Below are 144,179 nucleotides of genomic sequence, written 5' to 3'. Positions count from 1 at the left end.
ACTGGGAAATGTGTGGTATTTTTGATTTTAACAATGAATCAATTCTCAACATGGTCAATCAGCTAGCCAATTAATAGATTAATCAGTTCAGCTCTAAATCAAATGATTGTCTGTGATCATCACATTTAATGATTTATATCATGAATAAGGATTCAATATTGTATGATATCAGTCACAGTTGTGGAAATACACTGTTATAGGATAGAAGACACCGTAAGTATTAAATATACTGACAATACTCTTAGTTAATTAAAAATAAGACAATTTTTTTGTTCTGAACTGAAACCAAAAATATTTTAAGGTCCTGATCTCAAAAAGCAATGCAGTTACCACTGTGGAGGTCTAATTGTTCTACAAGTTTTTCCTCTCGTGTTGATGGAAATTGGGGAAAGTGACACTCTCCAGAAGAAAAAAATCAGAAACCCATTCGATACTTAAATCAATTCTCTCAACTTGACACTTGGCAGACACGACCTTAGATGTCTGATCAGAGGTCAACTCCATCTGTACTCAATCAATTCAATTATAAAGCCTGAGTGAAAGGATAATTGAAAGTTACAGGGGGAATCCCACTTAAAGATAATTGATTGCATTCTTTAAGGCCTATAATCCCTTTCATCCATTAAAACTTATGGATCCAAGTTACATTTCATTGTTCACGTCGTTCATTCATGTGAGGACCCACCAGAGAAGATGCTTAATAATTAGACTTCTTTAAAATGTATAAATCTAGATTTGGATTATTTGTGTTGGCAGGAATTTGGATTGCGGAGAAAATCCCTAATCGAGGTTGTGTGAGGTCATGCTAGGACTCTGTGTTGGCATTGAGTGATAAGGGCACAGCTGGGAATAACTGGTGGATGGATGTGTTGCTTGGCAAGGTTCCCAATGTGACAGCTGACTTAATAAGGAAGACCTTTTATCCTGCAGACGAACATGTGGCCGATGCTTTTCTAACAGACAGACGGTTTCTCTGCTGCTGGGGACCAGGGGGGAGGGAAAACGTGACCTACTGTGGACCCACCTTCCCTTAAAGATCATTAAAGCTGAGAGAGAGAGAGAGAGATCCGATTTTGTTTTTGGGGTCAAGTGACCAGGTCAGACTTCTTCAGAAGTAGTGTGAACACTGAAATCTAGCCCAGATCTGATTTTTTCAAATTAGATTCAGGCCACTTCCATATGTGGTCCTGAACCAGACCCAGATCTGATTTTTTTTTTTTTTTTTTTTTCTTTCCAATGTGGCCGCAGTGTGAACAACCAAGGTGGATTTGATGCGACTTTTACCTCAATAACCCTCACTGCGCCCTCTCTCCCCGCCGGGAGGGGCGGGGCCCCCTGCTCCCCGTGCAGCTGTCAACCTGGGCGGACTGTCCTCAGTGTGCCCCAGCCGAGTCGTGTCGCCAGAGCGGGTATCGGCTCCTGTAAAAAAGGCGATGTCGGCAATAGGGATGTTCCGATCAGGTTTTTTTGCCCCCGAGTCCGAGTCATTTGATTTTGAGTATCTACCGATACCGAGTCCCGATCCTATACTTCTATAATAATTCAACTTTATAATACCTCCAGACCGCAGACATACTCGCGCTTTCCACTTCAAGCTGCTTCCGTGTTCTACTTTGCCGGCATTTAACCAATAGCGTCTCTGCAACAAAGTGATGTCATGCCGCACGCGTTGCTGTTTCTGTGTGGAGTCAAAAGGGTCTAACTCTGTGCCACCGCATAACTATAGATGTGTTAAAAAATAATGAGAATATATATACATATATATCCGAGTCCTGATCGGGAGGTAACGTCCGATTCTGATCGAGTCTGAAACCACGTGATCGGGCCCGATTTCCGATCACGTGATCGGATCTGGACATCCCTAGTCGGCAACCCACCCGAGCCGTCTTGAAACACAGACCAAGGAGTTTAACACGCGTGCGAGTCAGAGGGTCGCCCCGTGGTGCAATGAAAGTGAGGGCTGGTGCGCGCCGGCTGAGGTGGGATCCCGGTCCCTCTGGGTCAGGCGCACCACCAGCCCGTCTCGCCCGCACCGTCGGGGAGGTGGAGCGTGAGCGCGTGCGAGGGTGAAGCCAGAGGAAACTCTGGTGGAGGCCCGTGGCGGTCCTGACGTGCAAATCGGTCGTCCGGTCACACAGACCTTTTGTAGTGAATTTGCAGCCATAACCCCACAAAAGGCCAAAATAGCCAATTTGGCTCTCTTTCTCTTCATTCTTCTCCTCCTCAGCACCTGCTCATTAATGTTATGGCTGCCATTACACAAACATTTTGAAATAAAAGCAAAATTGCTTACTTCTTCCATAACCTCCCTAACTTTAGTGCAACAGCGTGCTGCGTCTGATGTCATTGTTATTATTCTTTTGCGCATGTGAGTCATTTCAAAACCGCAAACGGTTCACACTGGAATCTGATATAGGCCACATTTTAAAAGGTCATGTGAACAGCCTAACAAAAAATCGGATCTGAGCAAAAAATCTGAATTAGGCATTAAGACTTGTGAACGTAGCCTATGTTTGAGTTATGTTTTCTCTCGTTTTAACGTGACATAATGACTTTGCGTAAACATACACGCCACTTTCTAAAGCCAAGTGGCGTGTTATCTGTACGCATTTTGAGCTATCCGCGTGTATGTCTACGCCGTATACAGCGGACTGGTTGGGTTTAGGAAAAGAAGAACCGGACGGTTGAGTTTAGGAAAACAATAACGGGACGCGGGACAACAATGGCACCAGGGTTTCCCGCAGCACTTTCCAGTTAAGGTGGCCGCCTTAACAACACGCGCCTGCCTTCTTAACCAAGTCGTCAAAAAAATAAATAAATCTGCTGTATTACTCTGTCCTGTTTGAGTGGCTGTAATGTACAAGTCGCATCAACACAGTCTGTAGGAAAAAAGGTAACGGCGAGTTGTCAAGATACCACCAATCACAACGGAAAGAGCATTTGCTGGCGGTGAGTGTAACTGTCGTTTATTCACATTTAAAGGGATATGTCGCCATTTCACCGTTGCGTGTTGTTTGTGGGAGTTTGTCAACAAATGTGCGGGCGGCGGGGGCATGCCCGAGCAGAGACGGGGTGAGTGGACTTACCTGAGCGTTGGCATATGGCGGGCAGAGAGCATTTATATATGTATCTCTGTCCTGTTCTTCACATCAGTGAGGCTTTCTTCTCTTGTTTCAACGAAGTGAATACATGACCAAGTGACTGAAACTATTGTCACCTCTCGCACGTGGATTCTCAACGGCCCTGCTGTTGCCCGGTCTTTCAGACACAGCTGCTGTCTGTTTTTTTTTTTTCTTTTTTTTTTAATCACTACACGCGGTTCACAACACATGGTTAGTTAGCGTAGTTAAACACTACACACAGTGAAATTACGTGTCCTGTTTTTATTTCACGCATACTATCTGCTTTGAGTGAGTGAAGCTATGGGCTGAGCTCTGTTATCTCACAGCTGTTTGTTTAGGAGAAAAGTTTTCAGGCGAAGTGGAAGAGAGCGTGTCACGGAGGATAATGTGAGAAATGCGAGTAACACTGTTATAGCACATTATTTTTAAATAGTTTAATGAGCTTAAAATTGCACATTGCAACTGTTATTTTGAAAAGCTGGGTATTAAATATTTAAAGTTAATGTTTAGTGTTTAATAAGTAATTGGTAAATGTAGTACAGTCTGTAGTCTATCTTTTTCTTCTTTTTGCATCGTTTCTGTATTTTGCAGCGCGTTTGTGTATTTGGTTGTGTTGTGTATTTGCAGCGCGTTTGCTAAATGCTGCGCATGTGTTGTCAAATTTATGAAGATGTTTTCTTAATTTACTTGTGTCTATATGCGTGTGTTTCATTACGTTGCAGTGCGTTTGCCCCTGTCGGCCAGCGCAGGTAAACATGCCCCCTGTCCCAGCTCTTTTGGCACGTGTTGCAGGCATCAAATTCAAAATGAGTGAATATTTGCAAAAAAACTAAGTTTATCAGTTTGAACATTAAATATTTTCTCTTTGTAGTGTATTCAATTGAATATAGGTTGAAAATGATTTGCAAATCATTGTATTCTGTTTTTATTTACGTTTTACACAACGTCCTAACTTCATTGGAATTGGGGTTTGTCAAAAAAGAAATTGATAGTGCTATTAAACAGTGAAAAGCAGCTATTCCTCATGTTGGAGAAGCTGGACTTTGCTTGAATTGTCAACTGAAATTCAAAATGTTGATTCATTTTCTGTCAGTTAATTAATGTATTAATCCATCAACTAATCATTTTAGCTTAAAATGTCAACTAGGTAGAAGCAAGAAAAACACCCCAGCCATTGGCAAGTTTGCCCAAAGCAAGTTAAGTGTTTTTTCCCCTTTGACCCCTTGAAAACAGGCCTAACCCTCACCCTTAACCTATTTTTTTTCTAATTCACATCCTTATTATAACCCATAACCTGAGTCTTAATCCTAAACAACCTAATTGAACAGGTGAGGACTGACAAAAAGTTGTTTATTTTCTACATCTTTTTATTATTATGAGGACTACACGCACAGACACCACCAGAGTCAAGTGAGTTATCCACTCACCCACTGCTCCCCCCTTCCTCCCCCCGTCTGTCTGTCTGACTGAGTTCCTGTTCCCACCTACCCAGAAAAACATTTTCTTTTTCTTTTTTTTTTACAACATTAAAGGCAGGCAGCATTGTCACAGCATGGCTGTGTGTGCTACCTTGTTTGATAGGGAAATTGGATCTAGACTTGAGAGGGGAGAGTAATGCGGTTAAAGGCATCATGAAAAGCCAGCTGTAACAGGATTTTATCCTCTGTGGAGTTCCAAGTGACTGCTGCCGTGAGGCAAGTCATTAGGGAAAATGTGTTTGTGTGTATGTTTGTCTGCCTCTGTGCTGATACTGTATGTATGTATGAGGTTATACATTCTTCAGAGCATGAGTTGGTGAATCTGTCACCACCTTGTACCTGGGGGAGGGGCAGACATGTCAGAACAAATATTTAGATTAAGTTTTCAGTTATACTCACTTTGTTGATTTGACACACTATACTTCTTGAATTTCCCTTTGGGGATCAATAAAGTATCTATATCTATCATGGTGACCACATAATTAGAGCTAAATAAATGCAGTCCTGCCCATACATTATGGACTTGCCTTTGGTATTCCTTCTCATCCAATTTCGTCTGTAGGCCAACGGATATTTTCAGTTGGTTTTATTGTAGCATCTATGCTAATGTGTGTACAATTTGATCTGTATCAATAGCTACATAAAGTTTTTATAAACCAAATATAAATGTGTGTACAAACTATGTAAATGTATGTCATATGTATTTTATGTAATGAAATGCATACAGAAATGCATAAACTAGGTCTGTCAAATCGATAAAATTATGTATTAATCGCAAATTAATCACACATTTTTTATCTGTTCTAAGTGTACAAATTTAACACTTAAAAGTTATTTACTACTTTTAAGTCTCTATCCACAGCACTTAAAGAAAACTTACGTTTGAAGCTATTAGAGAAAATGCTATGCAGATTAATCAAAACGATGAAAATAATTGTTAGTTGCAGCCCTAGAATATGATATGGCACCGTAGATCGAGGGTCGATAAATGGATACGTGACATAATATGGTCGACAGAGGGATACATACTTTAGATTAGGATTGGGCATCGAGAACCGGTTCCAATTTGGAATTGTTACAGATATTACGATTCCAATGGAATCGTTTTATTTTTTTTATTTTTTGAGGGCTTTTTCCACCTTTATTCGACAGAACAGCTAGGTGAGAAAGGGGAGAGAGAGAGAGAGAGAGGGGGGGAAGACATGCAGGAAATCGTCACAGGTCGGACTCGAACCCTGGACCCCTGCGTCGAGGCACAAACCTCAGTACATGTGCGCCTGCTGACCCACTGGTTTCGAATCCGATTTATTGGTTCCAAATTTAACATGTGCTTGTTTTGGTTTCCGTAGCGGCCAGGTGCTTGTTGTGTTGCAGCCATGGAGCACAGTAAGCGGCGCTGCCTGAAAAAGCCTGGTAAAACTGTAAATCACCATTGAATAAAAATAAAAAATGTCCTCTTATCTGTGTAATAAGCACGTGACCCATTTTCAACTCCACCCCTCAAAGAATCGGAATCGAGAATCGATAAGAACCGGAATCAAAATGAAGAATTGGAATCAGAATTGTTAAAATCAAAACGATGCCCAACCCTACTTTAGATGGATGATAAATAGAAAATGTACCACTGTCTTCAGTGCAGTAATTTGTCTATCTACCCACCTCCCTTTATTTTTAAGCTAGAAGCTATTACTGAAACATGTTTTGCTGAATGCAAGAGTGTGTTTTTGTGTGCCAAGGTGACTGTTCATATGCGTGCAATTTTAATAGCTTCTCGCCAAGGTCAGCTCCTTCGCTGTACTATGTGTGGAATGAGTGAAGGCCTTAGCTTGCAGTGCCTTCAGCCGACTCCAGAGAGTAGCACTCATTGTGTGGCAGCCTGGGGGGAACAAAGACATTTCCACTGGAGGAACTTTGGGTTCCTGTCGATAAGGAGGGTAGTGTTGTGAGTCCGGACTGTGTTTATATGCTTGTGTACAGTGGGGATCGGCGGAGCAGCAAAGGCTTGCACTTTCCAGACAACAAGTGGTGGCTGTATAAATAGTCACCCTTGGAGAAACTTCAAAGGGAGAAAATTCCACCCAATGATGACAATATTCCCAGCCGTGCGTGCGTGCGTGCGTGCGTGTGTGTGTTTGTGTGTGTGTGTGTAACTCAAACCTGACCTTTGAAACCAGCCCATATTCAGGTGTGTGTTGGGGTTAGACTGAACTCAAACCTGACCTTTGAAACCAGCCCATATTCAGAAATGTCAGTGTGCTTGACCAAATGTTCTTTACTTTTCAGATTACAGGTTTTTGTACAAAACATCTCATTTCAGCTTACCTGGTAGAGCGCACACTAGAGCTGGACGATATGAAGAAAACAAAATATCACGATATTATATAGATATTGTATATTATACGCCCATATATAGAGGTTTACTCCTCGACACAGCACCCGCACATTCGACCCCGACCTGTGGCCCTTTCCTGCATGTCGTTCCCCCTCTCTCTTCCCTTTCAAGTCTTTAGCTGTCCTGTTTAATAAAGGCCAAAAATAGCCCCAGCATAGCGTGTGACACCATTAGCTCTTGATCCTTATTCTGTTGAGACCACTATGTTGTATCCAAGCTCTCTGATGACATTCACACACTGTCTGCTGCCTTTCCTGCCCACTATCACTAGCTAATTGCCAGTATTGCTGAGGAGACAACGTTGCATCTAAACTGCTCATTCACTTATCCCGGGGGTTGAGACACAAGCTTTCATGTCCCATATTCCCACGGTTGGCTTTGGGACTTTCCAAACTCTGCAGCTCAGTATGGGACATTTTCAGCTCAGCTACATTAGCATTGGCCTTACAAGCAAAGCCTGAAAATCATAGCATTTGTTTAGTTCAGTGATGTGATTGCTGTCTTCACACATACAGTCATGTGAACAAATTAGGACACCCATGCTAAAGTTGACTAAAAAGAGGAATTTAAAAAAATCATCTTTAGGAAATTGATCTTAATGCCTTCATTAAAAAAATGAGGGGAAATCCAATCTTTAAAGACACCAATTTTCTTTGTGAATGAATAATGTATCCTAAATAAATAAATGTTAAAATACAGGGGCATAAGTAAGTACACCCCTATGTTAAATTCCCATAGAGGCAGTCAGACTTTTATTTTTAAAGGCCAGTTATTTCATGGATCCAGGATACTATGCATCCTGATAAAGTTCCCTTGGCCTTTGGAATTAAAATAGCCCCACATCCTCACATACCCTTCACCATACCTAGAGATTGGCATGGTTTTATTTCAGTTAGCCTAATAGCTGGTTTGATTTGCATTGAGAGATGATTTTATGGAAAGTACCTCATGCCAATCTCTAGGTATGGTGAAGGGTATGTGATGATGTGGGGCTATTTTAATTCCAAAGGCCAAGGGAACTTTATCAGGATGCATAGTATCCTGGATCCATGAAATAACTGGCCTTTAAAAATAAAAGTCTGCCTGCCTCTATGGGAATTTAACATATGGGTGTACTTACTTATGCCCCCTGTATTCTAAGGAAGAACATTTATTTATTTACGCTACATATTTCATTCACAAAGAAAATTGGTGTCCTTAAAGGTTCGATTTTATCTCATTTCTTTAATTAAGGCATTAAGATCAATTTCCAAAAGATGATTTTTTTATTCCTCTTTTTAGTCAACTTTAGCATGGGTGTCCTAATTTTTTCCCATGACTGTAGATCAATCCAACTTTGTGTTGCTGCCTTGCCCCTCAGCGTCTTATATCAACACACAAGTTTTTCAATTCAATTTTATTGTCATTGACCCAATGTGCAGGCACATATGTAATGAAATGTAGGAAATGTTTTACTGACATAAACCCACAGAATGAAGCCCTGCATTCACTCATAATCTGACAATGACGCACCTTCTCGCGGAGGTGTGGTTGTGTTTATTTGTGCTTCAGAACATAATCGCTGTGATACAATATAAGAAGAGCCTTCCATTCTTCTGATTCACTGCTTTGTCCGGCGCTCCCTGTCTTCATTCACTCTCTAGCTCGCTCGACAACCACTGGCCATGCTCTCTCTTTGAACAATGCGTTTACAAACAATAAAGCCATACTCACTACCTATTCTACCTTTTTAGAACAGTGATAAAATTGTATCCGTTGTGTGAACATTGCCTCAAACATAAACCACAAACGTTATATTTGCAACCAAACTTCAGACCGACAACTATTGACTGATATATTTGGTCAGTATAGATGGCTGTAGTCATGTGGTAGACGTGTTCATGAATTCTTAGAGACTAGAATTGGTCCTGCTCCACTATCATCCAAACAAATCTTAAAACTATTTTATGTTGTGGCCGGGTTGGCTCAGTGGGTAGAGCAGGCGCACATATACTGAGAGGTTTATGCCTCGACGCAGAGGTCCAGGGTCCAAATCTATATCATAAATCTAATATATATATATATATATATATATTAGGGCTGCCACCTCTTAGTCGATTAGTCGACTAATCGGTTGTTTTGGTCTTAGTCGATTTCTTTAGTTGATGAGTCATTTTTTATGCTTATTCATGCTTAATTACTCATTTCCAAGAAACTTATGAGCACATTTCTGGTAAGCACAAGATTTAAAGTGGTGCTTTTGCAGGATTAATTGTTGGAGAAACTCAGTTTTACAGATGGTTCATTAACTACATTTATATTGTGCTTTTCTAGTCTTAACCACCTCTCAAAGAGCACAGCTCTGTCGATTACATCAACTAATCGATTAATCGACAAAATCATATAAGTGTTAGTCGACTAAGAATTTCTTTAGTCGAGGACAGCCCTAATATATATATTTTATGTTTATCTTTGCTACATAGTGTTTTGTTTTTATTTGCACAATACAATTTGGCCTCCTCTGAACTTAAGAATACTAAACTAATGAATAAATGTTTCTACATCTTTTTATTATTATGAGGACTACACGCGCAGACACCACCAGAGTCAAGTGAGTTATCCACTCACCCACTGCTCCCCCCTTCCTCCCCCCGTCTGTCTGTCTGACTGAGTTCCTGTTCCCACCTACCCAGAAAAACATTATTTTTTTTTTTTTACGACATTAAATGTAAAGAAATGCTATAATTTGCAATTAAGAGTGATGAGTGCCATGCATTAATTATTATTTTTTTTTTTTGGTGAACGTATTAAAGCTTAAAAAGCAAGGTGTGAAGGGAAATGGACTGGGCATCAGTGACACCAAACCCACATCTGACACCTGATAAGGAGCTTGAGCGTAGCATGGACACCAGCAGGCATGGAGCCAAAGATACTCTGTGGCGGCTCATTCGCGATGAGGGCTGAGAGTGCTGAGAGGTGAGAGGCATGTGTGGAAAGGGGAAAGGCTGATGTCTTCACATTAGGCCTATCAGAGGTTTCCTATGTGTGTCAAGCATCTGTTTGTGTGTAAGTTGACTGCAGTCATTCTGTAGCCTTCTTTCTCAATGTTTCATGCATTTTTAATGTTTGATATAGTGATCATCATTGTCATTTGGATGCTAATAAACGTACTTGAAAATAAGACCTTCTACAGTGTACATATAAACATAAAATCACACCAAGCCTAATACTTTGTGCTGAGATGACAGTTGCATCCTTAATAAATCCTGTGCTGATAGTGTTTTTTTTTTTTTTATATCAGGGACCTGGATTATTTAAAAAGTTGATACTTTGTAAGTGTTTTCCTAACAAAATACATTAAATGATCATAGTCCGTTTAGTTTCTAATTCACTTTTACTTACCAGGGAAAAGGACTTCCACCCAGTGTTTTTGTTCCCATGTTGGGTGATTTGTGCCTTTATGTATAGTGTTAACAATACTCCTTCCTTCAGTGGCTGTTTTGATCCTTGCTTATTGATTTTCTCCACAGAAGGAGTCGATGCAGAGATGAGCACTACTGCTGCAGCAAGGAGGGTCAGTAAGTTTACAGTCTACACACACACACACACACACACACACACACACACACACACACACACACCTAAAGAGACAAGAAGGCAAGAAGGAAGGTTTCTCTCTCATGGGGAGCTGGTTTATTTTTAAACGGTGACCTGGGATAACAAAATGAATGTAATCTTATGTAGAGATTTACTGTAATCTATGAGTTTGCTTTGTTATCTCTGTTACAAATGCAGATATTTTAATTAAGGCATCTTGGCTATTGGATTCTCTTGTGCAAATTGCAGACTTAACAATGGATTAGTTACTGGTATTCAAAACGACCATGTAAACTAAACGAAGAGAAGTAGTAATCTTTAACATAGCCTGAGGTATCTTAGCCTGTTTAAGTACCCATCCATTACCAGAAAATACAATGGCCCATGACACAAAACCAGCGCACTATACAGTCAACAAGGAAGACTAGATGTTAAAGAGATAGCAGTGGATGGGAAGGACCTGATTAAGGTGTAATGACCAACATGTAATAAAAAAGGTACAAATAATCAAATAGTTGGTGCGCAGATTGGTCTGTAATTCTAAGCAAGTAGCTTTATCTTTGAAGTCAGCAGATCTTGTTGGGAGTAAAAGTAGTTTTCATCATATGGCCTGTTGATTGCATGGATAACTTTCAGCTGTGGCCTGCCATCATTTACCTGTTTAACCAGTTGTGTTTCATTTATGTTTAATTTCTTTGTTGCAAAGCTACCAGACTTGGTACCTTTTAAACATTAGAGCTGTTACAACTTCAAATTTAAAAACTACTCCCGCACTCTGAGGACCTTTTCACACCTAAGCGCCCAAACCAAGGTTCACGTTTTTGGTACATTGTATACATTTGATCCGCTTAGTTTTGGTTTCACATCGCAATGATGCATGCGCACGAGGCCCCTGGTCAGGGAGAGTGGTCGCACTAGGCTAGTTATGTCAAAATGTTTAAGCAGGTTATTGAATTTTCTTGGGAAAAACCATATGTCTGGTGGGGATCTTTTAAGTAAACTCACAGGCTTTGAAGTTTGTATTAACTTTAGGACTGGCAGATGGAGAAACCGCACACTAATACAACTGTCAGCAGTCCCATGATATCCATCAGCATTACTGGCAGGCAATTTGTGTAACTGCTCCTAACACACAGTAATGCTTTAAACTGGAGGAGTAGGTGAATAAGATAATATTTATATGATGTAATAATGGCTCAGGAAGTGGAGAGGATTAGCGGTTTGATTCCTGGCTCCAATCCACAAGTCAAAGTGTCACAGAGCAAGACGATGAACCCCAAATCACTCCTGATGGATAGGCCAGTGCCTCTCATGGCTGCCATCAGTGTGTGTGCGTTTGTGTAAGCACACTGAAAAGCACGTCTAACTTTTTTAAACACAGTAGAAATGCCCACTGAGAAAAGGGCCAAGAAGATATTTGTCTGCGGTATCATGCAAAGTGTTTTTTTAAACCATAACTTTACGGTGAAACGGATGTTCTAATGCATTTGTTTTGTATATGTGCTCTCTGTCAACAAGTTTTGACCAGTGCAGCTCTTGCCATGATTGTCCAAGACTAGGCAGATGAAGGCAGGGATGTCAGTACTACTACTACTGCTAATCATCAGACAGAGGAGGAGAATGATGTGTAGACATGACACTAACGTGAGGATGGAGAGCACTGTCAACATGCAGCCACGGTACTAGCTACACATGCCTATACCGACCCCTACTGTTGGAAAACGGTCTATACAAATTTCTGCCACATCTTTTTCATTGTCATAAGGAAGCTAGAGTTGATTTTACACTTAAAATATTGGATCAGTTCATAAAATATACAATATCAAAAGCCCAAGATGATGTCCTCAAATGTCTTGTTTTCTCCACAACTCAAAGTTATTAAGTGCACTGTCAGAGGAGAGAGGAAACGAGAAAATATTCACATTGAAGAAGCTGAAATCACTTTTTTTTTTTTTTTTCTCATGAAAAATGACTCAAACCGATTAATCGATTATCAAAATAGTTGGCGATTAATTTAATAGTTGACAACTAATCGATTAATCGATACATCTTTGCAGCTTTATTCAATTTAACTCCGTTTCAACATTAAAATGCTGTTTGCATTCTTATGCACCAGTAGTAGTAATAATCCTTTTTACTTGGCCGGTAAGTATTATCACAGTTTTACCACACAGAGTTGCTTAATCATTACCCGTGTCCCAAACCAAAAGCACAACAAACTGCCTAATTAATGGAGCGTCCAACATTCCTGGCTTTTATACTGGGACACAAAGGAGGCCTTTTTGTGGCTCAGCAATAAGTCAGTGACTGCAGTCAGTCAGCGACACTTCAACACAATGTAACAGTGATGTTTCTGTAGTGGCCACAGCCACGGTGACGACTCAACAATCACACATTTCTGACCTCCTTAGTGTACTGTTGGACTAACCATGAAATCAAGCATGAAGAAAGGTTAACCGTTAACCAGCCGCAACGTTAGCCAATCAGCAAACACGTTGTCCCTTCATCTAACATGTCATGTAGATGGATTAACCAGTGTCAGCTAGAAAGTGTTTTTCACAGAAGCCATTTGTAGAGACTTTTTCATACTTGGTCTGAATTAAAAAGTAGACAAGACACGCTCTCCTGAATTAGTTTATTTTTAATCTTGTTTACTCAGCCAAAGGAAAATTTAAATAGGTTTTTCGCTTAACTTGTACACCTGCAGTTTAAGTCTCAGAGTCATCCCACTGAGTGCAGGTTGTAATCAGAACGGGCGGATGGCAAAAGCAGCAAATCAAACAGATCAGAGCAGCTGGTCAGGTGCTGAAAGTGTAACCAAGAAATAAATCCAAAGGATATACATGTATTTCAGTAGATCCAAACCAGTTGGGATGTTCGCAGTATTTAAATGAGGAGTGCTCTGGGACGCATGCACTAAAGTAAACTATCAGACTTTAATATAATCAGAGGTCCATTTGGTGTTATGGCTCACATCATATCCATTTAAAAAAAAGAAATCATTGTTTCATAGATTAATTGATTGGAGAGGTAAAACGATGAATTGTGAAAAAACTATTTTGATAATCGATTATCATTTTTAACATTTTTAAAGCAAAAATGCCAAACATCCTTTGGTTTCAGCTTCTGAAATGTGATGTTTTGCTGCTTGTCTGTTTTATATCATCGTAAACTGAATATATTTGGGGTTTGGAATGTCGGACAAAACGAGACATTTGAAGAAGTCAACTAGTCCGAAGTCAACAGAAACTATAACCCTAACCCACATATACAATTTAAAAGGTTGCTTTCAGACCAGTTGTTAACGACACTGCCAAGAGCCAAAATGAACTGACAATCAAATCCACCAGAAAGAGGATGCCGGTCCAGGTAGTCAAAATTAAATTGATCAATTTTCAATTTTTTAAATGCCTGATTGTGTGTTTTTAGAAACAAAACATTTTCAAAGAATATGTCAGAATACGTGATAAAGTAATGGATCTCTGTATAAGGGGATTGTTGAGGGCAGCAGCAGATGTGAGGACAGAGAATCCAGAGAGGGGGAGGAAGTGTGGGTGTCTGGTGACAGAGAGCTGTCTTTTCCATCAGCCTCATTAGTTAATTATATTGTCAGAGATCCCATTAGTGTTTTTACAGTTCACTGAACTCCTCCCTTTGTATCAACATCTAGTGTGTGTGTGTGTGTGTGTGTTTGTGTGTTTGTGTGTGTGTGTTTTGTTAGACAATATAGATGTCTGTTAAAAAATACAGGCAGAGATTCAGAGGTCTAGAACCATACTAAACCACACTTCCCTTAAATTATGTTTCTATGACCAAAGGTTCTTTATTATCAGGGAGATATTCCACCACTTAGGTGACTTACTAGTAAACGTTTATCATCTAAAAGGTGTTTGCAAATGAGATTGTGCAGGTGATGGGTCAGTTTTGCAGAGAGCGGATAAAGCAATCTTCTGTCCTGTTAAATAAAATAAAAGTGTAGTGTGGTGAAGTGTAGGTCTTCTCAGCAAATTTGAACAACCACAATAAACTTTATAGCCTCTGTATCAAAGCTTGAAATTAGGTTGTGGTTTGGTTAATTTCTGTGTTTAAGGTATATAAAACTGTTTCCTAAGCAGTAAAGAAAATGTCAGAAAGTCACCCTGCCTTAAAGAGTCGCTCACGCAGACAGAAATATAATTTACCATCAGTGTAAATGCTGTCAAAGAAGCTCTACCACCAAGTTTTTGGCACGTAAATGTGTGTAGAGCCATGTCAAATCTTTCAAAAACGAGTACCGATCTATTCCTACTAAAGGTCAATCAAACTTTAAACCTGTTCTGAGTCAATCAGTGCAGTGTGTAACTTATGTTAATGGCTGTTTTGTAACAGTGGATGTGAATAATAGTGGCTGAATAATTATCAGACAATGTTAATTTAATTTATATTTAATGTATACTCTTTATTGATCCCCAGTGGGGGAATTACAATTTACACTTGTTATTACACACTACACACAGGCCTAAAATACACACACACACACACACACACACACACACACACACACACACACACACACACGTTCAGGTCCTTTTACATGCTCTGATGGAGAGATGTCCGGTGAGTTGGCCTGTGACTGCTGAACAGTCGCAGCCCGCTCACAACTCCCTACAGACTGAGCTACTGCCACCCCCCCAAGACTTGGAGATATGACCTCTCTTTGTTATTGTGGTCAGAATTTAGAGAGTGAGGAAATTGCCCACTAGGGCGCACTGTCATTCTACATGAAAACATTTAGGCTCAAGGACAAATATCCAAACAGTTTACAAGCTATGCAGGATACTTTTTGCATGGGACTGGGCCAGTAAAAACCAAATATAAAGGAAGTGAAACAAAGCATGTTCAAAACAATAATGAACATTATCTTTTCTATGACAAGACAGTCAGACCATGCACCAGGGCCATGATGCATATTTAATGGTAAAAAGAAATATTCTTTTAATAATATTTGACTTTTAAATACTCCATTACTTACGATGAGTAATATGCTTATTTGTTGCTCTGAATTCTAATTCTAACTATAAACACATACAGCTTAATAGATGTCTATAGATAATCAGTCAAACAGTAAAAATGATTGTTGTTTGGAAATCACCTCTTCTCCTTGACTTGTTTCAGAGTTTAACGTTAATTAACATTTGTGATAAAACTTTTGAGAAGATAACCGAACAAAAGGGAACTGATAAGTGCCTCTTTTTTTTTTTTTTTAAAGCATCAGCATCAAAATTTACATCTCAGTGTAAACACAATTCTAAATTCTTAAATCTGGCATTATGACATAATTGCATTAATGACCCTTTTTCATGAAGCACCTACAAAAGCAGATACACAGAAATGTTGTCGACAACAATTATCAGAAACAATTAACTTTTGTCCATGTGTGAAGATAAAATCGCCACCAATAATTGGTAAAAGAGCATAAAACGTATTTTGTCCTTTATAATTCTGCTTTACTTAAAAGCTCCGGCACCAAGAGAGAAATGCTTTCAGCAGCTTTCAGCTGTCCAGCCTGCATCTTAACAGTTTTGGTTGACTCTCGCCGCTCTCGTAGTGTTGTTTTTGGCCGTTTTCAACGAGAAAGCTCTAAAAACCAACTGTACCTGCTCAGCAACAAACAGAAGACGGATTCAATTAGACTAGCTGGTGGTGAACATAGTGGAGCATTTAGCAGCTAAATAGCCAAATATGTCCCTCAAGAGTTGGTAGAGACCAAAAACAGAGCTAAAATAAAGTGAATATTGAACTTGCATTTGCCAGGTGGCCAGAAATACGACTCCAAATGAATGATGATGCTACTCCATAACTGTAAGGCTTGTTTCTGCTGCCCCCTAGTGGCCAGGCTAGAATAATATAGGTAGTGCAACAATAGTGCAACTGGAAGCAGGGGGACCTTTTTCATCACTCCCTTATATCTGCAACTGTCCTTCTGTCTCCTTTATATTCTTTTCATGAGTATATTGAAATGTTTTATATTCATGTTTTTGACTGAACCAGCAGCCCCATTTTATTTGACAAAGATATGCGCTATAGGAGGAAGGCTGAAGGATTCAAACCTTCTCAGCCAACCTTAAGCTAATATGAATGCTTCACTCAAGAAAGCAGTACGGTGGCTCAGTGGTTAGCACTTCTGCCTCACAGCCCACCCAAAGAAGGTTCTGGGTTCGAATCCAGGTCGTTCCGGGCCTTTCTGTGTGGAGTTTGCATGTTCTCCCCGTGTCTGCGTGGGTTTCCTCCGGGTGCTCCGGTTTCTTCCCACCATAAAGACATGCATGCTAGGTAACTAGGACTACAGTTGAAAATTAGCTGACTGGCTAATACTGGCGCATTTACAGAAATGTTGATTAATGTGCATTGTCCTAATCAAATAAACTTACAAACTTAAACTTAAATCACTAAAACTTAACTATTTACTATTTAGGGTGAATATATGATGGTGGGCATTTCCTGACATCCTCGTTGGTCTGGCAATAGGTATTCTTAGCGATTCTTCAGTCCGAGTCTTGCTTATGTTCTGGGCCTTCATAGTACAAAGTGCACCAGTGACTACACTGCACACTTTGTGTCTTCAGGACACAAACAGAATAGAATAAGCTAATAATGTAATATAATGCCTGTGTCTGAACCTGCTGACTTGTCTCTTGTGTTGACCTGAGTATGAAACAGACTAAAATGTGGCCAATAGGCTTTTAATCTGTCGAGGAGAAACAACTCATGCAACTAAATAAAATCATCTCGAGTCTCACACTCACTCACAGGATTGTGTGATTCATGTGCAAAGTTAAACTAGGCCAAAGTGTTATATGGCTTTTAACTTTGCTGGGAGGAAACACAATCTTGACTGAGTTGAATCTTATTTGAACCGAGCAGACATTGACATGATTTTGTAATGAGATTTAATAACTAACTCTTATTGAAGTCTTTCATTGGAAAAGGAATTAATATGTTGGACAGATGTGGCTTCACTGGAGAAGAAATGATTAGGGTTTTATTTTGTGTGGCTATATATATTTTGAACATGCACCCAAAGGCAGAAAAAAACAACAACCTCACAAACATTTTTATTCTCTGCTCATTTAACATCAAGCTGGAATCATCTAAAAAATGTACCCAAGCTTATATATAACCTATGGAATAAAACAGTATTTTTAAAACTCAAAGTTGAATAATGGCGTGGGCTGTGTGGTTGCAAGCTTTTCTTCTTCCATCCAGGATGGTTTTAATTACTTTTTAGAAGAGCAGCATTACTCCCACATGATGTGTACCAGGAGAGAATGCCAGGCACGGTGCTTTCCCAATAAATAATATCTGCAGCCTGTTAAGGAAACCAGCCGCAAAAGATCCAAGGGTCTAAATGTTAGAGAAGCGAGCTTGTGACCAGAAGGTCGTCGGTTCAATCCCCCTGACCGGCAGGATAAATAGGAGTGTACGCAGTGCTTTCACCTTCCTCGTTAGCTCCACTGAGGTTCCCTTGAGCAAGGCCCTTAACCCCAACTGCTTCAGTGGAGCTCCTCAGTGGCCGGCAGACCTGACTTTGCCACTTATTTATAAGAAATATAAGCAACTTAGCATGTTTATCCTTTGACATCTGCGTTATTAATTCCACTCTTTTATCTCTCCTGAAAAATCTTAGCGTTGCTTACTTACGCTTAATAGCACATGGATGAGTACAATACAGATGATTGATAGATTGATCCACAAACTAGCTGTAAATCTGAAGACATAAATCTCAGCGTCGTCTGACCTCGACTCCTCTGATCAAAGTAATTCTCCCTTTCTCTCTTTCTTTGTTTATTCTTTCTTTCCCCACTAATCACTTCATCCTTCACTGCTCTTTTAGTTTATAAAGTGTATATAGTACCTCCACTACCAGCCTACAACTGTAAGTAAGTAACTGTTTCCCTCTTGACTGGTTTCTATGGAGACTATCCTTCACCAAAGTGCATTATTTTGGCCTGACCATCACCTGCTTCTCTACTGATGCTTTGCGCTGTGCACATCTGGCTGTAGTCAACTATGTCTCCTAACTACACACCATAATTCAATTGTAATAATATTTATCAAAATAAAGGAAAACAATAAAACAATGGTTTTAAAAAAAATCTTCTGGCCATTCAAATTAAACCCAGCTCAATAAATCATAGCCAAGATACAGAGAGTAAATGAATAACAGCCAAAGAACAAATACAATTGTCATAATAAAACTGATTTAAAAGATGATACTGACTATTGTCAGCTTGAGATCCTCAAATGAAAAGCCTGATCATCTTCAGCCTTTAGTCTGGACACACAAACAGTCAGAGAGGTTGCTGGCTGAAGATCAAGGTTGCATACAAGCAGATAAAACCTGCTCAAAATCCAAACTTTAGAAAGGTCATTTAAGCCAGAAACTCAGGAACATACTGAGCTAGGGTAGATATGATTCTATAACTCTTAGTTTAGGTAGAAAGTTTCAAGAATTTTGGTCACAGCTGGAACTAGTGTTTTCTGGTTAAATTAGGGTCATGACAGGGATAAAGGTGTGATGAACTATAAGCATTTATAATCTTCTGCCCACACAACATCCCTGTATCTAAACCCACCAGTCTACCAAAACCAGCGGAATACATTTTGTCCCTGGCTCATCCCTGTGACGATTACATTACAAGAAGTAAACACTTTCCCACACTGGGTCAGCATGTGAAACCGGCTACCCAAGATGCAAAGCAGTGCCCTCAGTGTCACCTCATGTGCCAGGTTGCCACAATAAGAGCAACCACTTCCCACTCTCACTTCTATAAAGCTGACAGCATGTGATGCCTGCCATGTCCCATGCCTTCAGAGGTCAGCATGAACCTCTGAACTCTGGCAAGACCCTTCCTGCCTGGAGGTCAGGCAGTTTTTGAGTCCTTGTTTTGATGCTTAACGTTTGCAAAACAGTGATTGACGTGTTTGTTTATGAACTTACTGACAGATTGTGTGTTTGTAGGATGCTGTTAGGGCCAAATAAGTGATTGGCACTTACATTTAGGATGTGTAATAGTGGGTCAGTCCTGGGATTTTACTGTCCTATATAAGCTATAGTGCTGTTTATCTAACATCTTCGTCACAAGCAAATGTAGCCAGAAGTGAAATGGAGGGCAGCTCTTTGGGGTTATGAGTTCTGAAGGGGGGCATAACCTTCTGTGTTCCTCTTACTGATGGATCCATCTCTCCCTGGGCACAGAGGACTTCTCCTTTCTCAGTGCCAGCTGTTTCCGCACCAAAATCGCTGTCTTAGTCCTCCCACCATCATCTATTGCAATGCACATCAAAACTGTGTCTATTATGTAGTTAATGCTATCATGCAATTTCACATCAATATTCCCATCAGTAGGTACTAGTTAAAGTTAGCTATAATGGCCGTTCCATGGAGCTACTTTCTGCGTTTACTTTTGATAATGTCCTCCCCCAAAAAACACCCAAATAAGTTGTTTGTTCAAGCAGCAATTACGACTCATATTTACTTTTATAGTGGCGGCGCTCTCTGAGGTTAGGTAAGTATAGGAGCGCCAATTTCTGCGTAATGAGGCAGGTTGGTGTGGTGGTTAATCAAACAGTACCGGAGTTTGTGTCGCATTTGAAAATGAAATTAAACTGCAAGTTTATATATATATATATATATATATATATATATATATTATATTATATAATATAATATTTGCGCCATCATTGGGGGTAAAAGATTGTCAAGGAGGATCTGAGTAGTAATAATACACCTTGGGTACAAAAATTATTTGATCAATCATTTCTGCTGACAGGTATCTTTGTGCCGCAGCAGTGAAGTGGCGAGATTGATAAAGGGACTGGGTCCAAATTTCAGTAATGTTCATTTGTTATGTGCCATCATAACAACTGAGGGTTAAAAGGCCAATTTTAGAGTCAAATTGCTCCTTCAAGTCCCCAAAGATGGGAGAAGCCACAGGCACATCTCCTGGCTCAATTTGCACCTTGCAACCTGCGGTGCACTCATAGGTTTGGCCAGAATGTAAAGACTGTAGTCCATTACCTGGAAATCTCAAATGAGCTTCTGAAGACGGCCACAAAATGTAATCACCAAAAGTGGATTTTAAGAGGTGAGAAATGAGCACATCGTAATTCTGCTGAGTGATTATCTCGCCAGGTGTGGTGTAGGTTCATGACTGGGAAGAACTTTAATTATTTCTTCAGAGAAAATTGCAAGGGTGAATATGTTCTGTCAGACACACACACACACACACACACACACACACACACACACACACACACACACACACACACACACACACACACACACAGAGTCATGCTGCCTCCTGGGAGAGAGCAGGTGTAGAGGGGGAGTTGAATCTGGAGAAAGTAGTTCCAGGTACTAGAGCTTTTAAGTGGTGCATTATGTTCTATATTACTCTAATTGCAACAAAGCATTCTTGCTTTTTTTTATTTCTTTCCTCTAAGGATATTGCATCTGATCCGTAGCACTGGTGAACTTACAGATGCACGTCACCGTGGCATCACAGCTTGCAGTGACCCGGTACATAGATGATGGGAGAGCTGCATTTAGCAGAAACCAAATTGATATGATGATGTAGAAGTGCAATGGTACACTTTGTACTGCGACAGAAAGTGTGTATCTTTGTGGGGTAGAGAGTGAAATCCATGTAATGTGCATGCCTTTGAAAGTACATTATGTAAAATCAAAAGTGCATGTGATTGGTTTGGTGTTCAGCTACACATCTAGACAATGACATAAAAACACAATACAAATCTCAGGTGAATGTTTATCCGGTTTTAAAAAAAGGAGAAGTCCCGAATTGCTTTTGTTGTTGCAGTTAGTGTTGACAAACGTAGCCATGCATGAACAAAGGCAGGGAAGAAGAAGACTGCTAGCAAGCCAATATGTATGGAAATAAAAGCACTATTTAATTGATTAAATCTGCTTTGCTCTATTTGAAAAATGTTGCCAACACATTTGTTAGACTTCAAGGATGCATAATGGGTTTTTGAAAAAGAAAAACATTGTCTGTTTGAAAGAAGTTACTTTCAAGCAAAAATACCTTATACAAAAATATATATTTCTGGTTTAAGCTTAACAATTAGAAGGATTTGCACATTTTCTCTGTTTTTTTTTGTATAATTGTAAACATATCTTCATGTTTTGGACTGTTGGAGATGCCACCTTGGGCTCTGGAAATTATGAAATTATGATTAACATTTTATATTCTAAATGATGTATTGAATCATTGAAAACAAAGCCCTCCTTGCAGTTATCTGTATACATTTGTTCCATATCCACTGTTTTTACTTAACAGTAGAGTACATATGTACATCCCCATTTATGCAATATGGTGATGGTCTCCAGTTGGTGAACCTCATTTGTTGAACAACCACCAGCATTTCTGGAAAAGAAGTATAGGTTTTTTGCAAAGCACAGTAGCTTTATAACTCTGAAGCCCTTTTATAACAAATCTAAGATCAAAAGAAAGCAAAAGAAATAATAAAGTATTATGTATTTCTGCCATTTCCTTGATATTATTTACGAGGCAAGGGAGAATCTAAGTTTAGCTGGATTTAGCCTCCCTGATTTCGCAACAGTGGACTCCTTGCTAAGGTACGCAGAGGAAAGTAGAGGTCAGACTTTCACAGCACTGCTCCGTGAGCATCGGCATTTAACAGCACTGGTCCAGACCGCTGTAAGGCCAAACATGCTCTGGTGGATAACCCTTGCGTTAATACTGTCACTGGTGCATGGGAAAGCGCATGAGGAGGTAAACACATGAACATTAGAACTCTCAGACAATAAAATGTTATTAAAAAATGATCACTTTTTAATATATTTGCTATATATTAACTGGTACCCAAATAACTTAGTTTTTTTAAACTAACAGTGACAGTATTTGCAGTGATTATAGAGAGCCTCAAAAATGTTCTCTTAGTGGAAGGGAATATTTAGTGAAATAATTAAATAACAATTATACAAATTGTGTTTTGTCCAGATTACCTGACCAGTCTGTGCTTGTGTCTGACTTTATTTGAGAGGGAACAGTATTGAACTAAATAGCCACGATTTAGAATTGGCTTGGTGAAACGAAGGTGTGGTCTATTCTGACGTTGATAGGCCTCTTCCCCTAAGCAGCTGTGAAGTTCACATAATAACAATAAAGAGGGAACTAAAATGATTTCCTTCAAAAAAAATAAAAGCACATAGTTACAAGTAAAATAAATAAATAAAAATAATCTCGTACTGAAGGTCAAGTTTGGTTTTGGGGGGTAGCGCTCTTAACATTTCTTCAAAATATCTGTTCATATCAAAAATAAGCTGATTCTTTATGGACACCACATTTAAAACTAGAAGGAAAATTATAAATCATTTAATCCTCATAAACTATAGTCTTGTATGTGGAACTTTTGGTTAAATGTAGCTGTAAAAAATATGTTCCATCATGCAGTGGTTTGGCAGTGATACGTTGTCTTCCTTTTTAGATATTTTAGCAAGCAAGCAAACTTTATTCATGTAACTTTTTAAACATTTTTTTTTTACATAGGGAGCGGGTCCTCTTCTATGAATGCCACCGCCATGTTTCTACTGTATCCCAGAACAGACAAACCAAACACTGGCTTTACATAGGGCCTTGTCACTGCCCAATCTGTTTTCAACCTATCCCCTGACCAATAGGCTGTCCTGACTGTAACCATTCGGCTCAATGCCATGTGTTGAATATATTGGGTTTTCGGTATGGATTGGGCAGCCACAGGCATTTTACGTTTTTACGTTAACTGAAAGTGAGGGCTAAAGGGAAGGGGTATTCAATTGGTTGCAATCTGCAAACTCACCGTTAGATGCCAAAATCATTCTCCAGTGATAGAAACGAACAACACTTTAAGGTTGATGCCAATGTTGATGTTGAATGATTTCGAAAACCTAGCAAAGTGTTCATGTGGGAGGATTTTATTTTGAAGGTACTGACCGGATCTTGAGCATCTTATTCTGTCTGACTTGACACCATTTTCCTGAACGCATCTGGTGGTTTGCCTCCGGGCTGTTATATGAACGCAATCTGACTGTCGGGGAACTTACTCTGTGTTCGGCCTTCCTGCAGCTCACAACAGCTACCCAAACTATTGATTTCACACTTTACCAGCATGTGACACCGCAGCGGGACTTCATAGTGTCAGACCGTGTCTGCGCTTGTTGTTTGTGGAAGAAGGGGTAGGAATTTTTCCATATTTATAAATACAATTTATGTTTGTGGTTGTGGTATATCAAGTGACGCACAGCGCTGTAGACAGGACATTGGGGTGACGTCTTAACTGTCCCACTGATTTATTACCAAAATTTAGGCTGCAAGCAACAAGTATAATGCCTTTAACTGTGTGTATGAAATAGTAGATTTGTTAATAGGTGACAGAATCCAAAGTCCTGCAAGAAATCATAACCATGACAGTTAGATTTTATTTAATAATTTCTAGATATACCCTGGACATAAGCAGCATATTGAAAACTTTGTATACAAAGGGTATCTGCAAGATGGATAACTGCAAAGATATAACAAGGGATCATGTGGAATATGATTGAGTTATGCAGGCAGATCATGCTGCTAATAATACATGTATTTCACCCCAATTATCTCCTTAATTATCATTTACTGATCTTATGATATATCCATAACCACATTTGGATATCCACATTAATCCCTGATCTGATTTGAGGGTCTATAATGTGGTCTGAGAATCAGGCTTTTTTTGTACATTAAAAGAGCGTACTGTGAATGTTAGCCCACTTCAAAAAGTGCTTATCTCTGTGTAAACAAGCGGCTGCTATCAGCCAGTTGCTGTGATGCAGAGGAGCTGTTTGAACTGTGCATGGAATGTTGGATCACTACAACATTATCCAGTTCTATCATTGATTTATTTTTGTTTAATAGTTGCACACTGCTCTCGTCAAACAGTTGATTGCATTTATTATGCTTATTTTGGACACAACAAAACAGAAAATGGATAACTTTAAATGCAACAAATCTTTTTATTCAACGTCTTTTCTTTTCAGAGTGCCTTCACTGTGAATATCTTCAAATGTACACAGAGTTGTAGTACCGTGTATTGCAGAGAATGTTTTCGAGAAGTTGCAAGATTTTTGCAGAAGTTGTACTTGAAGTTGAAGTCGTCCTCCTAGAATATATTTGTGTATAAAGAAAATAATTAATCCCTGTCATTAAGAAGTGAGTATCATTAAAAGCATATATCCTGATATAGTATACAACAACAAAATTACCATTACAGGGTCTCAATGAATTGAGTACCTTTTTAAAGGCAAAGCTAACTATCATTTCTTCTAGTGTTACACAGCATTTTCTTAAGATCACTTGTCAATCAGTGTCAGTCACTTAGCCCCGGCTGTATTACAGTAAATGCGGCTCACAATAACTATAGACATTCACATTACTTAAACAAAATAAATAGGGGTAAATTGCACAACTTTCGCATTTACCAAAGTTTTTTTTTTTTTTTTTTTTTCATTTTTCTCCAGATATATTTCACATCACAACATTCCCTCAGAAAGACTTAAGTTAAAGTACAGGAATTGTCTAAAATACCATTGTTTGTATTGCATTCTGTTTTACCATATTTAAAAATGTTGCTGACATTTTGACAGTGTCAGAGAGGTCTTGATTCAACTCTGTGGTTATTTTGTAGACTGTAATTACTGAAGGTTTTATATTATATTACAATTACGGTTGCACAATACATGTTTTTTTTTTATATCATCGCAATATCAACACATCGCGAACGGCTGCAACATATCACAAAAGCCACTCAGAGATTTTTTTGAGTCAGTTGAAAGAAAACATCAGTAGAAAACCACACTTTGAAATATAACTAATTACCTTTTTTTTAGTGGTGCCTTTTGTGTTCAGTTCAGTTTGTTCAATCAAAGAATGTGATTTGATTTAGTTTGTTTTAAATTCAACAAGTAATTTGTCGCATTTTAGCAGAATACTGAAAGCGGCATTCAATAAAAAGCGATATTCAACGTTATCGCATATTTCCCTCATATTGTGCAGCCCTAATTACATGTATTGAGATGTACAGTACATTAGTACTGTATATAGTGCAATGCAGGAAATGCATACAGTATACTATACTATCACGCTGCCTTTTATATTTAATGTTAGTTTAATTAGTCTTTCAAAAGTAACTGCAGTAAATGTCAAGCATAAATTGAGCACATACATGTCTCTGTCAACATGAGGTTTTTCAGCAGCGGGGCAAACAATTCAATGAGATTTTTCACATTTTTTGGTGCTAACCACTGCACGTACTCCCTTACTGTATATGGACGGCTTCTTTCTGCAGAGCTAGTTCACATCCGTTTCCGTCTGATTTTAGGGAGGCAGATTTTTAGGATGGGAAAACGACATGGCCTTGAGCTTTTGTGTAAAAGGCATGCACTTCTGGCTTATGACCAGGAACAGTTTTGTCACTTCAGATCTTTATTTGGCTTTGACTTTTGTGTATAATTTTGTAATACATCGTTTGTGTGTGTGTATTAGTGTATAAGCTACATGAATGTTTGCTAACTGAATAAATAAGTAGGGTTAAGATATCGCATATTATATTTAAAGATCTTTTTCTTTTTTAATTAGTTAAACTCATTGGTGCAATAGAAAAGAAACCTGAAGAAACAAGAATATTTTGTTTGTAGATGTGTTTTTTTTTGTGCTCTTTAAAACAAAGATTGCAGTGTCCAGATAAAAGTTGCTTTAGTTAAGGTCTGTTACAATTATAAACAGCCTAAAAAGACATGAAATTAAGGTTTTACAGTTTATAAATCTGTTGCACAGTTTGAGTAAGAACCTTCAAACTTTGTTTCTGCCTTTCATTTACAATAGCAAAATGTTTGTGTGAGAGAATTCAGAGATACTATTTTCTACAGTAAAATTATCGCTGATATAACTTCTGGCTCCCGTTGATGTCTGAATCCCATTGGACGTGTGTTGTGGAGTTCTGCGTATTTGGAGGTCAATGTAGTTGAACTTTTTCTGGTGGAAAATCAATGTAGTGTTCGTGGCTATGGCTTACGCTGCTTTTATGTATTTCATTTGCATTTCATATAGTTTTTAAAATCTCAATTCTATCTTAATTGATTTTATTCAGGTTTTCATGGATTATCGTTTTTTTTTTTTTTTTCAATGTTGGCTTTTCTGCTATATATATTAAATACAGCTGCCTAGGCTTACCTATTGGAAATAATGGCCTTGCTCCGTGTGATGCTGTGCGATTGCTGTGATAGCCCTGTAAGGCACTAATGGTTAGAGATCAGAGGGGCCATGAAACTGGTTGTTGAGGTCTTTGAGTAACATTTCCCAACTATTGTGGTGCTCTTCATCAAGACATTTAACACACAGCTGAATCTTACACCTTAAAACTCTGTTTCTATAAAGGAACAACTGCATTGCCTGTTTCTTAGCATCTGTTGTCTGTGTGAGCTTATGTGATTATAGCAGGATGAGCAGTTTTGTGGAGGAGAGTTGGGAGGTTTTCTCTCACAATGAGCTTCCAGCTGCTGGAGAGTGTGACAGTGAGGAGGTTTGAAGGCAAGGTCAAAGCTTCAAAGGAAACCAAAAACTCTTCCACATCTGCTTTTACCCCCAAATGGTTATTGAAGCAGCTAGATCTTGCCACAGTGTCTTTTCTTTTCTCTTAAAGTGACTTCATTTGTTTTAGGAGTCAGTTAATTGGTAACAGACACAAGGTCATTGGAAACTAGCTGAAGCCAAACAGCACTTTTTACTTGTTTATGCTTTCAGCAGCATCTTACCTGTAGATTCTTTGATATCCTCACATTAATTGTAAATACATTCTCATTTCTGGCATATTACTGATTGCATGGCAGCATATGTTGATGAGCCAGGGTATTATTTTATATGATTAATCATTCCCAGTGATTCAAGCAGAAACGGATGAGCTGGCAGGCTGTGCTATTTAACCTCAAACAGAATAGCTCAAACTCTTTGATTTCCTGGCGTATCATCAGTCTAGATGTCAGGTAGGAATTGATAAACCCATTGAAGATGGAGGTAAAGCCATCCTCCCTCTGCCAAGACACACTCGGTATTATCAGCCAGAAATGGATCGTTTGTGAAACCAAATGTCAAATCCAATTGCCTTTGAGCTGTCATAACTGCCGAGAGTAATGTACTTTCAAACTGTTCATTGTGTGAAAAATCATCACTAACATCTGTCAAAACAGTGGTAGTCTGAATCTAAGTAGTTTTAGACCGCATTGTGAATAATTAGCCTCATTATTACACCACACACTAAATTAATACTGGGTATTTTTTGTCTGTGAAAATGCTGATGGGATTTTAACCTAAAAACTGCATTAACTGATGTTTTTAGATACTTTGGGACAGTGTAATAAGCTGTAAACACAACATTGACACATTATCACCTTCAACAGTTGATATGGCCAACTTGTTAGCAAACTGTTGCTACAGGGGATACATGTAGCAACAGTTTGCTACATGTAATGTTCAATTAATCCAAATCCAGTCTTCACCCCTCTATTTTACCACTAATTTGCTTTCTTCCAACCTTTGTCTAATTTGTTGGGTTTATTGTGTGTCAAGATTGCTATATTTTTATGTCAATCTTAAGCCATTTATTAGTATTCTTGGAATTCAATTGATTAATACCACACCCTACACATGCATGGAAGCGTAACTTATACAGTAACTCAAGAATAAGCAGTCAGTTGGTGGTATAAATAAGATAGCTGGAAGGTTGTTGACAATAAAAATAATAATAATCAGCACTCCATTTCCAGGTGTTTTCACAGCTGTAAGAGTGATTTCTCCGGTAACATTTTAATGTGATACCATAAAAATGAAAATTAATTTTGGCGCTTTCCGCGGTATCCAAAATAATTAATGGTCACCTGTACTCGTTGTAGCTTTGTGAGTTTAATTACTGCCAGTTTTCAGCGGTGCTCATTTTACGCTTACAGCACAAGCCTCCAGCTACTTCTATGAATTATCAAGTTTTGTTGGCGAGCCAAACCAAAGCCTCTCTCAGCCATTTGGGAAGATTAATTCACCTTTTTTGTTCCGGCTGAATACTAACTTCAAGAAGTGACCACAGATGTGGAGACAGTGTGTTCCAACTTTAACTAAAGATAGACTCCTGTCACCCAGGAATGATTAACTCTGCTGGATTTGCTTTATCTGATGTCATAAGAGTAAACCAACATGTCCTTAGACTGTACTAGTGTGTTTGTTGTATTTATTGATCGACTAGCTGTCTCTGTCTACAGTACATTATAATAATATATTTTCATTTTTTAGACACTGCAAGCCTCTAAAATAAGTAATATTCCACCTTGAAGGGATAATATATAAATCCAACTTGAAGCCTGGATTTTCACTCTAAGCAGCTCTAATTCTCAAACAGTGTTAGTCTTGTGTGTCTAACTTATGGCCATCATTAGTTTGAAATCCATATCATGAATGTTGCATGAAATATATAACCACTATTTGACCAAATCTAAATTGTTATGACATGTTTTCTAAAGGTTGTTGACCACATACAGCCATACACTATATTTTTGTATACAAATGTGAGGAAAAAATAATAGTTTTTTTTTTTTTTTTTTTTTTTGGATTGTTGTTGGTGGTCTTAAATGGAATAAGTTGCATATACTGTAAGGACTTCAGTTGTCCCATATTTTCAAAATTTTTTATACTTTTTATTTTTACTCAACTAAAAAAACTAGTTTTAGGCATAAAAAAGGGACTTCTTTTGTCAAAAAATATCAAATATTTATTATCAAATTGTCATTAAAATGTATTACATAATAAACAATTAATTCAATTAATTAAAGGTGAAAACATTAGAATATCATATTTATAAAATTTCTTTTTTATTTCTTCAGTTTATTTGTAAGGGATTAGTACAGAGAAGACAGTTACAGAAGCAGTGTCCGACTGTGCACGTGTATATAGCTGAAGCTAATTTACAACACCAGTCCCTTGATGGACATTAATAGTTCAAGGTATCATTAAAATGGTATGTTACACTTTAAAAATAGACAAAATCTGTAGTTCTTTGGCAACTTTAGGACAGGGTCAGTCACAATGTTGACGTTCATCTAATGGCCAAAAGTTAATTTACCAAAATATGTAATCTCTTGAAAAATTTGACAATCATGTCATTATTGTCCTAAATATAGTCTCGCTTTGCCAGACCTTCCTACAAAGTGCGCTGAAGGAGGGTCTGGCTACTCCACATAGCATTCGGGGATGGGAGGAAAACGTGCTCTGGTTTAATGGCATTTCTTTAAACCAATCACAATCGTCATGGGCGTTGTTAAACTCTGGTGCAAAATAGTCGTGCAACAAAAAACTCAGATTGGACAGATAGTCTAGCTAGTTGTCTGGATTTACCCTGCAGAGATCTGAGGAGCAGTTAACCATAGTCCTCATTAATCCACCGAATTTAAAATTCCAACACAAAGAAAGCGGAAGGAAACAGAAAAGACATGCATCCGGTGGAATTTCCTGCAGCACCGGAGCAATCCTGGAAGTGGAATGTGAAGGATATAGACTATTCAAAATATGACCTGAGAACTGTGATTTTAAAAAAATATCTGAGGTTCTCTGACCGTGGTAATACGGTACATGAGATATTACAATCTGTATTACAGTATTTCAACTTGCATGCTTTTCTCTTCGTCTTCCAGGTGGAAAGGCCCGGCACACATCTGACCAACCTGTTACCACTTAATGATGTGAAACTCATGGCTGGATTGAGACTGATCACTGAACATCTTCCCTGCTGTGTTCACTGTCCTCTGGATCATTTCACATCTTCGACACCATCTGCTCACAGTGAGAACAATATAAATTACAGTCAGCAACAGGTTGGATTGGACTCATCCGTCACCCTGGGAATTTGCAATGTGAGCTAATGAGTAACATTAAACCACCCTTGGCCTGTGTAGGTAGTTGTGCTGGCCTTTGCTTTTATTTTTCAGGGTCAGTACTCGTAGATAATGACATTACCTCAATAAACTCGACACCAGGCTTGTATTCTTTATCGATGATGTGGTAAATCTCGCGATACTGAGACCGTCTGTAGTTGCGATGGCTGCTGCTTCCTCTTTAGAGAAGAATCAGCCCCTCCTCCAGCTCCAGGAGGTGGACTCCAGTCGAGTTGGTAGTCGCGTCCTCACTCCGGTCCTCAGCTCCTCCTCTCCTGGCTTGTCCCTGGAAACCAGCCAACCCATCTGCATCGCTTCCCCTTACACCGAACTTGGCCACGACTTCACGACAATACCTTTCTACAGTCCAGCTATCTTCAGTTATGCCGGTCATGGCATTCCAGATGGCCCCTCCGTCCATCAGTCGCTAAGCCCCTCCTTATTCTGGCCCAGCCACGGCCACGTGGGGCCACCCATACCCCTGCACCACTCCCCGGCTCGGCCTCAGCACGGGCAGCCAATCCAGAGTCCATGGGTGGAGCTGTCGCCGCGGGACACTGTCTTTACAACCAGGTAGGATGGTGTATCACTTCCTGACTAGCATACTGTTTTTACTATCACCCAAGCTTACTCTTCACTAGTAGGGCTGCAACTAATGATCATTTTAACTAATTACTTAATCCGTTGATGATTTTTATGATTGTTTAGTTTACAGTCCAAAAAAACCCAAATATTAAATCAACAATATAAAACTGAGAAAAGCCGCAATTCCTCACATTTTACACAAATTAAACTGCAATTGTAAAGCATTTTTGGCTGATAAATGACTTAACTGATTAATCAACAAAACTAAATTACTGATGAATATCTGTCGACCGACTAACCGATTAATTGACTACTTGTTTCAGACCTAGTCAGTATTCAGTTGCATTTTTAAGACATAAAATTCTGACTTACGGTACCAGTCAAAATATATATCCCTATTCTGCTCGAAAAAATTACCTGTTTAAGAAATGCTACAGTTGTTGATGAGTAATTTTATTTCGGAATACAATTTTTTTCCCCACAATTTGCCACCGTAGCTAACCGAAAAAGGAATAAGCTGAAGCCAAGGCTTATTCCATGTGTTTTCTGTCTTGAAATGATGACTGAAACTTATCTGTTAGTAAGAGTGTGAAGAGGCGTTCTCAGGAGAGCGAGGAGGCGGTGGTGTCGTCCATCGGGAAGGCGGACCTCCACTACTGTGCTGTGTGTAATGACCATGCCTCGGGCTACCACTACGGTGTCTGGTCGTGTGAGGGGTGTAAGGCCTTCTTCAAGAGGAGCATCCAAGGTGAGACACAAAAACATGGACTTATCTTCTGGGAAAACGAATCACAGGAATACCAGCTTTGCCGAAGCTCTTAATGTTCAGTTTTTGTTGAGACTGTCAGATGTGTTCAGTCACCTCCGTGGTCATTTTTAGGCCGTTGTGAGTCATTTAGTATCTGTCGAGGACCCCCCCTTTCCACATGAAGATATTTATTAGCCATGCTAACGCCGTGTGTCTCGGGATGGCAATGTTGGTCTGTCGGTCGGTCCACCACTTTGGTCCAGACTAAAATATATTTACAACTATTGGATGGACTGCGAAAAAATTCTGTGCAGACATTTGTGGTGTATAGAGGATGAATCCTACTGACTCTGGAGATTCCCTGACATTTGATCCAGTGCCACCTGCAGCTCAAAAGTTTACCTTATCCAGTAAAAATATGTCAACTACATACTCACTCATCTAGATCTAAATCTCTTGATGAATTGGCACAATGTTCATTGTGTCCAGAGGATAGATTCTACTGACCTTTCCTCTAGCACCACCATTAGGGTTGATCGTTTGTGGTTTTGTGAGATAAATCGTCAACTATTGGATAGATTGCCATGAAATATGTAATATACTGTACATTCATGTCCCCCTCGAGATAATTGTAATAACTTTATAACAATCCTTTAACTTCTCCTTTAACTTTTCCCTTAGCATCGTCACAAGGTCAGCATTTTAATTTGTCCAGTACTTTAGTTTATGACCAAATATCTGCGAAACGAATGAAATTCCAATCAACTTTAGCTCTACTTTGCGTTTTGTGCTAATTAGCAAATGATAGCATGCTGACACGATGAACATTATACCTGCAAAATATCTGTACATTAACATAGTCACTGTGAGGATGTTAGCACTGAGCTGAAAGTGTAGCTTCGTCTGTAAGTACAGCCTCACAGAGCAGCGAGAGTTTTAGATTTAAAAAAAATCTCATGTGCAAAACTCTCACTTGTAATCCATATTTATGAGCGCCTATACTTTGAAGAAGTTAATAAAAATAACATTACAAATTAATAACACATGAAAACATATTTTCTGACATTTCATTCATGAGCTGTGAGTGTCTGTCGCCTGACATTTACTGTCGCTGAATCCCAACGTCTGAACTGTAGTTTCTGCCTGGATGGACAGTTTTACTAGCGTGTTTACAGTTTAGTTAGGGGCTTGAAATGATCCCAATAGTCTCATTAATAGGGGGGGGGGGTGCTGGACGTCCAAGTACGGGCTTATCTGCTAATGTTAGCTACCGACCGTTACCTTGATACCATCCATAAAATAGACGGTACCGTAGGGTGATTTAACGTCACCGCTCATTTTACATACAGTTTAACAACAAAACAAAACGCTGAGTTAACATTACTAACTACATTTTTCATGTTGGTTTTGAGCGGTATGCACCCCCACTAACCTGGAAAACGGTTTTAAATCAGTAACGTTACTACAGCGTGTCGGAGGAATACACAGTCTCCTGCAGCGGCGAGTCAAAGGCAGAGGGACCGTCACAGCAGCGTGGCTAACGTTAGCTTCTTGTCTCATCTGGGGTCTGATAAACAGTAAATTCATCAACGTCAGTGTCCACAATGCTATTTTCCAATAAACTGTAGCTGTCATATTTCACAGGCATGAGTGCGGATTTCATGTCGCGGCTTTCGTCGCAGTTTATCACTTATTGAGTGAAGTAGTACTCGTCCTGTTGTTTATTTGGTTGCCATAACTTCGCGAGTGATGACGTCCTGTCACTGTTCCAGTTGCACTGCTCACCCTAGGGGGAGAGAGAGCAGATGACAGTTCGCTTGAGTTCAGTAGAGCAGACGGCGCTACGACTTTATGACTTTTCATAAACAGCTGAAGGAGCGGTGGTGCGCGGTGTACATAGCGGAAACCCTGTTGTGCATCTGCCCTATTTCTGATACCGTGGCGCTGGAAATTTTACCGTGGCGAACCGCCACTCTGCTATCAACATAGAGGAAACACTGACAGGTGTGAAACCTGTGTGAGACCAAATTTTGGTCCGATAAAAAGAGGTAGTCTCGGTCTGGACCAAACTGAACCATGGTCCGGTTCGTTTATAGTGTGAAAGCATTTTTTGGATGGTTCGGACTTTCGGACCAAATACAAGAAGCTCTGGCAGGCTCTCCTTGTGTTACAAGACCGGGGAATAGCTCGGTGCTTAGCCTGTACGTGAGAGAGAGTGACGGTGAATGCACTCAGAGCTGTTGGCTATCAGAGCTGAGAATACATCAGCAGTTTATTTGTTAAGTGGTAGTAAATGTACAGTGTAGGTTTCCGTTTGTCTCTGAATAAATTCTCCAAAAAGAAAGTTCCCGTGTCTTGCTTCTCAACATCACAACAAAACAAAAAGAGCTGCGGCAGTAGAGGAGAGCAGCAGTCAGTTGAAAAAACTCAGACACAGAGAGAGGAGACGAGAGGACGGGGAAGGCCGTCTACAAACCAGTCAATTATAAGTATCTGGAAACGCAGCTCACGTATGCGATGACGGCAGGACGTAGTTTTGTCACGTGTAGTTTAGTTTATAATTTAGTGCGCTTGCATAACTGCAGTGTGAAACCAAAACTTACCGGATCAAATGTATACAATGTAACAAAAACATGAACCTTGGTTCGGTCTTTCAGGTGTGAAAACGCCCTTTGTCCCATCCCATCCATTTTTACCTCTCTACCTTTCCTTTGTCTTCTCTCTTTCTTCTTCTCGTTGTTTCAGGACACAATGACTACATCTGCCCAGCAACCAATCAATGCACTATAGACAAGAATCGCCGTAAGAGCTGCCAGGCGTGCCGCCTTCGCAAATGTTGCGAAGTTGGTATGACCAAGTGTGGTAAGTGTTTCTTCGTCTTTCTTTTTTTTCCTGCCCCAAAGGAACAAGAAACCGTAACCAGACAATGTATATTCACTTGCTTTTAACAGACATGTTGTTATGATGTCATCTACCGTATGAAAATGCAGGTGAGCACAATTTCCCCGTGGCTTTGTTTGTTCTAGAGTACTTCCCTCCTTTTCCCAGAGCACAACTCCAGCAACCAGGAAAGGTGGTTCTTCATTTCCATGTACACTTAATCTGTTTAACAGCTGTATAAAGAGAAGGAGATAGCTGTTTGCTGTAGGGGATTTCAAGGGACCCACACTGTATTCCTCTTTTTGAGTGTATTTAAAGCAGCAAAGATTCATATTATGGTAGCAAGTTTCAGCTCATTGTTAAGCTGTCCGTCTCACAACTTTACTGTTTTGGTTCACTCTTACAGCTCTCATAGCGCTATTTTTTATAGGCAGCTGTTTTCAGCAAAAAAAACCTTTAAAAACCCACTGTACACTACCGGCTCGGCACCAAACAGCAGACAGATACAGTTGGCAACTAGCTGGTGAACATAGTGGAGCATTCAACAGCTAAAGAGCCGGATATTTGGAGACCAAAAACACAATTAAAAGGAGAGCGAATATTGGTGCATTCATCAGGTTGTCGGAAACACAACTCCAAATAAATGCTAATGAATGTCCATATCTGCTGAATGTGTTAATAAGCAACTGTTTGCTTAAACCTTCACCGTATTGTGATGATATGTCAGTGTTGTGTTTACAGCTTGTTTTTGCTGGCTCCTAACTATTGCAGGTTTAAGTAGAATAACAAATGTTAAGAAAATCAACAAAACAATATTTCTTCATCTCAGGTATGCGAAAGGAGCATGGGAACTACAGGAACCCCCAGACGAGGCGAGTGACCCGTCTGTCCTCACAGGGCAGAACCAACAGACCAAAGGCGTTAAGCGGACCAGCGGTGGGTTTGTTACCCGCACTCCACCCTCCTGCACTGACCCCAGAACAGCTGATTGGGCAGATAATGGAGGCAGAGCCGCCGGAGATCTACCTCATGAAGGACATGATGAGGCCGCTGACTGAAGCCAACGTCATGATGTCGCTCACCAACCTGGCTGATAGGGAGCTGGTTCACATGATTAGCTGGGCCAAGAAGATTCCAGGTGTGTGTCGGGGTATCCAGGGTTCCTTTTTTAAAAGCCTAATGGACAATTACTATTTGTTATAGTGACATTACATTACATTTGTTTGGCAGATGCCTTTGTCTAAAGTGACTAACAACAAGTGAAACCACATACTGTAGGAGCAAGAGCTTACTGTAGATATCTTGCAGAATTGATTGAGAATTGAGTGCATTCCTTAGTGACACCTTTTCTGTGCTTGTTTCTTTGTGCTACAGTTAACTGTAACTTAACTGTTAACTTGTAAGAAGTGAAATTTGCATACCATGATTAACCCTGATTGCACAGTGGAATTGTCCTTATTCTTACACTGATGATTAATATAGTAGTATGCCAAATATGAAACTAGATCTACAGGGGGATTCACTTAATAGGTTTAGCGTAAAGACTTGAAACTGGTAACAGCTAGCCAAGCTCTGTCCAAAGTTCTGCACAATATATATATATATATATATATATATATATATATATTTTTTTTTTTTGTTATCATCGCGACATCAACTTGCGCAATAAACACATTGCGAAAGGCTGCAACATATCGCGAAAGCCACTCAGAGATTTTTTTAATTCAGAAGGAAAAAATCTGTAGAAAACTACACTTTGAAATATAAATGTAATTCCTCTTTTTAGTGGTGCCTTTTGGGTTCAGTTCAATTTGTTCAATCAAAGAATGTGATTTGATTTCCTTTTGTTTGTTTTAAATTCAACAATAATTTGTTGCATTTTAGCAGAATACAGAAGGAAGCAGAAAGGCAGACCTGAATACACTTTAATATCTGTTTATTTATCGCAAGTAATATCGTGTTATCGTGATATTCAACAACGTTATCGCACTTTTCCCTCATATTGTGCAGCCCTAACACCTAGCAACACCTCGAAAGCGTACTAATGAGCATGTTGTATCTCTTTAGCTTGGCGCCAATAAATAATTGGTTTACAGCTCGTAACCCCGTAAAACCATACCTTGGCTTTTTTACATTTCTGTTTGTGTAGGAATTAAGGAAACAAGATACAACATGTTAACTATTAAACTTTAGAGGTGCTTGTGGGCCATTTTTCACTTTTGGACGGCCAAAATAGCTGTTAACACCTGCTTTCACTTACAGTATTACGCTAAGCTAGGCTAATCGTCCCTTAGCTCTAGCTACATACTTAACGCACAGACATGAGCGTGGTAAAAATCTTTTCATCTAACTCTCGTAAAATATTTCCCAATTTCAAACAATTATTTCAACACTTCTGCATTGATGTTACATTAGAGTGATATCGCATTCAAACTGTAAAAAGTAAAATGTTAGACGCATAACAAAAACCTCAAGAATCTTCTATCACTAAAAGACACAGTTGTCCAAGGTTAAATAGCATGCCATATTTTGTTGATTTTACTTTAAGATTATGCAAAATACCTTTTTAAAAATGCAGCAAGATAAAATTGCTTTAATGATATTTATATAACAATGTTTTTTTTATGCCCCTCATAACCCTTTTTTAACATCCCCACAGGGCAGCTCAGTCTGCTGTACAACTGAGTTAATGACTTTGTTTTTGGCCAGGCACCCTAATTGTCTCCGCGTTATTTAGCACGTGAGTCAAGTCTGCGGGGTGCCGATTGATTCAGACTGCACAATATGGCAGGTCGTGACTTCAGGTGATTTTCAGCCGTGGCTTAAAAAAAAACTGGAGTCCCTTTCTTGTGCTCCAGGCAGACATTATGGCACAGAAGACCCTGGCAGCACACAGTTCCATACTATTTGATCACCTCATCTTTTCCTCAGGGTTTGTAGAGCTCAGCCTCTTGGACCAGGTGCACCTGCTGGAGTGCAGCTGGCTGGAGGTGCTGATGATCGGACTGATGTGGAGGTCAGTGGACCATCCAGGGAAACTCATCTTCTCCCCTGACCTCGGCCTGAGCAGGTACCACTGCCAACATCTCGCATATCTACTGCACCAGCTTAATTTGAAGGGAACTCTCCCATCATTATTGTGATTGTTAGGTTGAATTTTACCTGCATTTATTAAAGCACACAAATACAAATAGCTGTTGTGGTCATTGTAGCTTGTTTCAGCCTTTTCCCATCATACCCAGTGTTTATTGCAAATGCTGTGTTTCGAGATCTAAAAACTGGACACTTTCCATCATACCCAGTGTTTATTGTAAAAACGCACTGTTCCGTGATGTAAAAACTGGAAACTTTTGCCAACCACAGGATGGCTAACTCACTTTGGTATGATGCTTGTTTTGAGATTGCCTCATGCTTTCACACTCCCGAAATGTCTGACTGTTTCTATTGTTCATCTATAAAATGTAATTGCTGAACATATCTTAGTCACAAAAAAAACACATTTAAAGTTATAAATCTTTAGATGTTCATGAAATCAAACCCTGTTTATGATACTATTTATGTTTGTTTTTTCTTTTCAGCTGTAGCCCTTCAATTAGGGCGGTGCTCGATTGAAGGAATTCTTAGTCGACTAACACTCATTCAATTGTATCGACTAGTTGATTTAATCGACAGATCTGTAAATCTGAGTTTCTCCGCAAAGAGTCATGCAAAAGCACCACTTTAATTCTTGTATTTACCAGAGATGTGCTCGTACGGTTCTTGGAAATAAGTCATTCAGCATGAAAAAAGCATAAAACATGACTAATCGACTAAAGAAATCTAAGTTGACTAAGACCAAAACGACCGATTAGTCGACTAATCGACTAAGAGGGAGCAGCCCTACCTTCAATGCATTCATATTCTGTAATAACCTCTCTATATAGTTGTTTTCATTGTTAGTGGCGGAGTCCGCCATTCCTGCACTCGATTCAAATTTCCTTCGCACACAAGTGATTCACAGGAAACTGTTTGTATGTATTGCAGCATTACTGGTGTATTTCTGACAAAGAAGCTGCTCAAGGAGCGTTTGCCGGCTTAACCTGCTGTTACCACAGTATCCATGGGAGTCACCAAATCAAGCAGGACTGGAATCTTAAGCATTTCAATTATCAATATCAGTATTAGCCTTAAAAATACAGTACACTATGTGCCCCAGCTCGCACCTATGTGACACTGAAATCACTGATCATCCATCCCACATTCAGTGCAAGGCCTTCCACAATCAGATGTGTAACATGCTGGTGATAAATAAGTAAAAAATATGCACCTTCATTTCCTTTTCATGTGGGAGTGGAAACTGCTAACTCGTCCACAGCAATGTCATTCAGAACTGTAAACGAGCAGCTCTGCTGCATTGCTTTCATCTGTGCTCGCATTTGGTTTCAACGAGAGATATCTGCTGGTGCTGCTTCTAAATCTGGAACAAAGAGTCCTAACCACTCTCGCTCAACAACACTTCCTTTGTGGTGGCCCTTTTTCCCTTTTTATCACATCATACCTGCACTGCCGTGCATGCTCTGCAGCCAGCGGCTCACAAGAACATTTATTTTCCAGTGTAGGAAGAAGTATTCTGGTAATTTACACAAAATAGCAATACCACACTGTAAACAGCTGCATTCAAAAATGTAACTTGTGTAAAAGTACAAAACAATATTATCAGCAAATAGTACTTAAAATATCAAAAGCAAAAGTACATATGATGCAGAAATGCCCCTCTTATATTACTAGATCATTGATATTGATGCACCAACGTCTTGTCAGGACTTAGTTATTATAGTGCATCATCATATTTTATAAACGTGTATGTTTTTATTCTGAAAAGTTTTTATTCTGAAAAGTAACTACAGACTAAAACTGTCGATAATAAACAATATTTTCTTCTAAAGTGTTGTAGAGTAGAAGTATAAAGTAGAATAAAACCTCAAAATTGCACCTAATACAGTACTTGAATGAATAAATGTACTTAGTTACTTCCCACGACTGGAATCTTATGCTTTTCAGTCAAAGCTGCAGTTACAGAAGGATTCATTTCTTCTCCTTTACAATTGGGCTAAGTGCTAAACAAGTTCTGTTTTATTTCCATCTTTTGCATCTTGGTGGAGATTGGAACATGATTTCTGCTTTATTTGCCTAAATAATAATATAGAGTGGGGTTTGATAAATAACTAGTTGTTTGTGTCTTCGTATGGTAGAGAAGAGGGGAACTGTGTCCAGGGCTTCTCGGAGATCTTTGATATGCTGTTGGCTGCTACGTCCAGGGTGAGAGAACTCAAGCTCCAGAAGGAGGAGTATATCTGCCTCAAGGCCATGATCCTCCTTAACTCCAGTAAGAGTTTGTGTGTGTGTGTGTGTGTGTGTGTGTGTGTGTGTGTGTGTGTGTGTACATTCTCTTGTAAGTCCTCTTATTTGCAGCCTGTGTCGGGTGTTTGATTGGTGTCTATGCGTGAGTCTGCACAGGGTTGGCAAGGGGACCAGCTAAATAACTTAGCAGCGAAAACCCTAGCGAGAACACTGTGTATAGCTTGGGTCTCTGCTCTCGTTGGTTCTGCTGAATGCTCGGAATAACAGGCAGTGCCTATTTGAAGAGGAACAGGGTCAGAGCGTCTGTGGTGAGGAGTAATTGCTGTCTGACTGTCTCCGTTTTCTTTTTAATTGGCTCCACCAGCGTAGTCAAACAGGGCTTATATTTGTGCACCATCTCTTCCATTCCAACAAAATTGAAAGGTTGGACTCTGTTTAACCTTTTGCTTATGCTTTCACTATCTGCAGAGTAGTTTATACAGTTGTGGCTTAATTCTGCTGCCATTATCTTTACTTGTAGCTTTGACTTTAGACTCTAACATACTGTAGTAAGAAAATAGTGTGGAACGTAATAAGGTATCATTCGCAACCTACTAGCACGAAGATTGATGGTACTCAATTATAAACAGAGAACTGCACCAACAAATACATTCTAATGAAGAATGCAATGAAAAATGAAATTCTCTCTGAAAAAACAAGAGACATTTGGCAACCTTGTGTGGACCATTTCAATTATATCAAGAGTTAAGATGGACCCTTAGACCTAGCAAGTAGATAAAGAAAAGGAATATTTTTTTTCTTCATCTTACTTTTTCTTTCTTTATTTTATGCTATTTTATTGTTGTATTGTTGTGTTATATGTTATTATTGTCTTTATACTGTGTCTGTACATATGTGTAGATCTTTGTATGTGCTGTACAATATTACTGTAAGACAGTAAATACAGTTTTAAAAAATGCTTTGAAAAGGGACTAAATTAAGGGGAAACAAATCATCAAAAAAGTAGTCAGATATGAAAAACATGGGGGTGTAGAATGCTTGTCATTTTCATTGAAGTGTTTGTTAGAGCCAAAATGTCTGCCTTTTGTGTGTTACCAGACATGTGCCTCAGCGCAACAGAGGGCAGCGAGGAGCTGCAGAGTCGCTCCAAGCTGCTACGACTTCTGGACGCTGTGACGGACGCTCTGGTGTGGGCCATCGCCAAAACAGGCCTCACCTTTCGCCAGCAGTACACCCGCCTCGCCCACCTGCTCATGCTGCTCTCACACATCCGCCATGCCAGGTAAAAGGACTCCATGTCATGAATGTTCTAAATGGAAGATTGCTAATCTGTGTATTCATTCAGTGTTGGAAGAAAATGGTCCCGGCTAATATACTGATTTTGTGCACTGTTATTATAAAAAGCTGCTCCCATGTGACTCCCAATCATCATGTTGTCCGAACTACTCTTGTAATCAGAAGTCATTATGCTTACTGCTGTGCCACAGAGAAACTGCCTGCTTTCATTACTCTCTTCATCTTTCTCTCCAAACGTGCAGTAACAAAGGCATGGACCACCTCCACTGCATGAAAATGAAGAACGTGGTGCCTTTGTATGACCTGTTGCTGGAGATGTTGGATGCCCACATCATGCACAGCTCCCGTCTGCCTCGCCAGCCTCTGCAGCAGGAGTCCGGGGACCAGACGGGGGTTCCTGCTCAGCCACACAGCTCTCATAGCGTCCCCTCAAATACCTGGACTCCCTAGCAGCACTCTGGAGGTGAACCACAGCAGTCGAATGCAATGAATTGTCACCGCTTTGCACAATACTAGTTCTGACTGATGAGACGTTGTACTGGAACATTCTGCTGAATTTTGTGAACTCTCATAGGTAGCTCATGCTTTGACACACTGCTCACTTATTCTAGTGAACTTTTGAATGTTAAGACATCACTCTGCAGATGGACCAAACTCGCAGTATTCTGTGCCTTATCATCCCCACATATTGATAAAAAACAAATTAAAAAAAATTAAAAAATCTGTTATAATTTGGCCAGTAGCACCAGTTCTCGCTCAAATGTTCATGTAATATGCCACTGCCATGATTCTCTTGGGTTGAGCAGCTAATTTCATATCAGATCATATTCATATATTTTCATCGTCCATGTCTGGTATTATTTTGGATGCAGAGATGGTGTGTATAAATAACCAAACCAGCAAAAAATAGCCCCCTGTTGCAAAATAGATTTGAGTATTATGATGATATATACATAGACAATATGATTATTTGTTATACTGCTTCTATTAAGGTAGCTATTTATTTAATATTTGTGGGTATTTATTACAGGATTTTCTTTATCAACATGATGAAATACCTTGATTTGTCTGGTGTTTAATTCACTGGACTAGACAAACATTCCCATCCAGTCATTTAACCTATAAGAAGAGTTTTAGAATTAAAAAAAATCAACTTCATTTTAATGGATTATTTTTCCATCTTAAAGAAATAATTTGACATTTTTGTAAATAAGCTCAGTCGCTTTCTTGCCGACAGTTCGATGAGAAGATTGATACCACTCTCCCATCTATGTAATAAATATGTGGCGATTCTAGGATGAGACCTTCAGGGGGGCTCAGCCCCTAATGAGAATGTGACATGGATACAGTGCCTTGCAAAAGTGTTCACCAAAACCACAACCAACTTGACTTTTTGGGGTTTTCTGTACACATTAAACAAATGAGATGCTAGTGAGCTTTAGAGTTGCTGGTAACAACGCTAGGCTAACCAGCTGCTGGCTGTATCTTCATAATTAACATGCACAGATATGAATGATTTCGATCTGCTCATCTAACTCTTGGCAAGAAAAGCATGCAGGTGTACTGCATTTCGTAAAATGTTAAATCATTCCTTAAATACAAGATTACATATAACTTGGTAGAAAACAATATAGTTATTTTGTTAGCATTCACCATCCACAGTGCCTGTGAGAAATACTAATAGTGGTTTTATCTTTGTTAAAATGACTTCAAGTCCATTTTTACTGTTCAGTACAGTAGCAGATACCCATCTAGCTTAGACTCTAGACAGAAACCTTTTCACTGAGGCCACTGAAAGATTGGAAAAGTAATTGAGAACTGAAACCAGCCGTTTTGTCACAGCAGACCTCCTGTTGACCACTAGGGGGCGCTTTACAGCACACACTCACACCTGAGCGACACTTAATTGTCCAGAACGTTTCAGGAAAATCATAACCACTATTTGTCTTAAGACAAAATTGCACTCCTGTCGAGTTTTGCTTGAAGAAAAGGAAATTATTTTTGTATGTTTAGTGATTGTTGATAGCTGAAAGCTCCAGAAAAAGAGCTAAGACTTTTCTAGAATGACCTTAAATGCCCACAAGTGCTCTTACCTCTGAGTAGTTTTTCAGTAGTTGGATACATATGTATTGGGTGTGCCTTAATACATACCTGTTTAATTTAATCCCGTAATTAATATTAAAATTGACCAGAATAATATTTCATCAAAGAAATAGTTTTGGTAATATGCTTACGGTATTTGCTTTTTTTCCCCCACTAGAGTTTGATGAGAAGATTAGTACCACTCATGTCTGTGTGTTAAACATGGAGTTGAATACTATTAGATTAGGTAAGCATAAAGACTGGAAGCAGGGGGAAACAGCTAGCCTGACTCTCTCTCCAAAGTTTAAAAATCAGCCTACCACTAATGTAAAACAGTATGTGTTTTTTTTGGGGGGGGGGATAGGTGTTGTAACTATGTATTGGCAACAGCTGAGTACAGTGACTGAGTCTTGTCACAGTGAGATGAGAGACGATTTCTACATGTTTTACGTTACATAAACTAAGCTAATTGCCTTCATATTTGATGCATCACAAGATGGCATAAATCCTCTTCTCATCTGACTCTCGGAAAGATACAAATAAAGAAAACAATCATTTACCAAAATTATAAAACCATTCCTTTACATTTTTAGGGATTTAAAAGGTAATTTCACCCCTAAAAAACAAACATCTGAGCACTGTTTTGGGTTATTGATTGTCAAAGAGAAACTTTTTGGGGTTGATTCTTGTTCTGATTTGAATTTTCTTTTTAAAGGCCTCGTCACTAAACAAAGCATATGTTTATGTCAATGGTATATTTATATATTGATTTCTTTTGCAAATTGAGAAAAAAATAAGCTTTGAGTAAATAGTTAAGACAATCAGTGTTTACTACCAGAAGATTTGGAGCATAAATTCAGCATTTGATGTTATAAATAAGCATTATATAATCACATTCTGTACATACACATCATCCTGCTAAATCTACAGTGTTTCAACAGTGCACTGGGAGTTTGCTTACAATCTACTCGAGACAAATATCATCTAAAAAAAATATGGATATACAATTGTGTGTATAAAACTGCCATACTTTTGTACGGTTGGCTTTATAAAGATTACATTCAAATTGAACCAGTGTCTTTTGTTGTAAAAAATGAACTTCAGTTTAACACACAAATAGGTCAAGCATGCTTTTTGTTTACAGGGTCTAGTTAGACAAAATGAAATGTCAACAGTTCATAAAATAACATGTACATGACAAGGATAATGTATGCATTTGAAATAAAAAATCTGATACTGATGGACACTATTATACTGTGTTTGGATGGTGATGTTTAGACTATCAAATTGAGCTTTTAGCACAAGTTCAAGCAAGAAAAAATCTTATCTTTCGTCATTTCCACCTCATTATTATGCAATGGAATATGTTTGCTAGCTTCTACAGTAGCTGAAAGATATTTAAACTATTGTATGCCTCTTTGATGCCACTGCTACAGTATGTAAGCTGCTTTACCCCTGTCACAAGTATCAAGACAACCCATCTACTGTGTCCCTCACCGGGAGATCTCAAAGAGCTCTGTGCATTATTAAACTGAAATATCTGCATTTTTGTTTACATGTGGTATTCTTACTGATTAAAATGCAGTCATATGGGTGGTTTTGTTCGCGAAATAAAATCTGTTCTCAAATCAAATCTTGAAAAATAGAAATACAATTTTTGTACTCTGGACTTTTTGTTTTAGAAGACAATCACTTCATTAGCTTAACATATCAATATTACATGTTTGTTCACTTGTTTCAGTGTGACAAAAAGGTGGATTGTGTTTCTCAGTATGTTCTTCCCAAAGTACATCAGGTGGGTGGTGGGCCATTGGTGTAGTGTAACATGGGGTAGAAGGACCGGGCAAAGTTGTTGGCCCCAGTACAGCCAGGGTCGCTCTCTGACTGGGGAATCAGACAGGGGAGGAGCAGGAGGAACAGAAGGAGGAGGTGGAGAGGGAAAGCAGCGCGAAGGACCCGGTGGAAGAAGGAACGAGGCGGGGACAAGTCCCTCCTCTCTCTGCACGACACGCAAGAAACAAAGTTTATTACAGGATTATAGAAAATACACAAAGCAGTAAGCAATCAAGAGAACTTTTCATATACAATCATTGTATTAATTATAGGTAAAATACTGATGTCTTTCTGCATACCTTTGAGTAGAGGAACTTTTCTTTGGATCTACAGAGGCGCCTTGGACGTCTGATTCACAATCCTGTATTAATGAAAAATGTTTTAGTTTGGTCTGAAGTGGTTGTATGCTAAAGTTTGCATGGACTTATTAATTGCGTAGGCACTTAGTGGGATTTACTGTGGTTTATTTATGGAATCCTGCTCGATTTGACATCTGAAAAGGAGAACCGCTCACACTGACTTAATGCTGCTTGATAACATTAGGCAAAGATCGCACTTTGAGGAAACTATGTACTATACTATGACATTCTTTTAATGCCATGCTATGATATTGACTTTTTTGTGACTATACTATAATATGACTTTATGACATTTTTATGACATACTATACTATCTTTTTTCATTACTTTTTTATGACATACTATATATACTTTGACATGTTTATGACATACTATAATATGAATGTTTTTTAATGACTTTTTTTGTGACATAATATACTATATATGATGTTGTCTCTACTATGATGCGTTCTATCTCTAGTTACATTTACCAGGGAGGAACATCTAAACATCCGATCCATCCGACTCCGATCCAATTCAATTGTCAAACTTTTTCATCCAACCAGAAAGTTTTGCAGAGCTTTTAGTTGGAGGAGCAGCAGCTTTCTATTGGATTTGCGGGAAATGAGCCAGAGCGTTCGTTAAACTGCGACAGCTGGGATTTCAAACTGTGCTCCTGTCAATACATCTGGCAAATGTCCGCTCACTGGCCAACAACATGGGCAATCTGCTGCTTCATGTATATAAAGCAACCTGTTACATTAATCATTTAATACTTATTCCAGCATATTTGCACTGTGCACCAACCATCTGACTTAAAGACAGTATATGATGTTCATTATTGATTGTTTATATATACATGTATACCTTTTTTATATATATATTTATGTTCTCTCATCTACTTGTATACACATAATAGCTAAATGTTTAGGTTTCCTTTTCTTCAGCTTTGTTGTTCTTGGTTTCATGCTGATTTTCTATTTCTGTGTAATTACATTAAGAGCAACAAATTTCTTGTATGTGTATATATTCTTGTCCAATAAAGCTGATTCTGATTCATCTGATGGCATGAAAAAGTCATAAAAAATGTCACAGTATAACATGTTGAAAAACGGCATAGTATAGTATGTTGAAAAAAGTGGCAAAAAAGTCATAAGTCATAGTATAGTATACTATGTCGAAGAAATTCATAGTATAGAGTGTCTAAAAAAAGTCATAAAAGTCATAGTATAGCACGTCGAAAAAAGTAATAAAAGTCATTGTATGGTATGTTGAAAAAAGTCATAAAAAAGTCATAGAGAGTATGTCAAAAATAAGTGATAAAAAGTCATAGTATAGTATGTTGAAAAAAGTCATAAGAAAGTCATAGTATACTGTAGTATGTCGAAAGAAAATTATAAAAAAGTCTTAGTATCGCATGTCGAAAAAAGGGATAAAAAAGTCATGGTATAGTATGTCGAAAAAAGTCATAGTGTGGTATGTCGAAAAAAGTCATATTATAGTATGTCGAAAAAAAGTGATTAAAAAAAGTCATAGTATAGTATGTCAAAAAAAAGTGATAGTATAGTATGTTGAAAAAAGTCACAAGAAAGCCATAGTATACTGTAGTATGTCAAAAAAAATGATAAAAAAGTCATAGTATCGCACGTCGAAAAAAAATGATAAAAACAGTCATAGTATAGTATGTTGAAAAAAGTCATAGTATAGTATGTTGAAAAAAGTTATAAAAAAAGTCATAGTATAGTATGTCGAAAAAGTGATAATAAAGTCATAGTATAGTATGTGGAAAAAGTCATAAAAAAGTATTTGTATACTGTAGTATGACGAAAGAAAATTATAAAAAAGTCATAGTATACTGTAGTATGTCGAAAGAAAATTATGAAAAAGTCATAGTATCGCATGACGAAAAAAGTGATAAAAAAGTCATGGTATAGTATGTCGAAAAAAGTCATGAAAGTCATAGTATGGTATGAAGAAAAAAGTCATAAAAAAGTCATAGTATAGTATGTCGAAAAACGTCATAGTATAATAGGTTGAAAAAAGTCATAAAATAGTCATAGTATAGTATGTTGAAAAAAAGTCATAAGAAAGTCATAGTATAGTATGATGAAAAAAGTCATAGTATACTGTAGTATGTCGAAAACAAATGATAAAAAAGTCATAGTATACTGTAGTATGTCGAAAACAAATGATAAAAAAGTCATAGTATGTCGAAAAAAGTGATAAAAATGTCATAGTATAGTATGTTGAAAAAAGTCATAAAAATGTCACAGCATAGTATGTTGAAAAAAGTCATAAAAAAATCATAGTATAGCATGTTGAAAAAAGTCATAAAAAAATCATAGTATAGTATGTTGAAAAAAGTCATGAAAGTCATAGTATAGTATGTCGAAAAAGTCATGAAAAACTCATAGTATAGTAAGTTGAAAGAAGTCATAAAAGTCATAGTATAGTATGTTAAAAAAAGTCATTAAAAAAGTCATAGTATAGTATGTTGAAAAAAGTCTTAAGAAAGTCATAGTATACAGTCCTTCCAGAAAACTGCGGACTTTGGCTGATTATGCATTGAATTATGCGATCGCATAATCACGTTTTTCTGGAGGGACTGAGTATACTGTAGTATGTCGAAAAAAGTGATAAAGTCATAGTATAGTATGTCGAAAAAAAGTCATAAAAGTCATAGTATAGTATGTTGAAAAAAGGCATAAAAAAAGTCATAGTATAGTATGTCGAAAAAAGTGATAAAAAAGACATGGTATCGTATGTCGAAAAAGTCATAAAAAAGTCATAGTATACTGTAGTATGTCGAAAGAAAATCATAAAAAAGTCATAGTATACTGTAGTATGTCGAAAGAAAATCATAAAAAAGTCATAGTATACTGTAGTATGTTGAAAGAAAATTATAAAAAAGTCATAGTATCGCACGTTGAAAATAAGTGATGAAAAGAGTCATAGTATAGCATGTTGAAAAAAGTCATAAAAGTCATAGTATAGCATATCAAAAAAAGTGATATAAAAGTCATAGTATCGTATGTCGAAAAAGTCATAAAAAGGTCTTTGTATACTGTAGTATGACGAAAGAAAATTATAAAAAAGTCATAGTATACTGTAGTATGTCGAAAGAAAATTATGAAAAAGTCATAGTATCGCATGACGAAAAAAGTGATAAAAAAGTCATGGTATAGTATGTCGAAAAAAGTCATGAAAGTCATAGTATGGTATGAAGAAAAAAGTCATAAAAAAGTCATAGTATAGTATGTCGAAAAACGTCATAGTATAATAGGTTGAAAAAAGTCATAAAATAGTCATAGTATAGTATGTTGAAAAAAAGTCATAAGAAAGTCATAGTATAGTATGTTGAAAAAAGTCATAGTATACTGTAGTATGTCGAAAACAAATGATAAAAAAGTCATGGTATAGTATGTCGAAAAAAGTCATGAAAGTCATAGTATGGTATGAAGAAAAAAGTCATAAAAAAGTCATAGTATAGTATGTCGAAAAAAGTCACAGTATAACATGTTGAAAAAAGTCATAAAAGTCATAGTATGGTATGTCAAAAAAAGTCATAAAAATGTCATAGTATAGTATGTTGAAAAAAGTGATAAAAAGTCATAGTATAGTATGTTGAAAAAAGTCATAAAAATGTCACATCATAGTATGTTGAAAAAAGTCAAAGTATAGTATGTTGAAAAAAAGTCAGAAAAATCTCATAGTATAGCATGTTGAAAAAAGTCATAAAAAAGTCATAGTATAGTATGTTGAAAAAAGTTATGAAAGTGATAGTATAGTATGTCGAAAAAAGTCATAGTATCGTAAGTCAAAAAAGTCATGAAAAAGTCATAGTATAGTAAGTTGAAAGAAGTCATAAAAGTCATAGTATAGTATGTTAAAAAAAGTCATAAGAAAGTCATAGTATACTGTAGTATGTCGAAAAAAAATTATAAAAAAGTCATAGTATCGCACGTTGAAAATAAGTGATAAAAAAAGTCATAGTATCGTAAGTCAAAAAAGTCATGAAATAGTCATAGTATAGTATGTCGAAAAAAGTGATAAAAAAGACATGGTATATTATGTCAAAAAAAGTGATAAAAAAGTCACAGTATAACATTTTGAAAAAAGTCATAAAAGTCATAGTATGGTATGTCAAAAAAAGTCATAAAAATGTCATAGTATAGTATGTTGAAAAAAGTCATAAAAAGTCATAGTATAGTATGTCGAAAAACGTCATAGTATAGTATAGTATGTTGAAAAAAGTCATAAAATAGTCATAGTATAGTATGTTGAAAAAAGTCATAAGAAAGTCATAGTATAGTATGTTGAAAAAAGTCATAAAAAAGTCATAGTATACTGTAGTATGTCGAAAAAAGTGATAAAAAAGTCATAGTATAGTATGTCGAAAAAAAGTCATAAAAGTCATAGTATGGTATGTTGAAAAAAGGCATAAAAAAGTCATAGTATACTGTAGTATGTCGAAAAAAGTGATAAAAAAGTCATAGTATAGTATGTCGAAAAAAAGTCATAAAAGTCATAGTATGGTATGTTGAAAAAAGGCATAAAAAAAGACATGGTATAGTATGTCGAAAAAAGTGATAAAAAAGTCATAGTATAGTATGTCAAAAATTGTCATAGTATAGTATGTCAAAAAAAATCATAAAAAGTCATAGTATAGCTTGTTGAAAAAAGTAATAAAAAAGTCATAGTATAGTATGTCAAAAAAAGTCAGTATAGCACGTCAAAAAAAGTCTTAGTATAGTATGCTGAAAAAATGTGATGTTTAAACTCTCACCAGACGCTGTTGGAGGGTGCCGAGGTCTTGCTCCACCTGCCTCAGCAGCAACTTCAGTTTGTTACCCGTCACATGGAGCTTCTCCTGGGCTTCGTAGCTCTCCTCAGCCTCGTCCTCAGGCTGCAGCTGAGACCACAGAGCCTGGAGGGAGGCCTGCTGATTCTGCCTGCCCTGCAGCTCCTTCCGCAGATCCTTCAAACCACAAACATAAGAGATGATGACGGTGCAGCCTAGCAGAAAAGTGAATCCTTGACAAAACATGATTATCTGCTTACTGTGAGCGTGCTGCAGTGTTGTTGCAGGGCTCGGACAGGTGTGTCTGGGTCTCTGATGTCCACTGCATAGCGTCTGCTCTCTGCGTGGGCCAGCCACAGCAGCAGAGAATGGAGGGTTTCATTGAACTCCTGTGCGGACAAGGGTAAAGGTAATCAGAATCTTTTCTGGTATAATGCATAACATTACTTAACATCTATACTTATACTACAACATCCCTGTTTGAAAACAACACAATACTTGTGGTTGCATTGTATATTAATCTCCTACTGATCATTTCTTCTCACCTGGCAGCACATCAGCGTCTTCCTCAGACTGTTGTCCCACTGCTGGAGGCCTGTACACGCTCTGCTCCAGTTTCGGTTCATATCAACCAGTCTCTCCTGTAGATCTGGAGCTTCCTGAGCACGCAGGTTGACGGATAGCATGATGGACTTGTAGCGAGTAAACATCTTCTGCATTTCCTGCAAGAGAGCATCCACAAATATAAACACAATAAAAGGCTGAATACTTATCATCAGATCTGTTGTATTTGGTCTTAAATTTCACCTTTAGTGCTTTGGCTCTGGCTGCCATGTCCTTAATACCGGCTGCTGGGTCAGACTGCTGGAGGCGCTCTAGCTCCGGGGTCACGTTTTCTAACCAGGAAGTGATGTCGTTGAGGTCAGATGTGAGATGTTGGGGCTCCTGAGAGCTGGCATGCAGGTCGCTCCTGGACCGAGCCTGGAGCAGCTCCCAGCGTTCAATCACACCTGAGAGAGCACAAACATTTACTTACGTAGAAGTTTGTGTTTTTTTGTCCCCACACATTTTTCTACTGTTCTAGGCTTCTAATCTTTCAACCCGTTTAGTTATCAGCAAATGTATTGTGTTGACTGTTGAGTTGTGCGTTTCATTACTGTGAACATCAAGTCATTATTCACAGCGTCTCTCACCTGACTGTTTGTCTGAGGCAGTCAGTCCTGTCAGACCGAGCTCCTCCGGCTGCTCCTCATCATCCAGTATCAGCGAGACTCTTTTAATGTCCTCAATGCTGCCGCTGCACTGAGACATGAGACGCAACTGCAGACACAACAAAGACACAGTTAAACTGACAGCTGGAGCTGCAAACAAGCTGCACACACTGTATGAAGCATCTACTCATATTTCACAGTTATTGTATTCTTTCCATATCCGCCCAGTTAAATGTTATTGGTTTACTTAACGTACATAGCCCTGCTTTAGAGGGGTGCTGGTGAGGGTGGGTGGAGCCTCAGTGTGGCCCTCTGAGTCCAGCTGGAGTGACTGTGTTTCTGCATCTCCCTGTGATCGCCATATTGGAGACTCGTGTACGGCCATGCTTGACACTGAAACACAAAGAAAAAATGAGTTTAACCACCAATTCAATCTAAAAGTAGAGGTGTAACAATTCAAAATTTTGCTGTTCAATTAATTGTCTCAGAAAAAAATTGCGATTAACAATATTACTGTCTCTTTCAATCAAACTTAAAAATATTTATTTTATTTATCACTTTTTTAAACAAATTAAAGTTTTGAATGAATTCCAGATACATATTTTGGTTATATCACTTCTATGTGACCCAGATAATGTAATAACACAGCTACGCAGCCTATGGAGTAAACAATGCCTCTTTATCTGAAAAAAACATTTCTAACTGTATCCCCCCTTGTCATTTTTGTTGCTATGAACGTGTATAGGGTCAAGTGCCAACAACTAACAATTGAAATAATAATAAAAAATATATAGTCCGACCACTTATATAATTACAATTTGGCATATCTACACAAAATCAACAATGACCAGTCATACGCCTTAAGACCTTAGCTAATGTTAGCAATTAATTGCGGTTAAACAAAGAAACTGCGATTATGTAAAAAAATTGACAATTAGACAATTATGTAATAATTGTTACAGGCCTACTGTATCTAATAGTATTTCCTACCAAATAATTTGGATATAGTGTATCTTTTAAATTTGTTGACTGATAATAACTCATTACTTGGTCAGTGTGACTAATGCATGCATGTCTCGCTTTTTTATCTGTATGAGCATGTTTTTTCCACTACCCATGGGTGTACTGAAAGGCACCATCAAATAAAATGTATTATTACTATGATTATGATTATTATTATTATTATGAGACTCTTCTGGTTTTGAATGTTCCTTGATAGGAGTTTTTGGTTTAGACAAGTACTATTATATGTTTATACCTAATTGCAGCTCTCTATTTGGAGGATAAAAACATCAGGATAAGATTATGACTCATTCCCTGTATTCCAGGATATGGCATGTTGCACAATTTATTATTGTCAACTAATGCCTCGGAGGGAAACATGCAGACACTGGAAGAAATTTTACATTTATGATCAGTGATGACAACTTCCATGTTGTAAAACTTCACTTTACAATACTGAATTCCATAGCCAAGTAAAGATGCGAACCAAGCATAAATCGCCAACCCCAGGAAATGGTGTAATTGTTGACATAGTTCAAATGTTTGAGCAGGAGGAGATAGAGTTTAGGGCACCAACAGCAGCTGGAAACCAGTTCACATCAGTCCTTAATTAAGGCAACAACTTTAAAGACTGTACACAAATTATGGTAAAGAAAAAAGCAATTTAAGACAATGGTCTCATTTAGGATTATTATAGATGTATCTAGAAATCGATGTCGGACGAGTGGATGAACAGAAGGATTTACCAAACCACAGCTATGAGAAGCAAAGTATCAGAGCGGCACAACAAGCAAATAGATGCAAAGTGATATATGAGCTGCTGGAAGATGTTTGTCTGAAACTTATTTCACCATGAAGAGCCGTGAGCGGATTTATTAAACAAAAGGTGAAGATGTTCTTTTGCCTACCCAGTGAGGAGGCTAGTAGGGCCTCTGGGGCTTTGACAAATTCCTTCTGGCTCTCAGTCAACTCCACCTCTGGGAGGAGAGAGGGGTCAGACTAGAGGCGTAAGGATGTCTAAGATTGTGTGTGTGTGTGTGTGTGTGTGTGTGTGTGTGTGTGTGTGTGAAATGGATGTTACATTTTGTCTCTTTTTTTTAATGTATTTGTTTAGCTTTACCATCTTAGAAATCCCATTAAGTTAGATGTTTATCACATAATTTGCTTTTACCAGCAAAACTGAAGTAATCCTTTGCACAGTCTCCTTTTATGGTTCAAAAATCACAGTTACGTAAGGGATAATACCCGTCCAGTTGTAGTGGATGTGGTCCGTAATGCGTGAAGATGGCATCTCCGTTTTATGACCTTGTGACATTTAAAACCCTTACAGCAATAAAAACTAGGAGATGTAAAACTACCATGAATCAATATGTTTTTCTGTAAATCTACCTGATAGTGCGCTGAAGAAAGTTCTGTCATCCTCATGTTCTTCCTCCTCTTCATCATCTTCGTGTGACGATGACCCTCCTACATCTCCGGTGTGGTCCCACTCCAGCGGCAGAGAGTCCACGCTCACCGGTGTCTCGCGCCCTGAGCGCTCCAGCGAAGAGGCCAGCAGGTGGGTGGGTGTCGCCGGGAGGCTACCTTGGCTCCGTCCCAGCCATGGTCGGCCAATCAGCTCCAAGCTTGACTCTAAGGAAAAGGTGGTACCAGAGAGCTCCGGTTCTTCTTTGATCATCTAAGGTGAAGAAATAGCAGGTATTTAGCCAGATGTGTGAACAATAAAGTTCTCTTCCACTCAAAATTAAACAAACTCTAGGAAGTCTGGTCAATGGACTCCCTGTGAGTGTTAGTGTTGATTTTAAGATTTTGCTGATAAAGGCTTTGAATGAGTCACAGCACATCTCGAGATCCTCAGTGCAGGGTTGTCCTGGTTGTTCCAACCACTCACTTTAAGCAAAACAAACACCTTACTTGTGAAACATGTGAGGAATCAGGAGCCCTGTAGGACTCAGAAATGTATCTGGTATTTGAAAACAATAATTTGTGAAACGTGACATTGCCACCATGTGCAATCTGCATGCCAGCATTACTTTCAAATCACCTTTGTGAAACCGGCCCCATGCTAGCAAAATCTGTAGAAAGCATTTTCTTAGATTTAACCATGTTTTCAACCTGTTTTGGGTTTTAAGTTTTGTAAGAATCGTTTCTCAAAACTTACATTTGCAAGTCGCTGGTTCTTCAAAACTAGCAAAATCAAAAATGTACTACATCAATAAAAGAAAAGATAAATTGAGATTTACTTGTTTGAAACAATTGCATAAATCAAGTTAGGAATAGAAGAATGGACGTAGTGTATGTGTGTGTGCTCCCGCTCACCGGGGGCTGGCTCAGGCGCTGGTGGAAGCGGACCAGTCTGCTGAAAACCTCCTGGCAGTAGGAGTGGAGCTCCTCCAGCTCATCCTCTATCAGCGCCGCATCCTGCGGTGAGCTCTTCTGGATCAGACCCTCTCCAAACACTATCAGTCCGTCAATGCGCTCTGTGTTCAGGGTGATCTCCTTCTGGAAACTCTGCAGGAAAGAGGGTTGGATGGTTGAATGAACAGAGTCAGGAAAATAAAATGATGAACGTTTCAGAAAACCAGGAGAAACCAAACACGACTGCTAATAGTATCCATTATATTATATCTTATATATTATTGTTATTGTGTACTGCATAGGTTTTGTGGAAATGTGTCATTTGTGCAATATGTAGGCTATTTGGGTTGGGCAATATGTTAGTTGTGCAATATCTCATTGTGCAAGGGCTGTGCTACACTTATTGTGGAGAATGCAGCCAACAGGGTTGGTCAATTAAAGAATGCCAATGAAAGGAATAGTTAATGTGCTTACTATATAGGTACCTGTCTAGAGCAGCATGTTTTGTGTTGCATGAGAGTATGTGTTGAGAGATGCTTATTTTCTGTTTTTTGTGTTGTCTTTGTAAAGCTGCGGAATGAACCGAGTCCAAAATAAATTTCCCTTCAGGGACAATAAAGTATATCTTATCTTATCTTATAGCGCTCCGGTAAATGAACTAAAGAAAAGCCTTCCTAAAAAAAAAGACCTAGTTTAGAACTGAAGCCAGTGCCTTACCATCTTAACATGTATTTCTTCTGATGGCTTTAAGATGCAAGCATCAAGAGAACTTGCTGAAGAAACATTTCTTTCCATACAACATTTTGGTCTTAATAGATAATACATTTCTCCTCAAAAAGATATAAAGGCTTCAAAAGAGATATATTTGTTTTGTATCTGTCTGTATGTGACCATCTGTGTGGTTACAGTATGTCCTCACATTAAGCTGTTGGATCTTGTGATGGACGTCACTCTCTGAAAAGTGTTCGACGTTGGTGAGCTGCAGGTCCAGCTCGGTCAGCCAAACCAGCATGCTCTCCCTGGTGCCTTCAAACTCCTCCCTCTGGCTGGTGAAATGCTGAGAGAAAGGGGAAGAAACGGATTTATTAGGGGAGAGAGTGAAGACTTTCAACACTAGGATTTATTCTGGCATTTTATGATTTTTTTCTTTTTACATAGCAATCGTCAAGCGATGACAGGAAATGAGGGGAAAGAAAGAATGTAAATTGTGCACGCTGTGGTTCATGGTCAGCGCCTTAAACCCTCGGACATGTCATGCCCTCTGTCCTTTACTGTACCTTGAGTCTGCGGAGGATGGCGGCCACTCTGCGGTGCAGGGTGTCCCAGCGCCGGTTGCCTTCGTGAACCATGGCTTTGAGTTGGCTGGCTCGGTCAGTGCGGTTCTCTCTGGCCAGGCGGCGGTACTGGTTATTGACCAGTTCCAGCTGGGTCAGCCGCTCATGAACCTGCCTTTGGAAACCCTAAAAAGAGCAGGGGAAGATGGGATGAACCTTGTTAAACATAAAATAATAAAAAAGGCAATATTGCTCCAAATATTATAAGATGTAATGTGAACACATTGAAATGTTGTATGCCATTACATGTTTTTCTACTAGTTGTATGTGACTCACCATCCTCATAATGTCAAATAGAGCAGAATAGACCTTTTGTTAAATAAATTAGTTGGTCTGTATCAATTTTTACTTTATACATGTATCTTTATTTGCTTGCTGTTGAAAGACAAATGCAATAGAGAGGTAGAACCAAAAACATTTTTAAAAAATAATAATTTTACAGACACCTGAATAATTGTGGAAAAAAAGATATCAGAGACAAAGATTGGTCACAGAGTAAAAGTGGTTATTAAATAGATTTTTTGGCAGTGGAAAATGGCATCCTGACAGTTTGAGGATAGTTTTGGTTGTGCAAGAGCAAAAAGGTCCCTCAAGTCTGTGGAATAACCAATTCAAAATTCATGAATTTAGTCACTAGAATATAATACTGAATGAGAATATTTCACAAAACCAACAAGCAAACAAAAACAGAGCTACTTCAAGTCTGTTCTGTCTGCCGACCTCACAACTGACCTCCAACTTTTTGAGCTCTTCCTTGGCGACGGTATAAAGGACGTCTGCAGAGTTGGGGTTGGCAGCGGTGCGCTCGGCCATCTTGAGCCAATCCTCAAACCGCGAGTAGTCATCGAGGAACTTGCACCAGAGTCTCCACGTCTCCTCGATCCTACAAGGAGACATTGTACTGGAGTTACAGTTACTGTATGACACTGATAAAGGCTTTTCTAACCAATAACTACATGCCTGGATCTTAAAAAAACAGTGACATTATTAGTCATCTGCAAGATTTTTTAAATTTGAAATCATTAAATAAAAATCAATATGTTTAATCTTCATTTAAATGATTAATTTCATTAGAAATGAACTAAATAGGCCACGATTCTTGACTGCAGAGAGATATATCGGATGTAAACGAAGTACTGCCTTACAACCTCAGATTGTGTTTATGGAGGAATCAGCCTAAGGCATTTAACAGAGCTGTGCAATGTATCATATATATTTCAATACATAGCAATATCAGCAGCAATAGTAATAGACAAACAACCCAAAAAAGTTAAGTTCTCCTGTTGTGTAACATCTGTAAAACTTGCTTGCATGTAGGGATTGGAGTATGCTCCGATCTGACTGATTCATATGTGATGAAATGTGTGAGGACACCATACAGTATGTGTGTGTGTGTGTGTGTGTGTGTGTGTGTGTGTGTGTGTGTGTGTGTGTGTGTGTGTGTGAGAGAGTGTGTATGTGTGTGTGTGTGTGTGTGTGTGTGTGTGTGTGTGTTTTTTAGTTCCTACCTGAGCCTCCTGTCCAGAGCCATGGCGCAGATGGCCCTCCAGCGCTGGTCCAGGCTGTGGCTGGTTTCCTGCAGGGAGTCACTCTCCGCCTCGGTGCCACCAGCAGCATCTTCGTCCCGCAGCAAAACGTCGCACAGACTGAGCACTGACGCAACGCCCTCCGTATGCTGCTCAATGTCCCTCTGCAGCTCCTGGACAGACACATGGACAGACACAAAGACGGGCATCGCATCAGTACATAGCAGTGAAACCATGTGTTAAACATCAGTCCACAGACATACAGATGGAGGACAGGGGCTCCCTGCATGAGACCACCCACTCCCGAAATTAAACAAAGGACAGGTATGAATTATTTATTATAAAGAGAGACAAAAGAGTGAGCGGGAGTGATAGTGTAGCAGAAAGAAGTGGGAAGAAATACACAAATAAAACATAACAATACAGACAATATTGTGAAGACAAAGAGACAACACAACAACAACAACTAATATCGCATAATGGATAAACGAGTGAAACACAAAGACACCATTAAAATGAAGACAATAAAGAACAAAGTATACAAAAGACAGGCAATTTCAAAAAGAGGTAACCTTAAACATAAATTGGACTTTGACAAACTGAGTGTAAACCACTGGTGGACAGACTTAGTGTTTGTGTGTACCTGCTGCTCGGCCAGCCTCCTCTGGATCTCCTGGTGGTGACAGACGCTGTAGGTGATGGGTCTGGACTGCTCGGCCTCAATGCGAGAAAGCCACGAGCGAAGGTTACTCATGTTCTTATCCAGCTGCTGCACTGCCACCAGAGTCTCCTTCAGCTTCTTCACCCTAAGCACACACACTGTTTTATAAACTGTATCATCCTAAATTCATATTTGGTAAACCATATTTAAGTAAACAATCACAAGTATTTAAAACATTTGCACTAATATATTGTGTGGAATAACCTAAATCTAGCCAACAGGTTCTCAACCCTTTGGGCTTGTGACCCTTTAAGGTGAAGTTATGTCTGCCTGCGAACCATCGTCCATGGCTGCATACTGGATGTGTATGGGTTATAATCAAGTTAACTAAAAGTGATCATTTGACTTTAACAAATGTTAAACTTCAATAGTACACACATTGATAGCTGTGTTGTAATTCGGATTGAACATTAGGCTCTAAATCACATTCAGTCTCCTTTTAAACTGCTGTGTGGACAACATTTGTCCATCAGTTTAGTCAAATTTGAATTTTTGAAGCCCAAAGAGGTAAAATTGCAAGAAATGTCTGAATATAAAAAATACATATAATTGTGTGGCAAATACTCTTTCCTTCTGTTTTTCTACACTTTTAATTGTCCCCTGAGTGCTCATATTTATCTTGGGACAACCTAGGACCGCCCAGTTTATTTTAAAAACACAAAATTAAAGACAGAAAGACACAAACAACAAAGAAACTAGTAGCTAAATCTAGTACAAAGCATCTCTTCTCTTTGTATGATATTAATGTTTTGTGCTTAACCTTGACAAATAAATTATGAAGAACGACCGATAGAAAAACAAAGACAAACAGAAAGACAAAGGATGAAAGACAAAAAGAGAGAAGAATAAAGAAAGTAAAAAAAAAAAAAAACAAAGACAAAAAGAAGGAAAAGAGAATGATAAGACAGAAATGAAAGCAATAAAACACAATCAGAAAGGAAGGAGAACACATAAAAGGAAAAATACAGAAAAAGAAAAAAAAAAAACTAAGAAACCGGTCTTTACATTCTCAGGTATCTTACAGTAGAACTTCTGAAATCACCATGGCAACTGACCCCCTCGTCACACACACACACACACACACACACACACACACACACACACACACACACGTCGCGCCCCACTGACTGGCGTCATAGCAACGCTTGGGACAATAAGAGCTTTCTTCTGATGCTTATAAGCCTGAAGTGTGCCCCTTTTGGGAGTTTGAGTTAATTTCCCCATTTGATCCTTCCTCTCCTGTCGAGGTCCAGCAGGGAGACCCTCTCTACCAAAGTAATAAGCACTAAAAACTGCGAGTGTAAGTGGCATGCTAAAAAAAGGAATGAAAGGGTCCCAACAGATGCTGGACATTGGGACAACTATAGATGTTAAGTCTGTGCTTGTGTGAGAGCGCTCTTAGATCTGTTGTCATGAGATCCGATTGGGATATCTGTCTTTTTGGATGGTTCTTACTTCTTGGAGAGGTTAGTTTAGATTTCGGAGTAGAATTATGATTAAGTTTAAGTTCACGGATAGTCTTGGAAAAGGTTATGGTAATGGTTAATTATGAGTGTTTTTAAGTAGATGTATTTCTTATATAGCAGCTCGTGTTAAGCCAATATTAAACAATCATGCACTGACAAATGTGGCATATTTTGTTGAATGCAAAAAAAGGATTCCTTAAAAAAAACGGATTTAAAAACTATTTGTAAAAAAACTCTGGTGTTGGAAAATTCAATGGATTTCAAGTTAGTTAAAGTTCAGGAATAACGTATAGTCAGTGGAAATGTGTGCGTGCAGTTGATGTGGCTAGATGTTTATGGCCATGTAATGAAGACATAATAGAGTCAGTGTAAATTCTGTGGAGAAAACTGTTCCCCTCTGCAGATACAACCATCCTTGTCAACTAAATTGTCTCTGTGTCTCTTTCACTCCCTCTCTACCTCTGACAGCCTAACAAAGGCCTGCAGCTTCATGCAGAGGCCCAACAAAGACACAAAACCCAGTCAGGGGTCCTCCCAGAGGAAAAAGGACAAGAGGAGAATGGACGGAGAAAAACGGAGCAGAAAATAGCCTGAGGAAAAGTGAGGATATATGGTTGCAGTTCACAAATTACAGCTGACCACAGGAGGGCTTAAAGTTACTCAGAGACTAAACTCTTTTCACGTTACTGTACATGTGCTTTTTACATACATGCTTAGACTTAGATGTGATTATTAAATTGCATGTAATTAGTTGTTGCTAGCTGCCCAAAGATGCTTGGTGTGGATGCAATCCAATTATACAGTGGCAGTTTATATGTCAAAAAAATGTGTAGTAAAATGTAATGTAAAACTAATTTAAGGGCTATCATACATTCAGGCATACTTTGTCCACTTGGAAAAAAGTGCTGCTTCTTAACTTTTACTTTTTTTCTTTTTTTTAAAGAACCTCTAGACAAAAATAACAGGGAAATGTTAAATGTCAAGAATTCAGGGTTACAATATTCAACATCTTGCCTGCATGGGATCAAGCCCCCACTTTGAGAAACAGCGATTAATGCATGCCGACAGATCCAGCCCCTCCCATACTAACCCACCCTCCTTCACGTCATCCCACTCTGACAGACTCCAAAAGGGAGGGGGAGGGGGGTCAGAATGGACACGGGGACATATGGTACTGTCTGAGACGTAGGCACAGCTTAGGAGAGGTGGGGGTGGATGTGCAGGTCTGTCTGTCCAGCTCTTCCACAGGACTGTCCATCTGTCTGAGGGGGGGGGTCGGAGGCAGTAACAGTCTACCATTACAGTGGCTAAACTTACAGTCTGTACATTAGAAGCTATGTATACCTGACAGCTGCAGAGCACGACTAACACAACAGCAGGTGGATGGATCCACATTAGAGCTATTGTTTAATTACAGGCTCCCAGTTAAAGCCTTTCAGTCCATAATGATGCTCTTTAATGTGGAGTGGCTTTGCTGTGAAAGGTGCTTGTGTGGAAGGCTAATAATAGGGTGAAATTTAATGTGTGGTAATGAAAAACCACACACAAACAAATAAACACACACACACACACACACACACACACACACACAACCCATTTACTATTTGCCTTTGAAAAGTCCAGAATTGTTTGCTTTCCTTTTGGGTCTTCTGGAAAGTGTGAAAAAAAAAAGAAAAAAAAAAGTGGGCAATTAAACTATTCACTGCTTACAGCTCCTGTGACAGCTGTGGCTGCTCTCACCTGGCTTCGATGTGGTTGAAGAGGTTGTGCCACCGCAGGTTGACCTCCTGCAGTGAGCCATGGACCTGCGTCTGCTTGGCCTGGTCACTGGCTAACAACAGCTGCTCACCCAGCTGCTTCAGGTGGCTTTTATTCTCACTGAACAAGTTGATTTCCTCCATACAGTCCTGTGGAAACATGACATTATGAATGTGTGTTGAAGAAAAAGCAGGAAAACCTCACAAACAGCATCTATCCAATGCAGATCAAATTTAAAATTAAACTCTTTGGTGACCGGGTTGGCTCAGTGGGTAGAGCAGGCGCACATGTACTGAGAGGTTTTTGCCTCGACGCAGAGGTCCAGGGTTCAAGTCCAACCTGTGACGATTTCCTGCATGTCTTCCCCCTCTCTCTCTCACCTAGCTGTCCTGTCAAAAATTAAAGGCTGAAAAGCCAAAAAAAAATCTTTAAAAAAAATTAAACTCTTTGGATTAGTGTATGTATTTCTGTTTTATAGTAAAATGGGCAGATTTCATATGGAGCATTTTTCAGTTGTGTTATTATGTACAATACAGGATTTAATCCCTGTACAATATGGATGTACATTTCAGCCAGAGTAAAAAACATTAATGCCCAATTACCATGAAGTATAACATGAGTAAACTGCATATTGCGTGTGCTCATTTGGCCAATCTGTGATCACTTTAGAGCACAGGACATAAAAGGATGAGAAGAAAGCATGTTAATTTTGACATAATCGTGTCTATTACAGCTTTAAATGACCAGCAAAACACAAACATATGGATTTCAGTTCAATTTAAAGTAAAGAAGATTGCTTCAAAGTATCAAGAACACACCTCCCCTGCTCAGTGTCCCATTTATTCAACTTGCCAAACACCTCTATGCCCTGGAGCAGTACGTTATCATGAGGAAGTGAGATTTGCCATCTTCTCTCAAGTGCCACTAATTTTCTCTTCTAATCTAACTGCCCTAAACAACGGCCATGCAACATTCAAACCAATTATTATCTTGTTGACTAAATGAGAATGCTTCATGATGAGACAGGAAGGTACAAAAGGCTTTCAGTCACTGAAAGGACAACTGTTGTGTGTGAACAAAGGGCAGCACAGCCATCCCATTCCAGGCCACCATCTGTTGTAAACAGCATAATTCATGTTGCTCATGTATGGATTTTAACCTACACGAGTGGGGTCCATGCCCCAAAACATGGGGTGATTGTGGGGATTACAGAATGTGTTATTTATGGGGAATAATGCGCAAGTAGTATCCTGTATGAAACGTTTTATAATGTGCATGCAGGAGCTTACCAATCAAATAATACCTGCAATGTAAACTCTTATGCAGTAGTCATATTTGAGGTTAGGGAACTTAACTCCTACAGTATAACAGTCCAATTTCATCCAAAAAATGAATGTCACTCCAACCAATGTTATGTCGTGATGTAGTATTGTGTGGGACCATTGTACAAATATACTCAAAAACAATCATCAATCAAGAGTCTCTTGCGCAAAATCTTATCAGATGTAGCCCTACTGTGTCTGTTTTTCATATGTAAACATATTGAAACATTTCTTCTTCCACATGTTTTAATAGGAAGACATTAACATTTGTTCAATCTCGTACCTTCTTCAGTTTCTCCACCATTTCCTCAATGCTCAGATCTCCGCGGTCGCACACCTTGTTCTCCATCTGAGTCAGCCAATCACAGAACTCTTTGTTCTTGTCATTGAAGATGGTCCAGGCATTGAGACGGTCTGCGATTTCCTGCCTGCGCAAGGATACCTGAGAAGAGTCAAAAGTGGCATTCAGCAACTTTGCACGCTTTTGCACGTTTTGGCAAGCAGACACATGTCAAAGTATCAAGTAGTACTCAGATAATCACCATTTTATGATTTCACGTTGACCACACAGGTGTATTTATATATTAAACTAATTAAACTGCCTGGTGCAATTTCAAAAGCTATTCTAATACTTCACTTTCAGGAAATACAAACCTTTATAGTGCTGGCAGGACACCTGTGGTGGAAGCTGCAGTTAGAAATAGACCAATAAGGGTACATCTACTGGTCCTTCACTTACAAGTTACAAATACTGCATGGAAACTAAAATTGTAAATGACAGACAGCAAATAAGTGCTGGTTTAATATTCACAATAGCAACGTTTGATGCCACTATCTGCTAGTCTAGGGTAACCAGATGACCAGGGATTATGGTGCCTTGTCACCAAGCACTAAACACGATTTATAGTTTTCAAACAAATCATGAAACTGACAACATTTACAGCAACAAAAGAAATTGGCTTGCTGGGAACAATGGCATGCAAAAAGGTCTTAACTGTTTAACGTGCACAAACAAAAGCTTCAAAACAGCGGTGCTTTAAATTTTGATCAATCCAGTCAGAAACAGATTTATTTGTTATGATGCTTCCTGGTATGTATCCAGGATACTCTGACCTAATTGTACTACACAATAGTACATGTTGTAGATTTGAGCATGGTGCAAAGGACACATAACCTGGTAAATTACTGAATAAAAGCACTGTTCAATACAACAGATTACATGGTATAAAGTGAATAAAAAAATGAACTGAATATTAAGTAATCTCTATCAGACTTAGTAATCAACTGAATTGAGAGAAATCCCCAAGGGACTCTGGCTGAAAAAATTAACAAGGTCCATTTTCCTAATGACAGCTTAATGCCATGAAAACACCCCATTACATAGCTGAGGAGGGGGCTGATGATCTTTTTGAGGTTAAAGGGCTTAGCGAGCCCACAGGGCTCGTTTGAACAAGCTATATTTTACTGCTCAGTGGCATTAATTTGATTTAAATGATCCTTGCTTTGGTTTTAATGTACTAACACTGCTGGGCCTTTTGGACTCTGGAGAATTCAGGGTGCACTGTGAGCTTATGTCACCCTGTGAGGACTTTGTGCTTCCCCTGGAACAATAGAGCCTGTCCCTGAATCCCTTTAGCCCAGCCAGGCCATCTGCTCAGCTGACCCATTCCAGTGGCTTCCCCCAACTACAACCTGTTAACTATGTGAAGGAAACTGTTGCCCTCTGGCCATGTCAGGGATCAATAGGGATGAAAAATCTTGTGTGATTTAACAGCTGAAATAGTCTGTGCTTTTCTCAAATAACCCATGTACAGCATGCATGTAGGCTTTTACATTTGATCCTCAACACTGAGTAACATGGTACGTCTTTCCTTGAAGACATCTCATGGTTTTTGGGAAATTATGTTTTATGTTTCAGGTTTGTTTTGGGACAAACACAAGAAAAATGAAGTAGTTAGGATGAGAAGCTACCATGGTTTTACAGATAACAAAAAGAGTACTACATACAGAACACCAACCCAATTAACAGAAAACATACTGGCTGCTGTTGCTGCATCTGTGAATCCCAGTAACTCCTGCCAAGTCAGGAGCAGGTGGAAGCAGCCAGCCTAACTGGGGACCCAATTAGCATGTCTGCAAATGATACCATAACCCCAATAACTGACAAAAATGTCCCGCGCATGTCATAACCGTTGCTTTTTCAAGAACAACTGTGTGTTTGTGTTTAAGCCTGTACATTCCTGTAGGAATTTGAGTCTATACAGTAGAGCTACTTTCACCAATAATGCAGTTACAGAATTACCAGCCTGTACCGTTTGAGAGTTTCATGTGATTGTTCTGCGAGCACAGTGCATCCGAGCCAGGCGCTAATCACAACCTGAAAAGCCGTCAAGTGACTTTTTCAGAACATAAAAAGGCCTCACTTTTCTTCATATGCTGATACAAGCAGAAAGGCAACCAAAGCCAGAGCTGACCCATACAGTATGCATCTAACCCAAACAATACATATGAGTTTGGGCACTTTTCCAGTAGAATGTTGAGATGTTAAGAAAACAAATTAAGCTGACCTGTATGGGGGAAAGTTGCTAAAGTGTTAAAAAGAGGATGAGCTGTTATAATTTTCCCTCCATGAACCAGCACATGTTGCTCTTTTCTCAAACAAATGAGTGTGTGTGTGTGTGTGTGTGTGTGTGTGTGTGTGTGTGTGTGTGTGTGTGTGTGTGTCTGTTCAGCCCCAGTGGTGCAGAGGCTTTGTGCTGCTGGTCAGCGCCAAGACACTGCTGGTAGAAACTTTTCTCTCCTTCTCTCCCTCTCTTCCTCCCAGTCCTTCCTTTCCACCTGCACCATGTACAATCTCTCACTTTCTCTGGTTTATTGTACGGCCTCTCTCTCTCTATTTCTTTTTTGTCAGTTCTCACCTTCATACACAGCTCTTCCCATTGACCGTGGAGTTGTTCCAGCTGCTGCTCCAGCAGAGCTGAGTCACCGGCCGCAACGTACTGAGACAGGTCCGTCTTCATGGTGCCCAATTCCCTAAATCCACTGGCCAAACGCTGCAGAGAGAGGTCTGTCTCCTGCATAACACAAACATACACAGACAGCCAGTCAGACAGCCATGTACAGGCTGCATGCACACGCTTCTATACCTCTTTCTCGCTCTGACCGTTCAGATTAAAGGGCTGTGGACGGGACAGGGGGAGGGTAGAAGGGGTAGAAAGGGGGAGGGGAGTGAAAGCATGGGGGTATTAAATAAGGGAAAGGGGGGTAAACTCTGGGGCACTCTGGCTACTGATGGAGTTGAGGGGTGGAGGAACTTTGGCCAGTTTTCAGTGCAGCTGACCCCCCAACAGATTCATGCTGCTGATTTATCGGGACTGATGTGCCAACCTTTATGCTTTAACGCATACACATTGTTCACTGATTACTAATCTTCAGTGTGATACCATTTTTCATTTGCAATTTCCATCCCAAACCATGAAGTCTAAAGACTATTAATATATCAGGTTACACAATGAACCCTGTTACTCAGCCTCAGTGCCTGTTTTTCTGGCAAGCATGGATACTGAGAAGTAATTTGGGCATTAGATGGCAGAAGAAATTCATCCTAAATGGGATCCTGCTCTGTTAATACAAAGCTTTTTTGGAGACTGTCTCTGTGTGCTGCTAGATGATTGCCTGACAAACATTTTAGCCGCAGGTACATAGCATGGATTTTAAAATTACTAAGGTCGTGAGTCCAAGTGTCCCTAATGACCAACAGTAGAGACCTTAGAATAATGCATTTGAATTAATTTTTTATGTTCAATTAATTTTTGTGAACTGTATTTACACACATAAAGATCTGTCCCAAAGTTTTTTTCCACACAGCCAAAAAAAAGAGTATGTTGGGGAAATAATGTAACTTTAATGAATTCATTATTTATTATTCTAAAAGTAGGAAAGTTTAAAAAGACACAGTCACACAATAATAACAATTATAAAAATAATAATAATAATAATAATAAAATAATAATACAGCAGCTGTTAAAAGAATACTGTTTTTAACTACTTTGCTTGTTTCAATAATAGGCGAAGTTTGTAAAAATCTAATCTAAATCTAATAAAATCATTATTTGTTTTTAGATTTCTCACATCATTTTAAATATGCTAGTGCGCTACTACCATTAAACATAGTAGTGTATACTATAGTTTGGCACGGAGCACCAGAGCCACCAATTTATGTGCCAGGGACAAATGGATAATTTCTGTGTCAATGTTCTCTTATTCAGGGCCCAGTTAATAAAGGATTTCTTTCTTAAAAAATGACTGTGAAAATACTTCCTTCCATTAATGCGTAAGTGGTAGTAGAAATAGCCAAGGGCTGTAATTGATACTATTCCAATTCCGGTAGTTACAGGCGAGGTTACACAAAAAGAGCTGTTTCGTAATTACCTGAATGTGTTTCTCGCCCTCAGAGTCCTGCAGCGGCTGTTTCAGCATGGTGTTCAGCTCATCCAGTTCAGACGTCATGCTGGTTATCCCGCTTTGACACTGAGACCACTTCTAAATGTAGCAGAACACAGAGGAAGGAGATCTCAGGGGCCAGTTTAACAAATATCTGACACGTTATGATTAGTAACCTGTAATGTTTAACCACAAAGGGCTGCTATGAAAACCTTCATAGTATACTTTGGGGAACTACATTTTGAAAATCACATCTCAATCAATCGCTGCAGAGGTAACCTGCTTTTATACATGCCATATTGTAAAGCTATAAACAAAACCCAGCGTACTGTAAATCTTTTGCGAAATTTTGAGTTTGTTTTCAATTCTCGTCAAAACTCATCTTTCTCCGAAGCACCCGTCTCATGAAATAGATGTGTAAAATATTCTTCTGTTTTGACTGATGATTATAATGTTATATCATAAAAAAATATTATTTTCTGTTGCCTTTGCAGGTAAGGGAAGATAAATTGTGCATCCTAAAATCTATTTGCAAAACTATGTTAAAGACAGAATTGTACAATGCTATCTCTTTTCTTAATGTTTAATTATTTCCACAAATGCTTTGTGAAACTAAATCTTTCATGCCAAATGTTGAAAGGACCAAGACTGCTTAACTTCAACGTTTTAGTAACTAAAGTCCAAGGTATGGTCATAAGCTCAAAAAATCCAAACAACATAAGCGCAGCACCCACGACACCTTTCTTTTCCTACAAATCTTAATTCACTTGACCATGATATGATGACCAAGTTGTTCTCTTGCTTGTCAGTTCTACTTTGTGCATCAATGCTACTCTATGTGTGATCTTTGACATGTTGCTCAGAGGGATTTCCCTTTCCCCGGGTGGATCCTGTTTAGCTAAAGGGGTTAACACAACTTTCCCTGACCTTGCGGGGCAAAACATTCAGATTCTGTATTTAACAAAGCTCATTAAGCTGGACAGCAACAGTGATCAGTCAGAGCTTGGAGTGAAAAGGGGCCATCATTTAACTAAAATATCAGCAATTGGCAAAGTAAGTTAAAGTATTAACTAATCAGTACAACATTTCTGTCTGCCTGCTTTACCATTTTACTTTATTTTGATAGCATTTTATTAGATTCTAAGTATGTCCATGCCTTCCTGTATGATATATGATCACTGCTCTGTACAGTGATGGATAAAAGCGGATCATGGGTGATAGATAGATCTCAGCTTTTCTTTGATCCCTCTTGGTGGGAGGTTGGTGCCAGGTCAACACACCAGGCTCTGTGTGTGTGTGTGTGTGTGTGTGTGTGTGTGTGTGTGTGTGTGTGTGTGTGTGTGTGTGTGTGTGTGTGTGTTGGGGTAGGATCAAGTCCTGGATATGGGTCATGTAAGGCTGACCCCTCCTACTCTCTTGTTAATACTGTTGCTCACACTTGTTAATACTGTTGCTCACACTTGTTAATACTGTTGCTCATATGCACATGCTCTTCTTTTGGATTTTGTCAGTCAAACGCTGTAGTCCTCGATACACTACAATTGTAAGTTCAAATCTGCACGTTCTACTAGATTCTGCTTTTTTTAAGGGGTTAATGAACTGGTTTTTAACCACATATGCAGCAGAAGGGTGTTAATATTTCTGTGCAGTACTGAAACAACTATTTCTGAATATTTGAATATTCTGATTTGCCATTAGCCATGAAGTTATATAAGAAGAGGAAGTTGACTCCATGGACATTTTAGGAAATCCATAAGGTTCCTTGGCTGTAGTTTAGAGTTCAGTTGCATCATGCTGTTCCTTGATTGAGTTAAATTCATAAAAAGATATATCGGTAGGATTATACCATGTTTATTTATTTGTATTGTTTTATTTTGAAAAGCTTCATATTTTAGGTTTCTTGGGCTCTTATTTAGTTGTCTGATTACATTGTATAAAGTGTGACATTTTATACAATGGGATTGTTCAGGTGCTGCCGGAAATTCCGCCGGATGTCCCTCTTTTTAGGCCGGATGTCCGTCACCTTCCGCTTTCTTTGTGTTGGCATTTATACTATGATTAACTGCTCCTCAGATCTCTGCAGGGTAAATCCAGACAGCTAGCTAGACTATCTGTCCAATCTGAGTTTTCTGTTGCACGACTAAAACAACTTTTGAACGTACACATGTTCCACCAAAACAAGTTCCTTCCCGAGGCTATTTTGCAGCGGCACCGTCATTGTGTCCGGGCTTAGCCCCGCCCAAGATACCACGATAGTGATTGGTTTAAAGAAATGCCAATAAACCAGAGCACGTTTTTCTCCCATCCCGGAATGCTGTGTGGACTAGCCAGACCCTCCTCCGCAGCGCTGTGGAGGAAGGTCTGGCAATGCGAGACTAAGTCAAATATTAAATAATAAAATAATACATTATTGTTAAATATTATTAAATCGGATTTAACATAAAAAAACATAAAAAATAAATAAAAAACATAAAAAAGTGTTGGTATTTATATATGACTGTTACCTGAACAGTTGTGCTGACCAGGTCTCGTCTCCTATCCAGCAGTGAGGTGGTTCGTTCCCAGGCCTCCTGTACAGCCTGGAGCTCTGACTGCAGTCGGCTCTGACACTCAGAGTCTGTCATGGTTTCACATAAATGTCTGCCAGCCTGCAGCACCCGGGTGTACACGGGGGAGTGGAGACCCAGAGCGTCTTTAACACACTTGGAAAGATGTTAAGATTTTAACAAATTAATATGTTAGATTTGGCACACAATTGCACTTTTCCGCAACAACAAAGAAAGATTTTTGTTCATTAATGTAGGAAGATGTCTGTACACTCTCACTGTCACCCATACACACTAACCTGGTAATCATCCACGTAGCTTCGTAGCTGATGCAGTGTACACAGAGCAGGTCCAGCTGGAGGCAGCAAAGAGTCAACGTCCCTCAACAGCTTCCACAATAGTTTCAAGCCACGTTGGTAGACTCTCAACTGGCTCACTTGTTCCTTTGTCAAGGACCTGCGCTGGCTAGCCACAGCCACGGAGTTAAGCCAGCTCTCCCTCATGCAGGTTACTTGTGCCATGAGTTCAGATCTGTAAAGAAGCAACACAAAGGTTGCTTTATTATATTTTGGAGAAAAACAATGGTACCTGCTGTAAACTGTTGACATCTGTTGGCAAACCTGTTGACATCCATCCAAAAACGTGCAATGAGAGCAATATAAAATGGGGGAATAAGTGGAATTATTTAGTTATCTATATAAGGATATGTAGAATTAAGCATAATACACTTTCATTGCAACATAAAGCAAAACAAAAAAAAAGTAAAAATTACAAGTGGGTCTGTCATTGTCCCTTCACAGGCAACTGCTAAATCAATACAAAATCAGCAGGATTTTAAGACTGTCTTAAAGCAGTCCCAGCAAGAGCAGAAACATTCCTTTAGCTCCTAAAAGATTTAAGAGCTTTTAAGCTTTCCAAAGACTGTAAAAAATGATTTAAGGAAGCTTAGGGAATTAAACATCTAAATGTCCCAGATTAAAAAACAATTGAGACAAACTGTGTCTGTCTAACCAAGTTATGACGCACATTGCAGTTCATGCCTCACGTCTCACTAACATTCTTCTTCACAGTGTGAAAGACTCTGCTTTAGAATTAAAGAGGATGTTTGGAAGTAATATACAGGAAAGATCATTTATGGGAAACAAAAGGAATTCAGACAAACCTTCATAGATTCTGTGTCAACTTTCCTTTAGCTCCTAAAAGATACTTTAGAGACTTTTTAAGCTTTCCAAAGACTGTAAAACATGATTTAAGGAAGCTTTGGGGAATTAAACATCTAAATGTCCCAGGGTAAGAAAACAGCTGCACACACTGCATTTTGTTGTGTGTCCTACCTAGTACATTTTTTGCCTTACTGCACCTATAAACTATCTTTAAGTCTTATCTCCCCCTTTTTAACAGAATTTTTCCTTTCAAACAACTGTCATGGTGACATCACTGTTGTCACTGTCCTATTGATTAGTTGCTGAACGTCAAAAGGGTGGGTCTTGTCTAGTTATGAGCCTGTAAGAAGCAGACAAACCTTGAACCTTGATAACAAATAGAGGGAGATAAGCAGGAAGAAACCAAGAGTGACAATAAAATATGGCATCTTTAATGTGTGCTCATAAACTATTACTAACTTAGAGTTATGGGTGCCATTTTGGTGGCAATATGGTGTGCTAAACTGCTAAATGCTTCGATCCTCGGTGAATTTTTTAACTTCATTCTTGTCCTGAAAGGAGACATAGATGAAGGGAAGAACCAGGGGGAACTAGGGCTTAAAAGGAGGGAGATGAGCCGAAGCTGTACGCAGTATTTTGGACTCTGGAACTAAAAGCTCATTAAGCGTATTACATGTCTTCTAAGATTTTTCCATCACTTACCTTTTCTCTCCTGTTTCTGTTTCCATGGACTCGACTGCATGGCAGAGAAGACCCTGCAGAAGCTGGTGTCCAATCATTATTTCAACCTTAAGCCTCTGTGGAAGAGAGAGAGACAACAACAGGAGAGTTTCATAGGTGACTCATGACTCATTATTGTACCACGTTAGGCAAAAAAAGCAAGGATTTTAAATGACACCATTGTAGAGTAATTAGCATTCACTATTTAAAACAAATGGCATTTAAGCTTCCTAATGTTCTGCCATAATCACAGCGTTTATGATGATGAGGTCATTAATTCAGCTGCCTTAATGACCAAATACTTCTTTGTAAACATGCTTGTCATCTAGCAACACGTGGGCAGAATACAGATGAACGGTTTATCTAGAGTTCAGTCATATCTGCAGATGCAGGGGAGGGAAAGCCTTTTACAACAACAATACATAACAAATAATGTAACACTAGTTTTCCTCTAAAAAGTTAGAATAGCTGGGAGAGTTAGCTTTGATTTCAAAGGTCTTATATTGTGAAAAGTGAGATTTGAATTTCTTTTTTCATTATAAAGCAGGTTGAGATGCTATATAAATACTATGAAAGTATGAAAAAACGCTCAATCCACAGAGAAATGCACCCAGCTCGTATTTAGAAACTGTGCCTTTAAACGAGCCGTCAGGAATTATGTACAGTTGTGATGTCACAACTCTACTATATACTACATGTATAGGTAGAAGGTGCCGCTACAGTGCCGTAATACAATGCAGTACAGGTTTATTCAGACAGAAAGTACGAGGAAAAAAAATGATTTGGGGTTTCTACTAGAACATGTTTACATGCTTTAATGTTAAAAAAACAAAACAAGTATGAACCTGAAACTAAGCATTATATAGGACCTTTTAAGATAACCTGTCATTTGGACTTGAGTTTGAATTTGTCATTTCTGCCAAGATGCAAAAAAACTTGAAGCACTTTAAATTCCCTAATTCCCAGATGCCTTTAGTCCTAAAGCCATTCAGACACTGGTCCCAGTTGTTCAGACACCAATCTAATCAATGTCCCTGAAATGACAGAAATGCAGAGAATCTGAAAAGTGTATTGTACCTGATGGACAGTCAGCATCTCTTGGAGGCTGGAGAAGCTTTGAGGTTTTTTACACATTGATTCCTCCTCAAGCTTCTTCTGGATAGACGACAGGTTCTTACACTTCTCCTGGAAGTTCTGGGAGTGCTGACGCTCAGCCTGCAGCGCTCTGGGGGGAAAAAGGACACAATAAAAGACAATTACCTACAACCAGAAGCTTCAAAATGGACACATCAACTGTATTAAATTATGTATCAGAAAATTAAATTAGTGATTAAAGCCTTGCACATCTTGTAAAACAACAGATAATGTTGTGAATTTCTGCACAAGGCCAGAATAATTGATTGCAATGATTTTAAAGGCTCCCACAAAGAAATATACAGCTATTTTTTTTTTTCAACTAAATGTTTTGTGAACCTTCAAACAGCAACAATGAGGAAATACACAAGCCAATTGCACACTTTATGGATTTTTATGTGTGCATCATTTTGATCTGAACTTTCTCACCTGTTCATGTCAGATGTACGAGTCAGGCTTTCAACCCACTGCCTGCGGAGCATGTGCAGTCTCTCCGTCTCATGGTTGTTAAGGGTCAAATAATCACTAATCTCACTGACGTCAACCAGTAATTGAAACAGATCATTGGTTTCCAGGAGAACCTGCTGCCCATCCAAAAAAAAACAAAAACAGAGCACATTTTCAGTTTACTGAAGGGCGCCTCAAAAACAAAATTGAGACAAACTATGTCTGTCTAACCAAGTTATGACGCACATTGCAGTTCATGCCTCACGTCTCACTAAACATTCAACTCTTCTTCAGTGTGAAAGACTCTGCTTTAGAATTAAAGAGGATGCTTGGAAGTAATATACAGGAAAGATCATTTATGGGAAACAAAAGGAATTCTGACCAACCTTCACAGATTCTGTGTCAATCAAGCTGGTCATAAGTTTATGTTGTGTGTTCTGTGTGTGCTTTTCAAGGGCCAGTAGTCCAGTTTGAAATAGGTTCTGTTGCTCCAAACTCTCCTGCACACAGAGAAAAAGGTGATAATGTTAATAACGTTTCAAATTAAATGTCAGGGAAACTGGTCTTCATTCATTAGACACTTGATGAATTAGATTTCAAGTTGATAGGTAGCTATTTGTATTAGTCACTGTACGGATGATCTTCTATCAATTCTTGAACTGTGACAGAAGCAGGGAAAAAAACAATATTTCTGCAATTGTTGTAAAATGAAGGTGATGTTTCGACTAATTTCCTCACCTGAAGACTTTTCTTTTTCCCCAACATTGCCTGGCTCAGAAGCAGGACATCACGTGACAGCAGTCTGGTATCTGATTGGATTAAATTTTTGGCCGTTGATTGTAGCCGTCCAATGAGAGGCTTGGAAGCCGCGAGCACATCTCCCACACAGCTTTGCAAATCCTCAGCAGCATCCTGCAACTTCTGGTGTTAAGAGCGTGAGAGTGTTATAATCACTGTATTTAACTGGATTGTATTAATATGTATTTCCTGCTTTCCATCATCTTTCCAACTGTTTTCATCAATGTACCTTAAAGAACTTAAGATCACAACATCATAGCTGCTTTTTATCCTCTTGAAAAATGGAAATCTTGTTTTCCACAAATGGTTCTGACGCAAGTATTTCAAAATACACTTTTTAGTGAAGTGGGATGGAAATGGAAAAAATGAATTTTTTTTTCCATTTCTATCCCACTTCAAAAATTCACATTTTGTGCAAAACAACACGTAATGCAGCCATAAGTACATGCTGTCTGTTTCTTTTCAAAAATTGGAGACCAGTAATTGGGAAACGAGTGAATTCTAAAATTATTCTAAAAAAAAAAAAATAATAATGGCATTACTGTATGAAAAACAAGCAGTCTAATAACCATGTTATCAAACTGTTCTGTGACCTTTACTGCCAGAAATTAGTTTAAAATACTTAAAATACAACAAATGCTCAAATGTTTAGGAGCCCTAAATAAATGTAGAAAGATGTGGCACACTGTTAACATCTTCATATCATCAGTGAGTCTGCATTATTAAACAAATCTGAAATGCTAAATGTCAAGATTAATTTTAATGTTAGTTGCTTAAGTTTGACATATGTTGATATTTTTTTAACAAACAAAAAACAGGTATGTCAACTTAAAACAGTTCTTCAAAAGCTATGATCAAAAAATGATCTTTAAATAGTTGTTACTGCTAAGTAATCACAAATTGTTACAGTACATATTGTCACACAATTCCGTCCTTAACAAAAATGTTTTGTATGTATGTTATGTGTTCATGTTAATAAATTGTTATCAACAGCCGACTCAAACATTGAAATTGGCCTTGAAAATAAAAAGGAATCAGTCAGGTTCTTTTCCACATTGCAAGAATGCACAGTAGCATTATATCAGCGATGAGGCAGCCAATCAATTCTAATCAACAACCACTGGACTTTGGTGGACACACTTACACTAGACTGCACATTCAAACTCACCTCCACTGAGCGAACCACGGCCTGTTTGTCCTGCTGAGGTGAAGATGTCGACAGCTCCTCCCACTGATGCCACAGAGTTTGCAGGTGAAGGGAGCAGCGATCAGACAGGTGAGTGTACTCCTGCCATAGGAAAAGTGTCTCTCCAGTCTTCATGTGCTCATCCTTCAGCTCCTGCACCACGTCCTTCCACCTGAACACAATAGATTATTACTCTATAGTCTATAGCCACGACATTCCACTTCCGGGATTACTCTGTTCCTGCTGGAAATTCCGCCAGATATACCTCTTTTCGGCCGGATGTCTGTTACCTTACGATTTCTTTGTGATGTACACGTTCCACCAAAACAAGTTCCCTCCGAGGCTATTTTGCAGCGGCATGGTGGCAATGTCCAGCGCTTTGTGCCGCCCATGATGATTGTAATTGGTTTAAAGAAATGCAAATAAACCAGAGTACGTTTTTCTCCCATCGCGGAATGCTGTATGGACTAGCCAGACCCTCCTCCGCAGCGCTGTGAAGGAAGGTCTGGCAGAGACTTATTACTCTATAACTCTATAATGTTTGTGTGCATACAGTGTGACTACAATTGTCTTATTGAGCTGTACATGACACCAGTGATGAGAGAGACTTTTTTGTCTTCTTCAAATTTGAATATCGCTGATTCTGTTTTGGTAATTTCAGGCCACTGACCGTTTGCATTCTCCTTTCACTTGATCATCTAGCGCCTGTGCTGTTCCATGATGAAGAGTCTTTACAAGGCGCTGATAGAATTTGTCCATGGACGCCCAAAGCTCTTCCTCTTTTCCAGCCTTCTCCTGGAGTTGCTGTGCACAAAAAAACACCTTTTATATTTTCACTTCAGAGGTGCATTTACTTCCCCAAAAGCTAAGAACAATGAATGGCAAGTACTGACGGCTTGACAGCCTTGAACGCCGACACCTTTACTGAATCTGTCAAAACTAGATGGAAGGGCTTTTAACTTCATACAGTTACAGTTGGCTGGTATTTTAGAGTAAGTGAAGCAGCAAAGCCTGTATATGCATATGTGTACAGGTTTTGATGGTCAGTGCTTCTGCTCACCTGGAGGAAGTCCATGTGTCCTTCTGCCTGCTTCAGTGAAAACAGAGGCTGATGCAGCAGAGCACAGCGCACCCTGGTGGTGTGCAGAGAAACTTCCCTCAGATCTCTCTCAAAACAACTCCACTCCTCCACAGTCTGCTGTAGAGCTGGTCTCAGAGCTTCCATCTGCAAATTACCACAAAGAAGGACAGGATGAGGTTTGGTGTTTTTGATAAAGCATCTCTGACAGTTGGGAGAATTTACTTAATATTTTTTAGGACCACGTTCCTTGTTTTAAAGAAATATAGCACTTTACTGTTACTTTGCTTAAATATAAAAGACTTAAGATTATTGGCAAGAAATCATCCAGGTAGATCACTGGTTCTGGTTCTTTACTTTTTATGCCAATTTTTATTGTAATAATAACGTGCTTTATGCTAAAATTTTAGGTAACTTGTATTATCAGAAGTTTGAGGACTCCACTAGAGTAAGATGAGTTGGTTAGGAGTTAGTCAGGATTAGTGGTTTGTACTTGGCATGGAGAGCTATACATTTTATCATTTTCTGTTGTTACAATGAAAGTTTTTTTTGGACTATTGCACGTGAGAACATTGCGTATTTTCTGATTTTAGCTGTACTTATCCAACACTTTCAACACTTATTATGAAAACTGGTAGCATAATGCTTTTTATTTGTATTCAATTTGGTGTAAAAACATTTTTTAAGAGTATTTTACTTTTCCGCCTTTATTTGATAGGACAGCTAGGTGAGAAAGGGGGGAAGACATGCAGGAAATCGTCACAGGTCGGATTTGAACCCTGGACCTCTGCGTCGAGGCATAAACCTCTCAGGATATGTGCGCCTGCTCTACCCACTGACCCAACCCGGCCACGAATTTGGTGTAAATTTTACCAAACAAGCTGCAAGACATGGACACACATTAAGTCTTTTTCAAATAATACTGGACAGTTACTGCTATATAATATAGTTTTCCTTAAAGGCCATTTTTCATATTAAAATACTGATTAGCGAAGCTTTAATGATATGTTATATAAATGTGTGTATAAAAGCTATACAAGCATGGGGCAACATAGCTTGTCATTTCCAAGAGACAAGCGGATGGTTTTGGATTTTCAAAATTTTAAAATCAAGGAGGCACATTTGTTTATCAGAAAAGGCATCATAAATATCTTGGTAAATAACTTTAATTAACGTTCTTCTGGCTCTAATTTATCCATGTCTCTGATTGCAATAACAGATGTATCTTTACCTGTTGACTAAGATCCAAACAAGCATGACACACACTCTCTGTCTGGCCAGAGAAGGAGATATCACAAGGGTGGGCCTCTTCCTTTTCAACATACACTCGTGTGGCTTTCAACTCCTGCAAAGCTGCAGCCACCTCCTTCACTCTGCCCACAACAGCCTGGAAGAAAAACAGGAGCAGCCTCAAGATTAGAGGACAGCAGCAGTAGAGACAGTTCAAACATACGCCTGCTTACATCCTGTTACTGTACCTCCCACTCCAGCAGAGCCCTACGAGCCAGAGTTTGACTGCTGGGCTGGTTCCATTGATTCAGCTGCTTGTTCTGCTGTTGTATCCAGCCGTGAAGACGCTGTAACCGCCTCTCTCTGTCTGCACAAGTGTGATGCATCTGTTCAGCTTCACGAGTCTGAGAGGGCAAACCAAACCAAGGCTGATTTATGTGTAGAAATAAAAATCTTAATAAAAAAATGTTTATACATAATGTTTATTTTAAGTTACTTTGGAGAGTCACACAGTACAAACTTTGTCCATTGTTGTTGGCATAAATTGAGTTATGTTTGTGGCAAACTATTAGCTGATATTTGTGCTGATAGAACATATTTGAGCTTTTAATGACAAAAAACACTTGGGGTTTTAGATTCTTTGACTTGGTTGTATGGAAACATGCATCCAAACAAATACCAGACCAGAAAAATAAATGAGGTTACAGTTGCATCATTCAATTTCAGATTCTACAGGTTGTGGCATTTTAATGTAATAATATTGGTAGCTGAAGAACACACCTGGCTCTCCAGCTCTCTCTGAAGGTGCAGCCACTGCAGTCTGTGAGCGCCAAGTTTCTCTGCAAACATTGTGCGTTCGGAGCGGAGAGGCTGCACGTCCACTCCCGCCACCTGAGGCCCAGACTGGCACATGAAATCAAGAAGGAGCTGCCCATTGACCATACCTGCCTTTAACTCCTGATGCAGAACATTACAGTACATAAAAAGAAATCAATACAAACACTCATACAGTATAAAAAAAAACAGGAGGTTTTCTTGCATATTTGATTGCTATGATAAATTAGTTTGCATCATCCTCCTCTATTATATTATAAAGGTACCCTTTACTTTGCTTCTGAATTTCATTTTAATTTAAGGTGTCCAGAAACATATTTCCAGTGCAATATACGTATATTATACATTTCCTTATTGTTATTAAGCACTGTAAATCATTAGTAGTGCTTTTATTGCATTATACATATTTCCTTTGTCCTTTATTTTTTGCCTTTCAAAGTAAATATTTATTTAAAACAAATGCTGTGCAAAATCTAACTAGTTAAGTTAGATAAGAAAATATTGTAAAAATCAAGCTTTCATTTATGTTTTGCTGTGCAGAATAGGGTTGTTTGATTTATCTTGTTGACTTAACGTAAGGGCTAATGTTGAAACACAGTCACATCTTTTAAGGATGAACAAATGTGAAATTTTAAGATACCTATTCACTGAATGTCAAGCAAATTTCTCTAAATTTAGTTGATGGGCAACATTTAAAAAGCCCTGACATTGACACAACCATTAATTAAAACCACTCAGTAAAGAGATTCACAGAAAAAAAAAGTCTAAAGTGGGCAGTGGACGTAGGACTACCTGGTAGTGCTGCAGGATGTCAGTGATCTGAGCAGCATCTTTGGCCTTGAGGACTGTTTCTTTTTCCTGGTTCAGCCGAGCCTCCAGCTTCTTCAGCCAGTCCTCCAGGTCAGACAGCAGCTTCACCGGTGGCCATGCTGCCAGCAGCCGCTAACAGACACCAGACAACAGAAAGGAAGAGGGATTTTAACTTTACATGAAAACCTGAACTTTTTTATTATTTCATTCATCCAGCTAGGTAGTCATACAGTCATTTCAATGTGACCTTTTGTGCCTGTCCAACTCATTTAATCTTTCTTTGGTAGTTAAGAGCTTTTCATCCTTTAATCCTGAATGGCTTTTACTTTATATTCCACGAGCTCGGTCTGAACTTGGAAAAACTTCTTTTAGTTTTAGTGCACCTGACTCCTGGAACAAATTACAGCACTTTCTTAAAATCAACTCAATTGTGCCTCTTGGACAATTTAGAACCTCTTGCAAACCTGCAAACTTCTACTTGTAAGTGCTTTACATAATTGTATTTTCTTTTGCATCCCGTCATCCTAATTTGTTTATCAAATCATTTTCCAATTCAGAATGTTTTGTTGTCTTTCTTTATTTCTTATGATTGTACTTTCTGTGTTGTTGTTCTGTTTTTGTCTTTGTAATCTGATACGATGACATTGAAAATGAGGGTCGCCCCTCAATGATCTCTCGAGGATAAATAAAGGTTGAATGAATAAATCCTCTCCTGGGGTGATTGCTAAAAGTTAAAATGAACCTTTCTAAAGGCAAACCTGGTAGGACTGGCATAATAATTATTATGATGTAGATTGTCTGGTTCCATTCACTGGTGATAAATGGTGAGGAAGAAATAAAAGTGTCCTTCGCCTCCAGAACATTTGTCCTCCCAAATGTTCTGTCCTCAGTGAGCCCAAAACAGATTTAAACAGGGTTTACACTCCCCTTCACTGCAGGGGATTTATCAACGCCTCATTATTTTTGAAAACCAACAGAACCTCAATGGAATTTAGAGCAGTACAATTTAATGAAAAATAGTAATGATAAAAGAACATTTGATGCAATAATGGTTGGAGATCATGCTGACCATTGCATCATTTATTTAAGGTAATTATTCCACAGTGGAACTATTCATCTCACAGTTACGGTGCAACCACCGTGTATTTGTTTCTCAGCAAAGGTGAAAGCTCTTTGTCTATACTGTACCTGTTGCAGCAGGTCTTGTATCTTAGACAGGTCAGAGGTCAGCTGGCTCCAGTTGTCGTCCAGCTGGGCGAGCTGAGCTCTCAGCCCAGGACAATCAGCTTCCCTCAGGTGGAGCAGCCGAGCGGCTTCCCTGGAAACAGACGCCCTCTGCACTGACATGGCTTCAATCTCCATGGAGAAGTCCTGGGGGATGAGAACAAAACTGGTGGTTGCCGAAAACATGTCTAGCATGTGTGATTGATGCATTCTAAACTGCTGACTGGGTTTTAATTTCAGCTTCAACCCTGTGCATCCTTAGCTACACTGGTGCAGCTGGTAAAGTCCATAATACATGTGTTTTAAACATTAACATTCTGAACTGTCACTAATATGAGTGCTGACAGTGTGTACAGTATTGTAAACAAATCACCAAAAGGTCTGAGGAAACATGAAAAACGTTGTTTTTCCTGGGTGAAAAAGCCATAGTTGACAATAGTCATTCTCTGTTAATGATATATAAATGTGCTGAGTAGACAAGAAAGGCTTACCAGCAGCTTGATCAGATTGTTGTGAATAGACTCCTCGTTCAGGTCAGTGGTGTCAGCCAGGTTTGACCAAGTCTTCTGGTGTTTGTTGGCACCAACCAGCCATTCACTGACCGAGGCAAAGTCAGTCTGGAATCTGTGGGGAGGATGAGAAAAAGAGATATCTCATCCAGTGGGGCAGAACATGACTGCTCCTTAACAAAGAGTGAATAGAGGACTTAGGCATGGGTCCAATACTGCTAAACACGACTGAAGATGTGTGTGTTTTTCTTTTTGTTGTGATGTCATGGACAAACGCTAGATATAAATAATTCATTCCCCATGTTTGTTTTTCAGGTGGCACATTTCGTGTGAAAAGTCTGTGTTTCACTCAAATTTACTGACTCAATCCCAGGGAATGTCCTTATAATACATCTAATGGAATAGTACCAAACAGTTGCATTAAGCCTGTAGATATGTGCACATAGAGATGTCAAACTGTGATGGATTTGAGCTTAAGCTTGCTCCTTCTCCAAATGGACCTCACTGCTACACAATTTTACTCAAAATGCTATCAAAACTTCTCATTAATACTTTTCACTGCAGCCTCCATCATTTTCTAAGGAGAAAAAAAAAATTCAAAAACCAAGGAAAAGTTGTGAAAGAAAACACAAACCCAGAAATTTTGGCAAAATATACTTTTAGGACATGAAATAAAAACAAAAAAGCAATGACTATCACATATAACGTTTCAATCTCATACTAAACCTGTAAAAAAAAATGACTGTTGTATATTTTAACATGCATACAAATAAATACAAAACTCAATATTTAACAATATTTTTACTCAGTATCTATAAATAAAATCACTGACGTGGTGGTTCCACTGCTCAGGCAATAATTAAAACTGCCTGGTCTACATTGATAGATAATAAAGTCTTCTACTGTTGAGATGCCAATAATCTGTCTTTATTTCCTACATAAATTGGAAGTTGGTATTTTTGAGCCTGTCCCACCTGGCCCGGCTGTCCTGGAGATCTCTGCAGCGTTGAATCTCCTGCTCAGTCCACCTGTAGGCGCTCTGCCATCGCAGCTCCAGAGCGCCTCCTGCATGACTGACTGTGGCAGCAAACTCTGGCTCTGTCTGCAGCCTCTTCCCCTGATCCAGGAGCAGTCCTAAAGCAACTCTGCTCTCATCCAGCTGGACCAAAGTTTGCTAAGAGAAAAGGACGAGCCAACCGTGCGTATTATGCTGAGTTTACATCAAACTCCGGGAGATTCTTTTGACAAGCCAATTCCACACTAACATTTGAATAGACAGCATGCCTTTTGAGTCTATTATTAGTACAGTTTAGTTTGTAAGAGGTACATTAACATTAATTTGTTAACATTAGTAAATGTGTCAGAAAATGTAAGGGCTCTTTTTTAGGGTGTTTCACACAAATGTTCAAAATAAGCTCATCATAGCTGACGGAGAGACATCAACACAAAAAGAGGCAAAAGCAACATGTTGAGTGTGACAAATTGATTTTTCTCAGCTGGAAGAAGTTTCCTCTATCACCCTCACTATGCTCCCTTCACCTTCCCATAGAATTACAATTATCTATGTATACAGTAGTTCGTGCATGTTCTCTAGAGGCTGTGTGTTGTAGGTGAGACAACAAACACATGCAATGTTTGTGAGCAATGTGACAGGGTTTTTACCTGGCAGGCATCTTGTCGGTGCTGTGCTAACCCCTCGTCGTCTCCCTCTGGTTCCCCGCTGCTGATGAAGGCTTCGAGATCATCCAGCAGCCTCCCAAGTCGACCGCAATTATCCTCCCACCGGGTCCACTCCTGCAACGGGGTCCAACCATAAACCCACGCATCCATTTTAACAAACACCAAAATACAAGAGATTTCCCACAAGAACATTCACGTTTGTTTATGTATGAATTCATATGGCCCTCAGCAAATGTGCACAACAAACCTGGATCCTCCTTTGAGAAGCCACTTCCTGTTCCAGAGCCTGTTGCTGCAAAGTTTTGGCTCTGACTTCCAGCTGTACCCTCTCATCCTCCTGGCACTTGAGTGCTTCTGGCTTACGTTGGAACAGATGCTGCACAAAAGCTAACTGAGACCTGAGGACCCGCAGGAGCTTCTGGATCACCAAGAGACCAGATTTATGACAGAAGTGAAATAATTGCACAGTTAGCCTTTTATGAATAAAGGAAGGGAAGTGAAAATAGACACTGACTGAGGTCTAAATAACATTATGTGAAGTCAAATCATTAGTTATTTTAGCACTGGACGTCTCTTTGAAAACCATCAAGAGGCTTCTACACACTCTCGGAAAGGTGGTTTGTTTAAATCAAGTCTTTGACTGCCTGTAGAAGAACTTGCTGAAAGCACAGTGCGGTACCTTGTGTCTGCAGAGAACGGCTTGAAGTTGGCTGTGGTTGTGAACGTGGCTCATCTGCCCCTCTGTTATGCATTCTTCACCCAGTTCCAGGAGGCGAGTTATCCCCTGAAGCAAGGACCGGGAAGCTTGCTGTAGCTTGGCGTTTTCTCCTGGACTCTCCCTCAGATGTCGGCCCAGCACACACTGATGAGAGATACAGGAAAAGCACAAAGTTTAAGGAAAATACTATTAACTTTTGAAATACAGATCCTGCACCACTCTTACTTTGATATTAGACTGTAATTAGGATTGGTTTACTGCTGGTTTCTTTTTCTTCTAAGGGTGTAGTGAAAGCCATATTTTACCGGCTCTTATAAGGTAAGTTTGTTTTCTATTTTCTTAGGAAGACTGAAATATTGGCCATTAATTATGGCACCCACATCAGTTCGATATGTTTTTAATTCAAATTCCTCTTTCTCCATGTGTCATTAAAAGCAGAAATCATAATGTAGCAGTTGTGGCCTTTCATTTTTTTTAAATTTCTGCTCTTTGACAGCAGATCTTAAATTCTGCCTTTCTTGTAATGTAAATATTGTTGTTATGAGAGTTAATTAGAATGTTTTAGACATGCACTGTATTTACCGGGCATGTTATACAAGTGTGCATATACAAATGCAAATGTGCACAAACACACAAAAAGCTACAAAGCATTGGTTACCTCCAAACTAGGAGCATCCTTTATGCTGGGGAACATCTCATTTTGTCCCAGTTCAAACTCGTCCAAAATACACAGCTGGTTGGAGGAGAGCTCCTATGTGACAAAAAGTACTGTGTGTTGCTTCAGAACAATGATGGATGCATTTTTTTTTACCAAAGCATAAGCACCAGTGCAACAAGTAAAAGTCTGACATTCAAAATATTACTTACTGTTAAACTAAATGTTATCACCTAAATGTAATAAGTATCAAAAATAAAAGTAGTCATGTGTGCAGCAGAATTGCTTTATGATCAGATTATTATTGCTGATGCACTGAGGTGTAAGAAACATTTTTAATACTGTAGCTGGTGGAGGTAATGCTAATTTGAACGACTTTCTATGCCGTTAGGTTGTTTAATCAGACAATGCACGCATTATAATACATTAAAAATAAATGGCATCTAAATGCTTGCATTGCCATTTAGAAAAACAATTGTAGATTTATAAAACGTATATAGCTATTTAGCGTAAAAATAATACATCACATCCAAAGTCATAAAAACCAAATTTCAGCCCCCAAACATTTTTAATGGTAATTTTCGCTGTGATATAATAATCATTAAATATATCAAACTCTGTTCCTGATTTGTATTTCAAACCTGATGTTGGTATGTGTGTCCCAGATGTTCAATCAGCTGGTTGTGGGAAGAGGTGAAGACCAGCTGGACTGTGTGTAGACAATCCTGAAGTGAGGTCAAACAGTGGAGAGCTTCTGGTTTTTCTCTCACAAGTGCAGGTTTGTTCTCTGACTCCACTTTACTCAACAGCTCAGCCAGAGTCACCAGCTCAGTCGATACACACTACGCAGGAATTTAGTCAGAAAAAGTGGTGCGTTTAGAAGATGGGCTATTTTTTTTTTTTTTAAACAATAGACTTTCATAATACAGAACCACCTAAATGTGCAGTTATGTTGAGTATAACATTGTGTGCTTTAGTGCTGTAGCATTATGGTCTGTCACCTCCTGCTGTAGCAACCTCAGTTGTGGGTCTTCTTCACCAGGAGTCAACAAAAGGTCAGTCAAAGTGTCCAGACAGAGGAGGACCTTCCGTACAGCCTCGTACAACTCCTCATTTACACCTGGAGAGTTCACCTGGGAAATAACCAAACGCATGTGATCACTATCACTCAACGCAATGTTTTACTTAAATGAGATGTCAAACTGATATGATTTAACAAATTCGATCTTCTAAATATGGGTTGCTGTTTAGGTCAAGTATAAGAAAATACATCCATATAGCTTTACATGTTTGCACTAAGCAATTTGTGGGACAAATTTATAATAAAAAAGTGTATTATTTAAAATAGTCAACAATCTCTGCATCTGCCAACAAGTCCTTTTGATTAGGGACACACATGTGTACTGAGATTGAACCTGTGGTACTTTTACACACCATTTGTCTCAGCATGGTGATGGACTGATGTGTCCGCTGGAGAACAGCGGAAGCAGATCCGGTTGATATCGGCTCCCTTTCTGGGTCCTAAACAAAAACAGCAATTAGTAGTTAAAGTTTCACAGAGAGAAGGGAAAAAGGATGCATGGAGGGAATAACTGGACAGAGAGCAAGGAGTTAAAACTTGCTGCGCTCATTCTTTTCCTATCAGGACAAATACATTTTCGCTTGTAATTTCTTTGACATGAGGACTATAATTTTCCTTCAATTCCAAACAATAATATTGCAAAATGTTCAATGTTTTGCCATTTATTGCTCTCATTATACTACAGTATATACAACTAGGAATTTTATAATTCTTAAAGTGAAAGGAGTGTCCGCACAGAGGACAAAATCCTCTCCTCCTCCTTTATTACAGTTCCGGCTTTCCAAAGATTTAGCGCACTGTTGCCCTGAAAACCAACGTGATGGTGAAGTTGGTAGCCTAGCATCCACTTCTTAGAATTTGCTATTATGGTCCCATCTCACCCAACATCCGCATCATGTCATCAATGGTCAACTTTTAAAAAGAAAAATTGAAATCAACTTACTGAAAGTAACTTTAGGTTACTTGAGTAACCCCGGTTCTCAGAGGATCATGAGTGAGACTTCCCCTACCTTTTCATGAGTTCCTCCATCCTTTGAGCTGATTTGATGCTCCTCCTTAACTTTTTTCAAAGTGGTCAGTTTTTGAGAGATCTGGGTATAAAGTCGACTCCACCTCAGCTGCTCCTTGTCATCTTCCTCATGACCAGCCAAGCTAGGGACCAAAAGGAACACACAGTATGCCTGAGTCTATGGTCTGCTATGTGCAAGTGAGTTGTAAAACTTACAGTCATCAATTCCTGTGACTGGCACTCTTTTTTTTTTTACCTCATCGGCTCCTCAGACAACTCCTGGGCTTGTTGGGATTCTTCCACCAAACCACTACGACTGGTGCCAACTTTCCTTTGCTCCTTTAACACATCAGGAGTATCCTGGACAAAGAAGAGAAGCAAGGGAAAATGCAAACAAACAAATATATTCATTGTGATTTCTGTTGTGTATTATTTGAATGTCACTTATAGGAAACATCACATTAGACATAAATTATATTCAGGGTTTTAATGAGTCAACAATCAAGCTTTTACCATTCTCTTCATTCAAAGATATATGTCACTGACATATATATATATATATATATATATATATATATATATATATATATATATATATATATATATTTTAAAGTTGAAAAGTATAAAAAGTTGAAAATTTATTTTAAAGAGCGTCTTTTTTCTTTCTCAGACACTTACCAGATCTTGATTGGGAGCTGAGGACAAAGACAGTTGTTCGTCCCCTTCCTCTATACACTCATCAGATCCTCTTGTGGCAGTGAATGGAGTTCTAGGTCTTGCAGGAATCAGTCTTGTGTCTTCCACTGCAGTTGCTCCAAGAAGGGACTTTGCAAGAGGGTCGGTTAAAAGGGTTTCATGTTTTGGTGATCCATGTTGACAGAGTGTGACAGCAGCAGTAAACTCATCTTTAGCTGCTGGAATGGCTGCAACGATGAGTGGCTTAGCTGTCACACTTTGAGGACTAAATGCTTTGCCAACTTTGGAATCCATTGTTATTAATCCAGTTTCAAGATTTATGGATCCAGACTCTTTTCTATCAAGCCCAGGCTTCACGGATGAAAACCCAGGTTCAGCACCTTTTGAGCTTGTTTCCACTTCAGAGGAAAACTGACCAAGCATACTCTTCAGCGCCTGAAAGACAATCAAGCCGTTGCCAAATGAGTTGCTACAAAGCTAATGAAGACTATCAGCTCCACACAACTCTCTCTGTATTTCTCAGTATGGCTATGTTCAGAAGATTGTGGCGTCCGGTGACTTTCCCGTGCAGAAGCTCGAGTGAAAATAATGACCTCTTCTGAAGAGTCCATCATATTTTTTTGATCCTCCGTGTCCTCTGGCTAGCTCTTGGCTACAGGCAAATGTGTGGAGGAGGGGGGGCGCGTTCGCAATCACGTAAGGCTTGTATCATGTGGACGCGCCAACAGTTTTGTTGTCATTACTTAGAATTCCTCATGGGGGAGACAGAAACTACGCATTATAGCTTTAATTAAGAACTGACTGAAAATGACCAGTCTCTATAATAGTCAGGGAAAAAAGACAAGGGCAGACGCATCTTTGAATTAAAAAAAATCTGTCATAATTTGTTATTATCATCGTTACTGCCATAATAATTTATCTGAATAATTGTGTACTTTAACCATGAGGAAATAAATTCAATAACAAGAAAGGCTTCATTTAAATGTAAGGATTCAAAACAAATGTGATGAATTCCCAAAGTAATCATCAAATCAAACAAATCTCTGAAGTGAAAAATGTTATTTACCTTCATTTCTGATAGTGGCTTAATTTCTGTAACATCCTCACGTTGCACATCTGAAGCGTTGAGTGTTTCCTCTGGGTCCTAACACATGAATCGTATTAATATACAAATGCAAATGGCATCTGTGTGTGTGTGTGTGTGTGTGTGTGTGTGTGTGTGTGTGTGTGTGTCTGTGTGTGTGTGTGTGTGTGTGTGTGTGTGTGTGTGTGTTGTGTGTGTGTGTGTTGTGTGTGTGAAAGGACAGGTTTCTGAGGAGGAACATATTTCAAGCAGCTGCTTCTGACAGAGTGGATTCATCCAGTTTCAGGACCGTGCCTGCCTGACACAGCTTCAAATAAACATGCAAAAATATGGTAAAACCCTCCACACCACAGGAAAGAGAAGCAACAATTGAGTTGAAAATTATGAAGTGAATCAAAATGTAAATAGGTGGGAAAATAGAGGAAAAGAGGAAGGAGCCAAAGAAATTTTTAGTTTCATTCCAAAACACATCTATTTAGTATAGTGTGTATTTTCAAAATCTCCTTTGTGAGGATTTTGATCGGTCAAATTCAGTGACACTGTTGAGTGTGCCATTTTGGAATGAAACCCAAAATAAAAGAGGTACCCAGAAACATGCTCCCCTGAGCTGTAATTATATTTCAGATTTACCTCTGGCATACTGCTTGTTAGTGTGTCAGAGGACGAAGAGTGACAACTCTCGTTTTCCTCATCCTCCTCTTCCTCTGAATGAGAGACCTCAAAAGCTTCCTGCTTTTAGTGATAACGGTGAATGATACAATCAAAACTGTGATTTCAAGGAAATTAAACAAAAATGTATTTCTAATGACTTCACGTCCCTCAATGATCATACCTTTCCTTATTGTGATGTTTAAAGTGCTCATATTATGCTCATTTTCAGGTTCATAATTGTATTTAGAGGTTGTACCAGAATAGCTTTATGTGGTTTAATTTTCAAAAAACACCATATTTTTCTTGTACTGCACATTGCTGCAGCTCCTCTTTTCACCCTGTGTGCTGAGCTCTCTGTTTTAGCTACAGAATGAGGCATCTCACTTCTGTTCCATCTTTGTTGGTAGTCGCACATGCACAGTAAGTACTGCTAGCTAGTCAGTTACAGAGTATGAGGGAGTGCCATGCTAGCAGCTAGGCGTGCACGGAAGTAAAGGCTGGACTACAATAGAGCTGTTTGGAGCAGTTTGTGAACAGTGTTTTCTGTTGGAGATGGTAAGTCCCTTTGGGGTGGACTTTGGGCTTTTTCACTTTGTAAACCTATAACGCGCACAAAAAAGATATATAACACAATAAAGCAAAAGGGAAAAGCCAAAAAGCATAATATGAGCACTTTAAGCAATATCGGTGAGGAGAAGTGTTGCTTTTCAGGATGCATACTACCACGACTCCATTAGCACTCATCCACTCATTTGTGCGCTATTTACCATCTTTCATCTTTTCATTTTATGTGGAAGCTGATTTTAAGTACTTCTTATGAAGCATTTTCACTGCTTAAAATTATACTGTATAACAAAAAAGGCTTGACTAATGGAGTCTAATGGAGAAATGTATGTTAAGTTACAAAAAACGTATTTCATTGAAAGGATTGTTACATTTTTGGGGAAGATTTATACCAAACAAATAAATAAATGACTTACCCAGGAAACAACCTTTTTTTCAATTGCTATGTGCAGTTTTAAAGTTATCTGAATGTGATTTCACAGCCATCCAAAAGCTGTGCTACTGTAACTAAGATAAACTGAGTCTAGATGATTGTTCTGTATGGCATGCAAAACATACAATATGCAGTTTACCACTCATTGGGTTTGCACAATGGGACAATAATAGAATAATAGCCCAATAAAGGATTTTAGTTGAGTCTGCCTCACTGCTCAGTAGAATGTACGTTGCATGCTTTAGGGAGACAGGACTGAACCAGGCAGGTCCAACCAATTTCAGATTACAGAGGGAATAAATTATAGTCACCAAGCCTGCCTTCCATTAAGAATTCACCAATTTTACTTGATGTTCCTTATTCAAAATACACCTTTTAAAATTCGGCAACCAGTAGGAATCCTGGACTTGGTGACAGTCACTTTAATTTCCCAGAACAGTTGGGGGAAAAAAGTGGTGGTCTGTGGCAAATCAGCAGAAAATGATTAAAGGGGAAATGCTTAATTGGTTTAATTAGAAGATCATTCCAACATTCAAACATCACACTGTTATTGTTTTAGCTGGTGTGTGATGATGGATTCTACCTTATTATGATCGTGATTATTATTACCTGGACTAGGCATCTATCTAGCAGCTGCATTTCTTCAGGAGTATCAAAGACTGTGGTCATGCCAAGATCCTTACAGGTTTCTTCCTCCTCCCTAATCTTGTTCTATGTTGGTCAAAGAAACAAGAGAAACAGAGAGAGAATGTGACAAGTGACAATAACGGAAGAAAAACATACCAGATCAACACAATGGTTCCATTAACACAAAGATACAGAACAACCTTGAGTGTGTTTTGGAAAGAAACATTGCATAACGATACACACTTTAGCTAAAGTTCCCTGTTGCTAACAAGAAACATCCTTGATTGCTTTATTTATGTCATGTAATATGTCATTGTATGTATTCATGAAATACCTCCCTTTCTTCTACGGTAACAGATCAAATCATTTGTTTTTTCTTTGTGCAGTGGCATTCAGACTTCATGCAGTACCTCCAGCAGTGTGGCTTGTTGCTGGGTGAGTTGTTCCAGCTCCTCAAGCGGCTGCAGGAGCAGTCTGGCTTTGGAGAAAACCAGCAGGCTCTCCTTTGATGGCTGTGGGAGGTGAAGCTCTCCTTTGCATCTTTCCATCTCCTCCAATGTCCTCCGCATTGACTGCACGTTGGCCAGGATCACCTTTAGGTTGAAACAGAATAAACTGGTTAAGACAGACTTTTTGTCATATGAATAACATACTGAGGTTAGACCTATGTACCAGTCGGCTGTAATATAGTCTATATCCACGACCTTCCACTTCTGGGATTGCTCAGTTGCCGCCGGAAATTTCGCCGGATGTCCTTCGTTTCGGCCGGATGTACGTTACCTTACGCTTTCTTTCTTCCGTGTTGTAATTTTAAACTCCGTGGATTTATGAGGACTATGGTTAACTGCTCCTCAGATCTCTGCAGGGTAAATCCAGACACCAGCAGACAATCTGTCCAATTTGAGTTTTCTGTTGCACGACTAAAACAACTTTTGAACGTACACATGTTACCACCAAAACAAGTTCCTTCCTGAGGCTATTTTGCAGCAGCACCGGCACCGCCCATGACGATTGTGATTGGTTTAAAGACATGCCAATAACGTTTTTCTCCCATCTCGGAATGCTGTGTGGACTAGCCAGACCCTCCTCTGCAGCACTGTGGAGGAAGGTCTGGCAATGTGAGACTAGCTGCAATACAAAACCTTTAATGACATGTTGTTGTTGAACATGTTGTTGTTGAAAGGAAGGCGGAAAACTGCAATTAGTTACCCTTATATTTTAGAAAACAGAACAAATGTTAAGTGTTATAGTATGTCTGTACTGTCAGGATTTAAATTTGGAAGCATAGAAAAAGTAACCAATATATGTTATATGGTTGACTGACACATTTGAAAGTCAGGGTGCATTACTTTGCTCATAAAAGGATGTTTTTCTTTATTTTACATCCTTATAAATCATCATTGATTAACTTATTTTACATGCACCTGAACTAAAAAATATCACCTGTCGGTTGTGAAGATGCTCCGTCAGAGTAACGCTGGAGTTGTCGGCGGAGGATAAAATCGCTCTGATCTTCGGTACATTCTTCTCCATGATCTTCAGCTCTGCTTCTAATGACTCCACCACCTGAAATGAAGATTGCCAGCAAGTTTTTCAGCGACTTGTAACTCTAAAATCAAGATTTCACATACACAGTACAATAATATAACTGCTCTTAAAACTGTCTTGTGGTGTTAAGATTATGTAAAAACTATATAAAATTGGAGCCTCGGCTGTGCACGCTGTGTAGCCACAATATCCCTGGTTTCATTCTGTCAGGGGACTTTTGTCCTTGGTGTCCTCTCACTGCCATTTAGGGTCACTAACAACCTGACATTCCTCTCTTTCTGTAAATTCTTACCACAGCAGTCTGCTTGAGCTGCTGCAGTGGCTCTAGGATCTTGCATTGCATTTTGTGGACTTGTTGGTCATTCTGTTTCACCCTCTCCTCGTGGGTGCTGATGTCACACACAGTAGAGATCTCATCCAGGACTGGCCTGAAGTCTTGCAGGGTGTGTCTGATCCTCTCAGAGTCGTCCAGGACCAGCTGTAGTTCAGGATTTAAAATGAAAGTTATCATTACAATGACATATGTGAAAGTGCTTGTGGATACTGTGGTCCAGGATTTCCCCCAGTGTATTGCAAGCCCACCAGGCATAAATTGCCCCCCACTAGGCCTAAGCCACTGGGATTTAAAAAAAAAAAAGTATTTTAACATGTTTTTTTAAAACTAGTTACAGGGGGCGCCTCGGTGGGAATCTTAGACGTAGTCATATTTTCAAATTTCCAGTTAGCTTTTAGCACTGACTTAATGTAGGGCCCTATGAAATCTGTCTTATAGCTTTTTTTAATTCTCAGTTTCGTGATTCCTTCCATGATTCTGTTATCACAGAAACTATTGGGCTCTACATCAATGCTCTTTGACTGGGCCCAATTGGGCCCTCATTGAAAAAAGACACTTGCCACCGGGCTAAATAACTCTCCTGTGGTCCATTTTGAATCATGTATATTAGGGTGACTGATAAAGCCTGACATGTGCAGTAGGAAATAGTGATGAGATACATTAAAGACAACTATACTATATGGTGGGTGTTAAACGTAACGTTATTAATGAATAAACTGTTAAAATAAATAAATAAAGCAAAATATAGCATGTACGCAGGGTGTGCAAAAATGCCACAATGACGAAAGTATCAATGAAAACACATCACAGAAAATATGTGTTCTAGTAAAACAAATGCACAAAACAAAACAGACATATTTAGGATAAAATACAAAACGAAATATCAGAATAAAGAGAAAAAAAAACAGTATCAGAGGTTGTTTTGTGTTTGTTTGCTTGTTACTTGGTTCCACTGACCTGAAGGGAGTTTGCATGATTCTGGAGGCCTCTGGCTGTTGTGAAGGAGCAGGGAGCACTGAGCCATGACTGGGCCTCGTCCAACCAGCAGGTGGCGCTGTATAGAATGTCTTCAAACTCCTGAAGACAGGCTGGGATCTGACAATGGAGTAGAGAAAAATATGAGAAAGCACAATGGAAGTTTTCTGAACACATTTATAGAAGCCACTTCCACAATGATGATACCTTATTTTTTTTTTATTTTTACACAATACAAAACATAAAACTCGCAACATGAACAAATCCCCCCCTTCCATGTAGTGCATTTCCAAGATACATAATAAGTCAAACCAACGGTTCCTGTTCCATGGCCTCACATCACCACTTTTCCTGCATTCATTACAGTGTAAATATAACATAGTATGTATTCCTGACCTTGCTGAGGAAGGCGGTGCGTTGCTCGGCCATCTGTGATGCGTTTTGGTAGAGCTGCAGTGGTTGGGTGAGTTGGTCCATGAGTAGGTGGGTTTGATCAGGGTGCTCCTCCGCAATATCCTGCACCTCGCTCTCCAGGAGCATCAGGCGGCTGTGCCATGCATCCAGCTCATCCCACACATGCTGGAGAACAAATGTGTACCAGTATGTAGTAGCTTTGAAGTGACAAGTAGTCTTAGGAAGCAGAGGCTGTTTCAGTGAATTTGTTGTTAAGTTGTGTATTACTTTTGTTACTTGGAAGTGATCATTTGGACACTGTTAGTCTGTCATTTTGTGTTTAGTATTGTGTTAGTTTTGCAACCTTTCTACACTGTAATTTTGCTTATAACCTGCATACATTTGCACAATAGCTAACATACTGTAGCTAGTTGAGGCTAATGTAAGTGGCTGGCAGCTGTGTGTGCAAACATCAGATTTTTACCTCAAAGTCATTTATGCTAACTGTTCAAAGTAAATGTGAAATTCAAAAGTGATAAATGAAAAATTTTATATTTTTTATACCGGTAAAGAGTGATTTATTCAAAAGATAAATAAATTAAGTTAAAAACACATTTACGAGACATTCATGAAGAATATAGAAACATGTACAAACTCTCCACTCATGCATATCAACAGGTTTGTGTCACAACAGACACACAGACACAGACACAAACATAAACCAAGAAACACACACACCTTGAGTGCATTTTGAGCGTCATTGACTGTTGGACTTCTTTGCTCCAGTAACGCTTTCACATTCTCCAGGCCAGAACCCAACTCCACCACTTGACTAGCCAGCTTCCGCACTGGGTTGCTCTCCTCCATGAGCTGTAGAATGACCACACAAACACACATTTAAAGAAATGTAACAGGTTTTGGTGGGAGATAGTTCATGTGACACTATGGATGAATTCCTGTCCAGTTACCTTCTCCTCTTCTCTTTGGACAGACAGCTGGACTTCTTGTAACCTTCTGCTGATATCAGCTGGTATCTCAGCGTACCGACTCTGCACACTGTCCACGATACACTTGAGTTTGGCCTTCTGGGAGATCAAATCCTGAATGCACGGGAATAAAATCAGAAGGACAAGATATATGAAAGACTGAGAGACTACAAGAGGTGGGGTTTAGCTCTAACCTCCTTCTATCTAAATTAGTTTAACTCATTTTCCAGTTAAAGGTTGAAGGTAAGCTTACAGTAGACCCTCACAAGTATAGTATGCTCTTTATGAGAAGGATGACTGACAGTAAACACTTTACTGCTGATTTCTCACAACTGAGACAGTTTAGACTGACGTTGACTTGAAAAGACCACTTACGGTCTTTAATCTAATTATTGAAGCTACATGTGGTCTGCAGCTACAACTGACAAAAACAAGGCCTTTGAATAAAAATGTATGTATATTTCTCACTGGCACTGCGAAGGCCTTCTAAGCAGAAGTAAAATAGATTGAAAGACACAAGTTTTTGTCTGTCATTAGTTTGCTTTTCAACTGCCTTCTTATAAATCTCAAGCTGCAGTTTTCAAGCTTGGACTATAAAACATAAAAAGGAGCCTGACCTGTTGTTTGCATGGATTCGAACAGGCTTCCAGTGGGGAAAGAATGGCAAATATGTGTTTCTCCAACTCTCCTATCTCCTTTCGGACTTGCTCTCTCTCTTTCTCCTCTGCCTGAGCTGCAGCTACCACCAGTAGGTTTCTCTCTTTCAAGCTGTGGAGAACAGTATCATATCAGCATCTCTGACATTAATGAGTAATCACTTTCCACACGTATACTGAATAAATCCCACCTTCTGACATTCTCTTGGATCTTCACTAGTGTTTTGCCAACAGGTCCAGGGCTGATGGGCTCCTGGGAACTAGATAAGCTCAGGGCGTGCTCCAGTCGATGCGCCAGGGAAGCTAAGGCCTGCTGCTCCTGTTCCAGCCCAGCCTTTTGCATCTCAGCCTGAGCCAGAAGCTCCAGGGGTTCCTCTTGAGTGAAGATCATGGTGGAGGAGTCGGGAACCTCAGCCTGGAGACTTGCCAAACAGCTGCAACACTGCTCAATCTAAAGAAAATAGAATTTAATCCACAGTATATCTACATTTTACTTTTCTCTGTGCTTTATGTCATGTATGTTATGCTGCAATAACCTAGTTCTGTCTCAGAAAGCAATAGAAGTCACTTAACATAGTAAAACGTTTCTAAGAAAAAAGGCAAAGTGGGAACTCTGAGAGCAGCTCTAACAAAAAGTGACACACTGTAGCTTGATGAAGCACTAATCCTTCAGTTCTGTAACCTCGCGCACATTTAACAGCCGGAAAATTTTAATTAATTTATGTTAGAGTACATCAGGTGATGTTTAGATGCAAAAGCTGTAAAATGATTTGTTGTTGGTAAAACTCACACTTGTAGTGATGTCCTTCCATTCCTCTCCTCTCTGCTCTGTGTGTGCCATCAGGAGGCCGACACCACGGCGTAATGATACCCAGCGCCTCCAGAGGGCACCCAGCTCACCATCCTTTCCAACCCCACAGCCCTGCATCGGACATCCAGCTCTCAGTTCATCTATCTTACCTGCGAGGCTGCGGAGACCTTCCATCAGAAGCTTTATGGGAAGATGAAATGAAGCTCAAATTAAAGTTTGATTTAGGCAGTATTTCTTTTACATGTACCACATTTTGGTCACACTTTTCAGTGCATTCCTCTGACAGGTACATGTTACACCAAATAAGCAAAATGCTAGCAGCTCTTTGATGCTGTAATTAGGCAAAGAGCTGCTTTAATAGCTAAATGCTAACGTCAGCATGCCATCCATCCATCAAGTGGCGCTAGAGAAAAATTCAGGGGATCACCACAGTTAGCAGGATTCATCTTTTGTTGCCCATGAATATTTGTAAAAAGAAATTGAGGTATTTCAGTCTGGACCAAAGAGGCATCCATAGAGAAATTATGTCAGCATGGCTTAAAAGATAACAAGTGTAAATTGTCAAAATCTATGACATGCAAGGTTCAAGAAGGTGCAATATATGAAGACAAATGCATGCTGAGACATTAGCTAGTCACCATCAAAATAGTGCTGTATCAAACCTACCGTAGCTCCTTTTTGTTGGGCAACACATTTGTCATACGAGGTCACTTGTTCTGCAGCACATTCTGAAAGCTTGGCTTCAAACCCTGAAAGACGCTGACGTATGTCTTCGTGGCACTTCCTGTGGCTTTGTTGTCTTATTTCACACCTGTGAGAAATTTGACTTTTAGGTGTTTTTACTTGAAACCAAAATCATCATAACAAAATCTATACAGAAGCACTTCAGTGAGGTAAGAACAGCCAGTACCTCTGCAAGGACTCCAGCCTGAGCTGGGCTTGGGCCTCCAGCATGGCTCTTCCCACCAACAGCTGACTAAGGATGCTGATGTGGAGCTGCTCAGTCTTTGGGCGGGACAGGCAGGGTTGTTGGGGCACCCGATCCAAAAGGTGGCAGATATGAGCCTGAAATCCATCTTCAAGAGCTTCTAGAGCCTGTTGAGTCTGTCTTTGTTCCTCAGTACAGTCCAAAAACCCTCCAGGGGCTGATAAGAAGGTGGCTTCGGCATTATGAAGGAAGCCTATTGCTCCCTGAGCAGCCCACTGGTAATCTTTCAAGGATTCTCTCGCCTGGCATAACATCTCCTGTTGGACACATGTTACATGATCAAGCACAGTTTAGAGAAACAACACACAAAAGGCTCAATTGTAAAGTAAAAAATTCTCAATAGTAGGATAGATTAATATTAATATGTAAGCTTACCATCTGTAAATGGCACTCCTGCATGGTTGCATTCCTAAGAGAGTAAAGTTCTTTGTAGTTCTTTAAGTTCATTTTTTCTTTCTGTCCCAGACCTTCCAACATCCTCATCCCAGACTCCATATTTCTCCAAAAAATCCAATTCCTTCTTATTGCAATATCTAGGGCTTTTTCATCTGGATTTACTGGTTCGGCTCCCTCCAGCTCCACCCTTGTTGTTAGGAAAAGATCTATTAAGGCAGGAAGCTCGGAAGAAAAATGCAAACCTAGCAGAAGCTTGGTCTCTAGGTTTTTGACATCATCTGTGACAGAATCCTCCCAGGAGACTAAAGTTTCCACAGTGCGGTGAATCCTCTGCCTCTCTGAATTAAGCTCAGAGGGGTGTAACTCATGAGCTATGGCCTCTAACTGGTCCGCCGCTTCCTGGCACTGTGTCTTCACCAAAGGAAGTTCGACCAAGAGTGTTTGGCTTAGTCTGAACCTCTCACCCACACTGATTGCTTTATCTTTGGCTCGCTGGATTTGATCCTTGGCAATGTCCCTAGATTCCTCCATTTGTCTTCTCAGGTGCAGATATTTGTCTTGCTCAACGGTATTAATACTAAGAGCTTTGCACTGGTCTTGCAGTTCCCCAATTGTGCACAGCAGGGAGCTTCGCCTGGCATCATGGCAGTGCTGAAGCTCTTGCACTTGACACTGATGCTCCATTAGCATGTGCTTCCAATGTACAATTGTTGAAAGGGTTTCCTGTGTTAAAGGGAACCTTTGCTGATCCAAATCTGTGGAGATTTGCTTTAAGCTAGCCTGGATCGTCGATAACTCCTCATCTGAAGTGGTTCGTTCATGAATCAGCTCCTCTAATTCCCAGCTGGTTGCTTTCTCATGAGCTAGCAATCCGTCTAATTCTGTCCAAAGGCCTGACAGTCTGTTGACAAGGTAGCGGCTCTCTCCTGGACTTGACCATACAGCTATTTCCCTGCAACTGTCTGCCATTGCTTCCACCAGTTTTAGTTGGCTCTCTATCTCAACTGTGGCTAATTTGTGACTTTTCAGCTCGCTCTCCAGCTTTCTGATGTCATCTTTTGAAACATTGTCTACATGTGTGCAGGGGTCTCTTTTGGCATGTGTTTCTGCTAGCCAGGCATCTATGCTAGCAAATTGGCATAACAGTTTCTCCCTCTCCTGCAGATTGTTCTTCATGGTGTCAAGAACATGTTCCAAGCTGTCAGAAATGGCTTCATACAGGTCTTCAATTGTCTTCAATACTTGGTCACTTTCCTTCTTCTCCACATCAGAGGCTACATCTTTCATCTCAACTTCTACTTGCATCTTGGATCTTCGAAACCAAAAATCAGTCTGAAATTTCTTCATCTCGACAATCTGAATACGAGCCTCCTCGGGGAAAAGAGCTAACTTTTTCCCAGTAGAGATGTGTATCTCTGCCTGTTTGGCCCATATGATCAGGTCATGTAGTTGCTTGTTGATCTTAGCTGAAGAAATGCTGCCACAGCTGTATGTGGAAGTGTCAAGCTTGCTCTTGGTGAATTTTAGCAGGGACCCCAGTTCCTGAAGGCTACGTTTGATCTCATCCTTCTCTTTCTGACCCAGAGAGAAATGGACAAGACCATCTGACTGGGACTGTAAGTGCAGATAAAGCTGGTTGTACAGTTTTAGGTCTGTGGTCAGACAAACAAATTCGAAAGCACTTTTGCTCTCATGGCTTTGAAAGGTGGATTTCCGAAGAGCTTCGACCTTGGCTTTAAGAAGTTCGGCCTCTTTTATTAGAAGGGAGGACTGAGAGGTGGAGTTTGAGGCGTGCTGCAGAGCTCTTTTGATGCTTCCTTCTAAAAGCCTCCATTCCTCCTGGACATCTCCAAGCTGGGCGAGAAGAGCACCTGAACTCTCAGCGTCGCTCAAGTGGACTGACAATTGACTACTTAACTGTAGGAGCTCTTCCATCATGTCTTTTTTCTGTACCATGGTTTGCAGCAGGGCGTGGAGTTCGTTAGCTTGAAGAGCACTGCTTCCCAAAGTACTTCTGAAAAAACCATAGCAAAATAATATGAATGTATCGTTTTTCAGATACGCAAATACTAAGTTAAAAGTGCAGTAAGCGATGCTGCGCAAAGATTATTGTTGATATTTAAACTCAACTGCCAAACAAATACAACCCCCACCCCCTTCAGAAGCTCCGCCCCCAAGATTCACAAACAGAACTACTGGCCGGCCGGCACATTCACATGCTGCCTCCCCCCTCCCCCCCTATCATCATCTGACGCCGCCTGTTGCTGATAGGCTGGAATAGTGTTTTGTGCCTTTCTGTTTGTTTTCCATTTACACAGCCAGGGCTGTGTATTAACAGTCTATGGTATTAACACCGTGTTTTTTTCAGCGCACACAGAAAATAGAGAGCTAGGTGACCGTGAGGAGGTATTCACTGAATTTGACAAAAAGTATATTGGATTAACATCACTTACTGCACCTTTCATGTTAACTAAAGTAAAAGCTCACTTTTACATCAAAGGATTACTCACAAACTCATCTTGTCCTTCTCAGCTGCTACAACCTCCATGAAAGCTCTGGTGATCTTCATCTGTTTGTGGTACTGTTTGACCTGCTCCAGCTGTGCTGCTTTCACCTGCACAGTGGCAGAGGCATCCAGCTGTGCAGCACTCCACTGTCCCTCAAGTCTTTTCAAGGCATCAGGGTCACAAATGCTGGCACCACTCATGCTTTTCATAGTAGCCACTTGCTCCTGCACACAGCGCCTGTAGTCCTACAGCAGACAGACATTTTTGTACATTATTTTATATTTTACTTCATTTGGAAAAACGGTCAGTTGCACCAAAATGAAGTACATTTTTATAAAGAAGGGAAAAGGGCTAAACAGATCATACCTCTGCCTCCTTGAGTTGTTTGGCCACTGCGGTCACATCGAGTTGTGCTGGTTGATAACGACATGCCAGAACTTTTTGGACAGTTCGTACCAATCGAATCTCTGGTTCACACGGAGAGGACTTCAGGTACCAATTCAAATCAATGTGTGGGGTCCGCTATGATTGCAAAGACAATAAAAATGGGTGATAAACTATTCATGAAACAAAAAGCCGTTAAAACACTGTATGTATCTGCTGAGTAGTTTGGACTGGAAAACGTCTGAAAATACAAAAAAATGCCTGATTCAATTTCCTCAAGCACAAGCAGATGGCTCTCATAGCTTGTTTTGTCTGACCAACCATCCAACACCCAAAACGTATCAATTTACTATTACATAAGACAAAGAAAAACAGTAAAATCCTCAAATTTGAGAAGCTGGACCTGGGGAATGTTTGGTATTATTGCTTAAAAAGTGATTTCATTTAGTGATTACGAAAGTTGCATTCATTTATTTTAAGCTTAGTTTGCTTGGTTTACTTTTAGTCTTCTGCTTTTTCAAAGTTATACATGTCCTCATGGTGAATAGCCTTTCCAAAATTGGCATCTTGGCATCAAAAAAGAGTCAAACTGTGCAAGTGACAGACGTTATGCTGTGAGTAATTAGACCCATTAGAGACCCTGCAGGAAGTCATTGTATCTCATAGGTCCATCCTGTGGACCTTCCTGTCAGCAGCATCGTGGGAATATACAGTACACAAACATCAATCAAAACACTGCTGCTCTTATCTGGTCTCTGTTTAATGCAATTATAATTGACCTCTTCCCCTTTTTGGATACTTGAAGCTATGCTGTTAAAATCAGAAAACTCAACTCATTTCTATGTCCATTCAAAATATTGTGCAACTACAGAAAACAGAAATCAGTGCCATGAACTGTGAAATAATAATCTTTTTTTTAATTTTTTTTTTACTTTAATTCCTCCAATCGATTCAGAATGAAACCTTTTGTACACACACTCTAAAGCTCAGACTGTGACAAATCAGTTTTTAACCCACCACAACATGTTTTGCAACAGTAGATCTAACTTTGAGAAAAGTGCGGCAAGCAAGTTCTTCTTCTTTCTTCTTAACCAGTTGATACTCACATTTATAATGTTACTTCTTTCCACCAAGCTCTGGACCTCAGACAGAACATCCTGCATGGTGGACTTGTGTTTGTAGGACTCTGGTGATCCACCTGTCGCCTCCCCGGTCCGCAGATCAGCTGTCAAGTCCTGCGCTGTCCTCTCAGGCTCCATGCTTTCTTGGATCTGACGCTACATGCACAGAAGACAGGGTGGTGTCACATTCTAGCTTCCTTCTTCCCTGTGTTTGTCCACAGAAAATAAGAGCATCCTGTTCTCTTCCTGCTCTACAGAGCTAAATATTGCTATGTTGCCGGTGGCTCGGCGAGTCAGTACAGTTAACACAAGAATGTGCCTAAGCAGGGAGCAGTCTGCCCCAAGGGAGAAGGACTCTAATTTATCTATAAAGTGATTCCTCCCTTGCTTCTTTTAAGGAATAAGTGATCTGTTATAACTTGGTCAGACAGGCCAAACACCAACATGACATGAACTGCTAGGTTACTGGATTACAAACATGGGAAGGTGACTTTTGAAATATTTTGAGCAAGACCATGGTGTGCCTTGGAGCAGTGCAGGTAGAGCGGGGAGGGGATTTGAAAAAGTACAGCAGGTTTCTGATTGGCTTTGGGGAAAAACAGCACAAAGAACAATATCTTCTACTGTTTAAGTCAAATATATCTTTCTCAAAAGTGCCATCAGCATTCTGGACACTATATTAATGTACCTGTATTTCCGGTTAAATCTCTAGCAATGTAAGTTGTAAAATTACATGAACTCTGAGATATCTGTATTATTATTATTATTATTTTCTATTTTCTATTCTATTGGAACTGTCCCTTTAATTGTGACCACTCTGATCGGGCAGCTTCGAACTTCTTCACTTCCCCAACGTAGCACTCTTTAATCAGCAGTCAAATTCAGTCAGGACATTTATAATGAGTCTCGTAAGTTCAAATATTTTGGTATTTGGAGGAACATTTTTGGACACTCAGCATTCATAGGGGGAAACAAATGTCAGCTTTTACAGTGAGAAGGTGCACTGTTATTACTCACAATAATCACAGGTTGTCTTAGTGTGAAATTCCTCAATTCCTTTTGAGCATGGTGGCTTGTACTGTAAAACATCTAATGATTGAAAGGCTCTACATGAAAACATTCAGGCAAATCTGCTTTGTTATGTGGCAGTATGGTTCTAAGTGGTCCCATGATGATAGAAAAGCCAAAGAAAAGAGCTAAAATGCTGGCATGCTTTGCTTTTTTTTCCTAGTAGTAAATATAGGTACTTCCTTTGTTTTTTTCTATATGTCAGTGCAGGCCTAGCTGTCATATTTCTGCCTCATCATCTTTATTTTTTTGCATTTTTTTGGTTTCATACCTAATGTTTTATCCGTCTTGGAAACGTAAAGGATAAAGGATGCTTTCTATATTTTCCATGTTTTCTTTTTGGTAGATTTTCTTTGTTACGACTAAGGGTCTAATGTTGGAGTGTTTGCACTGTTAAAAATGCAATTTTGTGTTTTGTTGCATACTGTATTGCATCATTTTGTTTTGTGCCGTTAATAATTAATTCTGTGCAATAAACAAGGCAATATGCAACATGGATTCCATCCATCTGTCATGAGAAAAATGTTTCTTTCCACTGAATGAATAATGTTCCTCAAAAAGATGAAACCCAAAACTGTATGAATGGACTTTGGCAAAAGTTCAACATTGAAATGCCAAATGGTGGGAGGAATAAATATACAAAAAGCAACTAAGTTTAGGATAATTTAGGATAAAATAACACTTGCAAAATGTCAGGAAAACCAACATATCACTGAACACACCCTCTGATTGAAGGTAAGATAAGGAATGAAGAATGGTTTGTAAATGTCACAGAAGACCCTGTTTGATAAGTGCAATTTAGGAAAGAAAGGACTGTGGATTTAGCCGGGGCATCTTGCCCTTCTGCCAGCATAGGTGACAAACCTTTGTCTACTGTTCAAATTCATTCAAAAAGTTCAATAACCTTTGTTGCTCCGATCATCAATGATATAGATTTTGGAAATGATCATGTTATATATCAGGATCTTTAATAGGGCATCCTGGTGGCTTAAAGGTGTACTGGCCACTGACCATAAAATCGCAATGTCGCATGTTTGAGTCCAGCTGCGACATTTGTTGCATGTCCTCCCTGTCTCTCTCTGTCTCTGCCTTCTCATTTCCTGTTAGCTCTCCACTGTGTACTACTAATGCTGGAGGCTAAAATGGCACCCAAACATTTAAAGATCAAGTTAATTCTAGGTACATTTGAGGGGTCACAATTATTTACAGGGTGCATTTTCACATTTTCACATTTTCCTTCTTCCTATAGGAAGAAGCGAGAAAGAAAATTACTTTTTGGTGCAACTGTTCACTAGTGGCAGACATAGGCAACAGGTGAGGAAGGGCAGGTAGACATTGCTTTGTTTTGAGGGGTCATAATCCAAAATGGTTTGGGACAAAAGACTAATTCTGAGAAGAAAAAGAAGTATAACTCAGAGAAGATAAGTAGAAAATCCATTATTTTTAATATGACATCTACCTGTCTCTGTGTCACCTCTGCGTCCTCCAGCGATGCAGGTACTTTCCATTTACTTTCTTCAAATAGCAGCGTAGCTTTGTTTCGTCTTTCTGGCACTTTTAAAAGTTTGGACTTGGGGCGTTCAGGGTCACTTGCTTCTTCTGTTGTGTCTCCCTCTGCCATCTTCAACTGCCCTGAACCTGTGCTCTGTGCAGTGTCAGCAACAGTCAGCTGTTTAGCAGGTATTTGTGTTTCAGTTAAGGCATCTCTCTCCACAGTGCACAAGACTGAGCTCACTGTTTGCTCTTTAGCGTGACAGAAATCCGTCGTCTCCTCTTGTTTGACGTACAGAAATGTTGTTCCTGCTGCGCCGGGGAGCTGACATTCAGCAACAGTGCCACATGATTCGGAGGAATTCAACAGCTCATTGTGCATTAATTCATGGCGTTCTGACTTTTCTTTGCATGATAATTTGGCACTCGTAGACTCAACCTCCTCCAATTCTGTACTAACTAACGCCAAGGGGTGTTCTGGCAGTGAGTCCACCACTTGAGAATCGTTTAAGACACAGCTCTTTAAATAATGGATTTTCAAGTCTGTCTCATCTGATTCAGGACTCGATAATGTTGTAAAGAGTTCACATTTCTTCTCAGCAATAGCTGAAGCTTCTGTGAGCTGTGAATCACAAAGCTCTGCCCTCTGTGAACATCTGAGTACATCTGGACTTCGGGCGCCAACACTGTCCTGTGTCTGGAACTCAGGTAGCTCCAGGTCCAACACTATTGTAAACACTTTATCTGGGCTCGTACTGATATCCTCACGGTATTTCTCGGTTTCTCGAGCATCAGTAACTGCCTTACATGTCTTTGATTGTGCTGCTGGATGAAGGCTTTTCACGTCTGTTTTGTCTGATTCTGGACTGATTAAGAGTCCAGATTTCTTCTCAGGAAATCCTTTACTTGAAACGTCTCTAACCTTTGCATCACAAAGCTCTGCTCCCTGAGAACGCCTGAGTGCATCGGCAGCAACATTTTTATTTTTCTGCATGACCTGTGGCTCCATGTCCAACATTATTGAAAACACTTTCTTTGGGGTTGCACTGAGGTCATCACAGTGTTTCTCTTGTTCCAGAGAATCGCTAACTGCCTTAAATGTCTCTGATTTTGCTGCTAGATGTTCAGACACATTTTCAGGGGTAGAAAGAGGGACGGTGTCAGGCTTTGTTGCTGGGGATCCAACCAGGGGTGTGAAATTGTCTGTCCTTATAGCGGATAATTCTGAGTCCTGGGTTGAGGTAATGTCTTCCTGCAATGGTTCAGTGTTGTCTTGACGATCTATTAAACTCTTGTTATGAGTGATTAAAGTGTTATTTCCAGAAACTATCTTGTGCCCACTGCTTAAAGGATTGCTATCAGTGTTCAATGTGCCAGTATCATCTTTTGGCACATAGTAAGTCTTGGAGTTCATTTTTGGTGGAGTTGATGTTAACTGTTGTGATTTGAAAACATCTGTAATTTCTGCACATGAGAATTGATTCTGGACCTCTTCTTTGGCTGTTTCCAAAGTACCTTTGGTTTTAATTGTGTTGTCGTTCTGATCACTTTCAGAGTTTTCCTCGCTGTTTATTGCAGACGGAGAAGCAGGAGGAAACATGGCCGCAGTTCCATCAGGTGAAGCTAAACAAGGTGCGTCACTTTCACTTCTAAAAGTTTCTTCAACAACTCTGCCTGACAAATATTTGTCCAACTCCACTTTAGAATGAACTTCACTCATCTGTGAAACCTGTTAAATTGAACACAAATATTTACCACAAAATCCTTGCATGTTTATCATTATAGTTACGTTGGATGGGACAATTCTGTGACCGAGGAGAAACTCACCAGGCATTTAGATAAGTTTTCGAGTGCAGGTGTACTTTCACTGAGAGCATCTGAAGCACTTTTCTCCAGTTTCTTTGTCACTTTTGCTCCCAGGCAGTTTAGAAGAAAATCTCGTTCTGTGAGCACTTCACGAAGACTTTGTTGAAGCCACAAACCCTCATCCAGAGCTGTCTATGAGAGCACAGACAGATATATAAAGTTAGAAAAGACTTTAATATAAGTAAAATATATATTTTAGAATTGAACTATTCAAGGTAATTGCAATGTATCCATTGAGAAAAACACAATCTTATGGCAATCCATCCAAAAGCTGTTGAGACATTTCTCTCCAAACCACAAAAGTCAACCTCATGGTGGCGCTAGAGTAAAAGTCAAGGCATCACCAAAGTCATGAGGATTCATCCTCTGGGCACCATGAATGTCTGTACAAAATGTTCCGACAATCAAGCCAATAGTTGTTGAGATATTTCCTTCAAGAATGAACCCAGAATCATATATAATTGATAAAATGGTTACATATACAAGTTGAACATTTACATAAGTTTGCATTTTACCGTTAATAAATGGTTGCAATATTATTTAATAGACATTGGTATAAAAGAGTGGCAAAATCAAATAGCAAAGTTGGAGTAAAGCTTTTGGCAGCAGCAGCAGCTGGTAAAGCTGATGGAAAATGAGTCACAACATGTTCATGATCGTTAGTAATGCCAAAGAGCAAACCTTTGACAAAAGTTGCCACATCCTCCCTGTGAGGACTGTCTATTATGTTAACCATGTACCAGACAGAAGAGAAGGTATTCCTCTTGTAGTTTAATTTAAGAGTAGAGGATGGACCCGTGGCATTTTAAGAGCAGCTCTACATAAGATGTTAAAGTCCTGCGGGGTAAAATAAATCATAGGTTTTTGTCGTAAGCCAGATACAGCAAAAGGTAATAGTCTTGGTATTAACACAAAGTGCAGGCGGAGATGGGATAGGATGGCTATAGAATATGAGTATACTGATGTGGTTCATAGGGTGGATAAGGAATAAAGGATAAGGATACATACATTTTTCTTATTGACAAAAAAATCCCCATGAAAAGACCAAATAGCCCTCAACAAATGTACTATTTACTTTAATCTTTTTAAAAATTGAAACTATATACTTGACCCTTTTTCTTTTTCTTTTTCTTTTTTTATTTACAGATTTGCATCGTCTGTAGGAATCAATGGGCTTGGGGCTGAGAGTCTGAAAGTATTAAGAGACGAACAAGCCCATTGTTGGGTTTGAACTTTGCATGGCCTTTTCTTACAATAAAAGTAAAGAATAAGTCAGCCTTATCCTTCAGATTGAGCTTAATATATGGGATCACATTTTTGATGACATTAACTTCTTTGTTTCAATTTGTCTTTTAAATTATGCAAGTGAAAATACATCTAATATCAGATTTATATATATATAAAAAGGAAAGAAATACGTTTTTTAAGCTTGTTATATAAATGTGAAATAATTGTTAACATTCTGGGTCTTAATAAACAGTTTAATAGACTAATTGACAAATGTGTGGACACATTGGTGTGTTTCACCTGGCTGGGGGATGTTGGTTCAGCTTGTACTGTTTGGCTCCAATTCTGCAGCTGGTTGATGACCTGTCTCACCCTGTTGGCAGTGTTTTCGGCAAACTCCTGCTTCCTTTGTAGAAAAGTGGTCATGAGGCTACAGTGAGAACACAAGAGAGAGTGAGAGAGAGAGAACAAGCAATGAGTTCGGGAGAACGGAATGAGTTAAAAAACATAGTTTTCTCTCCCTTTGAATAATTACACTATATACTGTATATATATATATGTATATGTATGTATATATATATACAATTACTTTTCTATCAACCTCTCAATAATCCCATCATAGGCCCAAGAGGAAGAAGAGGCCCTCTTCCTGATTTGTGGAATAAAACAATTACATTTTGAGCTGGATGTATGTCCATATAATGTACCTCCATTCAAGGTAATCTTACAATAAAAATAAAAAGTCACCAGAAAACTCTAAAATTCTATGTAATGAAATCAGATTATTTCCTGATATAAAGTAAATAATGAGGTAAAGTACCTGTCGAGGTCTTTAGCAACTGCATCAACACTTAAAGTGACATCTGCAGGAAGCATTTCTTGTGCGATGCTCGAATCTCCAGTCCTCCGCAGGTCGTAAACTCTTGCAGCCAACTCTGTCAGCCTGGTATCACAATCCTGAGAGAGAGAGCAGATGTTTCTTTGATGCTTCTATGCTTCCATATTCCCCGTTACCTTGTTATACGCTTATTTGGGGATATAGCAACATTTTATAGGATGTTTTAGCGATACCTGTATTGTATGCCACTGCTGTTTGAGCTGGCTGATATCAGGCAACACTTCACGGATCCCACACAGATTTTCCGCCAGGTCTTTCAGAGCTGTTTGTACACTGGTGACCACTTCCTTCACTCGTTGAACTCTCTGGTTGCTGTTTTCTGTGAGCAGTGCCAGTTGTTCTCTGATGCTACTGTCTAGTGCCCTCTTCTGGTTTTGGAGGTTGCTGACTTGCTGGGAGAGGCTGGCCTGGGCCTCAGCTGTGGAACTGGCTTTGATGGAGTCCTGGAGCGTTACAATTTGTAAAAGGTCTTTTTCTATGTCGGTTACTTCTTGTAGCAAAGCCTGAGAAGTGGAGAGAGCGACAGATAAACAGAAATACAATATGGGTGGCTTAATGTTGGGACATTCTTCATCCCCCTTCATAAAATAAATGGCATGAATTTAATGCAGAAGGAATGTGAAAATGAAAAATGTGACAGAGCTTGTTTATGATTCATCAGGTCAGTTTACTTAATGCACCTCACCTTCAGAGCTGGTACATCAGTGACCAGTCCAGCTGAGCTTTCTGTCTGGGTTTGACAGGCTGACATTCTTTCCTGCAGGGATGTCAATTTATACCGGCAGTCCTGCAGTGACTGGCCAAAATGTTCCTCAATACACAGACCTTCATCGAGGCGGGAACACACACCCTATGGACATTTCAGGCACACCAAGCAACAGTCAGATGGCTTATTTATCATCTTATTTATTTATTACTTTGATTATACTAAACCGGTGGTTCCTACATCCCATCAGATGAGCCCAAGTATCCATTCATCAGCCCAACCTGTCATGTCCTGAATGTGTTCATTTCAATTGAATTTAAAGTGGATGTTAACATTAGGCTACATAAAGTGAATATTGTTTGAATATTTTTTTGTTACAACTGAATTGTTAATGTTTAGGTTAGTTTACGTCAAGTTCCCATTCATACCTATTTTAATACATTTCAACTTACTTTTACCTAATTAATTAAAATTTGTATCCATTACTTTAACTTGTTGTTTACTTTTGGCTAATTCTTTCAGTTAAAATACCTTTATCTAATCAATGTAACTACATTAACATTAACATTACTTTTAGGTAATTATTTGACCCGTTTATCCATTTATTTTAGCTAACTATGTCAACTAACTAGTAACTAGTTTTCATGCGAGCAACACATTGGTGTTACAGCTGTCTCAGATTAGTGGGAGGCGCGTGCTGTGCAGTAAGCCTATTAGCAGTTGGTGGCTGGTTACTGTGCCAATACATTTACTAAAGATCAGCATCACACCAATTTGTACTCACATTTGTATGTTTATTTTCCTCTGGTGGATACATTTTTTTTAATCAAATCATAATTTATATTTTGTCTAATTAGTTTATCTACTCTACAATCTTGCCATGTACTTCCTGGCCACTGCAGTAGAGCCTCTTGGGGTACAAGTACCCCTGGTTGGGCATCACTGTACTAAAACATGATTATCACTTGAATATGATAAGTTTTACCTTCAGCTCATCCATCAGTGATGACCAGCAGGTCTCCAGCTCAGCCGGGGAGGGATCTTTCCAGATGGCGTCGCAGGTTCGTGCACCCGGCTCCCTCTTCTGTTCAGCCAGGCTGGTAAGAGTTACTTGCAGGGATTCAGCCTCATCCTGCAGTTGACGGGCTAGAAGGAAGATTTGCCTGCGCTCAGAGGAGCCGGGCCAGGGGAATAAAGTGGGGAGCTGAGCAGTTCTGTGCTGCAGCTCCTCCACTCTGCGGCAGGCCTGCTGTCTTCGGGCCAAGTAGGAGGAGGTGAGGTCTGGATCAGTTTGTAGAACACTGAAGCACCAAGAGAAACAAAAAGAGTATAACAGGCCAATCAGAATGCATCCAACACCTTACCATGGCAGTTGAGAAGAGGAGTATTTTGTTTGTAAAGGGGGTGCTTTTAACTAAAAAAAATGGTTTATAGATAAGGAGTAAATTACAACAGTGGTAGAGAAGCAAGTTAAAGGTTCTGATAGGTGGTATGATGCAGCTCTTAGTGATAAGGAGCAGATCCAGGGGTTGACCAAGCAGGTAGCGGATGGCATTAAGAGTACAGAGACGTCTGGCCTTCCAGACAAACTGTGTTGCCCCTGACAGTGTGTATGATGTGCCTTTTTCAAAGTTTGAGAAGCTATTAAAAAGTGGATTTTTGGAGCTCCCTATAACCATTTTAACAGAGTTTACATGTACAAAAGCAAGGCTGGAGATGATGTAAGAGTCTAGGAGATAGAAGTACTGAGTACAGAGGCAGGGGGGAAGTGGAACCCAAGCCAGGCAGTTTTACAGACTCTGGCAGCACTCAGACATAGGGATTTTGTAAAACAGGCAGAGCATGGGAGTGGGGGAGTGGGGGGTTTGGACTAAGCCTTCCACAGCCTACTGTACATGGAACAAAGCATCAGCAGTTGGCAGGAGGAAACTGGTAGTAGAAGAATTACAAAGATAAGAGGCTGCTAAATGTGCAAGATAAGTCTCTCAGGCAAAGCAAGACCAGTGGATGAGTTGGGAACGCGTAGAAAAGAAAAAACTTGGGAAGTGTGGTGCATGGATGCATAATGTGCTTCCATTTCCTTAAAATCTTATTAAATGGATAGCTGAGGACTCAAAAAAGGTGGTCTCAAATGTTTTATCTGGCTCCACTCACCTGTGATAAGCCTGAACTGACTGGAGAAGGTCCCTCCACTGCTCCTGTGTTTTCTGAATGCTTTCCTGAATGTCCTGTTTCAGGTCATCTCCATCACACAGTCTGTGGCTCAGACAATTTCCAGTAACTCTGAGCTCTTCAAGGCGAGCCTCCCCCTCTGCCGTCAGACTTACCACAGCCTGAAATACATATATATATATATTTTTTTACAATTAGTTACAGTGCAATCACACCGATCTGTCACTGCAGGGACTGAAGAGCGTGTTTCTGATTGTCTTTTATATCTGTGCATTCAAATCCGCCATTCCAAAAGGTTTTCAACAACAACAAATGGACACTCCTCATTGAAGAACAAGTTGAAACAAATGTAGATGGAAAGAAACACGAGATCTGTGTGGCCACACCCTTGTATGACATTACATACCACTGTAACAACTGCCTTTTAAAATTACATATGTACAAAGTAAAAAACACTTGTTATTTAAAATACTCCTACATTTATTTATAATTGTAGAATGACCAAATAGGTACTTGGCTAATGTGATTGAGACTAAAGAAGTTAAGATATGCAGAGAAATTGAGCAGCTCAGTCAGTGGTTAATGTTTTCTTACACGAGGACTGTGAAGTCTCTGCTCTATGGGACTTTGGATACCGAGGTTTTCAGCAAGTGGAGAGTCAACAGCTCGTCTCAGATCTCCAACCCAGGATTGAGTGGACTTTAAAAGAGTCTGAAACACCTCGACGTCCATGCTCAGAGAGCTCTGCTTCTCCGTGGAGCCACGCAGTACGTTGGTTTGAAAGTTGTGGTATCGTTCCAGCAGTTTTCTGCTCTCCTCCACCACAGCAGACTGCTGAAGTGTGCTGCTTTGTAAGGATGACACAAGCTGATTGAGGGCCTCCGTCCTCACCCTGCAGGTGAAAAACATGGGCAGTGTTGATGCTCAGTTATTCACACTTTCAAATTAAAGTTAGTGAGGGGACTAAAACTGAGCTTTGTTTTTTCCAGGGCCAGAATATCAAGGATGTACTAGCATGTTAAATAAGTATAAGTGCTAAACCAAAATCAGTGTACTGTCAAATAACATCTGGATCCGAGAATATCATGAAATATGTTTCTTTGGCATGGCTTTTGATATGTCTTCATCTTTGCACTATATGTGTAATTGTTGTTTCTTTTTTTCTTCTTTTTGAGCAGAGCTGCTCGGGAGCACAAAATGAATATCAGTGTAAAGTGACAATAAAGTTGTACCGTAAAGAGGGAAAAGCCTGTCACAACCTGCAGCTTCTTCAGGGTGTACAAGAAGAAAACTAAATAATAAATTTCACCTACACCTAATCAATAATTTTGTAATGAAACCATGTGTTAAGGATGAGAGATTATCTGTCATGTCTTGTCCCTGTGTCAAGTTTTTGTTTTTAGTTTGTTTCATGTTTCTGTTTAGTTTTCCATTTCCTGTTTTATTTTGAAACCTACCGTCTCGTCTCATTTCAGGTCCATTGTCTTCCTGGTCTTTGTTCTCCTTCCTGCCTGTGTGATTACCTGTCCCCGCCCCTATGTGTTGCACCTGTGTCCCATTGTCTCCCCTGTCTTGTGTATTTAAGTTCAGTCTTTCCTTTACTCCTGCGAGATGGTCTGTTTTCCTAGTGTGCAGCCTTCGAGCATTTCTTTCCCTGTTTTCCTGAGTTCCTGTTTCCCTTGGATTTTTGACCATTGCCTGTTTTTTGGATTGCCCTAAGCCTGTCGTTTCTTGGACACTGTTGCCTGAAAGTTTTATTAGCGTGCTAATAAAGCCATTGAACTTTACTCACCTGAGTCGTGCATTTGTGGGTCCATTTTTTGGTGTGCGTGATGGTCTCTGTATCAGTCAACATGGAGTACACACTTATACAGTAACTGTACTGCTATGTGTGTGATGTGACCCTGCACCTTATTAAAAGCTTTAACTAGCAGTGATCTCCAGACCTTATCTCTCCAAACAGTGTGTTTAATCTAGGTTACATAATTTTATTGAATTTATTATTTGAATATTTAACAGCTTATAAAATTGCTGGCTCCTGCACCATTAATGGAAATAACAAGTGGGATAAATAATAGGTTGTCTCATTAATTATATTAGGGATTGACCGATACTGTTTTTTCCAAGGCCGATACCGATTATTAGTAGTTACTGAACAGATATTTGCAACCGATATGCACATACAGTGAAAATGGAAATCTTTAAGTCAAAATTAAGATTTTGGAATGTTACAAAATCCAACAGAAAACTTTGTTTAAATGTTTTAAGCAATTATTTAATACATTAGAAACTTTCAAAATAATACCCAGTAAAAAATAGTCAGATAGTGTTGTGGGCGGGACATTAAGTCAGACTCAGTGGTGAGTGAAACCGAAGCAGAGGGACAGACACAGAGCTGTAGCCGAGCCAAAGTAGTGCACTTTTTAGTTAATTAACGTTATCAGTTATCAGGCAAATAAAACGCCGATACAAGTAATCTGCATCCTGCCAAAAAACGGGCCGATAATTGGTCTATCCCTAAATTACATACCTCGATCTACAATTTTCCAGCCTTTTGTGTGACAACAAACAGTCATATAGTTAAGGATGAGTCAGTTTTAGAAAATAACAGGCTGTACAACCTCCATCATACCTGACTAATCCTAATCACAACAACTCCTGCAGGCTGTTTGAGCGTGCTTGGTTAAACTCTCTTCCTACTGTAGATCTTTTTTTACTTTAATTCTACAGATTTTAGTTGTTACTTACTACTGCCTTCTGGGTCTAACTGAACACATTTGCATGTACATTATAATTAAATTTTTCCATCTTTTGAAATATGTTACTATCAGTTAGTGAAAATATCAACAGTAGGCACTACAAACTAAATATGCAAATATAAGGGTGCACACTGCCTTACAACATAAATAAACATAAATTCTCGACATCCAGACCACAAGATTTGCTTATTTCCACACAGGGCATACATCTGAAATCAGAAAACAGTTTACCTTTGTTGAAGTGCTTCCTCTTGCAGGAGACTAAGATCCTCCTCCTTTGCTGCTTTTTCCTCAACACCTTGCAACCATTGTTCCAAATGCTCACCTTCCCTTTGCAGCCTACAACACACATACAGTATTAATGCAGGCGTGCACATTACACAGACACATATGTACAGTATGCACAATACACTGTAGAAGTGACACAGTGAGAAAATACTTCTGCTGCAGAATAAAAAACAGACAAAACAAGTTGAACTTGTCCCTCTGTCTTATTTTATCTCTAGAGTTTGAACTGTATGAATCCCTAAGACTTTTTGTACTCAAAACGAAGTTTCAAGGATAAATCTGGTGATATTCTGTATTTTTCTCGACATAATCCATAAAAAAAGACCAAAACCAACAATGAAATGATCTTACTAACTAAGTTTTTCCTGTATAAATGAGCCACATTGTTGCACTGAGTGACATGTTCCTTAATTAAAAAGAACATGGGCATCTTCCTGCTGCTTTAAATATTCAGTAACCCACCAAATCTGCAGCTGAAATAAAGCTCAACAAATGTACCATTTACTCCTGCTTGAGTAACGTTTGCTAAAAACTACAGTGCCAAGCTGTTATCCTTTAAATCAATTTGAGGTATACACAGTATATACAGTACCAAATTCTAAAGACCCAGCACACTCAATGTAGATTTCTTTCTGTGTAGACTTTCAGTATGTTTAAAATGTGAAAATGCAAAACAGAAGTGGAACAGAGGACTTACAAATTAATTTGGATTTGTGGTCAGACCCTGTGGTCTGCTTTCACCTATTAGTACTGTCCAACGTTTTGTTGTCTTGATTTCCTGAAATCTCTCTTGAAAATAATTTAGAATCAAGCTGAAAGAACAGAGTAAAGAACACAGGTCCCTTACTGACAACCTTTGAAACACAGTTGTGATCAAGCAGCTATTTGACAAAGACACATAAAGCATCTGAACCAGGTCCAGAAATACCTGTCCAGCAGCTCTCTCATGCCCTTATTGTAGTGTGTAAATGTTGCATGTTGTGTTGACTGATGTGTGCTGTGTGCATGGTTGTGAAAAGACGTGAATCAACATTTCTGTACACGTTACATGACAGTTGAATTGAAACATGAACTTGAACTTACCTGTCCAGAGTCTGTATATTCCTCCCAGTCTGTTCTTGCACCTCAGAGAATAGCTGGTGGGTGTTTCTGACTTTATCCTGCAGCAGAACCCCGTCCACAGACAGATTCTGTAGGCTGGCTGGACTCGCTATTGAGGCCATAACATGCAGATCCTCCAGCAGACTCTCTGCCTGCTCATCCTGCGTCTGGAGCTCAAAAAGTAGATCCTGTAGAGGAAAACAAGTTACTGTTAGTGATTATCATTTTAAAGCATCAGTTATCACCGTCTACTAAAACCAGAGCTTTGCTGTCAAACTTTAAATCCACTATGTGTAGAATATTTACATGATTATAGCTTCTCTCAAATTATTTTGATATTAGTGTTAAGTATGTTTATTTTAAGTGTAAAATCACAAGTTTCTCAGTACACTGTACAAGTGCGTAGTACACTTTGTAACACGCAAAAACTAAATACAAATTTTATTTACCTTGAGTTTTGCAAGGACAGTTGCAACATCTGAACCACTGAGAGTGAGGAGGGAGTCCTGAATCTTCCGGAGGGAGTTCAAGCATTCAGCCATCCTGGCAGTAATTTGTCCCTTAGCAGCCACCATCTGCCTGTTAACGTCCTCAGCTTCAGAAACAAGCTCCTTCAGCTGCTCTATCTTCTTCCTCATCTGGGTCTCCACAACCTAGAAAACAATAAGTCAATAATGAGATCTGTTGTAACACCATCTGATCAACTGTATCTGTCAGCATCATTTCAGCCTGACACAGCCACACCCTAAACACACTAAAACAAAAGCTACATGTTGTACCTGCAGCTCCAGAGGGGGCTCTGTGCTTTGAAGATGCGCCTGAATCTCAGTGACCCTTCGGTGGAAACGCTCCATATTCTCCTCTTGGTTCGCAATCTCATTCTGGACACAGTTAGAGGGAGACGATCATTGTTTAACGCAACTGTAGAAATCTAGAGAACACTTAACCTCCCATTTTAGCCCAGACAGGTCCAAACCTGTGTATTACAGAATTAAACAGGGAGACAGATTTACCTCCAAGGCCCTGATATTGTCCTCTGTCTGAAAGGATGGAGACTGAGCAAATACTGCGAGTTTATTGGCCGCCCAGCTCTCCACCTCTGCTCCCAGCTGGAGGACCCCATCCCACAAAGTCAGGCCAATGCGTAGGTTTTCAAGGTGGGAATCTGTTCTTTCTGATATCTGCAAGAATTTGAGGAGAGGTACTTTTTATGTAGCAAATCCTGCTTGAATAACAGTAGGTAATGCTGACGAAATACACTCTTAATACAATAATCCGCAAGACAACCTGAAAAATATTAGCTATAACATATTTTGTACATGACTTTGTACATGTACATACCATTTTCAAAAATACTTGCAAACATAATGAAAAAAAGATTAACATTAAAAAGGCGAAATGATTATTCAAAAACTAAAATATTCTGTGACAGAAAAAGACACTTGTTGTAGTGGCAAATTGTGAAAACAAACACAACCAGATCTTTTGATAAATTGAAATATAAAATACCACAGTCATGGAAACAATAAAAGCTTTGTAAGTTTTGTAAAAAAATGGCAAGTTGAAACTGAAAGTGTGAAAGTGACTGAACTCACATCCAGCCAGCGGTCCATAATAGCATCCGCTTCGTCCTCAAAGGGAATGATGGTGCATTCTGGGATCTGACGTAGATGAGTGTGAAGCTGCCTGCAGACAATACGGACCTCCTCTATGCCGTCTCCAAGACCAGTCAGCTCTGCTTTTATTTCTTCAACCTAAGAAACCACACACATGCACGCGCACAAACACACACACACACACACACACACGCACACGCACACGCACATGCACACGCACACGCACACGCACACGCACACGCACACACACACACACACACACACACACACACACAGTACATATGAAACACACTCAACCAAACTGTAACTATCATTATGAATGATGTACCAGGGACACACAAATGATTTGGTTGACCAACAACTCAAACTTACAAAACAGAAGTCTTCCTTAGTGAACCTGAATGAAATGAAAAGTGTGGTATACCTTAGTGTGCAGTTTCTGCAGGTTGTCTTTCCCCATGTACGAGGCTTGTTCACTGATGGTGCTTTCTGCCCTCTGCAGTGTCCCACTCAGCTCCCCACGGATGCTCTGAAACCTCTTCAGCAGCTCTGTTAGGGCGTAGCACCGCTCCAGCCTGTAATGTATGTGATCCATAACACAACACTCACATTCACCAAACTCAGCAAAGCACTGTATAATTTGGCGTAGCAGTACATCACAAATGACTGAAACTGCTCCCTTTACCGTTCAGTTACAGCTTTTGTGGCCTCCTCCCAGACACCCTCCACCTCTCTGGTTTGACTCACATCGGGTATTCCTGACTGTGAAGATGCAGCTTGTATGTGCTGCAGCTCAGCGAGGCGGCCAGCAAGGCGACTTTCCAGCTCTGTCAATGCACGTGTCCTGCAGGAGATGAAACAGGAGATGACATACACCATTTGTTATAAGTTATTATTGTTTTATCATACCACTCAGGCAATTCTTGCACAATAAAATAATGTATAATACAATTGGAGTATTTCGATTTTGATGTTGTGGTGCAGCTATAAAAAAACATGGCATTTTTAAGCATCAAATAGCTCCAAGGGACTGTTGCAATAAGCAGATACAGAAATGTATTTGTTGTATGTATGAAATGTAATGAATAGAAAATGTAAATTTTTTACTTTAAAGCTATGTAGGGGAGAAATTTAAGAGAGAACTCATGATTCATATTGTTAATATGATGGACTGAACTCTAACAAACACTAATAAATATTTGTTAATGGCCCTAGATCAGTGTTGTACCTGTGTTGCAGAGCAGGCAGGCTGGGCTCCTGTAACCTCAGCTGCTCAGCTGCTTCCCTTATCTCCTTCAGAGAGCATAACAAGACAACCCTCCTCTGGACCAAACTCTCCTTCTCTTCTCCCTCTTTCTTAATCTGGCTGCTTCTTCCTCTTCTCTGGTCCCTGGCTTTTACGACATCCCCTTCAGACTTCCATGTTTGAGCCTTTTGCTCCTCCTCCCTTTGTGTCTTTGTATCATTATCTCCTTCCAGCCTACTCCTTTTGGCCTTCAACCCTGCCTCCTCCTCCGTCCTACTTGGAGTGGGATGCTCCTGCTCCTGTGCTCCCCTCTCCTGTGTTGAATCATCCCCAGTATTTGTCTGACGTATCTCCATAGGATTCAACTCCTGGATCGGCTCCCTTCCCACTGGAAATAAGTCATGTTTTCTGCCCTTCTTCCTGGCTTTCGTCAGCTCTTTCTCGACATCCACAGCTTGCTGGGACAATGATGTCACCACATCCTGGCATGTCACTGTTGCACCATCCATGGTCAGAGTCATCCCCGCTGCCTTTAAAGTGCTGTCAACACTATCTGATTGCTCTGCAGCAGTCTGCAACCTCTGTTGCATTGCTGCCTGCCAAGACTGTCTCTCCTGCTCCCAGTCGGCCTCATTTTGCTGTCTGCTGGGGTCCTGGTTGGCCAGCAGGGTTGTGATCTCGGCCTTGACTTCCCTCACTGTGGCCAGGAAGTGATGCAGAGCATGGGCAGCTGGCTGAACCTTCTCCAGTCGCTGTCTGAGCTGCTCAAGATGATGGACACTGTTGTGGAGAGCCTGGCAGAGGGATGAAGGGGATGTGGCATGGGGCCCTTGTCTTTCCTCTTCAGCTCCTCTTTCTGATAGCTTTCTCATTTCAGACCGCAGTCTATCATCCACCTCCTGCGTAACACAAGAGGGATGAATAATAATGTTTGCATATTTTACTCTCTAAATTGAAGTGTTAGTTGTTTGAAAAAATAGATGTACAGTACCTTTAAATCAGATACCAGGCTAGGATCAGCCAAGGTAAAGGAGGAGATGTCCACAGACTCTCTGATGATCCGCTCCAGTTTTTCTGTGATCAGTGCCATCTGATCATCTGCAGACTCCATTAGGACAGCAGCTTTCTCTAGAGATGTCATCCTGACAAAAAAAATAAGTAAATAATACGTTTTTATTATGTATAGTACTAAAAATATGGTTACTGGTTACTCCATCTGCTGATAAAGATCATATAATATAATTGAAAGCTCCAGAACAACTACTATATGTACCTTGAAGTGAGATACTGTTCTTGTTTCCAAGGTCAAGAATATATGTTAAAACTAAACCTGAGTCAACATGGACGAGAAGTGCTTAAAGTGCGCAAACAAAATGGAAATTTGAACAGCTATGTTTCCATGAAAACTGGACGAAAAGATGATGTGATATGATCAAAAGCCCTGGAACGGCTACTAAATGGACCTTAAGATGATATGTTTTAAGGTCAAGAATGAAGTTTGAAACTAATTTAATTTTATAGCACATTTACAGTCCTTGTGAAATTGAATTCTGCAGTGATGTTTTTCCAAAATAAACCTCAATACACTCGATACAATTATACAATATATCTGTTGGGTTTAATGAATAAAACCAATAAACCCATTGTTATGGGTCTATCAAAAATGTGTGGTTTCTACTGGTAAATTAACTTTTTTTGAAAAATCACGTTCACAAATGTGCTTATGTCTTCAGAGATTAGTCAATAGTTTGAATTGATCTAAAAGGTGCACTGTGTGTGCACGGTGTTTTATTATCACTTATTCTTTAAATATAGATTCATTCAGAGTTGTGTGATGTCTGTTTTTCTTTGTTTTTTGTTTAATTGCGTCAGCTGTACAAACTGTACCTGCTCTTTAGGCACATTTGCTGTCCTCTCCACTCCTGAGTCAGCTGCTCCCAGTCTCTTTCCGCTTCGCCCTTATCTTCCCTGGTGATCAGATGGGAGAACTGGGATAGCTGGGCATACTGGAGCTCAAACTCAAACCATAGTGCCTCTGTCTCCTGTTTTAAAGTCTGTTGAGGAGCGAAATGTTCACAAAGCAATCACAGCGGTAATTTGATATTGTGAAGTGTGACCTTGTGAGCAAATGACTGCTTAACTACGGTTTGGTTTTAGGTTGTAGAAATGCACCGAGATGCAGAGAAGCACAAGTGATGCACAACGTTAAGAGAATGATTTGAAAAGGTGACATTCTAATGGTTTCGAACAATTGCTAAATGAGCTGTTAAGTGGTGAAGTGATGCTTCAACTTGCCTGTAGTTGCTTCTTTTGGTTCTGCAGGGTGGAGATGGTGACAGGGTCTGGGAGAAACTCCTCTGAATGTTGCTCGTTCTTCTTGAGTTGCGACTGAAACACCAAGCAGGACTTCCTGTACCTACAGGGAAAGATTTACACATTGTTTCAATATCACATTCTCTGACACTGAAAGGCTACAAGGGAACAGAGCCTGCTGCAACATCTGTGGCATCAAGATCACCTCACTAGTGTCTACTATTTCACTACTACTATTTTACCATACTAAAAACAAGGTACACAGCAGACTGTTATGTGGTTAGGGTATTTCTGAGGTTTAAATGAGATAAAATCAGTGAGACAGGCAATAACATGCAGTACATTAACAACTATATAGTAAATATCTGTTAAAAATATATCTAAAACTGTCACTGTCAAATGAGACTACTGATCCAAATGACTTCCTTAAGGCCAAAGAAATAATACGTTTCAATTTTGGATATGTTCTTCTGCACTAATCTGTCAGTGCTAACTTTAGCTCACATGCTGACAGTTCTTCAATCAACAGAATAATAAGTACTGAGATAATAACCCATACCTTTCCAGTACTTCCTGTTCAGGGGAGTGCTCTTCCTGTGGTGGGGCGGCTGTCTCTGGAATGACGGTCCACTCTGCCTCCTGCTTGGTCTCCACAGTGTTGCCCCTGACAACCGCCTGGGAGATGAGAGAGCAGCATAGTAACAGTCCAGTGAAGAAAAGAGGAAAATAAGAGAGCAGCAAGCCTATCCAATTACTGAGGATTAGTGCAGCTGGTGCTGTGTCTTATACAGGTCAGCCACACCCAATGACACTGCTGAGTTTTTTTTGGACCAGGAAGACTTAAGGAAAAGCCACTTTAAATGCAATGTGTAAAGTAAATCAGATTAATTTAGGGTACTTAACATATGCAACATACACAGTCTAATATAATTAGCTTTATACTCCAAGCCACATCATGGCATTTTACATTGTGTCACCATTTCGCTGGAGTGGTTGCAGCAAAAACCTGTCTTATATTAACTTATTAACTGATCTGCACAGGAAAAATGTTGAGATAAAGAAAATACACACTTATTCTAGGTTTCTAAGGTTCTGGTTCGCAGGCAGGAATCAAACAGAAAATCACAACTTCCTGATTAGCTTAAACTATGATGTACTGTTGAGTCCAGACACTGGTAGACAATCCTATTCACATAGGAAACCACAAACTACAAAATACAATACAAAACTTTAATGCAATGTTTACATGAAGGAAGTGGCAATTAAAACTGAAATCTACATCTAACATCTAAAGAAAAGTGGACTGAAACCCCCTCGATCCTGACCACACAACTATAAACTATTTGGGTTCATTTTACTTCACATTGCATGATGTGTGGGTTAAAAAAAAAGTTCTTCAAATGCAAATAGATGTTTCTAGGAGCTCACAAAGTAATAACATACCTAGTGGAGCTGAGAAAATCAAGAAAATCAATAAGGGAATCTATATAAAAGCACCTATGGGCTCTCTTCCTACCTGTATATGAGTTTGAGTTTGCTGGTTGCTCTCTGTGATGTGCAGCATGTGAGCTTTCTGCGGCTGCTCTTTGACTCGAAGTGAGGGCTTTAGTTTCCCACCCGGCCCACAGCCTCTACGTTGTGTGGGGTCACTCTGTGTTGGGACTCGCACTTGGAGGATATCGCCACAAGGCTGCACTGACACAGCACCACACACAGGCGAGAGGTCTTGTTGTGGGCTATCCACGCTTTGTTTCTGTGGGAGATTGTCGGCTGACGCACCAGTCGCTCTCAGCGGGGTGGTTCCCCAGAGCTGCTGTCCCCTGCTGAGTTAAAAAAAGGTTCATCAGGGGGAGGTCGGGGCCAGTCAGTTAGAAGAACCACTCAGTCCTACAGGAATCTCTTTAAGATTAGCAGACTTGAAGAATTACAGAGTGACAACTGTTAATAAATAAACTATCTGCTTCAAATAAAAGATGCAGTTAAACTTAAATTCAATTCACAGTTTATAGACACTGTAAACTGAATGGTAATTTAAGGGAAAAACTTTTAATGCCAAATTAATTCTGTTCAACGTTAGCCAATTAAAATGAAATTTTCTGTAACTAAAATCTGACGTTCTTCCTAATTAGGAAGAACGTCAGATTTTAGTTACCTACCAATAAGTAGCTTTAGCATAGCCAAAACACAATTTCAATTTGAAGCTTCCTTTCTGAAAAATTATTTTTCAACTTGAATTGGGATTACATTTGAAATGAGCTGAAATTGATGTACCAAATACTGTCCTTCCAGCATTAAGAATGGACTTTATGAGAGCTTATTCGAGGCCCTGTTTGGTGAAAATCAAGCACTTAAACTTAACTTGAGGTACCACTTGACACATGTCCAAATATGACAGAGGTGACTTTACCCATGATCTTCTCGAGTGAAGAAAGGCTTGTAAAATGATTTTAAAACCATTGCATCATCAACCCAAATATCCGTCATGTCGGTTTTTTTTTTAGGGTGTGTAAAGTTAATCTTTTGACTTGCTGGAGTTGCGGTACATTGACAAATTTGGGTGCTTTTCATGGTATTTTTCTCAAAGCCACAGACTTTCAATACATTTCCTTGCTTATCAGAGCCCTGGATACACTTGAGAGTCGGTCATCATAACACAAAAACCAAATGAGACCATACCAGACTGAAGGAATGAGATGCATAACCCTTGCTTCAGAGTAGAGCATATGCATGTCGAAATACATGTAAGAGACGCAGATCTTATAAATGCGGTCATGTCTAATATGTTACACCTCATGATGTAACTACTTAGCATTATCTTACAAGTCAGATGGGAGCACTGTGTCACTGGATTCCTGTTCTTCATCTGACTCCCTCAGTTGGTCTGTTGCTTGGCAGGAGGATTTCCCTGGTGTGAGTGTTTCACACAGTTCTTGGAGTGATTCGACATCAACAGATGCAGTTCCGTCCATGACAACCTGGGAGTAATGTGAACGTAACTCAAGTATCTTTTTGATCTTTTGCCCAAATCCCACAGTTTGCCAAACAGCACAGTCAGATGTTAATGCCATGTTACAGAGTTATGGAGTTATGACGAATACCTGTTGCTGCAGCAAAGAGTCATGGTCATTCTGGTCAGTGGCTTTGTGCAGAGCGTTAGTTTGCGTTTCACATTGCACAACATAAAATGACTGCTTTCCCTCTCTGATCATAGACCACAAGATAGGAACAAAGGCCGCCATTTCACTGCGTACATCCTGAGTGTGACACAAACAAAATGTAAGTGGTGCCAGGTTAATCATGGTGTATCATAGCTGTTATGGGAACTAGTAAATTACTGAACCAATTGGGCTCTTCAGTTATGAATATGTGCTAGAGTGTTAGAGGTGGGATAACCCAAAAAATATGATATTGTAAAACAGTTAAATGAAACCTAACTGGAATGGATATTATTTATTATTTCATTATTTTACAGAAATAGTTTGACATTTTGCGACGTTATGCTTATTCCCTGAGAATTAGATGAGAGGATTAATACCACTCTCCTTTCTAGTGGGTGTAACAGTCTTCTGTGTACAGTCCCTGTCATACCTCCCACTGCTTTCTGACTGAGTCAGAGAGGAGCATCAAGTCCTGGAGTTGGGGCCCAGTGCAAAAGGTCCCCAAACACTCCACAGCACCTAGGAACTCATCGAGGATGGCAGGCTGCAGAATCTTTAAAGCCCTCTGCACAGAAAGACATAAAGCTGGACAAACATGCGCAAACAAAACTGGCAGCTGTGCAAAGCAGAACACCACAGACCTTTAAAGATTGTGTCCTAATTCTGAGATTTCATTTTGAGCTTCCAAAGGCCTGGATGTTGTAGCAGGAAACGTATTTGCTCTGGTTTAAGCATTCGATAAGCATCACGTGGGTAGAAATGTGGTTTTACAGTCACGTTCAAATGTCTTTCACTAGCGGGCGCAAAAGTGGATTTTTGGCAAATGATGAATAAAATCTGAGTTAAGTAAAAGTTAAAACTCTATCTAGAATCCATTCTTACTTCAAACTCTTTCCTTTCAGATGTTTGATTAAAGTTCAATTTTTATTTTTTATTTTAAAGTAAATCACTGTGGATCACTATTCATACATTTACTTTTGTTGATATTTTTGTTGAAATACTTTTAACAAGATGGATAAAGAATAAATGAATTCAGAGATAATAAAAAAGGGTTAGTGATGTCCTTCATCATGTAACGTTTAAAACTGTACCTGTTTCCTCTTGGCTTGTGACTCTGAAATCGCTTTGCCACCAAATAACTTGATGGCCTGCTGGATGCGTCCTTGCAGATGAAACCGGGCCTTCTCCAGTCTGCTCCTCGCCATTGAATGGGCTTTTGAATGAACTTCACTGCGGACCATAACCGGTGGCTGTGGAGATGTTTTAACACTCTGTACAGTGTTTGGTTGCCCTTTTATTCTGGATTTCGATGTTTGAGGTTGTGAGGGGGGTGAGCTTTCCTTTTCCTCTGGGACTGGACTTGTTACATGTTTAGACAGAACTGGACTTTTTGGACACTTTGGTCCAACAGGAGTTTGGGTCAAAGCAGGTAGAAGTTGGTCATTTTGACTCAGACTTAAAGCTTGAGCGTGGGATATGGAAAATGACTGAGGCTGGATCATGGGCTCAGATTCAGCTTCTTTTACAGTTTGAGCAAGAGGAGAGTAAATATAAGGTACCGGTCGCCTCAACGGCTGAGGCAGCATTTGGATTTTAACATGTGGTATAACAGTGGTTGGTTCATCCTGTGTGTTCGCGTGCTGGGTTTTAGGCCAACCCTGGAGATCTCTTGTCCTTCGTTGAGGCACCTGAGATGGAATCTGAGGTGATGCCTGGTTCGGGTCCTGGCTTTGCAGCATAACATTCCCAATCGGGTCTACATGTTTGGTTCTGGCCACAACAAATAAGCCTGCCTCTGACTGTCTCTGTGTCTGATGGGCTGTTTCAACATGTCGCAGAAACCCAAGTGAACTAAACATTCCAAGAATCTCCTAAAAAAGAATGAAACAAATACAAATTGCATAGTTTTATAAGAACTGTTGAAGAACTGAAAAAAGTTACCATACACTGATTTTACTCACTTGGCAGTGGGAGACTGCGTCTGAGGTCCTGTCCTGCATAGCAGAGGTACTGAGGTTCTGCAGAGGAGAGGTTTTCTGTACTCGTGTCACAAGGTCTGGCAGATCCTGTCCCTCAGTTACAACCTGATTCTCCAGCTGCAACCCTCGAGTGATCAGCACCTAGAGAGGATTATATAGTCTACATTGTGTTATCAGTACTGTATTGTTTAATTCTAAGGACCTAAATCTAAGTTTACGGAGACAGTGATGCTTTATATTTGCCCTAAAGTCACACCAAAGGCACACTTCAGTGGAATTGGGGATGCCCCCTTTTTATTATTTCCCCTGGCCCATAAAAAAAATAAGTTTATGTGCATATCTGGCAACATAGTCAGGGCTCTCAAGTGTCACACATTGAGCGTGACAGTCACTCATTTCGGTCTTTTGTCACGCACTCCCGCCACATATTGTATTTCTCACGCGGAAAAACTATTTATAATATATTTAATATGCCGCAGTGCCCAAAATTTCTCTGGCGCGCCGCTCTCACTATGGAACCGGCAGGAATCAAGCGCGTCTCCCCTGGAGTTCTTTGTTGAGCCTGCCACTTATCAGCCAATCAAAAAAGAGAAAGCGCCTACACAATAGCCAATCAGAAAATAGCACTATTGTATCTGGGTAAGATTTAACGCAACAATCAATGAAAAAAAAGCATAGAGCAACGTACAGACACTTCCCTAAACGTTGTCTCATTCAGAGACCAGAGACCCAAACGGGGCTCTGAGTCTGTCAGACGGTCTGAGATCTACTGTATCAGCAGAGCAATCACGTAATGCACAGCAGGCTATGGTGCAGGTAGATTATTTTCTGAAATATACTGACTATTATAACTTTATTTTTCTCAAAATATCACGACTCCTCCAAATCTCAGAGAACACAGATATATTTTGAATGTGCACAAAGTTTTGAACATGAGCAGAAATCTTGCTCAAACTTAACAATATTACAGTCCAGGGGTTTATTAATAAATTAAAATTAATTAATGTATCATTGAGGTGAATAATTGTCACCTTTTAAGGAGGTTACTTCCTCAACCAAAAATGCAAAAGAGGAGGGAGGAGTAAATGATGCCTAGGCTACACATGTGGATATAATCAGATATAATTAGAAATGTCGATCTACAGGAGAATAAATAGTTGAAAGCAATACAGAATGCCTGAGAGCCTTATTGCAATATATTCCATTATGTTTTTATATTTGGATTATAATCTGTTTCCCTTTACATAAAGATATTTCCAGCATAAATTGATTCAGAAAAAGGTAGAAATAGGTGCATACAAATTCACCAGAATGCAGTAAATGAACTGTTTAATGCTCAAAATTTTATGGGGGAGGACCCCCAGACCCCCCGCATCATTAGTCACCATGTGGAAATGGAATAAATACTTTGTATTTGGTTGAATTGTCAGTGACATGTGTCAAATCTTTTCTTCTGCAAGTCTGAGCAATTATTAATAACAAAAAGAAACACTAACAATAATAAACATCCCCATTCCTGCGATCTGGGGAGGGGGGGGGGGGGTAGACTGCCACTCTTGCCTGTCTTCAAAACTTGAGAGCCCTGCATAGTCAACTGAAAATTCATGGAAGAAAGGTGACGCACTACCACACAATTTACAAATAATCACTGGGAAACAGTGTAAAAACACAATAAAAATAAAACGAGGACAAAAGAGAGTGAAAAAACATGAGAATCATAATTATTATTATTACAAATCTGGGGACTGTTTCACCAAATTTGCAACACCATTGACACCATTTGCTCAAGCTAATTTTGTTTCACTAATCAAAACAAACACTATACCTAGATCAATATAATATCAATCAATAGCCATGCAAGAGACCTATAGGACTCTGAAATGTATCTGCAATTGTACAAAGTTTTGGTTTGCTGACTTTGGCTGTAGGCTCCAATGCAGAGCGCCCTCTGTGCTTTTTCTCCTTCAGGTGCTGGTAACAGTCCAGAGCCTCTGTGCTCCAGTGGTCCAGCTCAGCCAGACGGCCCTCCAGCCTGGACACAGCCCGCTGCAGCTCTCCACAGCTCCGCTCTGCTTCAGCAAGCCTCTGTCACACAGATACAAACAGTTAGCACTGAACCCTATCCTTAGCTTGTCATGCTACAACACAGGAGAGCAGCTCTATGTACACAGGATAACATGTCAATAACAAATCTTCTCAAACATCAACATCTCAAATGTTGTAATTGTAACAATCCCTACAACCGCAGTGTTTCCTCTTTCTAGTCTTATAAAAAAAATGGATGTGTGTTCACTGAAGCTTTAATGAAGGGATGGGTTGTCAAAAACTAGAAGAAGGAATGAGGCCTGTTGAAATGCATCACAGTAAGTCAGAGAGCTTTTGCAGCAGAGTACCTGTGGGAGAGTTTGCTGCAGGTTCTCTGTGTGACTTGTTTGAAAGTCCGGCGATGGACCGAGAGAGGAAAGGTCCACCTCGGCCATCTTTTTACTCAGTAGCTGATAAAAAGTACAAGAAGTAAAAGAGAGACTACGTTAGGCATGTAAACATTTTAAAAACAGTGCCTATATTTTGCAGCTGATTATTATCTGCTCATCCATTTATTAATTTGTAACTTAGCCAACCTGTAGTTTCTGCCTGTAAGCCTTCAGTGGGACTGAGGCCACCTCCAGTGGCTGCTTTAGTAGCCAGCTGGCCTCCTGGGTCACCGAATGCAGCATTTGAAGACACAGAGGACCAACACTAGGCTCTGATGACACTTCCTAAGAAAGACATGCTTCGTGATTAGCAACCTTTGATTTCTTATTTATCGATGTCTGTATGTCCTGTTATCCCTATGTCTAAAGTTACCTTTTATGTCACATTCAAAATAAAATAATAGGGCTTGATCTTAACAGTTAGAGATTAATTTAGTAAATTAAGAACATGTGAAATCTTTTGTATTCATGCAATCTTATCTATACAGTCATGTTAAGTTTGTGCAGCTGTGGAAACAACAGTGAGAACTTGCATACTTACAAACATTGTCCTCTTCATGCATTCGGCCCACTGCATGTTGACCTTGCTGAGTTCCTCGGCCAGAGCGAGGCTGGTTGAAGATTCTGTCACTTCAATGAGCAAGTTCCCCGCCTCGTTTAACTTAGCCTGACATGACGTCCATTCACTCATGTCCTGCCGTAACCAAACCAAAAGACAAAAAAAAATTAGACAATGCAGCTTTCAAACACTGGACTTCATACTGTAGTGAGAGTCATAAAGGACTCTAGAGTAATAAGTAATTCATTGACAGAATTCCAGATAAGAGGTTACCTCAGTCTCCACAGTAAGAGACAGGGCGTGCAAATGTATCTTCTGTGCCAGCCATGTCTGTAGAGAAGTTAGGCACTGGTTGTAAGTCTCCCACGCAGAAAACACTCTCTCCATCGTCCCTCTCACAGCCGCCACAGCCTGTGTGAGCAATTCAGCTTCACTTTCTGCTTCCTTCACCTGACGTGTAACAAGATGGGAATCTTCACCTGGGGAGAGAAGAGTGTTTGGAGGTCAAGTCTTGCCTCTTAAAAATAAGAATCTATTATCTACATAGTTCACGACAATGATTAAGCTTGGATTTTATGCTTACGGGCCTCTTATAACAGACATGCATTTAGCTCATACCTAGCGCTGCCTTGCTGGTGTAAGCATTTGCTTTCCCCTTCAGGGTTTGAAGAGCATCCATCAGAATTAAAAGCAGGCCTTGGCGCTCCACTGTTTCCTAGACAACAATCCAACAGAAGTGATTATGTTTGCTGTTTATTTTTTTTATTTTTTTGAAATCACAAGTTGTCCGTTGACTCACTAGATTTAAAAACAAATGCTGGCTTTTTTTTAACTAGATGCCGAGAACATAATTTTTTTTTTTTTCCTGAATTCTTTCCAAGTTCATTTTTTGCTCTTTCAGATACGTACATGCCAGTCCTGCAGAAGCAGAAGCACTGCCTCTTGGGAACTGTAGGGAGCTTTCCAGGTCTGAACCTTAGCATTGATGCGGCCGAGGAGATCCAGCACAGTGTGACGGGATTCCTGGTGTTCCAACTTGATCCCTTGATATTTGGCTGTGACTCGGATATTGGTTAAGCTGTTTTCAAAATAAAGAAGGTGTTAATGCATTATTTCATAATTTTACTGGAACCAAACTGCAGATAATTTTAATACAAGGGACTAAAAGAATTCTGTCTTCAAACATCCATGTGGGAATATTGATTTTGATCAAATTCAGTGGTTATAGAAGTTAAATAATTATATCACGCACCGTCTTTTTATCTCATCAAACTTTTCAAGGGGCACTACTACGTTCCCGGAGTCATCCATGTTGTGGTAGGTATCAAGGATATTGACATGGTGGCTCATCTCCTTAAATAAAGTCTGCAAAAACAGCAAACGAGATTATTAGAAGTTTCATGATGACTCTCAAAATATTGTCGTGTTGTCTGTTTATGTATATGTCTTGCTCCATTCTTGTTCTAGGGTTGGGTCAGGGTTTCAAAGCATTAGAAAACATTTTAGATTTTCGAGAACAGGAAAGATCAAATTTGTTTTGCGGCTTCAAAATCAAAACAACCTTTTGCGTGTCTTGTTGAGCTCTCGCTTCTTTGGCAGCATGTGCGTGATCTTTCACTCCTCCTCCCTCTTCTGTTAGCGCTGCTTCCGCACGCTGCAGCCACGCGACAACTGAGTCCAGAGGAGGAGGAAGGCTCGAGTCCAGGTCTGCTTTACACCTCTGCAGCTGGGGATTGACACACACAGACACACACACATACACACAAAACCTCGTCATTGTAATGTAGTTTAATGAATGCTCTGTTCGCATTTCTCGTTCCTCTGGAGAGAGAGACAAAAGAAGTGAATCAGTAGAAGCCATTTACCAGACTGATAGCAAACTTGGGAGCAAACGCTCTTCGCGTTATTCCTCACCTCCTTTTCCAGACAATCCCACGCTGTCCTGAGATCGCACTGCTCTTGGTTCAGCTCAGGGCAGCGTCTTATGGAAGCAAGGAGGGTCATCACTGGTCTCCTTTGCTCTGTGAAGGAGCCAGCGAGGTTCTGAAACACCTGATGAACCAAACACAGAAACAATTTCTAATCACTGTACAATACAAAAAATACACACCAATGAATGTTTTTTTTCTTCCTTTGAGCTCTTGTGCTTTGTGCTTACATGGTACTTTTCTGCAAAGCTTGATTTCTCTGTAGCCGTCCGTGCCTCTGACAGTTCCTCGTAGGCTTGCTGCAGCCAGCGAGTCACCTCTAGCGCTCGATCACTTGGAGAGACCTACGTTTTCAAAATTTAAACTGTTAGGACCAACTCTGTTTTAACCGAAAAATAAATCAATTTAGAGCTGCACAATCAGTGGACAAATGTAAGAGAGATTTGTGCTATAATCATTCAGACCTATGAGATAAACCTTAACTATGTTTCAGCTATATGACAACAAAGATTGTTGCTTGCTTGAGCTGCTGCCCCAGTAACTTGACCCTGGATAGGCAGTTTTTGAGATTTTGACCCCTAGAAACAGCTGCGGAAAACCATTTTCCAAATTTAAAAAAAGTCTTTTGCAGGAATAGCCATGCATCTTATTAACAGCTGAATTGTTTGTCAATTAAATTTGCATTATTATTGCAAACTACAGAGTGAGAGGAAGACAAATATCAAGTGAAGGAGGATATCTTTGCCTGGTGCATTAGCTACCTGACGTAACGGTGAGACAGCAATTGCTGGAGTGAAGTGAGCGGGCAAGTTCACAGGTGAGAGAGAAAAGGGCTGCACCAGAGGAAACAGCTACACCACCGCCACCAGAGGAAAACAGAGAAAATGAATAAGTTTCATGCAGGAGATTGTTGGTTCAAGCTCTAAACAGGGAAGGGACGCAGCATGAAACAGTAGCACTATTACTCTGCAGTTACTCAAGTTTAAAGAGAAAAGATGTAGACTTGACTGAAAGCAATGCTATCCGTTCTGCAATAAAGTCTTTAGAAGGTGTGAAAGTCAATGTGACACTGTGATTCCAAAGAGTGGTTTGATTGTCTACCTGCAGATGGTCATCAGGTGCCGGCATGTCGTTGGAGTACTGAAGAAACTGGGCCACATACGTCATAATGGACTTCTCATCAGGGTCTGTAACATCCACATCTGAGGAGCAGGTAAATACACAGAAAGGCTTTATTGTAGTTCAGTGTGGCAGCAACTCAGTTGTCATTTTCAGTTTTAGGTGTGTCTAATGTAATATATTATATATATATATATATATATATATATATATATATATATATATATATATATATATATATATATAAATAAAACCACTTTTCTCAGTGCTTTCTTAGGAGCAGTAATTTGTCAATTTGCTTATCACAAGAATTATTGCACCTTCTTCTACATACAAAAAACAAGGTAACACAGCTATGGCTGTAGTAAAATGGCTAAACAAAGTTATATTCAGTGAAAATGCCCTGTTATAACTACCATAGCCAAAGGATTTTATTTAAAAAAAACACGAATCCTTGTTAACACTTTTTTCTGATTGGTTTAAGTAATTTGATATGCTACTTGTTATTTGGAACTAACTAACTATTAATTATTTAGAACTACTCAACAATACTGCTTAGTTAGCCTCACCCTGGGGATCCAGCAGGCGGGGGATGTGGAGCTCCCTCTCGGCCAGGTGAAACGCCTCCTCCAGGTTCTCCTTGTTGCTTCTGGACCGGACCAGGGAGAGATCCGCCAGCTGTGGTCTGAGAGAGCACAGGATGGCCAAGAAGGCCTCTCCACTTCTCCAGCTCGACTTAAAGTTCTTTACACTGACGGAGCAACCAACCCTAGAGCGAGAAAAGTGACACTTTTATGAAGACCAGCAGAGTGTATGAAAAAACAAAGAGGGTCTGAGCCAGTCTGTCGTGTAGAGACAGCAAAACTTCAGTCATTGCTTTGACTGTAACACTCACGCCAATGAGCAATTCAGTTTATCTGAAAGTTTTGCATGTCTTTGAACTGTGGGATGACAGAGGACGATTAAGTCATGCAAACACAGGGAAAACATGCAAACCCTCCAAAGAAAGGTGTAGGACTGGCTGGCATTCCTCCTGTAAGGAGGCAGCATGATGCCTATTACAATTTTCAGGTTGCCAGTGTTGAACAATGTTTTTTTTCTTTTCTTTTTTTTTTAAGATTATTTTCTGGGCATTTCAGCCTTGAATTAATAGGACAGTTGTAGATAGGAAAGGGCGGAGAGAGAGGAGGAAACCTGCAACAAAGGGCTGCAGGCCGGATTCGAAACCTGGGCCATTGCAACAATAACTGAGTCTCGGTACATGAGGCGCACGTTCCACAAGGTGAGCTACTATGGCGCCCCAAACGTTTTTTTTTATTAAATAAATTGCACACCTGTGTCATGCTTTTGTTTCAAGCATTCACATATATGGTGGATATCTTACTTTTGGCATTGGTCCCTGACCCACATGAGCAGGGCCTTCTTGGCTGATATTCGGAAGCGTTTGTGGAGAGGCGACGTCCGACCTGCAGGGACTGGACTAGCTGGAACTGGGCTGCCAGACCAGGAGTCCAGGCTGGCCAGAGAGTCGAGCGAGGAATGACAAGAACTGTAGGAGAGAGTGCTGGCCAGCTCCTCAATCTAAAACAGAGCCAGTGAAACAAAATACTGGCTATCAAATTATCAGTATCTTTAAAATGGTTCCTACATATTTGAAACCAGTGCCGTGCCCAAGTATTTTATTTGAAGGAAAAATTATATGTCACAAGATGCTGCTGCTTCTGTTTCTTATTTTTCTTCTGATTCTCCTTCTACTATTTTTCACAATAGCAGTAGCAGATTAATAATGTTTTGGCATGAGTTTACCATTGACACTCACATGACAGTGGAGGATGATGGTCCATATGAGTCCGAGAATGATGGAGGGCCGTCCATCTATGATATCTGGGATGTTTATATTCACCATTTTGATCTACACCAACCGACCACAACAACTGTTAATAAAAACACACTGCAGATTCAGATGCCTTGTTTTTTTTTGTGGAAACTTACAGATTTTCTCCTGAGAAAGTTCAGTGCTGTCTCAATGTTGGCCCTCTGCTGGAAAACCCCTCGGCCCCTTTGTCTTTTCTGTGGAGACAAATCACAACATCAAATTTATTGTAATAACAATGTTCATTTTAGCACATTTTTGTGCTGTTTTTTTTTTTTTTGTACCTCACCAATACTTGTAAACTGATTAAATATATAACTCTGGGAGGAATTTAGAATCTTTTTAACTCACTAATATCAGAAGAACATTGTAGTAACTCACCATAGGTTGGCCACTCATTGCCTCCAACAGGTCAAGCAGCTGTGACCCATCTCTGAGGTCAGAGAAGAGGTCCGACACAAATGAGGGAGGGCATCTCTGTAACAACGCACAACAAGTTTTAATAATACAGACAAAGGACTAGGTGAGTTCAGGTGAAAACTATTGTTCAATGACAGCGTCAAGATCAATGTATCATTGCACCACATTCATTTGGGGCCTTGCAAAATATCAAATAGATGGCAAACAGCTGTGTATAAATAACCCTGGGTCATACTTGGTGAGAAATGTGTTGCATCATTTTATACAGAACAGGAAGTCGTTCAGGGTTTGCTGATGTTGTGGTAAAAAGTAAAAGGCTGATGGAAAGAAAAGGTTTCCTTTAGTGCAACAGGAAGCAAAGTGGTTTTTGGGAAATGTGATCCACTTTGTGGTAAACACAGTACTATGGCTCAACATGTATTTTTGCAGTGACATGATTTTTTTAAATGCTACAATATAGCTCCTTTACAAAAGGTCAGAGCCTACAAATTGTCCTTCATTCAAAACTTGCAGCCATGAAACTGTAGTGCAGGGATCTTCAACAGGGGGTCCGGGACCCCTAGGGGGTCCTCAGAGTCAATGCAGGGGGGCCTCCAAATGAGTCTTAATTTTTGTAGTCTTAAGTCTTAACATGAATCTAACATATTATTAGCAAATATGAATCCCCACTGATGATAGGGTTACTGGCCTATACTGTAGGTAAGGTAGTCACTAAGGTCGTCATCCACAGATACAGGTTTCATAAATCATGCCAACAATTTTTAGGGTATTTTAATAGCTTAATATTATATGCAAAAAATGTATGTATAAAGGTTTTAGGCCGCCCTACATGTTATTTTAGGCCCAGTTTTATATGCAACTTCATTTTATACAATATACAGTATGTAGTAGGGGGTCCCTGCTCTCTCTCTCTTTCAGTTAAGGGGTCCTTGGCTTAAAAAACGTTGATGACCCCTGCTGCAGTGGATTCATTCAAATGTTTCTGGGTCAAAGATTTAGGCCAAGTCATAACAGCAAACCTTGTCCTTTAGACATAAAGGAAGTATCTCCTGTTGGGGGTTGTCAGTGGTTGGTGTAACAGATGGCAGGTTATGATCCAGTGATTTTTAGAGCGCAGTCATATGGACATGAGGTTATGAAGAGTTGGCTGGATTCAAATTACGTGCTGTTCTGCTTCACTCAACCACTATTTATACTCCAGCCGAGTGTCACAAGCAGCTCAAGGTCTCTTTACAACAAGATCCATGGTGCGCTTCTTCACTGCACCTCACTGTCTCAACAATGAGTCAGCATGTCTACAGCTTGCTTTATATCATTTACAGCCCTACCACAGCATGATGTCATGTAGAGCTCTCCAAAATATATATTTTTTTTTTACATTTACTTTTCCAAATAGAGCATATTGGCAAGTAGGTAAACTATGAGCATAATACATGCACACTTGTGAACAGGTTTTGCGTGCGACATCTTCCAAATTGAAGGGAGGTTTTGGAAACAAAATGGAAGACAAAATATCTCAAACCTTTACTGAAGCTTAAGTGAAAATAAAAGGCCAACAGGTAACGTATTTAAACTATTACCAAAAATAAAGCCGTGCAATACATGCAAAGCATATACACCTCCTGCCTTGTGTAACATTTTCTCATCAGTCACTTTCTGCATCACTACTCCAGCCTCTCTCTAATAAACTCACTAATATACTCCAACTGCCATAAAGATAATCTCCAAAAGATGTATCCTATTTGACAGCTGAATGTAAACCTTTGTGTGGGGGTGTCTTTGATAAAGCACCAGAGCTTTATTTAATAAAAATCAGCTCTTCGACATTACCTACAGTAGAAATACAGCTTTGACGAGGGAAAAAGAGATTATAACCATCCAGGACCTTTTTGAATGCAACAAACGTTCATATTAATGTATCTTATGAGCATCTATCATCACACATAAACATGAGTTCTCAACATACCTTAGCGAGTTGAGCATTTATCCAGTTGGTGAATGTTCTTTTCTGAATCTGTTCATGCTCCACTGTTGAGGAAACAGAAAAAACAAATTGTCGTCTATACACATTCAGGACAAGATGTATTTAAATGAGCTGGTTTCTGATCTCTGGCATCAATATAGTTAGGTTGAGTACTGGATACTAAAATCCTCTTTCTCAGATGATATTTGATTGCTGTAGTATGCTGTAAACTATGATTTCTTTAAGGGTTTTGGAAGCTTGTGTTTGCTGGCAGTAGCAAAAAGGTGTACACAGAAATCAATTAGTAAATTAAATTGCACATAAGTTCATTATAGTATATTCCTCAAAAGCAACCTGACTTTCTCTGTCCTGATGCTCCAGTCAAATCAATAATAATCCAGAAATTTCACAAGACCAATGGGAACCCTGATCTCAGTAACAGTTCAGTCATAAGATACTCACCAACATCAGAGGACTGAAGGACTTTCCGACCCTCCATGCTTAGGACTAATAGTCAATAAATCCATTTATAATGAGTGAAGATTCTACTTTAACCAACGTATAACTGCCTTCTCAAACAGTGGCAGGCTTCCTCTTTAAGCTGAAGTAACCGGCTACCGGCCTGGATCTGGCTACAAGACGGGATGGCTTCCAAGACAGTGACAGACATAGATACTGGGGCTGACACACACAGCAAATATACATAGAGACACACTCACAGCGATGATGAACTCCCAGACAGACATATGCACACACACAGTGAGGGGATTTTGGGCATACATGGTTCTTGAGAAGTTCTAGACCAGATCCTAAGCTTCTGTTGCCAAAACATTAGTCTCGATTTGCCAGACCATTCTCCACAGCAGGGTCTGGCTAGTCCACACAGCATTCCGGGATGGGAGAAAAACGTGCTCTGGTTTATTGGCATTTCTTCAAACCAATCACCATCGTCATGTTCGGCGCTAAGCTCCGCACGGAGCCGCTGCAAAATAGCCTCGGGAAGGAACTTGTTTTTGTGGAACATGTGTACGTTCAAAAGTTGTTTAAGTTGTGCGAGAGAAAACTCAGATTGGACAGATAGTCTAGCTAGCTGTCTGGATTTACCCTGCAGAGATCTGAGGAGCAGTTAACCATAGTCCTCAGAAAGCCACCGGAGTTTAGAATTCCAACACAAAGAAAGCGGAAGGAAAGGGACATCGCCGAAAAGACACGCATTCGGTGGAATTTCCTGCGGCACCGGAGCAATCCCGGAAGTGGAACGTCGAGGATATAGACTACCAAAACATGAACTTTTTACTATATGTAACACTATAAACACAGAAAGCTTAAAGAAATACGCAAGTACTTTGGGAAATTGCCTGTTTGCTCACATTTAGTTTGAAGGGTATATTGACAGGGTAAGTGGAGTTTCCATCACAAGAAATAATTGGTGTTAATTATCGACTCAAAGTACTTTTAACTATTATAAATAAAATTGTCTCTGTTCCTGCAGACTGAACATGGCTATGGTTACAAACAAGCTGTTGAGTCTATTTTAGACTCAGTCTGCAGTAAATAAAGAAACTTGATGTTTTGTCTGAGGCAATCAGAAAAGCACACAGTCACTTTCAGATTTATGAACTCACACTTGCAGATATCAGGTTTGGCTATGAATCATAATGAGTGAGTGTGCTCTTTGTTTAAGAGCATGCCAAGGCAGGCAACTCCTGAGCAACTTAATCACTCCACTCCACCCCGTTCACCTGACATGCCCAGTACAAACAGCAGTATTCCTTGATTCATAGTACCAAACTTACTTTCAAAAAATGTGTAAGTACGTTACTGATTATGGACACTGATGAAACGGCAGCTGTATTTAAAAGCACACTATTTTACAGCACTACATAATGACAAAGTTCTGCACACCTTGATGATAACACTGTTTGAAAGTGAGGCAGTGGGTTTTTTTCACCACTTTTTCAATTTATAGTACATATTATACGTCACATTAGAGTGACCCAAGACACATTAAAACAGTATCTCTTCAACACATTTCAAAGTTTGGTCACCACTGTGATTCCCCACTACAGCACATGACATCACAACATGTATAAAAGCACAGGAATAGACTGACCTTGGAGGAGCATGTGCACGTTGTCAATGTCCAATGGAATGCCTCCATCGTCTTCCTCTGCTCCACCTGAAGCCATGTAGCCTCCAACTACCGCACAAAATCAACCTCAGAAAGGACCAGGAGACATGGATTAGTAGATCATCAACTCAAGAGAAATCCACAATGCCAAAAAGTGCAGTGTCATAGTTTCTTCCAAAACATTTGAGTTAGCCGCCACTGCGTGATTAGTCATGTTAAGAACACGCCTATCCACACCCTTACATTACCACACACACACACACACACACACACACACACACACACACACACACACACACACACACACACACACACACACACACACACACACACACACACACACACAAGCACACACATGCAAACACTCAGACAAAGAGCTCAAAGAGGACGAAATATGGAAAGAACTGTATGGAAAGAGCCAGTAGGCTACCACACTGCCATAACGTAGATATACAAAAAATAAATGGCTTGGTCACAAATCTTTAACATACCTGTAGCAGGGCTGTAGTCACTGAAGTCAGCTAGTGCATACTGTATTACAATGAAGAACCCAGTAGAGTGTGTACCATGTCCAATAAATGTCCTCAGCTGTGTCCTTTCATATTGGCACAACTCTGCGATGGTTCACTGTGTTGAGTCCCTTCAAATAGGACTTGGGCTTAGGTGCTCATAAATGAAACAAGGTGCCTCTTGCCTGCTGGAGTGTGAGGACAAACAAGGGTGGAAAGTCCCGCCCACGCTCACTGCAGGCCCAAATCCCTCCTGCCGGCTCTCGTACAAACTTAGTATCCCTTTGCTAAAGAGTAATCATATGCTCACAAATTGGTTTCCAGCTTTGTTTGCACAAGCATATCCGTGTTACTGACATTTCAGGAAACACAAACACAACAAGTGTCTCTACTTATATCATACTTTCCTTTTATATTTCTTGTGAGCTAGTGCAAAAATGTAACAGTTGAGAAACAAGGACACTGGGAAAGACCTTCAGTTTGATGCATTAATGTGAAACTGTTTCAGGTTCCTTTCAGGGGTCGAGCCAAGTCATGACTCTGCAATATACGGTATTTAATAAAAATTCACTCTTGCTTTCTCTTTCTCAGTCTGTTTCATATTGAGTTATAGCAATCTTTTAAAAAATGCCCATACACTTGAAGAGAAACAGGTTGCGCCAACAGTAGAGCATGTTCCACAATGTCATATTTACCCTTGAGAGCAGTGCCACTGTTTTATTTGTTGTTTCACTATGGTGAGCAGACAGAGCTGGTGGACAGTCTGTGTGCCACGTAGCAGCTGCACCCTCACCTCAAATTCACATCTCAGTTATGGCAGTGGGACAGGCACCAAAAAGCAGAACAGGATATAAGATTGAATTGTCCCTCTGGGAAGTCTAAAACTGTGTAACATTACATCAAGTTAGGAAAAAAAACTTAAAAGGTTATTGTAGTGTATGTCCACTGTGTTTAGATGTAGAATAAATAATTAAAGGAAACTGGTCTCAGGTTGAATTGCAGGAACAACTATGTGACAGTCATCAAACTCTTAGTACCCCTGACACGTCAATTTTGCATGTCCTTATTTTAAATCATAAAAGGCTCAAGTGTGCCACCAGAGTAATTATAAAAAAAATCTGTAGTTAGGACAATATCAGATGTTTTTTTGTTTTTTTAATAACATACTGTTGGCTTTGCTCAGTAATCGGGGTATAATATGTAATAGGGGTGACTTGGAGGGTCTGAGTGTGGACTGGTAGCTGGAGAGGTGCCAGTTCACCTCCCGGGTAATGCTGAGGTGCCCTTGAGCAAGGCACCGAACCGCCTGTCCATGGGAAGCACCCTGGCTCGATACATCTCTCCATTTAATGAATATGTATAGGTCCTGTTTGCATGTGTGTGTGTGTGTGTGTGTGTGTGTGTGTGTGTGTGTGTGTGTGTATGTCTGGCCTATGTGTGTGTTATGTACGTTTTAATAACAGAGCAAAACAATTAAATTTCCCCTCTGGGATTAATAAAGTATGGCTTTTTCTTTGTTAATTATTATTAGAAGGAATCTTGAGAATGACCAAAATGAGCTTCAAAACCATGATTCTTCTTCTTCTTATCATTACACTTTTCACAGAAGTATGATTAAAATCATGTTTCCATTGTCAGATAGGTATTGTAATTTTAGTGATATATAGGTTATATGACTTTCAATCAGAGACCTATAAATTAAGTTGTAACTATAATTAATGAATTTAAGCGGGTTATAACATTATATCTACAATATCTTATTATTGTATTAAATATATTTAATCAATGAATCTGATTTTGTGAGCTAATCCCCAGATTTCAGATAATCCATTATATATTGTGAACTTTTGAATATTCCCTAATTAACATTTGTGCACACCCTGCACAAAACCGTACAGCCGTCAGTTATATGGTACATATTTGAAAAGTGATGTGTTATGTGATAATATGAAGTGTCCTTGACATGTTTATTCCCTTTTCATAGGTTTATTGTAAGCACCAAACACGCCAAAGCAAATTCTATGCAAGTGAAAACTTACTTTGGCAATAAATCTCATTCTGATTTAAACCAAAATAAGTCAAGGGAAAAATGTTTAGTAGGTTTAACGTATGGTCAAGTCCTCAAGGTAGAGCCAAGAGATAGCTGGATAGGCGTCAAATGCGTTAATTGTGTTCCTCCATTTGGTGGCGCTACATACCAAAACATGAGTGAAATACTACACAGTTGAGAGTAGAAGAAGTAGAAGCAGATTTCCCACACGACTTTGACGTTTAGCAGCAGCGTCTGTCCTGACCTTCTCACTGCAGCGTGACAAACTCAAAGGTAAGATAAACGTTTACGCTTATTTAGTAAAGTTACTTCATTCATAACAGAAAAACAGTAGTTGGCTCACGTCAGCAGTTTAAAATGAAGCTATCATCTCTACTTACTGTGGTTGTGTGCTACTTTTGCAGGTGTACTCAGCTAGCTAACGTTAGCCTCCTGCTAAGGCTAGTTATAGTTCTGCTTCTACAGCAGAGAAGATGCTAGCCATTCATTGATTGAAGTAGTAAGCTAGTCAAGTTAAATGAACGCAATATAAATCCGTAATGTCTAAATGGCTTGTAAACATTATCTTCCTTGGTTTAACCGACGTGTATACATTTAATGCTAACGCTCGGCTGACTTGATTAACGTTAAAGATTCGAGGTTGTAAGGTTAACATTAGCCAAATACGTTACGTTATCTTCTGCAAAGAGAAGCTATTACACACGTCAATGGAAAAAAACCCGATGTCTCTTAACACTAACAGTAAAGAAAAGTGAAATGGTGCCTCCTCTTTTGATCAGTATTTCCTAGGTGGCCAAAGTCATTAGCTAGGCCTGACACAGCTGAGGGTTACGGTAGCATTCAAGGCAAGGCAGCTTTATTTATGTAGCACATTTCAAAGTGCTTTACATAAAACATTTAAGAGCAATTAAAACATTAATTAAAGAGAATAGAAAATTTAAAAAAACAAGTCCAAGGAACCAAGTTAACTTTGGCTTACGTGCAGTTTAGTGTCATAAATTATTTTCCAAAAACTAAGTGTCTCAAAAGATGAGGGTCTTATTTGAGACAGGTTAAGGTAAGGGTTAGGGTAGCACAGGTGGTTTAGCAGGTTCATAATTAAGGACATTGTATGGGGAATTTGGGACTCTAAACTGCACATATACCGTTAACTTTATGTTGATTGACAACATTGTCTGAATGAAGGAACCATTTTCTGAAACTTAGCTTCAATCAACATTAGTGCAGCCTAACTTATTAAACTATGCATATTGAAGTATAGACTTTTAGGAATAAATATCCAAACTTAGTTCTACCAGGTACGTTTTGTCAACTACAGTGTTGTCGTTCTCAATCATTTTTTTTTAGCGAAGGACAATTTTCAAGATAGAGAATATACTGGGGACCCCCTCTTTTATGTCCCTTGAAACAATTTGAAGTAGCCTATTTTTTACACTTCTGTAGTCTTAGTTGTGTGAAAGAACAACACAAGAGAAATGTATGTAATGTATTAAACATACAGTATTTGCAGATTCTTTATAGATTTGTAAAATTAGAATTAATCTATGAACTATTATAGATTACAAATTTAAATATTTGTTTCACTATGAAGCTGTTTGGAAGAAAAAAAAATATTTTAAATTAATGAATTTGTAAACTTTTCACGTAACCCCCTGGCAGAGTGCCACGGACCCCACTTTGAGAACCACAAGTGTAGAGATTAATGCATGACACTTTGGCTAGGTCATACCTGCGCTGAATTAAACTGCTTGCTATTTGAAGGTGTGTTATACTGACCGAGTACATGAGCACCGTTTTGAGACTACGCTGTTGCTTTCTCCCACAGATGGCTGGACGCGCGTTGGCAAGTTGGTGGGGCAAGATGAGCCCTTACTACACTAAGGCATACCAGGAGATGTGGGTGGGCGTTGGCATCATGACATACCTGTACTACAAAGTTTCCTATGGAGGTGAGTTCAAGAATGAATGATTTGTACAGCATGTTGAAAATGCAGCTGCACTCCTTTATGCAAACTGAATGTGGAGTAATGTAGCTGGTCCCGTATTACAGAATATGACATCTGCTTTCAAATTTGGCAGCATTGTAGTTGACATAACTTTTAGTGGTTGGAAACGATTGAAAAGCAATCATTCTTTGTACTTACATGTACATACAAGCAGAGTTGGATGAATCTGTAAAAATCGCCAATAACTATAGCACAACAAAGGCAACTGTATTCAGTGTCCATTCAACAAATGTAACTTAAGAATGCTGAAGTTGGAAAAAGGAAATGCATCGGCTTTCATAGTGCTGAATAGATGTAAGCAGCTGTAGTTACTTAGATATATTTTAAATGCATGGTGTCTCAGGGGTTTGGGTTAATGTGACTAATGTAACGTGTGTTTCTTTCTATTACAGGCAAGAAGGCTGTGAAGGACAGTAAGTAGCCAAACATTTTGTTAATTTGGGCAATGATTATACTGTATATACTATGAGACAATATGCATTTTTCTACCATCACATTTTGCTCATTGGTAGCTGTCCCTAATGACCTCTGATCTTTGGGTGTTTTGGCCATTGTCAGCAACCAATGAGCAGAACCGATATATGCCATTTTGAGTTTTTTCATTAATAAACTATTTAGTTAACTGTATTACAGTAGCTAAATATACCCTTCTACCCAGGTATGGTATCTATAAGCACAATATTAGAATGTACCTTAGATGTAAATGTGTTTAGGGAACAAACATTAGCAGTAACACCACCCTTGTGTACTCATTTGATAAAATAAAGGTGTGTTCATTTTAAACGAGTGGTTGGGTAAGCATCAGTCATTACCCTGTATGTCCTGGGATCCTGCAATCAGTGTTTGTTTTTTGTGGAGAAACGTTGCAGCAGTGAACATTAGGTATACTGCAGGAAATAAAGGCTAGAAAACCACGTGTCAGATGTGCAACTACAAAGGTCATTACAGCTGGTATTTTGGTGCTGGAAGAAATTCACTATAGTCCCATTATTCCCATGCTTGGTTGGACAGGGTTTATTTGATGGATTTGTCATTAAGCATGACATTGTTTGTGCTCCTCTTTCTTCAGAGCCTGCCCATTGAGTTTTCCACCATGCCGACCACCACCCCTCCACCTGCTGTGAAATAAGGCCCAATCGTTAGTCCAGAAGTCCAGCTTCATATTTGAATTTTTGTTAATATGGAATAAAGTTGCTATCCAAAACTTTTGTCATTTCATTGTTGGCTTTGTTATTTGTGTATTGTTGTGGCTATAGAGTAATGCCACATGAGCTCTCATGCATCGATGACTGTAGGCTGAAAAGGCTATTAATAAAATGTTATCAAAAAGGTATGAGAATTGACATTAGATCGATCTCTCTCTCATTTTTTTTTCATTCTATAATCGGTTAGTAAAGCTTTGGTTCAGTCCAGATTATGTCATCAATGAATCACAGTTTGGGTTTTAGCTAATTGAACCAGGAGAATAAACCACATAACTGAGTGGGTGTGGTTGGCCACTGGAAAGCCAGACATTACTAATTTAACCAAATATTTGTGATGGGATGAGCCCACTTGATAAGATAACCTGCATTTGCACACTAAACCCTACTTTTACATGAAATATTTGAATAGTGCTCTAATTTACAATGGTAGATTTAACACCAGTTATATAATTATTTTTGAA

General features: G+C 39.5%; 3 protein-coding genes and 1 long non-coding RNA gene across 5 annotated transcripts; 3 read left to right on the top strand and 1 right to left on the bottom strand.

Annotated features, from left to right (window-relative positions):
- The first annotated feature begins 23,609 nt into the window (after positions 1-23,609).
- Positions 23,610-43,346, top strand: esr2a (estrogen receptor 2a). 2 transcript variants are annotated; one of them, XM_031322370.2, is made up of 9 exons: positions 23,610-23,805; positions 30,334-31,146; positions 31,740-31,906; positions 34,652-34,768; positions 35,616-35,924; positions 37,718-37,856; positions 40,018-40,151; positions 41,225-41,408; positions 41,665-43,346. In XM_031322370.2, exons 2-9 carry the CDS (start codon positions 30,737-30,739, stop codon positions 41,870-41,872), a joined length of 1,668 nt encoding a protein of 555 aa, XP_031178230.1. In that variant the 5' UTR covers positions 23,610-23,805; positions 30,334-30,736; the 3' UTR covers positions 41,873-43,346. The 2 variants fall into 2 exon arrangements, with proteins under 2 accessions (XP_031178230.1, XP_031178231.1); XM_031322371.2 differs by lacking the exon at positions 23,610-23,805 and having other exon boundaries at positions 30,854-31,146; positions 31,744-31,906.
- A 1,828-nt stretch (positions 43,347-45,174) lies between these two features.
- LOC116066331 (nesprin-2) lies at positions 45,175-138,619 on the bottom strand. Its single transcript, XM_035995706.1, has 113 exons — positions 138,440-138,619; positions 137,931-138,035; positions 135,821-135,882; positions 133,816-133,911; positions 133,554-133,631; positions 133,381-133,473; positions 132,946-133,142; positions 132,131-132,330; positions 131,544-131,644; positions 131,204-131,293; positions 130,673-130,786; positions 130,429-130,566; positions 130,076-130,240; positions 129,767-129,879; positions 129,424-129,592; positions 129,133-129,229; positions 128,788-128,993; positions 128,497-128,649; positions 128,103-128,240; positions 127,875-127,976; positions 127,399-127,566; positions 125,464-125,622; positions 124,594-125,373; positions 123,933-124,067; positions 123,443-123,598; positions 123,165-123,319; positions 121,861-122,167; positions 120,904-121,019; positions 119,023-119,173; positions 118,014-118,930; positions 117,471-117,629; positions 117,210-117,360; positions 116,765-116,923; positions 116,183-116,350; positions 115,949-116,050; positions 115,619-115,822; positions 115,152-115,357; positions 114,012-114,119; positions 111,616-111,913; positions 111,004-111,182; positions 109,835-110,150; positions 108,829-108,993; positions 108,317-108,646; positions 108,066-108,202; positions 107,546-107,675; positions 105,980-106,150; positions 104,121-105,881; positions 101,579-101,749; positions 100,455-100,610; positions 100,092-100,333; positions 97,561-99,595; positions 97,108-97,442; positions 96,864-97,008; positions 96,177-96,377; positions 95,578-95,837; positions 95,348-95,498; positions 94,713-94,844; positions 94,483-94,614; positions 93,748-93,930; positions 93,334-93,471; positions 92,335-92,520; positions 91,938-92,060; positions 90,905-91,087; positions 90,477-90,578; positions 88,850-88,951; positions 88,202-88,279; positions 87,118-87,570; positions 86,696-86,799; positions 86,441-86,582; positions 85,784-85,870; positions 85,351-85,482; positions 84,991-85,191; positions 84,353-84,445; positions 83,656-83,838; positions 83,224-83,394; positions 82,959-83,090; positions 82,271-82,470; positions 81,279-81,411; positions 80,752-80,934; positions 79,546-79,695; positions 78,700-78,876; positions 78,168-78,323; positions 77,921-78,076; positions 76,672-76,836; positions 76,282-76,415; positions 75,594-75,783; positions 74,366-74,548; positions 74,014-74,127; positions 73,610-73,764; positions 73,124-73,271; positions 72,029-72,123; positions 70,463-70,694; positions 70,122-70,319; positions 67,606-67,716; positions 66,093-66,248; positions 63,458-63,616; positions 61,835-62,001; positions 58,551-58,713; positions 57,890-58,080; positions 57,114-57,264; positions 56,325-56,507; positions 55,967-56,104; positions 55,009-55,200; positions 54,079-54,367; positions 53,598-53,666; positions 51,944-52,080; positions 51,670-51,796; positions 51,284-51,486; positions 51,022-51,198; positions 50,737-50,865; positions 50,462-50,653; positions 45,637-45,698; positions 45,175-45,503 (listed from the first exon to the last, which is right to left on the bottom strand). Exons 2-113 carry the CDS (start codon positions 138,004-138,006, stop codon positions 45,296-45,298), a joined length of 22,902 nt encoding a protein of 7,633 aa, XP_035851599.1. The 5' UTR covers positions 138,007-138,035; positions 138,440-138,619; the 3' UTR covers positions 45,175-45,295.
- On the top strand, positions 131,564-133,523 carry LOC118493896. The gene is made up of 2 exons (XR_004895954.1): positions 131,564-131,655; positions 133,332-133,523. It is a non-coding gene; the product is annotated as an uncharacterized LOC118493896 (long non-coding RNA).
- Positions 138,620-140,521: 1,902 nt separating the features above from the next.
- Positions 140,522-143,721, top strand: atp5mpl (ATP synthase membrane subunit 6.8PL). The gene is made up of 4 exons (XM_031322402.2): positions 140,522-140,780; positions 142,333-142,456; positions 142,906-142,926; positions 143,583-143,721. Exons 2-4 carry the CDS (start codon positions 142,333-142,335, stop codon positions 143,594-143,596), a joined length of 159 nt encoding a protein of 52 aa, XP_031178262.1. The 5' UTR covers positions 140,522-140,780; the 3' UTR covers positions 143,597-143,721.
- Positions 143,722-144,179: the final 458 nt, after the last annotated feature.

This window comes from Sander lucioperca, chromosome 19 (assembly GCF_008315115.2).
Source record: "Sander lucioperca isolate FBNREF2018 chromosome 19, SLUC_FBN_1.2, whole genome shotgun sequence".
Taxonomy (NCBI): domain Eukaryota; kingdom Metazoa; phylum Chordata; class Actinopteri; order Perciformes; family Percidae; genus Sander; species Sander lucioperca.
This window is presented reverse-complemented; position numbering and strand designations above follow the sequence as displayed.

What these genes read in the sequence shown, in the direction of transcription:
- esr2a (XM_031322370.2), top strand. Translation starts at nt 30,737, where the DNA reads ATGGCTGCTGCTTCCTCTTTAGAGAAGAATCAGCCCCTCCTCCAGCTC. An exon ending in CTTCAAGAGGAGCATCCAAG is followed by an intron (nt 31,907 to 34,651) that starts GTGAGACACAAA and finishes TCGTTGTTTCAG; the next exon opens with GACACAATGACTACATCTGC. An exon ending in TCACACATCCGCCATGCCAG is followed by an intron (nt 41,409 to 41,664) that starts GTAAAAGGACTC and finishes CCAAACGTGCAG; the next exon opens with TAACAAAGGCATGGACCACC.
- LOC116066331 (XM_035995706.1), bottom strand. Translation starts at nt 138,006, where the DNA reads ATGGCTTCAGGTGGAGCAGAGGAAGACGATGGAGGCATTCCATTGGAC. An exon ending in TAGATAGATGCCTAGTCCAG is followed by an intron (nt 88,952 to 90,476) that starts GTAATAATAATC and finishes TATCACTAAAAG; the next exon opens with CAGGAAGCTTTTGAGGTCTC. An exon ending in AGGGCGAGAAACACATTCAG is followed by an intron (nt 66,249 to 67,605) that starts GTAATTACGAAA and finishes TGTGTTATGCAG; the next exon opens with GAGACAGACCTCTCTCTGCA.
- atp5mpl (XM_031322402.2), top strand. Translation starts at nt 142,333, where the DNA reads ATGGCTGGACGCGCGTTGGCAAGTTGGTGGGGCAAGATGAGCCCTTAC. An exon ending in CTACAAAGTTTCCTATGGAG is followed by an intron (nt 142,457 to 142,905) that starts GTGAGTTCAAGA and finishes TTTCTATTACAG; the next exon opens with GCAAGAAGGCTGTGAAGGAC.